Consider the following 144,179-nt stretch of genomic DNA (forward strand, 5'->3'; position numbering starts at 1 on the left):
ATCTACCACTGCTGTACTCAGGGGTTGCGACCTGGTCTCGGTCTGCTCCAAGTCCATCCCCACCATCAGGGGCCTTGGTGAATAAGCAGATTGGGACTTAGACCCCGCGCCCTGAGGAATCCCGTGCTGTGGGTTGCTAGAGACTCCGACAGGCGGTGCATGACAGTCTCAGACGGTTTGCTTTACCCACAAAAACCAATCAGCTTGCCCCTTGATCTCTCATGCTGCAATGGGAGAATGGAATATGTAACTTGTCAACTACATAATAGCCACTGTGTGCTGATGTCAGCACATGATTCCACCTTGGTTTTTGCACCAAGGTAGTAAACACTGATAGACCTATATGGACAAAGCAAACCAAGAAGAGGGCAGTGACCCCTAACAGCCATCAAGATTCCAGTTTACTGCCATCAAACCTGGAAAGGGTTTCTGATTGGTGGTTACAGGTTGCGCACTTTGTACACCACTCTGCTCCTTCAATTGCCTTCCGGAATAAGCTCATTAGCATTGCCTGGACTTAAAGTACAACTCCCGCATTCCCTTCAGTCTTGACAAATGTGGTATCATAAGGCAGGGAAAGGAGATAGTTTAGTAAATGGTGTTTATTAATTTCGTATTCTTTAATGAGGTGATGATGGAATTCCTACAGTAACCAGCAAAAATGTAAGTGAAATCTGAACTGTCAAGTGTAAGCAGACAATGATGCCGGCAACATTCTAAGGCCTCATGCGCATATGAGCTAAAAAAATGCAGCTTTTACAGGTTCTTGAGCTTTTTTTTTTTTTTTTTAAATCTGCCTCTAAACTCTCCTCCATGTTAATCTACTGTATGTGGCCATATACACATAGGTGGTACAGGAGTTTACAGCAAAAAACCCCCCAAAAAAACCCATCACCTGTGCATTCATGGCTTAGACGTGTTTTCATAGCTGCTTTTCTGCCAGGAGAAAAGTGTTTAGAAGAACTCGGTGTGCATGAAGACTAATGCAGTTAGGTTGACACTGCTTTCCTCTTTTTTTTTTTTTAATTTCACATTCTTGAAAAAAAAATAATAAAAAAATGAAATGAGCTTGGTTGGGGGAGGGGTCAAATCGACAGGTAAGATGGAAGCAGAAAACCCTTTCATACCATAATAATTAAATTAAAAAAGCAAAACACAATAAAAGGAGTTCAATAATATTTACACACTTTATTAATTTACGGCCCTAACTTACAATATTGGATTTATGAACAAAAAAGTGGAATGACACTAAGTCTGAGTTACATAGGAAATGCCATTATAATTTAGACAATAAATATAACAATACATAAAAGACACATTTTTTTTGGTAACAGATACTCGCCGTTGCTGTCAGCATTAAAGGGCTATTCCAAAGCTGGTTTGCTGTGATGTTCAGAGGGCCCAAATAACACAGCAGATTATAATATCTCCCAGGGACTACAATGACCCCTCCATTCTCCCAGCTCCACCCCTAATGCATTGGACTCTGTCCTTTTGCTGTGATCCATGTAGTGTAAAAAAAAAAAAAAAAAAAAAAAAGGGAGAGCGTGAACTTTTCAAATTGGCTGCAGTAAGTGAGCAGAGCTGGAATCTCAGGTACAAAAAAAAATGTCCAAGTCTTCAAGATAATAAAGCGTCATTCAACCTGATGGCACCACCAAACATTAACTAGTTCAGAATGCACAGACCCTTAAAGGAAGGACCAGTACACGAATACATTGACAATGGTTTGTGACAGAGGTAGGTTTGGCTATCCACAAGAATGCTTCAGCGTCATGGGATTGGTGGACGAGCAGGGATCAGCAACACCCCGGCATCTGGAAAGCTAACGCGAGGGGCATGGTACTAAAATAAAGTGTGTATGAGAAGCAGTGTAAACATCCTGATTAAAATTGACTACAGGAACACAAATACAGGAACTTGGCAGTTAAAATCAATGTTTAATCAATGTCAATAAAAATGTTATATATATATATATATATATATATATATATATATATATATTTTGTGTTGAACCAAAAAGAATTGATTGCATATTATGGCGAAGATAGCTGTGGTATTACTACTGAGATATATAAAAACCTATAAAATGTATTTGCCCCTTTGGAAATGTTTATATGTTTTATTATCAGAGAGCATGAACCACATTGGAGTAAATTTTGTGTTTTTTATACTGATAACAGAAATATGCTCTATAATATCAAAGTAAAAACAGATTTCAGCAAAAAAACATTTTAAAATGAATTACATTTACATAAAGAAAAAATACAAAACAATTGCATAGGTATACAAACAATAAAGGCTGCCATACACAGCTCAATTCTCTCATGCAGCCTGCAGGTTGAAAGAGAGGAAATCAATTGCTTCTCCTAGGAACGCTAACAATGTGGATTGAGGACTCTCCAGCATCAGATATTATATTCAGGCTATTGTGACACCCACGGGTGTCTGAGTACCTGAACAGTAACTGCATCTGATAGGACACAGTTACTGTTTGGCCGATAAATTTCCACCTGGCTCAGTCACTTTTTAAATTGACTTTTACAAGCTAAGTGGTGCTTATAGCTTCCGATTGCGCAACGGATCAAATTCAAAATCCTAACGCTGACGTACAAAGCTGTCCACCATACTGCCCCGAACTACATCACTGACCTAATATCCAAGTACCGCCCAGCACGCACACTCCGCTCCTCACAAGACCTCCTTCTCTCTAGTTCCCTGGTCTCCTCCTCCCATGCCCGCCTCCAGGACTTCTCCAGGGTGTCACCCATCCTCTGGAACTCCCTGCCCCAACCCATCAGATTATCACCTACTCTCCTCTCCTTTAGGCGCACCCTGAAAACCCATCTCTTCAGGGAAGCCTACCCTGCCCCCTGCTAACTTGCGGACCTCCTCCACTCTTCCTACCACTCCATCCCCCACAGCTATCTCCTCCTGTGCCACCATCCCCTCCCTCCTAGATTGTAAGCTTGAAAGAGCAGGGCCCTCGATCCCCTCATGTTTTGCATTGTATTGGTATTGTTCTGTCACATGTTCTGTCCCCCTTTGTAATGTACAGCGCTGAGCGAACTATTGGCGCTTTATAAATACTGTATAATAATAATAATTATAGGACCACCCACTGTCTAGCTGCCCATGGGGACCCTGAGGGTCCCTTCACACCATGGCACTACAGCAATGCATAGTAGCATGTGTTACAAGTGTTAGTGTAATGCAGTAATATTCATTCTGACATCAATGCACTTGCACTGCACTGCCTTCTCAACACACCTGCATTGCAGCACAAGGAAACACACTAACACATGGTGTCGTGAGCTGCTGAAAATGCACATTTTTCAGTGCTTTTTGGTATGTTAGGCAGCCCATTTGAATGAGTTGCCTGGCCTAATGCAATGCACATTAATGAATAGCACAACATGCACTAACAAGCATGTGCTAACACAATGTTAACGGGCCCTTAAAGTTAGTATTTAGTAGGTGCACTTCTGGGAGCAATTACAGCCTCCAGTGTGTGTATAGGTCTTTATCAGCTTTGCATAACTGGGCACTGAAACTCCCCCCCATTCCCCTACAGGACAGCTCCAGATCAGTCTGACTGCATGAGGATTGTGAGTGAACAGACTATGGTAAGTCCAGCCATAACTCTCTACTGGATTCAGATCTAGACTCCTACCTTGCCACTGTGGGAGATTAAAACTTCCAAGGGGGTGAATACTTCTTATAGGCACTATATGTATACATGCGTCTATGTGAATCTGCTCATAGATCCCTTAATAAGTAACAAACACAGGCATCAAGTATGAGATGTGGATTCTACATTGATTTCTGAATACGTCCTTCACTTTAGAGCCACCAACCTGTGTTCATAATTTATATATGCACTCCAAAAGCCTCCCATAGGTTATTATGACTCAAAGGGGGAAATTTATTAAAAATGGAGGGTGTAAAATCTGGTGCAGCTCTGCAGAATAACCAATCAGCTCCCCCCGGTTTTATTGTCAAAGCTTATTTGAACAAGATGAAGTTAGAAGCAGACTAGCTACCGTGCACAGCTCCACCAGATTCTTTGTGCATCAGTTTTAGTAAATCGCCCCCCGTAGGTCTGGTAAAAGTGTGAAATGTGAAAAATATGGATATATATTTCAAGGCTAATCTCCTGATAATGCCAGTTGCCTGGCTGGTAAGCTCATTTCCTGTCTCCAATACTATCTTAGTCACTGACCCACCAGAAAACATTAAAAAGTCCCGGAATGCCCATTTCCTGTCTCCAATACTTTCTTAGTCAGTGACCCACCAGAAAACATTAAAAAGTCCCGGTATGCCCATTTCCTGGCTCCAATACTTTCTTAGTCACTGACCCACCAGCAAACATTAAAAAGTCCCAGTATGCCCATTTCCTGTCTCCAATACTTTCTTAGTCAGTGACCCACCAGAAAACATTAAAAAGTCCCGGTATGCCCATTTCCTGGCTCCAATACTTTCTTAGCCACTGACCCACCAGCAAACATTAAAAAGTCCCGGAATGCCCATTTCCTGGCTCCAATACTTTCTTAGCCACTGACCCACCAGCAAACATTAAAAAGTCCCGGAATGCCCATTTCCTGTCTCCAATACTTTCTTAGTCAGTGACCCACCAGAAAACATTAAAAAGTCCCGGTATGCCCATTTCCTGGCTCCAATACTTTCTTAGTCACTGACCCACCAGCAAACATTAAAAAGTCCTGATATGCATGTTTGTTCTGAGTGAGCAGTGCAGAAAAGCATTAAAGCCTGAAGATGAGCATGACAGCCAAAGAACTAGCAGTTTCAGGGGATCGGCAGATGGCAATTCCCTGTATATCTTTCACTAAAATGACTTCTCTGAAACGCTTTACATTTATACTTGTGCATGTTATTAGAACGAGTGGAATGGACCAGCTAGGCACATTTATTGAAAAATAAAAGGAGAAATGAAAAACCTGTGAAATCTGGCAGACCATTATGTTTCTTAAAGAGAATTTGTGCTGAGTGGTAGATTCACATTAATGTGCCTTCCCCAGCTGTTTAAGGGATTTATATAGTTCCGACAATTTCATGCAGCGCTTTACATACTGAACATTCACATTAGCCCTTGCACTCATGGAGCTTACAATGCAAGTTCATACATACATACATACATACCCACACAAGCATACAAAACTAGGGCCTATTAAGCTAACAGCATGTCTATGAAGTGTGGAAGAAAGCCAGACTACTAAGAAGTTCACACAAGCACAGGGAGAACATGAGCATTCCATGGAGACTTCTACCTGGGAAACATATCAAGGACCCCAGTGCTGCAAGGCAGAAGTGCTAACCATTAGGCCACTGTGCTACCCTTTGCCTTTCCATCACTCCCTACTGCTCTGTTCAGCCAAAAGTCACACTAGTTGGATCTTACACAAAGGGATAAGGACTCCTCCATGTGACAGCTCTGGTCAATCATGCACTCATGCACACGGGACATTTTGATAATGCTGGGAACGTTAGCTGTGTAAAGTCACGTTAAAAACGTGAGTTTTTCAGCATTTTTTAATTAGCGTTTAGTGGCGGTTTCCCACGTTTATGGTTTTTAGTGTTTTTTTAACCAATAAAAAAGGTTTTTCTTTGGTCAAAAAAAGTCCAAAAACGCCAGTTTGTGGTGTTTTACCATGTTTTTCAGCGTTCAAGCGTTTTTACAGCTACAAAACTCCTCTAGAAACCAACTAGTCCTGTTTTTTTTTCCAGCCAAAAAATGTTGATTACAGTCTATGTGGGGGTTTAGTAGCTGTAGAAAAAAAGTCAAAAGCCAAAAACAGCAACTGTAAAAACATCCAGTGTGCATGGGGACTTATGCAGTCACATGCTTCACCATATCCAGAAGAATCGGGTACTTTCTTGGCTCCTCATGACTGAACAAAGAAAAAGGGAGCAAAGAAAAGATGAGTATGTGCTGCTGGGGAAGGGACATTAAAATAAAGTCTCCTAGATTGTAAGCTCGAAAGAGCAGGGCCCTCGAACCCCTTGTGTATTGTTTTGTTACTGTATTGTCTCATGTACTGTCCCCCACTATAATGTACAGCGCTGAGCAAATGTTTTGGCGCTAATACTGTATAATAATAATAATAAACCTGTTGCTTTGCACTACATAGGTAAAGTACAGTTGCTTTAAAAGGGGGTTTTCTAACTTCAGGCAACTTAACTTGTTGATTTATAAAAGCACTTCCGCAAGTGTTCAGGCAGAGGAACTACTTATGTCCTGGAATTCAGACTATTAGTTTTGCTCATTGAATTAGAGTCTACTGTATCCAGAAGGTAACGTTATGTGCCATCCCAGGACAACTTACCTGATGGTAGAAATAACGACATGGCTGAACAAAAGGAAGCTATATAGCAAGGCATGGAAGGGAAGTTACAGAGGAGCTCATTTAAACTAACTTTGAATAACTTTGCCTAAGGGCTGGTTCACACTATAGAAACGCAGTCCAGATGTGTTTCTGTATGCGCGTTTTTAAGCATTCCAGTGCGCTTTTGATGCGTTCCAGTTCATTTCTCCCCCTCTTTTTATTCAACTTAAATAAGGACATGTGCGCTCTGGTGCATTTTACTGCGTTCCAGTACAGTTCAGTGCAAAAAAAAACAAATAAAATGCAGCATGTTCTACTTTCTTTGCTGCAACTGGAACGCACTGGAACTGACCGCACTGGTGTGAACTATGCCATTGGAAACTATGTAACCTACTCTCAATGTGTTTTTGATGCAGAAAAGAAGAATGCACTGGACTGCATGTGGTGTGAACTGGCCCTAATAGTAGAAAAATCTTCACAGGATATGGGCTGTAAAAGACCACTGGGCTTCTAAAATGCAAGCCCACTTGGCTGTGGTGCCCATCCACTGGTTTCAATTTTAGCACGGACATGGAGTATACAGTTTTGAAGTGCTGATTAGATTCACTGTATGCTGTTCCAGATCTGCAACTCAAAGGACTGAAGACAGGCAAGCGACTAGCATTTCCAACAGCATTGCAATTAAGCCAGACCTTTAATTCCTTTTGACAGCACACCTTTAAAGCTGAACTCCAGGGATGATATATTTTGCATACTTACCATGGGTATGCATATGTAATACCTGATTGGCTTTGTGTAAACCACTGTATTAGGCTAATACAGCGATGACTGCGATCTTCCAGATGTTATGCTGAGCTATGAGCAGCTGTCCTTCTGCTTAGTAACTACAGTCAGTCATAACTATGCAGAAGGGCAGCTCTTCAGAATGGCACCAGGAAGATTCTGGCCATCACTGTAGTAGCTTGGGCTACTACAGCCTCCATGGCAGTCAAATGGGTTTCACATATGCATAATTACATTGGGCCAAGCTGGCCCAATGTAAAACGTACAAAAAATGTATCAACCGTGGAGATGAACTTTAAAAAGTGTTACTAAACCCACAACTGTAAAATCAGTCTGTATATGCAGTAATGCATGCTTGTTATACTCAATGTGGAACCTAAGGGGTTAATCCTCTGCATTGAGTAAAAAAAGCTGTTTGATCCTCAGTTCTCTGATCCTCCCCTTCTCCAGTGTCCCCCACTTACCTCCTGATAAGAGTGGAGTCACTGTGCACATGCTCAGTTTGGTGTGTATTGCTAGAGGTTTTTTTTCTTCCTTCCTGGGAGAGTGAATGTGACCAGCACAGGGCCAATCAGCACTGTCCAGACAGAGGTCAGGGGTTCTGCATCCTTCTAGAGCAGAAAGAACACTCCTCTTACAAGCTTTAACCAGTGCTCTGCTGGACAGTGATAGAAGTCACAAGACTGCTCTAATTGCTGATGAGAAAAGGTATTTAGCAGTTTATATTTACATTTCCATGTTCTGTGTACTGTGGGAGATCAGATATAGTGAATACAAGGTCCTAGGTTTAGTAACACTTTAAGTGCAACCAAAGTTAATTTTGGCTTTGGATAGAGTTGGGAAACATTAGAACCCCTTATACTTTATCAGGTGCTCCATATTAGAGATTTTCCCTCGCTTCCTATTCTAGTGACTGCAGCTTCATCAGAGAGGAATTGAGGGAAAATCTCCAACAGCTACACATACATATTTTTTTTCTTTTACAAAAATGTTTATTAGAGTTTTCAATAGGTTTAACAGCACAGAATAAAAATGCAAAAATTTCCAGTATAGAGAGTAATAGAAAGCATATAAAAAGGCCATAAGCCACAAGAGCTAATCAAAACAGAAGAGTAACCGCTAGCATAACAACAAACAGTATGAATAACAATGGGCTGTAGGGATGCATTTATGAAGGAAACAGCCCTGACCTGTGGGGTCTGCTCCACCTGTTGAAGAGATACAATCCACATCCTAGGGCTGCAGTGACTTCAGCCATACATATATTTTTATTCTTTTATTCTATGTCCCTTCTGTAGGTTTTCAGCAGGACAACAAATAAGGAAACATTTCTCCAACAGTGCCCCAGATAGCACTGAAAACCTGACCAACATTCTAATCCTTCCCCTCTCTATCTGAAAGTAAAAAAAAATAAAGAAAAGGTTTTGATTGGACTTACACTATAAGAAGACCCCATTTACAGCATAACAATCTGAATTTAAATAAAGCTATGCACTGCTGCAGTTCAAGGAATAGTGTTGTACGGCCATCAGGTGCTTTTCCCTATCCTTGTCGTACCTTTCTTTGGCAAAAACAAATAAAACATCATAAAAAAAGAACAGTACAACAAAACACAGTATAAAACAAATCAGAACTTAAACACAATAAATAAATAAGAGGCGCTGTGCCCATGTGCAAAATGAGAGGCTGGAATGAAATGAACGAGGACCTGGCAGCTGACACTCCAACCTACTCTACAGTTTTTGGAAAATACTGGCTCCTTCCAACCATAAGACATGTAATGTACGGTGTGTACATAGAACAGGGGAGATTTGCAAAGCAAGGAGCAGTGTGCAATTAGGCAAGACCAATATAACGTCAACAATCGTAGTTGGAAATTTCTGCTCTAGTAGTAACAACCATTGTTTGGATCAAGTCAACATGGACATTATTTTTTAGTTACAGGATTAATTTACTGGACAACTCCTGTGAATGGTGGCAGGTTCCTGTTCAGTTTGACATCCACCACTTTTGCTCTAATAGCTTGTTGCTGACTAATGGCACTCAATTCAACTGCAATGCAAAACCTTGTTTCACATTAGCTGGTGGTGCCCATAAATACCACCAATGTGCAAATGTATCATCAATGCAAATAGGGTATTCACACTGCAAAGGTACCCAACTGACCCTGTTTTTGTAAATCGCCCCTAAAGTTTTCTGCCTTTGTTTAATCATTGGAGTTTTCAGTTTAATCATTGGAGTTTTCAGGTAGTTATTCTGGTTCAAGTGCACCTGTCACATTCGCAGAGTCCATCACATTCCTCCATGATGTTACAAGTAACCAGATGTTACCAAATGACAGCACAATCACTGTCACTCTTGTTCTCAAAAACTGGGATTTTGGGTTCAGTACCAGCACACAATTTTCAAGACCCCTGCGTTCTTTCCTGGTTCTTTAGCTTCCTCTCAAAACTAAAAATATAGCTATAGTATAACTGGATTCTACGCAGCCCTCCTATTACTTATTCTAAATCTAAAGACTGTACAATCAGCTGTAGGCAAACAGGCTACTTAGGCTCATGTTCAGCCCTGAGCCAAAGACCGGTTCATGCACAGAAGACAGGTGCTCTTCAAGGGACATAAAACCAAAAATGATATCTCAACCTATGAGGAAGATAAAAACAAATATTTGTTCTTCTTAAAAAAAAGGAAAAAGGCCACAACATTGTGGCATCTCACTCATATCTCCGTCGCGATTTGTTCTATGTGCTTATTATACTTGGGTCTGATACACTGTCACGCATAGTATAAATCACGTATAGGTTGTACTATATTATTATAAAGGCTATACAATACTTAACCATGGTTGGTTATCACTAGCTACCAATTTATTTCCCACTGTCCCATCTATGCTAGAAATATGACATTGTCAGGCCAATCAGGCACCTTGTATATACACATCACCCCCCAATACATTCTATCATATGGTAATAAATCCATCTTCTATCGACCCCCCCCCCCCCCCCAAGTCAATGATGCCTCAATTAGACATAAATGAGATATCAATCATCAGTGTTCAAATAAAAAAAAAAAATCAGGATATACAAGGTGGTGAGGAAGTCTCCAACAACCAAATAACACTTTAGAGCAGCTAGGCCCAGTAACCAGCACCTTCATAAAGCCTGGCAGCACTACTTGTGCAGGAACTGAACAGGGAAGCAAGAATGACTTCAATGCCTGATTTGGACCTTTTTCAGCTATGACATGTAAGGAGAGGCGACCACACATTGGAGAAAAAAAATTCCAGCTGACAGAAAGAGGCATGGGAAGTGTGTGGATTTTGCATCCCTGCTTTAATTGCTACAGGCAACGCAGGCAGTTCTTCTTTCAGTGACTTCCATCCATACAGTCCCTAAAATGAACCTGTGCCTTTCCCCTGCAGGACATGCAAACAGATTTACTTTAAACCCATCTTATGCAGCATATAGTAATTAAAGATACTTCAGAGGTAATTTTTCCCCCCCAATTTGGATACAGTCAGGAAGGGTTAAAATTGCAGTCAGCTTTTTTCTGCCATCTTTGAACCATTAGGTAGACTTCAATACACTTCCTGTCCTGTAGACTCAGGAGAGGATAGATTTCCATTGTGAAGGATGCCCCCTCTTAGACAGCCGTTTCAGAAACAGTTGTCCCCATTATAAGATTTCTCCTCTATTCCTGATCTGGTGGCAACTTAAAATTTTGTATTTATTCCGAATTTCATTCTCAGTGACAATGGTGATCAGCACCATTACAGAAAGTAAATCTCCCTAGGGAGGACACAGACAGCAAAAAAACCTGACCATTGTTCTAACCCCTGACCACTCTATTCAAGTTAACTTTTGATTATACTTTAACCATTGCTCCCTCCACTGCATGGAGCGAAAAAAAAAGAAGAGATGTACAAGCTCAGAGCCAGAGCTTAAACAAGGATGAGCAGTCTATCCCTGCACTCATGTGACAGCATTGGGCCAATCACCCAGAACCAGCAATGTCATATGAAAGAAAGTAAAGGGAGTCATATAATCCCCATACTCAGAAGTACTTGCTATTTCTCTTAACTCTCAGTGGTGAATGGAGGGGCAGAGGAACAAATGGAAAATAAACATAACGTGATGTGACGGCTTTCAAGTGAACTGGTGCTTTGCCTTGCATGGGCGAATCACAGGTTCATTTTAAGAAAAGGAAAGCCTTGCAACCTAAAACACAAAGCTTATTCATTAGCTCCCTCTAGTGTCCATCTCTTAAACAGCTGCTAAAGTGTTTCACACGTTTGCACCAAACTTCACTGCGTGTTCCTGAATAGTATTCAGTCTACGTAACTCTGGTCCTTAAATTGTCAAGTTGTCTTTGCTCTTCGTCCTCCAAAATATAGAATTCCCACGTAAATCAGCACAGTCAATGACATTTGTAATACAATGATCAGAGATACACAAATTCTTTCATACAAGGCTCTTAGTTTCAAAAAACATCCTTCTAGGCCCTCAACTGATAAATCTAGATAATGGGCCAAGTTCAGTAATCCACAGCAGCCAAACATTTCAGTTTGTGCAACTCAAAACCAAGTGAACTCTGATGGGGATTACGGATCTTTGTATATTACTTTCTGCCATATTGAATTAGCTTTTTTGTCCTAGATCCCTTGTGTAAACTCAAAATTTCCTATGCACAAGATGAATCTAAAGCACGCTGCACACATCAGCGGTTGCACACAATATAGGTAAACATTAGCGGTTCTTTGACAAATCCCCAAATAAAAACACATTGCATGCCAAATATGAAACTGATGCTTATATGATTAACATGTAGGTATATGTCACTCTTTGGTGTGTAGAGGCACCGAAATGTGACATTGATCAACATGAAGAGAAGTAGCAGTTCCATATTTGTTGTGCAACATGTTCAGCTGTATTCATGGCCAAATAAAGTTGCAGAATGCCTAAAAGTTAAATTAGTGTTTAACTGGCTCCTTTTTTGTCTGAGCCAAGTCTGACAAATCAAACCAGCTCATCCCATTCAAGCCAGCGAAAACATTTTTGCATTCCTAAATGTCATTGTTCAGAATATGGTGAAACAACCACGCCAGGGACTTATTTGCAAATATTGGTCTGCAGAGTAGATGCTAGTCTTTGTTCTATCCCTTTTACCGTATTGTTCCCTGCTTGGAAATTGGTACCCATCCAGCTGGGAAATGATGGAGGAAAGGTCAGGAAATGACAGGTGATTCTGCTGCGGCCTCATCTCCCTCCTCGGAATCCCATACCTTGGACTGTAGGTAGTCCGCAAAGAGAGCTTTGGCGCGGTGCAGCACACGGTTCAGGTTGTGCCTCCTGACTAAGCGATTAAAGTGCATCGCCAGCTCGTCATAACCCATGTTTTGTTTCATGATCTGCTCGCGGTGTTCCAGCAAGATGGAAAGGCATAAAAACAGCATGAAAGGATTTCCGCGCCCAAACTCCTGGGGCGGGGGAAGGCTGATAGGGGCCGGGGAAGTGGCCACAGTCTGTTCAGCTTCTGGCACAACCTCATCTTCAGGCTTAGCAGCAGAGGTTTCACCAGCTTGGTCCGCATTTTCAAGAGATGTTGAGCTCTGTGATGTGGGGGAGCAAGAGGTCAAAGAAAGAGCAGATATGGATTTGGTGACACTAAGGGAATCAGATGGTCCTATAAGGGGTTCCTGTTCCCATAACCGTTCCTCATCCTCCTCCTCCTCTATGGATTGTCTGACCTGCAAGGTAGGACTTGCTAGATCATCAGTCTCAAAACTTGACCGTGTTTCATTCTCCTCATAACATTTGAATTCCCCGAAGCTAGCCTGTTTCAAAAAAGGACATATCAATGCTGGAGATCCCTCCAGTGCAACAGGTTCTTTGCTTTCCACAATCTCCTCCACTTCTTTCTCTACCACTTCATTCGCCTCTTCATCTGGGCTCAGGCCACGGTCCGGCCTCATCATGTGCCTTTTCCGCGTGTTTTTCCGACACTCCCCTGGTGCGCAGGGGGGCCCCACCAGTTCCACCTCTTTCTCTGGAGGATCTGGAGGTAAAGAGCTCCACATGACCTCTAGCATTCTCAAGGCATCCTCAAAGGCAAACTCCCTTTTAAGTTCTAGCAGCAGCCAACGATAACAGAAGAAGAGGTCATCAGCACCACGCGACATTAGGTAGGTGTTGAATTCTGGGTCAGAGTAACGCAATAGAAGTTTGAGATGGGAGAACTTCACAGACATGCACTCACCATCCATGCGGAAATTGCCCTCAAGCCTCTTCATAATGCCACAGAAGCAGATGAAGGCATGAGCCTCGTTGTCCATGACTGCTAAGATAGGCGATGCAATATCACTCATACCTTGGCAGTAAGACACCTGTGGGTGGGTAACGGCATAGGTGGTAAGCAGGTCGTGCAGGGCCTGTAGATGAGGATTATCCTCTGAACCAGAGTAATATGGGTGAGTGCGGTCTGTTCGGAGAACATCCTTCATTACGTTACCCTGAATGAACTCCAGGTCCTCCTGGCTGCACCTCTCTCTCCACTCACTCTTCAGCTGATAATACTCCCGAGTTTTACTCTTCATGTAATCCATGCGTTCCTGTCCAGTTAGCCCATCTGGGTACACGTTGAGCAAGTAACGCCAGACGACCTGCATGGAGAATACAGAAAACAATACAGGAACCAAAGGGAAAGGGAATTTCGAATCTAAAGAGGGTATGGGAAATATATTAGAAGAAAAAAATTAATCAGCAAGTCCAAGCAAAAAGTAATAAATTCACTGATCTGCTACAATAGCCATCGTTCTTACCATTACTGGGCACCGTTTTAAACAGTCATAAGATGCCTGCTATTAGCCCCAGTCAATGCACCTCTCTTCCTGTCAGTCTTGGCCTGCTGTTGCAAAACAATCATGGACAGGCTGAATGTAAAACAGAGCAGTAGCAGATTCACTGGAAGTTTAATTTACAGGTCTGCCAACCTTCTATCCAATAAGAATTACTTACGAGCCATTAGGTGCGATCAATGGACAGATGAATAGCAGTGCTCCCAAACAGCAAAGTGAAGCTAAATTAGAACAGGGCAAACGAAAGGGTTTCCTTGCTAAGAAAAGCAGGTACCTTGTGCTCTTAGTTTTTAATTATTAAAATGGATGACAAACTAGCTGTAAGTTATGAAAACCACTGCCATCAATATACTACTGTTTTGTTTAGTCATTGTGCACTGGAGTTGAGAAACACAAACAACCGAAGGGGTGTTTTTAGGGCAAGCAAGAGTGTGAATACTTTAATCCTGCAGGAGTGGAAACGGATGTAATTTAATTATGAAAAATGATGAAGGACTATATAAAGCTTTAGGTAAAGCAGATGCGAAGGATAGACGTATTTTTAAAAATACATTAGTATGCGGCATAGGGTTAAACCCACTAACCTATACCAACCATTTAAGGTTAAGTGGTTAAACACCCCCCCCCCCCAAAACGTTAAAGCAAATAACACAAGTATTAATAAGCCTATGACCTACTGCATTTTTTATACCTGTGCATAAAGCAGTAGTAAAGCCTCTTGTACACTTGGAGGCCTCCAATTCCAGAAGACATCTTATATGGGGAAACGCATCGGGAGAAGCTAGAAGTGTGACACCATCATGCACTGGCGCACTCGAGGGTATCGCAGTTGTGCTGGAAAATTTTTACTGCTGGATATTTCCTCATGTTTGGAAGTGCAATCCTAAAGTAAATCCTAAGTAAACTAATATCACTACAGTACAACACTGTGAGATTTCTTCCTTATGCTTTTGATATGTATTTGTGATAGCAGGAAAAAAAAAAAAAACAAGTGTTACACTCTCACGGCCAGGACACTGCTGTTGTAATTGGCTGACGGGGTCGAAGAGCTCCTGTGGGCTCTGATGGTGAGAGCGTAGGCTCTCTAGGGTGGAATACACAAAGCACTATCGATCTCTTTACTGTAAGATCATATTTGGCTGGTAAGAGGCCCCTTGGTCTAAGAAGCACTTTTTAGCACTGAAGCACTCCTTTAGTATTTTAAGCAGTGAGCATTTTTTTTTAAAGCACTTGGAAGGACTTTTTACTTTAAAATGATGAACTGTTGCCTGAATTTTTGATTAAAATTTTACTTTGAGAATATAAAAATTGATCATTTTTATACTTTTTATTAATTTCATTGTGTACTTTATTGCGGTTTGGCACATTACATAAAATAGTGTTTATTATTGTATATTAAATATATATGAATTGTTCACCTTTTTGTGTGAAGGATATTTAAAGAGACAGCACACTTTTCTTTTTAGTTATAGCGTTTTGGATTCTGTATTCAGAATCTTGTAAGGTGCAGCAGTCTTACTTCAGTAGTGGCTGCGCACGAGGTCTGAACTCTATATTGGTTATAAAGAAGGCTCTCCTGTAGGTACTGTAAAAAATCTTATAAACGCGTACTGTTCAGAAGATATTCACAGCAGCTGCAACTGGTGACGTCATTGGTGCATGCGAGCAGCTCTGCATTCAGGTCACACTGAATGTGCCATCAATGCAGAGCGCCGTGCCGCAATTGTGCACATACACAGGAGTGAAGTCATTGCAGCCCAGCTATTTAAATGGCCGGATAGAGCACAAACCCAGAATGAAGACCAAATAAAGATGGAAGGACCATTAGCGGTGACAACGTGCCACTGGAGGGCTTTGTTTGAAAGGCAAGTCTGCCATAATGTGTTAGCATTAAGCAATGTGCTGGCAATTGTTCGCATTATACTAGCACTTATATTTATTTTTATAGGGTTTACTTCTGCTTTAAGAGGTGTCACCAAAAGCCTAAGCTACTGCTCTATTTCTATTCAACCTCTCCATTGCTGCACTGTACCTGCCAACAAGGACTGTCAACCTGAAAGTCGCCTTCACCATGTACCTGTTTGACTCATTACCTTTAGTGCCAGGTACTATAAATGATGATTTGTACACTGCAATAGATTCATGTAGTCATTAAAGTCCAAAAACTGCTAGTAACCCCTGCAAAGCTTAGCTACAGCGTAGATCTCACATTTTTCCAGACCAAGGTCAAAAAGACATCAGGGCTCCCCTGAGATGTATATCCTGCTTTCCAAATCTGTCGATTTAGAACCACATAGGATAAGCATGTGTTAAATAACTTTATGCAGGGGCTCCTGCTTCTAGCAATTTCTGATCTCCACTGATAACATGAGTGCAACACAAAAATCACTATTTATGGCTATAACCTCGAAAAACATTAAAACAAGATATGTGTTCCTCTGTTGCACTCTAGTTGAGCCGTGTTCCCACAACCGATTTTCATTGGCTTATCCACCGATTTGACCCTACGGTCCGTGCCGGGGGTCGCTCCAGTGAGATGCGGTTGAGGAACCACCCTACTTTGGCTTCCTAATACCCCCGTCTCCCAACTCCCTCTCCCCCCCCTTTTTTTTTTTCCTTTTCTCTCTCTTCCCCCTTTTTTTTCTCCTAGTTTACATTTTTGGTTGTATGAGTTCTCTCATATTGTTTCAGACATTTTGCCTGGGGATACTCCCCTGATACTTTATTATGTTATATCTCCATAATAGTAGATATTGATCCTCTCCTCTGGCAATTTTACTATATGCTTTTCCTACATCCATATGGATCATAACCTCATCTGTGATGTTTTTTTTTTTTGTTAATCTACTTGTATATGTTCTGTTTACATCTCATACCATGTCTGTTAAATTTATGCAAAATAATAAAGACAAACTTGCCTGTAAAAACATTAAAACAAACACATATGTAAAGGAGAAGATCTCCTCATTTTCAGTCTTTTTTGTAGTTACTGGGAAGACTGGGTGAATTCAAACAAAGCAATGTTTTCATTGGCTTAGGCCTGTAATGACAGTTCTTAAAGCACTGGAAAAAAGGAAAAAAAACTATTTTTGCAAAGTTGCCTGTTTTCTTCAATATATTAAAAGGGCTACCTCATATATGTAGTTAAAAATATGCAGCTGCCATAATATGAACATTAATAAATCCTCTTTTCTTCACCTTTCTCAGCGAGGGCTCTACACCACCATGGTATATGCGAAGGCGAAGCTCTTCTGGACGGGTCAGCTGTCCTTCATGGTTCAGGTATGTGTGGAATTCCACATCACTGAGCGGTGGCTTAAAAGGTTTCACATCCTCACCATACGTCCAGCTCAGTGCCTGTTGCATACGAGAAATTGTACGACCCACCTGTATCACAAGCAAAGTTTCACTGTCAAACCTTACGTGTCTACTCTGCACAGTGTAGACAGCCAGTTTTAAGATAGACAAACATTGAACAAGTAGTGGATCACAGAGATGTGATATTCATTGTTTTCCACTCACGCTGATTCTAAGCAAAACTGGAAACCCTTTTAAAATACACCTAAATCAAAAGTGTTTTTTTTTTAGTTTTCAAGAGCGTAGGGAATTGTTAAAACCACTGTTATTTATTTATTTTTGCATTTCAGGTCTGTGAACCATTGATGAGATTTCTCTCACCACCTGTTATTGCAACTATACAATTGTGCATCCCCCCTTATTTTCTGTAGTGGCGACAATGATCACTGTGATCAATACATAGTGAATCCCCCAGGTAGGCACATAGGCCACAATAAAAACCTGACAGGAGTTTTAAGCTTCTAAACTCACTCTATGCAGATCATATATAAATTCTTTATTCCAAAAAAACATTTAGTTTTAAAAGTGACATGTCACCTAAAGATAACTTTAAAAAAATATTCTCTATACAGCCCGTGACAACAGTCTTTGAATTTATGTGAATGGGATCGGATTGAGACACTTCTGAGGTCATTTAGAATTCACAGTTGTATCTGACCTGCAGTTGATCAGATAAATCCATTTTCCTTTATTTCCTGGAACTCAGGGTCTGCATCCTGGAACATGTGACAGGCCACATCTGAGAGGGAGGCACTGGTGATGTAGTCTTCCCAGGAAAAATCTGTGAGGTCTTGGTTACATCATCAGTGCCTCACGTAAACAGGACAGACATTAATTGTAAGCAAAAAATGTTTAACTAATGAATGTGAAGATGATTTCCTATCAGCATGCAGAACTACATGCCAATATACTTTTTTTTTTTTAAGCCAAAAACTTAACACTCACACCCTTTATAGACCATTAGATTTCCACCTCTTGGGGTTGATTACTTAGCTATGACATTTTTATTACTTAAAAAAACAAAATTAATATGTACACTGTGTTTTGATGACAGACTTTGCTTTTATTTGGCAATATTGTCTGGCAAAAATAATTTTATTATTTTCTATGCAATCTATATGCAAAAAGATGTAAAAAGTACCAGTTACCGGTAACAGTGTTTCTAGGAAATCTTCCAGGATGGCACACCTGAGAGATGACTAGCTCCACCTGACAGGAAACAATCAAAAACAACAGAGTTTAAATTCCCCACCCTTCCCTCCACTCCTCAGTTATGCAAGAGTATTCCTGCACCCTGGTGCACGAAAGTTATTCTGCCTCAAACTGATCAAACACCAGATACGGGTAGGAAGTAGGCCTGCCGTCCTGGAAGATTTCCAAGAAACAGTTACTAGTAAGTGTAACTGGTACTTTTCTCTAGTCCTCTTCCAGGATGGCACACCTGAGATAAGAAGCAAGGAACTCAGGCCTACCTTAGGGCGGGACCACTGTGTGTAATACTGTCCCACCGAACACCAGGTCCCGAGGCGACAACAGCTCTACTCTGTAGTGCCTCACGAAGGTGTCCTGGCTTGTCCATGTGGCTGCTCGGCAGATTTGTTCAATCATTGCTCCAGCCCTCTCCGCCCAAGAGGTCGCAGCCCTCAGGTGTTTGGGAACTGAAATCTCTGACTGCTCATAGGTTAAGGAGATGGCTTGTCTGATCCATCTAGCTACTGTTGGCCTAGATGCTTGCTGTCCCTTCCTCGGGCCACTAAACAACACCAAAAGGTGACTAAACTTCCTGAAGTCACTTACTCTATCCCAATATGTCAGTAAACACCGTTTGGCATCTAAAAAACAAATACTCTCTTCCCTCTCATCCCTCGGGTTTTAACAGAAGGACGATAGAACAATCTCTTGTGTCCTATGAACACCTTGGGCAAATAAAGGGGGTCTTGTCTAAGCACTACCATGTCCTCTAATACCACTAGGAAGGGTTTCTTCATAGACAGATTTTGAAGTTCACCTATCCTCCTTGCCTTTGTGATGGCTAAAAGGAAGCCTAACAGAAATCTGTGCCACTGGCTCAAACAGTGGCTTGGTTAAAGCCTCTAACGCTAAGTTCAGATCCAAAACCGGAAAACTATGTATCTTAATGGGGGTCACCCTTTCCCTGGCCCCCAGAAACCTCTTACCTAGAGGCTCCGATGAGAGTCTCTGGTCCAAAAAGACAGATAAGTTCACCAATTGCACCTCTAGGGTGTTTACAGCTATACCTTTATCCACGCCTGCTTGGAGAAAGTCTAGGATCACAGGGACCATGGGAAGAGAAACCCCATTCACCAGCTTCCTACTGAGAAGAGGAGTCTCTATCACTCTCTCAGAACACTCCCTTCTAATAATCTCCCTTTCAAGAGTCAAGCCATTAACCAAAAAAATTCCGGATTGGGGTGCAGAGTTGGCCCCTGCAAGAGAAGATCCCTCCTGACTGGGACACGCTGCTGGGGGAGCCACGGACCACTTGCTGGCGAACCAGGCTGTTCTTGGCCACCACGGGGCTAGTAAGATCAGTATGCAGCTTGACCAGCTCAGCTTCTGTAGTACCCACGGGATCAATGCCAGAAGGGGAAATGCATATGCCAGCTCAAAATCCCATTCCTGCATTAATGAGTCCAGACCCTTGGACTCCTGCTCCCAGGCCATGGAAAAATAATGCCTCACCTTCCTGTTTTTGCTGCAGGCAAAAAAGGTCTATTTCTGGAATGCCAAAAACCTGACTTCGCTGTAAAAAGACCTCAGGACTGAGTTCCCACTCTCCCTGGTGGATCAACTGTTGGCTGAGAAAATCTGCTTTTGTGTTGGCCAACCCCTTTATGTGGACTGCGGAAACCGAAAGGACCATGCTCTCTGCCCATCCTAGAACCTCTTGAGCTAGGTCCAGGAGTTTCTGGGATCTAGTGCCCCTCTGATGGTTCAGGTATGCCACTGTCAACATATTGTCTGACAGAATCTGGACTTCCTTTCCCCAGATCTGGTCTTCAAAGGACTTGAAGGCCTTGCCTACTGCCAGCAGCTTTCTGTAATTGGAGGAGCTCCCCCATAGGTGTGGCTGCCACGGGCCCCGGGCTTGTCAGTCCTCTAGATGAGCCCCCCAGCCCCACTTGCTGGCATCCATGGTTACCCGACCCACAGTCGTCCTTCCCCCAGATTGTGGGGCCTGAGCCACCACCTTAGCAAGGTTTTTGCATTCTCCAGGAGGGAAACCCTCTCGTCCAGCGATTCTACTTCCCTGCTCCAGGAGGATAGAAGGAAGAATTGAAGCTCCCTGGAATGTAACTGTTCCCACTCTACGGCCGGTATGCAGGCTGTCATGAGTCCTAGGACTCTCATGATGTGCCTCCGGGAGCAATCTGGAACCGTTACCAACCCAAAGACAGCCCCACTACTTTTTTGGTCTTCTCTTGGGGGTAAGAAGAGTTTCTGGACTCTAGAGTCCACTACATACCCCAGGAACACCTTGGTTTGGGAGGGAGTCAATGAGGACTTATCCCGATTGGCAATCCACCCCAAAGATTCCAAGGTGAGGATCACTTTCTCCAGGTCTCTCAAGACTTGCTGCTGAGAGAGGCTGCAGATCATCAGATCGTCTAGCTAAGGAATGAGGGAAATCCCCTGAAAGTGCAAATAGGCTGCCAAGGCTTTGGCAAATATTCTTGGACTGGCCACCAGCCCAAAAGGAAGGGCTTAGAACTGTCAATGGCTGACCCCGGTTCCGTGAAAATGGCAAACTGCAAGAAGGCTTGGTATTTTGGGGCAATGGGAACATGGTGGTAGGGGTCCCTGAGGTCCACAGTGGCCATAAACACTTCCTTGAGCAGATGTTTCCATACACTGTAAATACTTTCCATACGGAATTTTTTGTATCACAAGAAACTGTTCAACGTTCTTAGGTTTATGATCAAGTGGAATTTCCCCGAGGGCTTTTGGACCACAAATAAAAGCTGATATGTTGGCACGGGGACAATCACCTCCTGTTCCGATAAATCCCTGATACCTCCCAGGAGACCCTTTGCCCTTGTTCTGTCTCTGGGGGAATAAATCAACACAAAAAGGTATCAGGGGGGAGTGAGGAGAATTCCAACTGGTACCTCTCCCTTATCAAGTGTAGGATGTATGGGCTCTCTGCAAACCTCCCCCACTGCTGGAGGAACCTGGACAGGCTTCCGCCCAACCTGATGTCTATATTAATTGGGGTCCTTACTAGTAGTTTTGGGGCCAGAAAAAAAGAAGCTCGCTTCCAGTCTACGCTTGTTGGCCCATTTGTTGGGCGAGTCCTTCCTAAATCTTTGCTGGCCCTGATTAGGGGGGGGGCAAAGAAACTTCTTCCCCCTTGTCCTTTTTGGGTTTGGCAAGGAACTTTTTCCCTTTTAGCAGACCTTGACAACACCTGGTCCAGCCCTGAACCAAACAGTAAGAACCACTCAAAGGGCAGACCACGGAGTCGGGCCTTTAACTTCTGATTGCCCTCCCAGGCTTAACCCACACTGCTCTCCAGACTGAGTTGAGAAGCGTTGCCGTTTTAGCCGATGTCCTGACCATCTCTACCACAGCGTCTGCTAAGTAGGCAACTGCCTTACTGACCACTTCCAGGGATTCTAACACCCGCTCTGTCTGGGCTTCCCCTTATTTCTTGGTACCCCGAGAAATGTGATCAATCACTCTATGCATCAAAGCATCAGTATTGCTAGCGATGCAGACGGATGCCAGGGCTGGGGCCATAGTAGTGGTATTAGCATCCCAAGCTCTATGCAACAGTGTCTCAGACCTATTTTCCTTCTGATCCCTGATGTCACCTGCATCCTCAAAGTACAGGTCAGATTTTTTTTTTTATTTTTTTTATAACACACTTGCAATAACGCAGCATATAGTTTAGGAGTGTTGAAGAATGTATCTTCCTCCTCTTCCCCAAAGGGGTACCACCTCTTCCAGGTTTTTAATTTTAAAACCTCTCAGGATCCTTCTACTCTCTCAAAACAATATCTTTGAGAGTTTGATGCATGGGTAGCACCCTACCCTGAGGTCAGACCAACCCCCTGTACATTTTATCTTGGGCCGAGACCTGCTTTGATGGTTCTGGGATGTCCTGAGGCATAAACAGCACTTAGGAGCTCCTCCAGATCCTCCACCGCAAAAAAGGTGTCTACCCAGTCTGTATTCCTCACTAGCCTGGCTAGCACCTTCCAAATCTCCCCCCTCTTTCAGGGAGCTTTGGTCAGAGACCTCAGCCTCCTCTAAGTCTTCCTCCTCTGTAACCTGAGAAGATGAGGGTCCCAGACTACCTCACTGCTTACCCATTCAAGTCCCGTCTTGGGAAGAATAACCTTCCCTAGAGGATCATGTATCCACCTCTCTGGATGTCAGAGCTGTCTTAAAGGATTGTAAGGTAGCTAACATCTCCATTTGCACCGAACAAAAATCCTTCATAACCGCAGAGGTTTCTTTCCCTGACAACCCGTGGATACATTTATAATAAAAGGAACGGTATATCCTTTCCCCCCTAGGTACACCTGTAGGGGAGTGGGTAAGGACTCTCTCTTCTCCCCTATTAGCCAAGTCAGACTCACCGCCCGTGGTCTTTTCATTGGCTGCAGCCACTGCTTCGCCTTCCATCCTCAGCAGGGCCCCTCGGGACTGTGACCCCTTCGCCGGGCTCTTGGGTAAGCCCTCCCAGTGGTAATTCCTGGAGGCTCCTCACTGGCCTCATCAGGAACAAAACGCCGACCGGTGCCGCAATCTGTAAGGTGGAAGTCCCGCCCTCACCAGAATCCAGCTGAGAACGAGGTTTGGCCCACAGCCTTGCTCCCCCTTCCGGTCCTGCACAGAGCTGATTGCAAACTCCATCGTGGCCATCCCATCTGCCCTACGGGCATGCACCGCACTCTGTACATCACTGGCCAGCAGTCAATGCGACCGTGAGGTAAAAGTCTTTCTGGCCAAGCCTCCCCACTGCGACAAATAAGGATAGAAGGGCGCTTGTCCCTGAACACCAGACACACCTCCCCTATGCCCAGGAAGCTCCTACAGACTGAGAACCCTGGAGTGCGTGAGTGACCCCGGCTACACACCATGCCCTCCCCAGCTTCGCTGCTTAACCTCCCAGGGCGAACCTTCCAGCCCCAGGCCTTAGGTCTCCAGAAAAAAACAAACACAAAAAACTGAGGAGTGGAGGGAAGGGCGGGGAATTTAAACTCTGTTGTTTTTTGATTGTTTTTTCTGTCAGGCGGAGCTAGTCATCTGTCAGGTGTGCTATCCAGGAAGATGACTAGAGAAAAATTATTTTCCATTTTGACCAGTTGCAATTTTAAAATAAGTAGTTTTGGCGTTTATTCACATTTGTGGAAGCCCTTGCAGTCCCTCTGAAAAACAATCCGCAGGGGGTGGTTGACAGGTGGCTGGGAGGTGATTTGTTGCCTTCTCGCCACCTGTTTTAATCCTGAAAAGCCTGCACCACAACCACAAGCATTACTTGTGGTTGCAGCGCAGCCCTATTCACTTGACCGATAGCATTTTGCAGCGGTACTGCCCACCGAACATGACATAGGGAAAATGTTTGCTCTGGGCATGAAGCAAAGCAGTGCAACCAAAGCAGGTGTACAACTCCATTGCAGAATTGGGGGGGGGGGGGGGTGTCCGTAAAACTGTGGCTCAACAACCTCTAGGCAGCCAGTGTGAATGACCCCTAACTGTAAATAAAAATATTCTTTTTATATTTTGTCCAATTTAAAATTACACTGAAGTGAGGTTTCTGGTCCAAAGCAAGGTAAAGTATTTCACAAATGAAAAGGGCTATTTGTTTTTAATTTCACACACATTTTTAAGCAAAACAATTGTAGGTACAACGAATATCCCCTAAACGTGCACTCTTTAGGAGATATTCAGTGTTTCTCCAGTCAGTGAAAACTTAAAAAGGAATACATTTTATTAAACGAAAAAAAAAAAAACTGCTTTAATTAATGTCATATGCAGATCAAAGGTCACTACAATCCTATGTTGATACATTCTATTACTCAATGACAATTGCAGATTATCGGTGTCATTTTCCAGAAGACAGCCTGGCTGACATGTTATACACAAATCCTCGCTGTCATTTTCACAGCCACGAATAACTGATAACAGTGAGGGAAAGGGAAGGGTTTAGGAGATATGCCCGTGAAACTTTGTTAAAATTTTTAAGGCATATTTCCTCACCCAAGGTCCTCAGCGGATAAAGCGTCACTGAAAGATGGTCTTTACACCACTGACTTGCATACTTGCTCCAGGTCAGTAATTAACTGAGCAGTGAAATCAGTAACAGAACGAAACCCCAGAGCCTGGAAAAGTCAACAACCTTTAATACTCTGCTTATCTTGCTGTCCAGGAGGCTGATTCACAATCCTAATAGAAGTCATTTGTATAACCACAAGCAGAAGTGTATACAGCCATCCGAGGATCTGCTGCTGTTTATGGAAATACAGCCCAGCCAGGACTGACCAAACCAGTATTGATCCATGAGCAGTTTTCATCTCTCTCCACCCAAACGTGAAGTATATCAAAACGCTAAATGGGTTTTTTTTTTCCCGTTTTGAATACACTGAGGGGGGGCACAGACTGCAATAACTTCAGGACTGTATTCAAAAACTAGAGAAAAAACAGTCTGGGCCACACTACACATGAGCTACACCTTACATTTTGAGTGGAGGTCTTCCTCAGTTGTGCAGAGCTCTCGCTCACCTGGGACAGTAAGGACTGAGTAAAGGGTAGAGCGGCTGTGAATGAACGCTTGTCCACAAGAAATAAGTCGGTTCCAATTACATCTTTAGGGCTGATGATGTCCCAGTCTTCCAGGAGAGGACCTACAATGAGATTAATACCCATCAGAAGGCCAATGTATGCTTTAAAAAGAAGGAACTTGGTATATAATTATTCAAAAGGTCAAGTCTACCCAAAACTGACAAGTGCTATAAGCTTAAAGAGGACGTAACCTGACCTAAAATGTTTCTAAGGTAAAAAAAAAAATCAGTTAACTGATCAAATAAGTTCATATGACCCTGTGGTCCTTCTTTGGCTAATAGGCCCAGACTGTACACAGAGCTAATATTATGCCCTATCCTCTCAACTGCTGGGATCTGCCCTTTTACTGTCAATTGCCAAAGCCTCTGCAGCCCACTGAAACTTTGCTTATTGACAGTTGAATGTAAGGGGAAGGCCTTAAAACCAATAGGGGCAGAGCTTATTTAGATTCGGATTTGGCAAAAGTCAAAACCCCATGTTCAGCCTTGGCCTAATATCCAAAGTGCCCAACAGAGGTTGAAAGGGTTGAACCTCAGACCATTACAGGTACTTGCAGGTACCCCACTATTCTTGCATTTCAACATCATTATCTTAGAAAGGTTTTGGGCTAGGTCATGCTCACTTTAATACAGCCTTCTGGCTCCTGCTCTGAACTGACTGGGAAGTGGTACGCTAATGCCTACTGTTGGAGAAAATGAGAAGACAAGGTGGGTAGGTAAAAACCCAGGACCTACTGTATGGCAAGGAGATTTTACCTTTAAAGTCTCCCCGAGATAAGTGAACTAGTGACACTTTACACTGAAATATTGCTTTTGGTGGACGGACCCTTTAATCTGCACACCTGCATCGAAGGCTAACTTCGTGCCACTACTATTCTTTTGGAGTCCTGGCCTCCACCCAGGCTCACATATGCTTACTGTCCTCAGATGGCTTGATGTCCAGCTTCAGCTGTAGGTATGGTTTGGAGGCGCTGGCGAATGCTGTTCCCAAGTCCCAGTCGGACATGAGTGACAGGTAGTTTTCATGCCCTTGCTTGTCACGGCCAAGGTAACTGATCCCAAAGTTCTTCCTGCAAAGAAAAATTATATTGTCAAAGGCATGTTTAACAAACCAGAGGTGAATGGACAGCAGAAGCCAATTGCGTTTTACTCTCCTAAAGAGAATGTTTTGTGTGTTTGTATAAAAATTATGTCCAGAACTTCAGGATAAATTTACTTTTTTTTTTTTTTTTTAAAGACAGGTAAACATTCGACATGGACATTTTCCAGGCAGTATCTGGCAGTCAAAGCTCCTATTTTTCCTGGCTAAGCTCATCTAATGTTACGAGAGGTCAATAGCTGAAGTTCAGACTACACATAAAGCTGGATAGGTCAAAGGAATAATTCATCCCCTTACTTCTTTCCTCTGTACAGCTCCAAAGAGGTTTTCAATTAGAAACAGTCTGAGAACAGGCAGATACTACCTCTCTCTTTACAAAACCCACACTACCCCACAACACTAGTCTCATTGGTGCCCACTGTGGTAAATATTTATAACTGGTTAAAAAAACAGTAGATCTAAAACATTAGTTTAAAAGCTAATCAACTTGTAAAAAAAAATTACAATTGCCCCTAAACCATTATAGTTTCCATTTCAATTGAAATTTTCCAGCTTGCCCGATCACTGCTCTTGTCCAAACTCAGTTTTCACAGTTGGGTTTTACCTAAAGGTTCCCAACACTGTTCAACCCATTTGCGACCACCCAACACAATTGTGTGTTGGCAAAGGGGTGGGTTTTAAATTCCACATGGCACATTTTTATCAGTTAGTACAAAGCTTCCTCTGAATGGCTGAGGTGGAGAGGCACATGGACGACATCACAATGTCCACCTCAACCATTCAGAGGAAGCCTTGTATTCATTGAGCAGAATTTTGTGCTGGGAGTGGGACGGAAAGTCCCCATATTACTACTGGAACACAGTGCCGTATACTTTATGTAGCTGATACTACATACAGTTTATATAGCACTGACAGCCAAAGTATCTGTTAGTAAAAAAAAACCAATTTGTTTGGAACAGAATGGCCCAAACTTATTAATGTGGTAGGGAAGCTGGAGTTCAGTGTACAATGAAAACATCATGAAATGTGAGATGTGACTGTAACATCTGACATGTAACACAGTAGCTCAAAGTAAGATTTTAGAATGAGATTGAGAAGATCACATGGTCAACAATGATGCACTCACCCATTTAAATCAAAGGCCCGGGTCAATATATGCTGAAGAACATCCAGGGAGGTAATCTGGGGGTCCACGGCGAATGACCGGGACTCTGGCTGCAGGACACCTTCGCATTTCTTTAAAAAAAAAAGAAGAGAAACAAATGCCAGGTAAAACAAAAAGATGTAAAATGCAGGAAACGTAGGTGTGAGGGACAACAAGCAGATATTATAGTGCTGCTCCAGGAAAAAAAAAAATTATACATAATACCAGCCATATTATTTAGGCCTCATGTACACTGAGCGTTTGCTCATCTCCTCTAAATGCCTTTTCTCCTGGCAGGAGAAAAGCTGCCTAAAATACAAAGTAAAAGTCATGTACTGAACATGCATTTATGCACATTCATGTGTTAATGCATTCTATGTCCAGAATATTAATTTATTCTGGCTATTAGAATGCATTAAAGCACAAGTACATGAATGTGCCTAACATCTATCAGCGTTCCGTGTTTTTTCTGCCCAAAAGCTCCTACCCACACCGATTTTGGCTTCTCGGCATGTCAGTCACCTGGTCCGGGAGGGACTTGGTGATGATCGGCGGAGCTGACAGGGGAGAGGTCTGTATGTAAACAATACAGATCCCCCCCTGTCAGCACAAAGAGAATGCTTTGTATTGCTCTGCACCACAGAGCAGTACAAAGCAGTGTGTCTACACAGTAAAACACACACAGCACACTATGTAAAAACACACACAGCAGAACCCTTTGATTGCCTCAGATGCTAACCCCTTCCTGCCCAGTGTCCTTAGTACAGTGTCAGTGCTTTTTATTTGCACTGATCACTATACTAGTGTGACTGGGGATGTAAGTGACACCATGTTCCCCCCCAGTGTCAGAATGCCCGCCGCAGTCCCACTATAAGTCGCTGATTGCTGCCATTAGTATTAAAAGAAAAAAAAAAATTCCAGTATATATACCGACATTTGTAGACGCTACAACTTTCATGTAAACCAATTAATTCACATGTATTGGGATTTGTTTTTTAGCAAAGACATTATTATTATTAATAAACAGGATTTATATAGCACCAACAGTTTGCGCAGTGCTTTACAATATAAAGGGGGACAGTACAATTACAATACATTTCAGTACAGAAGGAAAGTGAGGGCCCTGCTCGTGAAGCTCACAATCTAAAGGAAGGGGGAGGTGATACAAAAGGTGATAGCTGCGGGGGATGATCTGGTGGAGGTGATTCAAGTACAGTTCTTAGGTGGAGGTGGGGTAGACATGTAGCAGAATACATTTTGGCCTAAGTTTATGATGAAATTTGATTTTTTAAAAAAATTTTTATTGGAAATGTTTACTAGCAAAAAGTGAAAAATATTTTTTTTTCCAAAATTGTTGGTCTTTTTTTTGTTTATAGTGCAAAAATGATTAAATACCACCGAAAGAAAGCTCTATTTTTGGGGAAAAAGGACAAAAATGTCATTTATGTACAATGTTGCATGACCGCACAATTGCCAGTTAACATAACGCAGCGCCGTATTGCAAAGAATGGCCTAGTCAGGAAGGGGGGTAAATACTCTGGAGGGCAAGTGGTTAAAACAATTAAAAAATGCAGGGGTGTCATCTCACTTCCCCAGCCTGTTTTTACACTGTACAGGGAGGAAGCAGCAGGAGACTGACGAATACTTCTCTTTGCTCGTTTCTACCATCAGTTTGGCCCTGGTCATTACATTTGCATGAAGTACATCAGACTGGCTCAGAGTCTTGCCCCCCCCCCCCCCTCCCAGTGCTTTCTACACAAGGGATTGTAAGAAGCTGACATCAAGTCAAATTCATGTTCTTGCATTAAAAAATACATCTCAGGAGTATAGAGTATCTGCCAGCCTCTCACAGAGAATGAGAGGCTATCCACTGTGAGCCAAACAGGTTCTATGGCACTGCATAATGCTGTTGATCAAACATAGTTACATAGTTAGTCTGGCTGAAAAAAGACAAAAGTCCATCCAGTTCAACCATTTAAAAAAAAAAAAAAAAAAAAAAAAAAAAAGAAAATGAGTGTAAGGAAGATCCCCAGGGTTTATATCAATATGGGTCACTCAGTCCTCTTAACCACTTCAAGTCCGGACACTTTTACCCCCTTCCTGTCCAGGCCAATTTTCAGCTTTCAGCGCCATCACACTTTGAATGACAATTGCGCGGTCATGCAACACTGCACTATCGTGGTGCTGCACGCTCCCAGGGAGCGCGCACAAGCAGGGGGCGGGGAGTCAGTTTATAAACAGCCATCCGACCCTGCACTACCACCGTCCGGCCGTTTAAATACAACGGCCGGACAGGAGGTGGTTAATCCAGTCACCATGGCATGTGGAAACGTTGACTGTCCTAGAACAGGATGGGAGGTAGAAGTGTCGGTTCACACTGATGCAGTGTGGGATTTGCAGGTATTTCTGTACGTTTCCCACACCGCATCACAATCGCACTCTGTTCATACAAACCACTGTGGGTGTCTATGTTAAGGACACCCCAAAAAATTGTTTGCAAAACGCAGTGCAATTGGCTCAATCTAGTGCGGAAACAAAACAAAACAAAAAAAACAAAAAAAAAAAACAAAACAAAAAAACAAAACAAAAAAAAACACAAAAAAACGGTGCCTACACCTTTTGTCTGGGTACAGAGCAATTTCAGCGATCAAATCGAACTGCAAAGAATGGCATGCGATTTGAATAGGAACGTGGTGCGATTTCTGTCCGAATCACATGCATTTTCCAGCCAGGCAATAGTGGGAACCGGGACTAAAAGTTGTGGAACCACCATGGTCAAACTACGTAATACAATCCCTGGTATCAGGCAGTCTATTAATTCCTCGGTTTACACGGTTAAAGCTGGGAACGGTTGTCAGATCACGGGGTAGAGACGGTAAAACAGCTTTATACTGTATGTGGAAGTCAGATGGATTTGAAGGCCCTTGAAGGATGGTTGTTCCAGTTTGACGTAGATGGCCTCTTATGTACCGGTTGTCCTCTCTGTCCTAAAAGTACACATCTCTCTGTCCTGGACAGAACACCCCTTTCCCATAAAGCAATAATAAATCCAAAATAAAAATTAAATATATTGCAGCTTACCAATCCTTAACTAAAGCAAAACAGTTTTTTTTACTAGTTGAAGAGAGAGGAATTAGAACACCTGTCTGAATGTATTTATTATTGTCTTTGTTAAGAAGATTCCACATCTCTTTGCCCTGTTTACTGTCATCAGTGAAAGTCAAAGTGATAGAAAATGTTAAAATTTTGGGTTGTCACCAGAACAGGAATAGAGAAGAAATCTTCAACTGGGGATGCTGGTTCCGGTGACAACTAAGGATTCCCTCACTTTGAGGACTGATTCTAGGGTTGAACTGATATTAGTTTTTTTTTTTTAGTGGCGAGCTAGATGGCTTCTGGTTGGTCAGTACCATTCATGTGACAGTGCAGCCCAATTAGAATCCCTTTAGTCCATATTGTCAGCACTGCAAGGAGAGGAGAGGAAGCCGTGGGGGTTTTAAATCCCCGGACCTGTGAAGCTCATTATTGGTGTCTGACAGAGGGGGATCAGTTGAGCCAGGGGGGGGGGGGGGGCTTGTATGGAGAGGAGGTCCAGTAGATGGCTGGAACCGTTTGAGGCTGAGTGGAGAGAGCAAAGGTAAAGTCAGCCGCAGCCACTGATGTCCGCAATGGGAATCGGGAGCCGGAGCTGGTGGAACCCATCATGCAATCCAGACAGGAATCGTACCGCATTTGTGTTCAAATTGCATGCAGTTCTTTGCATTGCGATTTGACCCCATTTATTCTCTATGGGGTCATATTGCAACGCAAAGGTATCTTTTTTGGTACTTGTTCGGTTTCTGCCCACCAACCCTTGCTTGTGGGGGGGGGGGGGGGGGGCTAGGGTGTCCCCTAGTCATTTAAGGGCAGACAGGACACCTGTCAGGTTCAGCTCTGATGAAGGGAGCTTGACACCTGAAACGTGTTGGCTTTACCTACCAGACGGTTCTGAGACCGAATAGACCTTTTGAGGCTGTATTTTTCATATCTGCCTATTGTATTCATGCGTTTGTGAGTATGCTTTTGTCTCATAGCATTGATTACATTTTATGAAAGAAATGCATGTTAGTCAAGTCCATGTAAGTCGGCTAGTCCATCTAACACTACCCTCTCCCCAGACTGACAATGCTGCTGTCCAAGCGTGTCTCCATTGCTGGTCCTTCCAGGAGTGGAGACACCCTAAGACAGGAGGTGTGTTACAGCCAGACAACCAGGTGAAAAGGGAGGAAAAAAAGAAGAAATCTAATGCAGCCATCACTAAAGTAGAACCATTAAGTAGACAGGGCAAAACTTTTTTTAATTTTAAATAGAGTGCGAGTACTTGTACAAGTACTTGGTATCAGTGCAACCCTAATTGAATCCTCTTGAACTTGTACAGAAACATGTTGTCACTGTCCCTTTTGTAAGGCGCTGCACAAACTGTTGATGCAATATAAATCCTGTATAATAGTGATAGTTTTCTTTTGCTTCCTATATTGGCTATAAAAAAAAAAAATTAAAAAGTGAAGGGATATCTCCCTAATGAGACGCAGATGGCAAAAGTAAACCTGGCAGGGGTTATAAATCCCCCTTACTCAATTTAACCTCTTGGCGCCAACTGAATGCAAATGTGCGGCCTCCCGGAGTTCTATTAAAAAATAACATATGTGCTGAGAGCGCGCACACATGTCCAGTACTCATGGAAAGGTCCCGATCTCCTCTTTCAATCGGGACCTTTCCCGATCATGTGACCGCCATGATGGCGTGTCACGGCAGTCACATGACCCTAAACCCCGGCCTGTCTCCTGACTTCTGAAACCCCTTCTGGCACCGACGCCAAGGGGTTAAAATTAAAAACATATTTTGCCTTATTGAAGCGAATTATAAGGTCTTCATGTGGGGGTATTTGGTGCCCTTCCACTTGGCTTCCTTTGTTCAGGGGGCATCCTCTGGCTGTTTCCGCGGCTGCGGACAGGAGGGCACAGTTCTCCATATATGGTGGACCTGTAGCAAAGTCAAGTGATTTTGGATTCGAACATTTAATTGTATATACTCATTGACTCGGTGGAGGGGGTACCCGGATATGTGAAACGCTTGATCGCATTTATATTTACTGCTGCCAGGATATCCATTGCATGCTCTTGGCGGTCCCCCTTTGTCTCCCTTGATCTCCTGAAGGCTAAATTGACCTGCATAATGGTCAGGAACGTTTGACTGCTATTCTTCAAGACAGGATTGTCTTCGCATTTCCCATAGGAATGCATTAAAAAACCAATTAATCCGTTCCAGAGGTCAGAAAAAAAAAAAAAAAGTATTTTATCTGTTCAAAACTCTTTGAAAGTGCACTTTAAAGGCATAGTACTGTACAGGGACATGATTAAAAAATAAAAATTTGTAAATGCACTGAAAACCAATGAATCTGTTCCGTAGGTCAGAAAAAAAAAAAAAAAAAGCTTTTATCTGTTCAAAACTCTTTATAAAGTGCACTTTAAAAGCATAGTACTGTACAAGGACATGATTAAAAATTAATTTGTAAATGCATTGAAAACCAATTAATCTGTTCCGTAGGTCAGAAAAAAGAAGAAAAAAAAAAAAGCTTTTATCTGTTCAAAACTCTTTATAAAGTGCACTTTAAAGGCATAAATACTGTACAGGGACATGATTAAAAAATTCCAGAATGGCTCCAAAATGCTTTAAAGGCATAAATACTGTACAGCGACATGATTAAAAAATCGCAGAATGGCTCCAAAACATGATGCAAATACCGCTCCAACAACTCCACACTCGACTCCAAGTGCTACCCACAGACTCCAGTATGCATGGGGCCGACGCTATAAACCTCCCAGGAGCAATTCATCCTGGGGAAACTTGCTACGTATTGCAAAAAAAATATGTAAATGCACTGAAAACCAATTAATCCGTTGCAGAGGTAAGAAAAAAGTAAAAAAAAAAAAAAAAAAAAAAGTCTCATCTGTTCAAAACTCTTTAGAAAGTGCACTTTAAAGGCATGGGGCTGGCACTATAAACCTCCCAGGCGCAATGCATCCTGGGGAAACTTCATATTGCAAAAAAAACTTGTAAACCGAGGCATTATTTTCAATGGATTTTCATTGGTAAACCGAGGTACGCCTGTATATTAGACATTCTAGACAGAGTCAACACCTGGATGTATTTGTCTTTGGGTGGGCGCCCCTCCCATTATGATGAATGACAGATGATGCAGGGTATGTGTGGTGGGTATTGTCCGCTGAAACGCACGCCTGGTGGATGAACAGCATGGTATATATGAAAGTAATGCACGAGTCGTCTGCGCTCTCTTGCTCTTGTATGTGTTTCCACAGTTCTCTGGAATTTCCCTGGACTCGTGGAGGGCTGCACCCGAGGAAGCAGGACTCACAGTCTGAAGTACCCTGGTTCGAGAGCTGGAGTGTTTTTTAGAATATATAATATGGACTTGACTGACAAATTAAAGTGGTTGTAAACCTCAGACATGAAATATTAGCAAAGCATATCCCTCTATAGTATGAAATTGTCTCTATCCAGAGCACTGAGTGTCATTTCTGTCTGCTGCCCTGTTCCTCTGCTATCAGCATGAATCACTTCTCACAGGTTTTCCTGACACCAAGAGAAAAATGGCGACGGGGAGAGCACACAGCCTGTGATTGAAAGCCTCAGATCTGTTCCTGTGTGGAGGAGGGGGAGGGATGTCCCTTCCCTCCAATCAGCTCTCAGACCTCTCCTCACAAACATCTACAGTGTGTGATTTGGCCTCCTGTTTTCTGACAGCTCAGACAAGCTTTATAAATTCTGGACTTTGAACAGACGAGAAGACTGCTGGGAAGCAGGGTATGTTCTGATGGTATCAGGAGGGGTCACAATGACTGAATATAATACAGGGGAAGGGAGGCATACAGTGGGCAGGAAGGGGGAGATTATGGGTGGAAACTGAATTAGGGTGTATAATGTGGTGTGATATGGATAATATAGGTGAGCAGCAGGTGGGGGAAGGGTGAGGATAATCTGGAGAAAGCCGGAGCCCAGCGTTATGATATCAGGTGAAGGCTGGAAAAGTCATACTATAGATAATGAGTGACTGGGGGGGGGGGGGGTCCAATGTTATGATTGAAAGCTCCAAGGAGCAGGGCCCTCCAACCCCTCGTGTATTGTATTGTCACTGTATTGTCTCATGTTCTGTCCCCCATTGTAATGTACAGCGCTGAGCAAACCTTTCTGGAGCTATATAAATACTGTATAATAATAATAATAGATGTGTACACAGTACAGAGGAGGGGATACAATACACAGGAGTACACATTATGGGTGGAGCAGTGTACACAGTACAGAGGAGGGGATACAATACACAGGAGTACACATTATGGGTGGAGCAGTGTACACAGTACAGAGGAGGGGTATACAATACACAGGAGTACACATTATGGGTGGAGCAGTGTACACAGTACAGAGGAGGGGATACAATACACAGGAGTACACATTATGGGTGGAGCAGTGTACACAGTACAGAGGAGGGGATACAATACACAGGAGTACACATTATGGGTGGAGCAGTGTACACAGTACAGAGGAGGGGATACAATACACAGGAGTACACATTATGGGTGGAGCAGTGTACACAGTACAGAGGAGGGGTATACAATACACAGGAGTACACATTATGGGTGGAGCAGTGTACACAGTACAGAGGAGGGGTATACAATACACAGGAGTACACATTATGGGTGGAGCTGTGTACACAGTACAGAGGAGGGGATACAGTACACAGGAGTACACATTATGGGTGGAGCAGTGTACACAGTACAGAGGAGGGGTATACAATACACAGGAGTACACATTATGGGTGGAGCAGTGTACACAGTACAGAGGAGGGGTATACAATACACAGGAGTACACATTATGGGTGGAGCTGTGTACACAGTACAGAGGAGGGTATACAATACACAGGAGTACACATTATGGGTGGAGCAGTGTACACAGTACAGAGGAGGGGTATACAATACACAGGAGTACACATTATGGGTGGAGCAGTGTACACAGTACAGAGGAGGGGTATACAATACACAGGAGTACACATTATGGGTGGAGCAGTGTACACAGTACAGAGGAGGGGTATACAATACACAGGAGTAAAGATTATAGGTGGAGCAGTGTACACAGTACAGAGGAGGGGTATACAATACACAGGAGTACACATTATGGGTGGAGCAGTGTACACAGTACAGAGGAGGGGTATACAATACACAGGAGTACACATTATGGGTGGAGCAGTGTACACAGTACAGAGGAGGGGTATACAATACACAGGAGTAAAGATTATAGGTGGAGCAGTGTACACAGTACAGAGGAGGGGTATACAGTACACAGGAGTACAGATTATAGCTGGAGCAGTGTACACAGTACAGAGGAGGGGTATACAATACACAGGAGTACAGAATATGGGTGGAGCAGTGTACACAGTACAGTGGAGGGGTATACAATACACAGGAGTACAGATTATGGGTGGAGCAGTGTACACAGTACAGTGGAGGGGTATACAATACACAGGAGTACAGATTATGGGTGGAGCTGTGTACACAGTACAGAGGAGGGGTATACAGTACACAGGAGTACAGATTATGGGTGGAGCAGTGTACACAGTACAGTGGAGGGGTATACAATACACAGGAGTACAGATTATGGGTGGAGCTGTGTACACAGTACAGAGGAGGGGTATACAGTACACAGAGGTGATATATTATGGGTGGAACTGTGTACACAGTACAGTGGGGATGTATATAATATATCAAGTGAAACATTATGGGTGGAGCTGTGTACACAGTACAGAGGAGGGTGTATAATACAGAGTGAAAGATTATGGGTGGAGCTGTGTGCACAGTACAGGGGAGAGGATACAATACACAGAGGTGATAGATTATGGGTGGAACTGTGTGCACAGTACAGAGGAGGGGTATAGAATATACAGAGCTGATAGATTATGGGTGGAGCTGTGTACACAGTACAGAGGAGGGGTATAGAATATACAGAGCTGATAGATTATGGGTGGAGCTGTGTACACAGTACAGAGGAGGGGTATAGAATATACAGAGCTGATAGATTATGGGTGGAGCTGTGTACACAGTACAGAGGAGGGGTATAGAATATATAGGGGTACAGTTTATGGGTGGAGCTGAGTGCACAGTACAGAGGAAGGGTATACAATACAAAGAGGTGATAGATTATGGGTGGAGATCAGTGCACAGTACAGAGGAGAGGTATATACTATACAGAAGTGATAGATATGGGTGGAGCTGTGTAGACAGTACAGAGGAGGGTATATAATACACAGGGAGACAGACTATGGGTGGAGCTGTGCACACTATAGATATAGGTGTATATGGGGAGTTCTATGCTGTACGCAGCCCCCAGTCACATGACCCTCCGGCCAGACTCACCCTGACCCGGACCCGCACCACCTCCCGCTCCTCTTCCTCCTCCATGTCCCGAGCCTCCTCTGTTCGGGGAACATCCGGGAATGACGTCATCCCACTTGTCACCCACCGCACTCTGATGTCATCACACCCCACCTACCGACAACACGATCCTCCGGAGCCTAGAGGGCCAACTGAATCCTACACCATCTCCGGTTCAGGAGCCGCTCTGCGCCATTTTGGTGACTACCTAATGCTAAAGACTGTAATGGGTTCGTCCACAGTAAAATGGCGCCACACTGGAGACAGATGGAGACAGATATATTTCTGTCACTGTCATGCTGGGGATTGTTTTGACGTTTCAGTGGCTCACATGTGTGCAGAGGAGGAGGGAGAGGGAGGATAACAACACAGGGATCCCTGAGCACATCCCACCTTAGTATTCCAACAGTCCTGTTATTGTGTATACAGCACTCTCATCATCACTATCATCACACAGGAACATCATATTGTGTATACAGCACTCTCATCATCACCATCATCACACAGGAACATCATATTGTGTATACAGCACTCTCATCATCACCATCATCACACAGGAACATCACTACTATGATTAAAGTAGAACTATTGGCAAAACTTTTTTTTTTTTTTTTTTTTACATTTTGGATAGACTAAGGGAGGGTTATAACCTGTCAGGTATCTTGTCATCTGTGTCTGGTAGGGTAGATTTTCCTTCTCTTCCTGTCCCATAGCCAAAACAGGAAGTGAGAGGAAATCCCAGCAAAGGGAGGGAATCCCCGGCCCCATTTTCTTTAACTTTTTCTTTCGATGATAACGATAAACAGGACAAATCTTTTTAATGGGCACAGACAGCAATAAAAACCTAGCAGGGGTTCTAATCAATTTCATGTTGAAAAATTTGGGTGACCATTGGGTGGTAGGAGGTCAAGACCTAGTTAGTAACAAAGTCTAATCATTTTCCACTCTATCTAAAACGTAAAAAAAGTTTTCTTTTTAGTTATACTTGAAAGCTCACCCCCAGCCAAGACATTTTGGTCTGCATGGTAAACAGCAAGGCAGGGTTAGAGTATCTGTCAGGTGCTTATTGTGTACCTCTGGGAGAGATTTCCCCTCATTTTCTGTCATGATGGGAAGTGATGGGAGATCTCTCCAACAACAAATGTCAGCCCTGTGGAAGCAGAGCATGGGGGGGAGGAGGGAGAGACATAGAGAAGAGGAGAAATGACACTGTATATTGTCCATAGATGTAGAAGAATAATAGATATGGAAAAATCACACCCAACATGGACAAAAATATTGGCACCCCTGCATTTCTGGCAGATAATTCACCACTTCACCCAGAAAATTGTTGCAATTACAAATGTTTAGACATTCTCATGTTTATTTATTTTGTTTGTATTGGTATGGCCCAAAAAAGTGGAAAAACAAAAAGCCAAATCTGACACTTTCCACGCAAAACTCCAAAAATTATTGGCACCCTCAATTTAATATTTGGTAGCACACCCCTTGGGAAAAATAACTGAAATCAAATCACTTCCTGGAACCATCAATGAGTTTCTTAAACCTCTCTACTGGAATTGTGGACCATTCTTCTTTCGTCAACTGCTCCAGGTCTCAGATTGGAAGGGTCCATTTTCCCAACTGCTGTTTTGAGATCCCTCCACAGGTGCTCTATAGGGTTGAAATCTGGACTCATTGCTGGCCAGTTCAGTACTCCCTGGAGCTTTGTCTGAACCAATTTCTGGGTGCTTTTTGAAGTGTCCTTTGGATCATTGTCCTGCTGTAAGATCCATGACCAATGACGGAGAGACCCAACTTGCTGACACTGGGACCTACATTGGACCCCAGAATTCTTTGGTAGTCTTCAGATTTCATAATGCCATGCACACGGTCAAGACATCCAGTGCTTGAAGCAGCAAAGCAACCCCAAAACATCAGTGAACTTCCACCATGTTTGACTGTAGGGACTGTATTCTTTTCTGTAACCACTTGCCTACTAAGCACTTATACACCTGTAACGGCAAATGCTGGGTGCAATAACTAAAAGCAAGTCATATACATGCACACAATCAACATATAGTCATACAGGTACTTTTAACCAGCATTTACACCATTACATATTCTACGCATGCAAAAGACCCTCTACCAAATGGACACCTGCCCTGGCACATCATAGCATTTACTTGGCACTCCAAGACCAGGGGCGGACTGACCATTTGGAAACTCGGGCACTGCCCGAGGGCCCGGGGTCAGTAGGGAGCCCCATGAGATGCCCCTGGTACCTTTTTCATAGGCTTTTTTGAGTTTGGGCAAGGACACAGGGGCCCTATGATCCCCTATTGCCCAGGGGCCCCATGAGTTGTCAGTCCGCCCCTGTCCGAGACACAACAGAATCCAACTGCAATATTCTTGCACTGTCAAAACCTCCACTTTTATTATCACACGACACATAGGAGGATATATCTTATAGTCATCACAATCTGCATAATACCACACACCAATAATAATGTGAGCATTACAGCATGAAATAGACACATCATTTGACAGCATCACAGCATAGAATTAATACATTACCAAAGCTATGTGAAGGCGGGAAAGAACAGATCCCACTGGAACCATACTGCCCAGGGGGTCATGGGAAAGCCGTAAGCGCGACCAATTGATGAGCCTATATAGCCTAGGCAAGAATCCCAGCATCAGACCGTCCCCTGGACACTAGGGGGCTTCCTATTGGTCTCGCTTGGACTCCTGGCTTTTAAACCACTTTTTCTGGAAGCTTTCCAGTAGTAGGCGGGCACCACACCCACCATAGGAGGAGCTAGCAGAAAGGTTCTGCGAGGATAACAGAGTCACGCTCAGCCACCATATTGATTCCACATCGTTATCTGAAAAGTCACACTTTTGCTTCAGTTCAGCTTCTTATCTACCCTGAACTTCTTCTCACCTACCCCAAACTTCTTCTCATCTATCCTAAACTTAAAGATTTCTAACTTCTCAAGCAAATAGATATCCTTAAACAGGTTCTTATCTTCTAGATTTTATAAACACGTTCAATTCCATAAAATTTTTTTATCTTGCTCTAAGCAGAATATCTTGTGACTGATGGTGACTTTGTTCCTTTAGCTTAGAGAAATTACATCAGTCACTTTTCATGCTCCTGGCATTTGGGCAACAATGCTTTATTGTAAAAATTACCCAAAAAACAAAGGGTCCAAGGCCAACACATTTCATAGGCATTACAACCCCCTTTGTGCCCAATTTTCAACCTTCAACGCTGTCGCACTTTGAATGACAATTGCGTGGTCATGCAACACTGTACCCATAAGAAATTTTTATCATTTTTTTCACACAAATAGAGCTATCTTTTGGTGGTATTTAATTACCGCTGGGTGTTTTATTTTTGCACTATAAACAAAAAAAGAGCAAAAAAAAAAAGTTTTTCTTTTGTTTCTATTATAAAATTTTGCAAACATGTAATTTTTCTCCATCACTGATGTGCATTGATGAGGCTGCACAGATAGGCAGCACTGATCAGCACTGATATGTGGTACTGATGGGCACTGGTAGGAGGTACTAATGGGCACTGATGAGGTGTTCACGGATAGGCAGCACTGATGGGCACTGATAGGCTGCACTGATGAGGTGGCACTGATGCTGCTGCACTGATATGCAGCAATGATGGGCACCGATAGGCGGCACTGATGGGCGACACTGACGGGAAACATTGACTGGAGGCACTGCTACGTAGTACTGATGGTGGGGCACTGATGGATGACACTGACCAGAATCGGAAGTGACGCAGGAGCGTCAGAGATCGAGGGCCGGCGGTGATGAGAGCACTGATTCGGCTTTCCTTATACTAAGAGCTTACTAAAGCTAACATGTTTGGGCTTTTCACTTATTTACATCTTGTAAGTGGCACTCTGTTATGGCAATAAAGAATTGTCTAGTTGGTACTGCACCATTTGGGACTTTCTCGTTTTTTTTCTCATACATGGTCATTTGAGTATGGAGTATTAGGAGGAGGAATTTGTGCACTGGAGTTCACTAGCGCCTGTCCTGGGATTCTCATTTTTCAAGTTATAAGGAGAATAAAACATCAAAGTGGTCTGATTCATTTCTTGGAAAATCATCTATTAAAGCCTAGTGTGCCAACCATGAGAGTGGGAGGCAACACTCTTTGGTGAGAGGGGAGCACTGCACATATATTTATGTATTTACTCATTCTGCCCAAGTTCTTCTCACGGGGTGATCATCTTATGTACTGATTCATTTGGACTTTTCTTTTTGAAATATAATTATTATTAATTTTTGTAATTTCATTAATTATTCCTTTGTGTGAAAAATGTTATTCACTCTCTCGCTCTATATTTTTATAGAGTTTTTGCACTGAAAATTGATGTATGCGCCACCTGAATACTTCCTAAAGTGTTTTTTTTCTTGATGATTTGTTTATTTTTTAAAGTGGCAGCATAGTGGTTATACACAGACATTATTCAATAGTGAGAAGTATCGCTTATTTACACATTCAGCGCAGTTTGTTGGTTATACACCTTCATCACTTTCACATTTAGTATAAGAACCAATCTGGTTAAAATGTACTGGAGTCCACATCAGTCAATGATTAATTCAGAGTAGTAGTTATGTTTTTTATTTTTTTTATAAATATTAGCATCAACATACAGATGAAACTCGAAAAATTAGAATATCGTGCAAAAGTTCATTTATTTTAGTAATGCAACTTAAAAGGTGAAACTAATATATGAGAGAGACTCATTACATGCAAAGCAAGATAGTTCAAGCTAATCACTTGTCATAATTGTGATGATTATGGCTTACAGCTCATGAAAACCCCAAATCCACAATCTCAAAAAATGAGAATATTGTGAAAAGGTGCAATATTCTAGGCTCAAAGTGTCCCACTCTAATCAGCTAATTAAGCCATAACACCTGCAAAGGGTTCCTGAGCCTTTAAATGGTCTCTCAGTCTGGTTCAGTAGGAATCACAATCATGGGAAAGACTGCTGACCTGACAGTTGTGCAGAAAACCATCAATGACACCCTCCATAAGGAGGGAAAGCCTCAAAAGGTAATTGCAAAAGAAGTTGGATGTTCCCAAAATACTGTATCAAAGCACATTAATAGAAAGTTATGTGGACGGGAAAAGTGTGGAAGAAAAAGGTCCACAAGCAGCAAGGATGACCGCAGCCTGGAGAGGATTGTCAGGAAAAGGCAATTCAAAAGTGTTGGGAACTTTCACAAGGAGTGGACTGAGGCTGGAGTCAGTGCATCAAGAGCCACCACACACAGACGGATCCTGGACATGGGCTTCAAATGTCTTTTCCTCTTGTCAAGCTGCTCCTGAACAAACAACGTCAGAAGCGTCTTACCTGGGCTAAAGAAAAACAGACCTGGTCTGTTCCTCAGTGGTCCAAAGTCCTCTTTTCTGATGAGAGCAACTTTTGCATCTTATTTGGACACCAAGGACCCAGGGTATGGAGGAAGAATGGAGAGGCACACACTGCAAGATGCTTGAAGTCCAGTGTGAAGTTTCCACAGTCTCTGTTGATTTGGGGAGCCATGTCATCTACTGGTGTCCAGGGTCAACGCAGCCATCTACGAGATTTTGGAGCACTTCATGCTTCCTTCCGCAGACAAGCTTTATGGGGATGCTGACTTCATTTTCCAGCAGGACTTGGCACCTGCCCACACTGCCAAAAGCACCAAAACCTGGTTCAATGACCGTGGGATTACTGTGCTTGATTGGCCAGCAAACTCTCCTGACCTGAACCCCATAGAGAATCTATGGGGCATTGCCAAGAGAAAGATGAGAGACATGAGACCGGACAATGCAGAAGAACTGAAGGCCGTTATTGAAGCATCCTGGTCTTCCATAATACCTCAGCTGTGCCACAGGCTGATAGCTTCCATGCCACGCCGCATTGAGGCAGTAATTGCTGCAAAGGGGCCCAAACCAAGTACTGAGTACATATGCATGCTTATACTTTTCAGAGGTTCGATACTGTTCTATGTTAAATTATAAAAACAGTGCAGCGCTATAAATTCCCTATCCACATATCTTAATACAAAAAGATAAAAACAACATGTGGTGCTGTGATTCCTCCCAGTATATAGATCCGTCCTATTATGTGAAAAACACACACAACAATCTTCATGCAGGTGCTCCCAATTATAATGTGAATCCACAGTGACAGGGGTGCCCCCTCACCTTCCTGCCCAGGCCCCGCAGGACCACTGAGCCAGACAATTGCCTCTCTGTTATCCTCCCACAACACCTTGGGGGCCTCCTTAGCAGTAGTGGTGGTACTTCCTCCTCTGATGGGTAATATTTCCACTAGGTACCTCCAGATATTAGTGCGCACTCATTTCCATATGCATCCCACATAAGACAAGAAAGATCCACATAGTGTAAATCCGCATAGACCTTTTATTTAATAAGCCACACTACTGGTACTACTCACATTTGTGTGGTTAAACATGCACATTTTCACCACACCATGGGTGTACTGGCTTGTGTGGATCACGAGAAGGTGGACCAAGATGGCGCCGACGCCGGATATGGCGTCACCGCGCGTTCCGTTAGGCTCCTCCCACTGGCGTATCTACGCATTACGTCACGATTGATGGCACGTGACTTCATCAGGATATACCAGGATATGCAATTGTCTGGCTCAGTGGTCCTGCGGGGCCTGGGCAGGAAGGTGAGGGGGCACCCCTGTCACTGTGGATTCACATTATAATTGGGAGCACCTGCATGAAGATTGTTGTGTGTGTTTTTCACATAATAGGATGGATCTATATACTGGGAGGAATCACAGCACCACATGTTGTTTTTATCTTTTTGTATTAAGATATGTGGATAGGGAATTTATAGCACTGCACTGTTTTTATAATTTAACTTTCTGACTGTGTTTGGTGCCAGGGTTGTGTCACCTTAGTGCTGGCAGCTTACCATATATTTTATATATTTAATAGCGCAGGAGCAACATCTATACACATTTGATACTGTTCTATGTACAATCCTTGTTTTATTGATTGCATGTAATATTCTAATTTTCTGAGATTGTGGATTTGGGGTTTTCATGAGCTGTAAGCTATAATCATCACAATTATGACAAATGAACTGTCTTGCTTTGCATGTAATGAGTTTTATCTCATATATTAGTTTCACCTTTTAAGTTGCATTACTGAAATAAATGAACTTTTGCATGATATTCTAATTTTTCGAGTTTCACCTGTATTCTAGAGTGTGTCACAATGAAGGCCAAAGCACTCATATCACTCCCTCCAGCACAGTAACTTACGGTGTGGCTTCACTGGCCACCCGCAATAGGAACTGAATCGTTATCCTAATAAAAGCAGTGATGCCATCTGCATACATTTAGCCCTGCTTCACACTGGTGTGACTTGTCATGCAATTTGACAATTCCAAATTGCATGGCAAGTCGCACCCTATTTGTGCCTATGGAACAGTTCAAATTGGTTCGACTCCGACATTGAGGTGTGGGACAGATTTTGAAAAAAAGGTTCCTGCACTATTTTTATGTGCAACTTGAATAGACATCTGTGCATGTAGTTGCACAGATGTCAGACAAGCTGCACATGAACAGGCAGTGACCAGCAGATTTGAAATCGCATTACTTCACTTGAATTGAGCAAATGGTCCTATGTTATTCCATGGCAGTGGCCACACTGACATCTAAAACAATAGATGAAAACAAACAAGCTGGAAGTTGCCCTACACGTCTTTCAGCTGCTAATGCATAGATCTGAGACCTCTGTTTTTATTGAAAAGTTAGAAATAGACCTTTCTTGGCTTGCAGGGCAGGTGAATTTATACTGTGTGCCTCCTGTTACCTGGTCCTAACCTTACCTCATTTACACCCAAGGGGGGGGGGGGATAGGTGGATGAGCAGCAGTTTTACCACCCCCTGACCACCCACATTCAGGTAACATGGCTGGAGAGAAGGGGGGGGGGGGTTGGATACACAAAAATTATACCACATGTCACATTAGGTGCCATTGTACCACTGCTAAACATGACCCATTAAAGTGATTGGGGTCACATCGAAATCACCCTGCAACTGCATGTAATGCAGGTGGTTTTGGTGCAATGCTGCAGGCTTTCAAGGGTTAAAACAGGAGTCCAGGAGGCATCATATTGCCTCCCATCTGCCTGTAACCTGCTCACTGAAAAGTGATCCACAGATCTCTTTTCAGAGGGCAACACAAGTGTAAACAAGCCCTTAGGAACAAATTATATATTTATTTAATTTATTGTTATTTTTTGCCATATAACCCCATGGATGTGGCTGTTATGACACCAGAATTCTAAATTCACCCTGCAAGAAAATTCACTCATCTCTACCTTCCAATTTGTTGTTTAACTGAACCTAGGAGATAAACAGACACACAGACACAGAGAGCTCTTTAAATACACAGTCCTGGTGGTAGCTGTAGCCAGGATGTTGGTTCTCCAAGGTCATGACTTTAAATGCTACTCATTGCTACTACCAAATACTGGTGTTTGTATTCACTATTTTTGAGGACGGAACTTAATTTCTGTGAACTTCAGTGAGTATAAATTGCCCCTGAAAGATCTCCAGATGATGCCTTTACCCTTGACCTGGTGCATCCCCTTCAGGTACTCGCCATTCAGGTTGGAGGAGTGGCAGGCTTCATACCACCATCCTCCTTTGTAATATTCAGCACAGCTTTGCTCCAGATAACTGGACTTGTCATTGTTCTGGTCTTTGGTGGAAAAGGCTTGGTTTTTCTGTGTCTCGAGTGAATCCCCTGGTCAGATAAAAATCCACAATAGTGCCATTAGATATCTTGAAGGGAACAATTGGGAAAGAAAATATAGACACTGCCCTAATGACTTGTGTAGCTCATGATTGTTATCCCTATCCTTCCTTTATTATTTAACAAGCCTCTAACAAATATACAAGTTGGGAGTTTTGACATCACTGGTTGCTTGCTTGTTCAGGTCAATGACTTCACTAAGTAGTAAAGCCAGAATCAGCCAAGGAATTTATTTCTATACAAAAAGTCAGCAATAGTATTTCCCTTAATATATCAAACTGTAAACATTGTATTGCATCTGTTTCTTTTTTCACTATGCATATACAACCATTGGTTTACAAATATACACTCACCGGCCACTTTATTAGGTACACCTTGCTAGTACCGGGTTGGACCCCCTTTTGCCTTTAGAACTGCCTTAATTCTTCATGGCATAGATTCAACAAGGTGTTGGACACATTCCTCAGAGATTTTGGTCCATATTGACATTGACAATGAATTACTGTTGCCTTTCTATCATCTCAAACCAGTCTGCTCATTCTCCTCTGACATCAACAAGACTTTTTCATCCACACAACTGCCACTCACTCATTTTCTCTTTTTTGGACCATTCTCTGTAAACCCTAGAGATGGTTGTGCGTGAAAATCCCAGTAGACCACTAGTTTTTTAAATACTCAGACCACCCCGTCTGGCACCAACAACCATGTCATGTTCAAAGTCACTTAAATCCCCTTTCTTCCCCATTCTGATGCTCAGTTTGACCTTCAGCAAGTCGTCTTCACCACGTCTAGATGCCTAAATGCATTGAGTTGCTGCCATGTGATTGGCTGATTAGCAATTTCTGTTACCAAGCAATTGAACAGGTGTACCTAATAAAGTGAGTGTACATTTAATAGATAACAAAGCAGCTTGTTTTGTAGCTCTTTTTGTCTGACTAAAGTGTCATGCACACCAGCAGTTTGGCCCATGTGCATCAAATTCCGGTATTTTCAGGCACTTGGAAGGTACAAGTTCAGCATCCAAGTCAGGCTTAATTTTGAAAAAACACATCTGATGTCTCCCAAAATCATGTGGGAAAATGTGTTATGGTCTGATGAAACCAAGGTTGAACTTTTTGGCTATAATTCCAAAAGATATATTTGGCACAAAAACAACACTGCACATCACCAAGAGAACACCATACCCACAGTGAAGCATGGTGGTGGCAGCATCATGCTTTGGGACTGTTTTTCTTCAGCTGGAACTGGGGCCTTTGTCAAGGTAGAGGGAATTATGAACAGTTCCAAATACCAGTCAATATTGGCACAAAACCTTCAGGCTCTCTGCTAGAAAGCTGAACATGAAGAGGTACTTCATCTTTCAGCATGACAACAACCCAAAACATACATCCAAATCAACAAAGGAATGGCTTCACCAGAGAAGATTAAAGTTTTGGAATGGCCCAGCCAGAGCCCAGACCTGAATTTGATTGAAAATCTGTGGGGTGATCTGAAGAGGGCTGTGCACAGGAGATGCCCTCTCAATCTGACAGATTTGGAGTGTTTTTTCAAAGAAGAGTGGGCAAATATTGCCAAGTCAAGATGTGCCATGCTTTTAGAATCATACCCAAAAAGACTGAGTGCTGGAATCAAATCAAAAGGTGCTTCAACAAAGTATTAGTTTAAGGGTGTGCACACTTATGCAACCATATTATTTTAGTTTTTTATTTTTACTTCCCTCTACCTAAAAGATTTCAGTTTGTTGTTCAACAAAGTTGTACAGTTTATAGGTTACATTAAAGGTGGAAAAATTATTTATCTTTGTCTAATTTTTTACATCACAGAAACCTGACATTTTAACGGGTGTGTAGAGTTTTTATATCCACTGTACATCCTGTATGCATATGGCCCAAAACGCATCCAGCTGCCACATATTTCATGGATTTTGACAAGCTGCTGGCAGTGGGGGTGTACGTTGCACCTATGCTTCCAATTCCATAAAAATCAGATATCTTTTAGCACAGTTGAAATGTAATCATGTTAAAGCAGACCTTGTAGGCCACATGTACACATTTAGCAATTAGCATGTGTGCAGCCAATTCCAGCAGCCTATGAGATGCTAAAAGCTGCTTTGGCTGCATGGGGCTAGATGGTACACCAAGTAGTGCTAACATTTAGGGCAAGTAGTTTGGATTCCAGGCATTCATCCCTGTACACATAGTGCCCTAAAAGTTAGCATTGCTTGGTACACCATCCAGCCTCTTAGCGTTTTACAGACTGCCAGCAATGGGGCTAGACAGGGCACCTGTGCCTTCCACCTGCACAAAACACCCAGGGTACGTGGGGCCTTAGTTACCCACCAAGTCTGCTACAGGGACTGCAAGAGGCCGATGTTAGGTCACATGTAGGCAGGTGCAGTCTACTTTTTCCACTGCAGGTGGCGCTCAACCCCAGCAGAATTGCAGGGGCAGAGGAAGCCTCGGTCACTGGTTTCCTCTGCCACTGGGAAAGCTATACGGTTGAATGCTGCCATCCCATGTGACTCTGGTAGCCGTCTCGGGCCAGGCAGAGCCTATTTAAGACCCTGGCCCCTGGGTTTAGCATGCATTTTGTGAGTGGGTAGTGTAGCGAAAGGTCATTCGTCTGTCAGGAAAAGTGAATAGTGGTAGGGAAAGGTTGCAGACAAGTAGGGACAGAGTAGGAACAGGCAATCCTTCCTGGAATCCTCTATTTGGTTACAGACCAGCCAGGACACATTCCACCCTCTGAAACAGACACTGTTGGCACACCTATACATTGCTGTGATTGTTCCCGGTTGGGTGCCCTCCCGCAGGGCTATTTGTAAAGTTGAACTTTGACTTTAATACTGTTTCCTGCAACCGGAGTCTGCATATTTACCATGTTGCACCTTCCAACACACATTTTTACATTGCTTGCAAATAGCTAGTTCAACCTGGCTTATTATTAGTTAGGCACAGCAGATGGGAGTGAACAGGGCCAGGTTCTCAATCTCCATCATGGTCAAGTTCACATTCTTCAGTACCCTGGATTCTTGAGGTGCTGAATGGGCCACTTTACCAGCTTTAAGTGGTTGGGTTGAGGTTGAAGGTTAGGTTAACACAGCCTTGCTGAGCCTAGGTGGTGAGGTACCCTGAGGTGCTGTCTGGGTGTTTTAGAGTTGTCATGGCAAAATGCCAAAAAATTGCCTCAAGTTGCCCAGAAATTGTCAACAAGCCAGCAGGTGAATCTGGCCTGACTTTTTATGATACACAAAGTCACAGGTCTTTATTCTGCAGCAATTGCTACAACCTTGGCACTGCTGGCATCCTAGCAACCAATGACAGCATAAGTTGATTAGATGGACATCGAGCACCTGAGGACGTCCTTGTTTACCCCTCCCCTGTCCCTCTCCTTCACCACTGGAGTCATGTTAGCTGGGTGAGGGAGAAGACAAATGCTGGAATGCTAGTCATTACAATAAGACTGTCCTACCTGTTGCTGCTGTGATATGTAAAACTATTGATATAGTCTCCTAGATTGTAAGCTCGAAAGAGCAGGGCCCTTGACCCCCTCATGTATTGTATTGTTACTGTATTGTCTCATGTACTGTCCCCCACTATAATGTACAGCGCTGAGCAAACCTTTTAGCGCTATATAAATACTGTATAATAATAATAATATAGTTTTTTATATTTTAAACTGATGTAGCTTCTTCCTAGTCAGCTAGGGGGAGCTAGACCTCAATTGTTAGCTAGGAGGGCTGAGTAGCAGCCTGGGTGTGATAGCTAACAGGGGTCAAATTGCAGTCAGATCTGAGAGGGTCTGCAGACCAGCCCTCTGGAATTTCCCTCTGCTTTAGAACTTTGGAGAAAGGTCTAGAAGCAGTGGGTGGATATGAGGAGTGGCTGTTCTGCACTTTTGAGGAAGCCTGGCCAATCCCCAACAGGACGCTTTGCAAGAGGTCAGGACAACCCTTAAAAGTGAGTGAGCCTGCTCAGCTGCAGGAGAGAGTTGGAGGAGAGTTCATGTCGAAGCTGGAGAAGTGAGGTGTAAGGCAGGAGCCTGGGAGGGGGCCCAGATGGAAAGAGGGGCACACCTACAGTCTGTGGCGCTTGGGAAGAAAAAACTCAGGACTTCACCGCCTCCCCAGAGCGAGGACCACCTGTGAAGCAGGAAAGGAGCGGCCCAGCTAAAAGGCTTGTTAGCAGCCACCAACTCACCAGCAGCACAGGAGAAGGACTGAGTTAGTAATCCTGCACCCCCTGGACCAAATAGGGGAAGGAGCATTCTAGTGGGAAACCTGACTAGCTCCATTTCTGGGACTGTTAACCCAGCCACTGAATTCCCCTTGCCCAGGGATTCCTCCAGGTAGCTGAGTGCAGAAGAGGATTTATCTGGGGTCTGGGGTGGTACACCAGGAGAGGCTGGAGAGCTCTCCTAGAATATAATCTTATCTCATAGGCTTGTAGATAGTTGCCAGGAAGTTGTCCTCAGTTATTATTCCTTGGGCATCCCGTACACCCCAAACCCCATAAAAGTTCAAATTCCTCTAATAAAACTTCAAAAACAAAGCTCAAGAACTGGTTACTGACTTCTCTGTGTGAAAATGCATGTTGCCTGGCTGTGCAGGACTATAGGGGACCCAAATACTTTGCAACTCCTAAGGGGTAGGCTACTGAGGTGCCTTAAGATTGCACATCATTTTCAAGGGTGCATTCAGGCTGAGAAACACTAGATTAACACATGTAGTAAAAGCACCAGTTCTGAATAGACATGTGCAATTTTGTTTGTTCAACTTAATTTTTGGGGCAACAATTCCATTTTTGGAGATTGAAATGTATCCAAAATTACGAATAGACATAGTAATGAATTCGAATGAATCTGAAGAAAAAAATAACAATATATTTCGGATGCATTGAGAAGTTGGTTGCTAAGGAAGGGGCAGTAACTGCGTCCTTAATAACCAAACGTATCCGTTTTCAGCAAAATGTACACAAAACAAATTTAATAAAAAAAAAAAAAACAAACATGGTGGGGGCCTCCCCCACATCCAGACCGAAGAAATTTTGGCGGGGGGGTATCCATGCAATTTTTTTTTACATTTTGGCCTGGGGTTCCCCTGAAATCCATACCAGACCTCGTATGGATTGGGGTGGGACCCTCATGGGTCTGGTAGGATTCCGGGGTGCCCACGCTGTTTTAAAGAAACAAAAAGAAAATTAAACCAGCATTTGTTTGGTTTACATTCTGCTGACAGCGGGGAATCCCGCTCACAGCAGATGAGTCATGGTTGTTAAGGACCAGAGCTATTTTGAATGAAACGAATGCCAAAGATATGAAAAAAATTCAGAAAATGAATTGGTCCAATAACAATTGCATCCAAAAATGAATTCTTCACTATTATATTTATATAGCGCTGAGCAAACTGTTGGCGCTATATAAATCTTGTATAATAATAACTTAAAGCGGAGTTACACCTGAAAACAACAAAAAAAAGCAGCTACAAAAACTGTAGCTGCTGACTTTTAAAATACAGCCACTTACCTGTCCCTCGGTCCGGCGGTGTCCTCACCACCGCTGGTTTCACCAGCTGTCTTCTCGGTCTGGCGCCGGCATCTTCAGTGTGGGCACCCGGCTGTGACAGCTTGCGGCTTCATAGCGAGAAGTGCTGCACTTTGTGAATGGCCCCGTAGTCTTCTGGGACCTGTCATGTGTCCCAGAAGACTACGGGGAGGGAGGGGGGAGGACGACTTCCGCTTTCGATCACCTTGGTGATCACAGAGGAAGTGGGAGCGGGTACCTGTCAAATTTGGGTACCCCCAACAAAGGCTTAAAGTGGAATTTCCCCTTTGGATCAGAAAACAAATTGAAACAACATTTTCTAGTGTGCGGATGCCTAGTTCTGAAGATACGTCATCAATAAAAACGTACAAACCATTGGTGCTGAGATTCCATGTACCAAATTCCTGGTGACAAAATTCACCAAGTAATTGAAAATCATACCATGCCAAGACTGTTGTTGGATGCCAGTATGGCCCTGAAAGAAACTAGAGAGAAAACAGTTACCTGCAGTGCCTTTCACATATGAATCATAGCGCAGGGTGTACTGATCCGCTTCTCCCTCCACTCGGAAGTTGCTATATGTAGCGTAGGTATGATTGCCCTCAAAGTCTTTTAATTCGAAACGCAGTTCATATTTCCCTGCGAAGGACAGAACAAGAAGACAGGAGAAAGGCTAGACCTGGGAGCTAAGCTTGCTGAGGTCATCCAATCATAACAAGCTCACGGCATCTTTTTTAAATACCCTCTGCAGGTGATATGAGTAGTATCAGCCCAATTGGAAAGGTGCTTTGATTGACCAGGTATGTGTGAAGGCTTAATGTAGTGTAGATTAATTAAAGTGGGTTGAGATGGGGGATTTAGGTAGAGTGAATATAAAAGTACAGGTGTCCATAAACTTTGGAAGATTTTCTGTATTATAAATGTACTTAGTAGTGCCACAGTTTGTGTGTCATCCTGTACTGATAGAAGTATGGGGGCTGCCATTGTGGATCTCATCTAAAAATGCTAATTCCCTGGCTATCACTGGCTTTAATTTGGACTTGGTCATGTAAATTCAGATGAGAAAAAGTAAAGTCAATCTGCTTACTTGTTTTGGGTCACTAACTCAATGTTCTGAAGCCATTGGATCAGCATGACAACCAGGCAACTTGGATTTTCAGCGGAGCAGCAATGGCATCCCCCATGTTCCCTTTAGCTACTTGTCCTCCGGAAAATTTACCGCCCTTCATGACCAGGCCATTTTTTGCTGTATGGTGCTTCACTACTTTAACTGACATTTGCATGGTTATGCAACACTGTACACACATGACATTTATGTAATTTGTTTTCACACAAATATGGCATTCTTTTGGTATTTGACCATCATCAGGTTTTTTATTTTTTGTGTTATAAATGAAAAAAAAAATGAAAAAATAAAACAATATTATTTACTTTTTTCTAAAAAACATATCCAATAAAAAAATGTTTAAAAAGTTTAGACCAAAATGTATTCTGCTACATGTCTTTGGTAAAAAAAAATCTCAATAAGTGTATAGTAATTGCTTTGCATGAAAGTTATTGTGTCTACAATGGGCGGTATATATACTGGATTATTTCTTTATTTCTTTATTTTTATACTAGTAATGGCGGTGATCAGCGACTTATAGAGGGACTGCGATAGTACAGCAGACATTCTGAAACTAACTAACACTGGGTGGGAACTGACTACCACTGACATATCCAGTGACACTAATACTGTGATCAATGCTAATAAAAAGCAATGACACTATACTAATGGCACTGAGCAGGAAGGGGTTAACATCTGGGGCAATCAACCGGTTAACTGTGTACTGTGTTGTAATTACATTATGTACTGTTTTACTAAGGGATGTGCTGGCTTTTATCTCCCTGTTTGCAGAGATAAAAACCAGCACTTCCCTGCTGGCAGCAGAGAGATCTGTTTTGTTTACACTCACAGATCTTTCTCATTTCAGCTGCTCCGCCATTATTTGTTGGCCGGGACTAAGGATGCCACCTTGTCCCTTTAAAACCGAACACATATTATATACACAGATTTTGTGGCTGATTAAGGTGGTAATTAAACGCGCTTAGTGCCTTATCTGCATTAAATTAGCTTCAGAACCTGTGTAATTAATATATGTTCCGGGTTTTAAAGGGATGAGGTGGCAACCCTAGCTGGGACCCAGTGATTCACAGCCAAGGGAGCCAATGACAGTACAGGTAGGACCCTGCCCGGAAATCACACACATATATATTTATATATATATATATATATATATATATATATGTGATTTTTCACAGAGCGGTTACCCTGTTAAACTGCTATAGGGTGTCTAGGAAGTGGTTCATATAGGGTTTTGTGGACTAGTTCTATGGAGCATATTATGGTCTACTAACCATATGAAGTTAGCCGATGGAGATTTGCATTTCCCAGCCAAAATTCACCCAGCTGACTTCCGAACCCACTCTCGTAGCTGTTCCAGTCACGGTTGAAATCCACTGAGCCATCCTGACGCCTCTGAAACACCTAGAGAAAAAGAGGTTAGTGTGGTGCAACGTCAAGGCCTTTCTGCTAGTTTTGGAAGCCATTTAAATTATTTTCGTGGGTGAAATGATCTCTTGGACTTTAGCTTGTTTGTCATGTGTGCCACAGAGGCTCTGATGGGCCCCCCCTTAAATAAAAAATATATTTCTGGTCAGTTAACTTTTTATAGTTTACAGGTTTATAAACTGATGAGTTATATATTCTATTTCTATATGTTTTTGTATAAAATATTTATTTTACATATACATATTTTGTTAGGGACCAGCCGGTGGTAGCCTCTAGCGTTCCACAGACCAGAATTCCCCAGGGCGGAATCTAAGTTCCGACCTGCTTGTTCACCAGAGCCCCTGATGGTGGGGATGGACCTGTAGCAAGCCGAGACCAGGTCGCGACCCCTGGGTGCAACCAGCTGTGGTAGAGGCACCTGTCGGATCAGGATCAGGCAGGGTCAGCAGCAAAGTAAACTCACAGGAAAGACCATACGGCACTTGATAATTGCAAGAGCTGGGTTTAAATAGCCCGCCCGACTCCTGACAGGCACTCCTGGGTCCTAGTGCTTGCCCGGTACGTTTTGTCAGGACTCTACGCATGTGCGGATTCGATCGCCGCAGCGATCTTCCCATTCCCTGACACATTTAGTACCAGGTGCACACATGACGCTCAGTCTGAAATGCATGCTGGGTTTTCTAATAAGAAAGTCAAGCACTGCATGGCAGCTTGTGTGTAATTGTTTAACATTCTACTATTATTATAGCTTTTATTACATTTTATTTCTATACATGAATCAACAATATATCATTTATCAAAAATACATACATTCCAGATCACTTCTCCACCCCCATCCCCTCCACCCCCTTCCCCGTTAAATTACCCCTGTCCAAGCAATTCTTTCCATCTTTTTCCTTCCCTGTTTACCTGTCTATGTCTGGAACACTGTTTTCTCTCTTTATTTTTCCACTATCCAGTTATTCAGTTTAATTCTCCAACTCCACTACCCAGGCCCCCATTACTTCAAGGTATTTTTTGGATGTCTTAAAATCATACCACCTACTCCAATCCTTTCTAAATGTATCCATTTTATCTTCATCTATATGGTATAGCTCTTCCATCCTATTTATATACTCAATCCTGTCTATCCAATCTCTCATTTTTGGGGGGGTCCCGTGCCTGCCATAATATGGGAATTAGACTTTTTGCCGTGCTAATTAGATGATATAATATACTATTTTTATATTGTTTCACTGACATCTCTGACCTATAAAATAGGCATACCCATGGGTCTTTCTGAATAGTTATCCCCAAAATCTCCTGTATATATTGAATTATGTTTTGCCATAACACCTGTATTTATGGGCAATCCCAGCATATATGTGCCATTGTCCCCCTTACCCCACATACCCTCCAACATAGTGGTGAAATTTCTACTCGTTGTCTATGTGCCACACTCGGTGTGAAATTTATTATTAAACATTTATAATTCATTTCAACTGTATTCATATTCATATATCACCTGGTGCATTAACTTGAACATTTTATTCTTCTGTTGCTCGTTCATTTTTGTACCCAGTTCTATTTCCCATTTCTCTAAGAATGCCGGAGGTTCAGATCCCATCTGTTCAATAATGATCTTGTATATCCTAGAGGTTACATGTTTATGTACTGTGTTTAACATTTTACTAAAACCCCACACCTCTTTTTTTAGGCTCCATGTACACTTCAGCTGATAAACTCACGTTTAAGAGCTTTTCAGCGTTTTTTCAGCAGCCCCTGAACTCTCCCTAATGTTTTCCTATGTGTCCATGTACACTATGTCATTTACAGGCAGTTGAGTTTACAGTAGTTTTTTTTAACGCACCAGACTTGCGTTCAGGAGTAGATTTTATTAGCGTTTCGAACGCCAAATGCTTGCAAATGCGTGTAAATGCGGCTAACCACGTTTATAAGCGTTTACAGTTGGAAACAAATTTTTACTCTCCCATTTCCAGATGCTGTCCAGAACCTTTTTTCATAATGAAAAATGCATGCAAAGCATTTTCCTGTAACTCAATTGGACCTGGTACACCATACTTTGAGGTTTCGCATGAAAGAAAATATGTTAAGACACTGCTGCAATAATTTCTGCACAGAAATGAGCTGCAAACACATCCAAACACCACAAAAAAAAAAAGACAGCTAATCTCAACAAATACTGCTCTCTCTATTTCTCTCAAAATGTCTGAAACAGTTAATCTTTTTTACTGTTTTTCAGTGCATTCTGGGCATTATAGAAGGTCTCCTGAGGTTATCTTTAACCACTTCCAGACCGGACACTTTTACCCCCTTCCTGACCAGGGCAATTTTCAGCTGTCAGCGCTATCACACTTTGAATGACAATTGCGCGGTCATGCAACACTGTACCCAAATGAATTTTTTACCATTTTTTTGAGACAGATAAAGCTTTATTTTGGTGGTATTTATTCACCGCTGGGATTTAAATTTTTTTTGCTATGTAAATGAAAATGTCCAAAAATTTTGAAAAAAAGTGTTTTGTTTATAGAATTTTGCAAATAAATAATATTTCATCATAAATCTTGGCCAAAGTTTATTCCGTTATCTTTTTAGTAAAAAAAAAATCCAAATTAGTTTATAACCAAAAATTATAATTTTTAAACATTTTTTTTACATTTTTATTTTTTTTTTTATATTATTATTATTTATTTATTTTACATACTGTCACCCTTGCAGTACAGTGTCACCATGGGGACACTGTACTACTTGTGGGGGGTGATGAAGATTTTTTTTTTTTTCTCTTTACACTGATTGCTTTTACACCCATATAGGATGTAAAAGCAATCATTTCTCTTTCTCTCTGTCTGCATTCTTGCAGTCATTGAGAAGTACTGAGTGAGCTATGATTGGTCACAGCTTGTCACATGGTACAAGGCTGTTGTGAATAGCCTTGTACCATGTGACCTCTGTGATCATTCACAGATTTCACACGTAGTAAGCAATGATGTCACAAGTGACATCTTGCTTACTACTTTGCATGTGATCACTGATTGGCCAATCAGTGGTCACATGATCGGGACCTCGTACAGAGGTCCCGTCCGACGATCGGTGTTTCACTGTGTCCAGAGGACACAGCGGGCACCGGATTGCTATTCAGATTCAGTTGGACTTTTTCTGTAATGTTGAAGGTGTTTCACAGCTTTTCCAAACCACTTCTTCTGTTCTAATGAGTGTCAGGAAGATCCCCCAATGTTTATATCAATATGGGTCACTCAGTCCTCTTAACCACTTCAAGTCCAGACACTTTTACCCCCTTCCTGTCCAGGCCAATTTTCAGCTTTCAGTGCCATCACACTTTGAATGACAATTCCACGGTCATGCAACACTACACTATCGTGGTGCTGCGCGTTCCCAGGGAGCGCACACAAGCAGGGTGCGGGGAGGCCGTTTATAAACGGCCACCCGACCCTGCACTGCCAACGTCCGGCCGTTTATATACAACGGCCGGTCGGGAAGTGGTTAAAAAAAAGCTTCAAACTGCTTCTAAACGCGGTATGCAAATGTGGCTAAACAGACGTTAACCTACGTTTTCCAGCAGTCAGTTTCCATCGTTCAGAAGTGTCCCGTGTACATGGAGACTTATAGTCCTGTACCGTGACTGCTATAATGTGTAACTTATTTTTTGCTTGGAAACACATGTTTACCAGCTGCCCCACTCTCCATGCTGACAATGATCTGTTAGTGACTGCAGCCAGCGGGAGGGGGAAGAGGGAAAGCCAGCTATCAGATTCAGGGTGCCCAGCCATCAGGGACGTGGGGGGCACTGAAGGGGCATCAGAGCAGGGGGGGGGGCAATCTAGTTTGGCTGATTGATCCCTTTGAGACTCAGGGTTTGTGAGGGGGGATAAGGGAGAGTCGGGGGGGGTGTGGGGGGGCATTTTAGGTGACAGCACAGGTGGCTGGAGGGGCAAGAGAGGTGATAGAAGATAGCAGCAGAGAAGTGGTGGTGGGGAGGGGGTGTCACAGTCCAGGTAATCAGCTCTGATCTGGGGCTTGTCAGCCACATATCTGAGCTCTAAGTTTGTTTAGCAGCATCTGCTGAACAAGTCAGCTATAGGCTCATGGTGGTTTAAGTGACCATGAGCTTATAGCAGAGAAAGAATGGAGTTCCGTACAGCGGACCTGGCCAGCTAGAAGCAGTTCTGTAGGTCCGTACGGTGTCTGGACCTGGCAGGGAAAGGGTTAATGAATGGAGCCCACTGTGTTTTTGGTGGGGGAAAAAAAGCTCTTATATTTAGTGTCAGTGCAAGTGTTAGAGCCAGTGGGGTCAATTCACTAAGAGATAAATAAGGCATTCACTTTTGAGTTATAAAAACCCATGTGGTATTCATCTCAAAAGTAGTCAATTCACTAAAAAAATATGTGTGATTTACGGAATGCATTCAATATTTATGTGTATTTTTTAATATATCTATCACTTAACCGCTACCGTGCCACCCTATAGCAGAAATACTGCTACAGGGCGTCACGGGTGCGCAAAATCATGGCCTCGGCTGTCAATCACTGGGTCCTGGCCAGTTATTAGTCGCCGGCACCTGGTGATTGCCGAGTATCTCCGACGGGGGAGAGACCTGTGTATAAACAACACAGATCTCTCCCCTGTCAGCTCCTGCACACTGCTTTTTTGGCTCTGCATACAGTGAAACACAGCACACTTAGGCTAAGTTCACACTAGCTTTGTTAGCAGGCATTAGACAAGCTTTTCAGAAGCATTTTTAACGCTCCTCAAACGCCTATACAAATTCTACACATGGCAGCACACAGTGCTGTTCACACTGAAGCGTTAGTGTCGTGGCAAAATTGACGCCTCATGTAGAGTCAGGAGGCATTGAAGCCTCCCATTCAAGTCTATGGCTAACGCTCCTCAAACGCCTGGCAGGCATTTGTGGGGCGGTTGCAATGTGGTTGCGGAGCTTAAACTTCATTATAGGCATTTGTGGTGTTGTTTAAACACCTCAAAAACGCACATAGGGCGTTTGGGGAGCGTTTGAGAAAAATTTTAAAAATGCTTCCCAAACGCTTATTTAATGCCTGTCAAAGGTTAGAAATTAGTCAAGTGTGAACAAGCCCTTAGTAAACCACACACAGCACACAGTTAACACTTTGATCGCCCCTCATGTTAACCCCTAACTGCCCAGTGCCATTAGTACAGTGTCTTTTTTATTAGCACTGATCACTGTATCGGTTTCACTGTGGATGTCAGTGACACCAAGTCAGTTCCCCCCCAGTGTCAGAATGCCTGCCCCAGTCCCAAAGTCCATAAATCGCTGATAGCCGCTATTACTAGTAAAAAAAAAAAAAAATTCCAGTATCTATACCGCCATTTGTAAACACTATAACTTTCACGTAAACCAATTAATTTACACGTATTGGGATTATTTTTTAGCAAAGACATGTCACAGAATACATTTTGGGCTAAATTTATGATGAAATTAGATTTTTAAATTTTTTTTACTGGACATGTTTAATAGCAAACAGTCAAAAATATAGTTTTTTTTTAATGGAAAATTCAAAATATGTCGGTAAATACCACAAAAGAAAAACAAAACAAGTGGTAAGCTGTTAAATCCAATTCACAGAACAAAAAGTAAAAAAAAGATGCAATATTTATCACCAGAGTTTTGCTGGCGGTATCACATGCGGTATTTTTTCAGATGCAGCGACCCCTAGGGGTCTGGTGTGGATATTAAGGGGAACCGCATGTTTTTAAAAAATGGCGTGCGCCCCCCCCCCCAGATCCATACCAGACCCAAAATCCCTTAGCATTATGAAGGGACTCGCATGCCATTTTATTAATTTTTATTTTGTTTTTGGGGTTCCCCCAAATCCATACCAGACCTAAGGGACATTTTTTTTTAATTTTGGTGTGGGGTTTTCCTTAAAATCCATACAAGACCTAAGGCTGGCCATACATTATACAATTTTCCTGAGATATTTGCTTTAGATTTACCAAAAACCATATAATATGAGGTCAAACCTAAACAACACTTTCAATTGTATCTAATAAGGCAGGCCCTTGCACTACGTAGTGGACGGTAAACATAAAGGAAATTGGGTAGAAAACTGTAAGAAAATTGCATAGTGTATGACCAGCCTTAGGGCCATTTTTTTTCTAATTTTGGTGTGGGGTTTTCTTTGAAATCCATACCAGACCTAAGATCCATTTTTTTTTTAAATTTTGGTGTGAGGTTTTCTTTGAAATCCATACCATACCTAAGATCCATTTTTTTTTTTAATTATGGTGTGGGGTTTTCCTTGAAATCCATACCAGACCTAAGGGACATTTTTTTTTAATTTTGGTGTGGGGTTTTCCTTAAAATCCATACAAGACCTAAGGCTGGCTATACATTATACAATTTTCCTGAGATTTTTGCTTTAGATCTACCAAAAACCATATAAAATGAGGTCAAACCTAAACAACACTTTCAATTGTATCTAATAAGGAAGGCCCTTGCACTAGTGGAAGGTAAATCTAAAGGAAATTGGGCAGAAAACTGTAAGAAAATTGTATAGTGTATGACCAGCCTTAGGGCCATTTTTGTTTTAATTTTGGTGTGGGGTTTTCCTTGAAATCCATACCAGACCTAAGATCCATTTTTTTTTTAAATTATAGTGTGGGGTTTTCTTTGAAATCCATACCAGAGCTAAGATCCATTTTTTTTTTTAATTTTGGTGTGGGGTTTTCCTTGAAATCCTACCAGACCTAAGATCCATTTTTTTGTTTTTTAATTTTGGTGTGGGGTTTTCCTTGAAATCCATACCAGACCTAAGATCCATTTTTTTTTAAATTATGGTGTGGGGTTTTCCTTGAAATCCATACCAGACCTAAGATCCATTTTTTTTTTAAATTATAGTGTGGGGTTTACTTTTAAATTCATACCAGACCTAAGATCCATTCTTTTTTTTAAATTATGGTGTGGGGTTTTCTTTGAAATCCATACCAGACCTAAGATCCATTTTTTTTTTAAATTTTGGTGTGGGGTTTTCCTTGAAATCCATACCAGACCTAAGGGCCTTTTTTTTAAGTTTCAGTGTGGGGTTTTCCTTAAAATCTATACCAGACCCAAAGTGCCTGGTATGGGTGAGGGGGGAGCCCCACACAGTTCTTTTCATCATTTGTAATTGCCGGCATGTTTTTTTAACATTCACACAGACTGACCGCTGTGAAGGACACCGCGGCTGTCTTCCTTAACAACCAGCTACCGCGCGATAAATTACTGTATAAAAATATGCGGTAATTACCTAAATACAGATATTTTACTGCAAGAGTTATTTAATGCAAAATTCTTAGTGAATTGCACATTTGCAAAAAATTTACCCCATGCTTTATTTTACCACATTTTTTTCAATCGTTATTTAACTCTTAGTGAATTGACCCCAATGTATCAATCCTTCACTGCCTGCTTTAACCCCTTCAAAACCTTACTAATGTGCTGCACCCGCATGCATTGCATGCAGTTGCAGACTGAGTCTATTCACTTGAATTGGCCGTCCTTGGTGGGCACTATGTCCGCCACAAGCAACAGGGTGTATAATTCTTGCAGAGGTGCAAAGCATCTCACCTGCGGCACGTGTACACACAAGGCTATTGCCAGCATAGCTAAAGGGGGTAGCGGTTAAAGGGGTGGTAAAAGAGTGGCACAACTGTTTTTTTTTACCACTCCACAACCACTAGTATGAACAAGCCAGTGTGTTAGTGTGTCTAGTCTTGGATCACACCAATGTGTTTTTTTAGCGCTCTTTGTAGAAATTAACTACAGTCCATTTAACATGATTTTTTTTATGGGACATGTTTGCAACTATGCATTTTTCAGCTGCTGCATTTTTTAAAAGGGTCTTGGACTTTTTTAAACACAAAATGGTGTGTTTGGCTCAATAGACTTCAATGGAGAAGCTGCAGAAAATGCATGTAGTGCGTTTTTGGCGTGGTAGTAGGATAAAAAAAAGGACATTGTTATTTCTTGGCTTCACTAACAACATATAATGTACACAAATGTGGCACTCCTGAAGTAGGAGAAATTGTTAGGTTTTCTTTGGTGGAGGGTCATGGTAGTGGCATAAAAATATACAGCTAAACTTTAAGGCCTGATTCACACCTATGCGTGTTGCAATCTGCTGCAATAAAAAATAGTCCCTGACCCTTTCCATGAAATCCAGCAGCAGCTGACAATGCATAGATGTGAACTTGTCCCATAGAAAACCATGTTAAATGGACTGTAGTGTGTTTCTGCAAAACACAAGAAGCACTAAAAAACCCATAGGTGTGAACCAAGCCTTAAAAATGATTTCCTACTATTTTGGGACAATTTGAATTTGATAATAAAACATTAAGGATATATCTATTATCATTTACTATCAAATAAAGGCCCAAGTTGTTCTAAAAAAAGGTAGGGGGTGCCTCAAAATTTACCATACTTTTAAAGGGTGCCAAGACTGAAAATAGGTTGACAAACCCTGACCTATTACAAAGCAGTAGTTGCCTTCAGAGTTTGTAGAAAACCAGTGATCTGCTTGAGCTCACCACCAATATTTCAAATTTACGATGTGTTATGTCACTGCAGCATCAATTGATTTTTGGATAAGGTGGTCATTCTGGTTGTTACATGGATCATTGCTGTTGTTAAAAAAAATGTCTGATGTCTTACAATCCAGCCTCCTCCATCAGTATCCATATCGCACAAAACAGCCAAAGGTCGTCGTCCATCTGGGTATATAATATACCATCCACTTAGGTGAAAGCCAATATTCTGCAGCTGTTTACAGCTACTGGCACCTATAAAACACAAAGTCCTGCAATTACCTGTTCAGTCTGCCAGTAAAGTCCACCCCTAATGTAGTTTCTGGTGATGGCGTGGCAATGCTGCACTGCTCCTAAATTCAAAGTAGAGTTGCCATTCTCATATAGGCTGTGCCTGCACATTTTGTTTGCTGCCATGTGGAGAAATTATATAGTATCTAGCTATATATTTGTATGGTTGATAAAACTGAACTCTAGACCAGTGGTCTCCAAACTGTGGCCCTGGGGCTGGATGTGGCTCTTTGCTTTTATTTATCTAGCCCTTGGGGCACTATTCCACCAACTGACACCAATGACTGAGCACCATTCCCTCTACTGACACCATCTATGGGGCACAATTCTTCTCATTGGTATATAAAAATGGGGCACTATTTGTCCCATTAAAACCAATGATGGGGCACTGATGGCGGGGCATTTTCAAGTTCCAATGACCACAGTCCAGCCCTCCCTAAAGCCTGAAGGACAGTGAACTGGCCCTTTGCTTAGAAGGTTTGGAGATTCCTGATTTAGACAGAAATGAATGCAGCACTGTAATCGGTAATACATCAGTAAATTAGTTTGACCTGGTATAAGCTTCTTGCAGTCCCTGTTCTGTGGAGCTTGAGTGTGAGAGAAGTTCATGTGCTAACATAGAGCATATTGATAGGAGGAGAGAGCAGAATGACAGAAATGACCTCATTGCTGTGCTGCTGCTCCTTTCACTGTCTAGTCACATCTTGACCTCATGAAACACAATTGTATTAATATATACTTACCGTTAAATTCTTTTGGGCATGTGACACCTTGGTCGCCTTTGTCACCTGTAAACAAACAAAAAAAATTCAGTCTAGGGACCTACAGTACATTGCAAAAAACAGTAAAACAATCTGCCAAGGTCTGGATTAACAGAAAATTAAGTTGCTTGGCCATCGGCTTGTTGTTTCTTTCACAGCTTTGGAACTTTTGTCCATGCGACCTCCTCCATCTGGAGAAGTTCATCTGTCCTTGAAGGCCACCTACAGGTTTAACCTCACCCCCATGTTTATAAAGAGTGTTAAGAATGTGCTACTCATTCTTTTGATGCTTCAGTGGTGCATTCCACAATTGCCTTTGTCACTGGTGGCCAATCCTCTTCTGGGTTAAATTACACTTCTGGTAAGTCCAAGCTTTCAAAGAAACATGCCCACGGGGTTGGTCATCAAGCAACTTGGCTCACAGTGGAATGCTCCATCATGAACAGTACACTACAATGTGAACACTGTTCAGTTTAACAGCAAGTCCCACCAATGCTGGAGAGGAAGCAAGCTTTTCACATGAACATAGAGAAAACACTTAACCTTAAAAGCTAATTTCAAAGCAATTCTGCTATTCAACCCTATCCCTCCCTCATTACTTACTTCATTTCAGTCAAGAGAAATCTGCTCTGAAGTCCAGTTGACATCATCAAAAGGTTATACCTAGATTCAGAGTCCCTTCTGCTCCAGAAGCACCGGGAGGAGTGGTCTACAGGGTTATGGCACATTCAGCAAAACTACTGGGGGTGCTTTGAGGGGTGTTTTGAGGAGGCTGATTACTGCATAGTTAGTGAAAACTGATCTCAACAACATGTTGCCGCTACAACAGCTAGCAGGCAATATTTCCTGATTAATCAAATGTTAAAGGATCTGGGATATTCTTGAAGAAGTGCACCAACGTTAACTTGACCTCTGGGCGGTTTTACCTTCTTCATGACCAGGGCATTTTTTGCTATTCAGCACTGTGATGCTTTAACTGGCAAATGCACTGTACCCAAATGAAATTTATATAGTTTTTTCACACAAAAAGAGCTTTCTTTTAGTGGTATTTGATCACCACTGGGTTTTTAAATTTATTTGATATAAACTAAAAATGTCCTAAACTTTTGAAAAAAAAAACCCCCAATATTTTATACCTTTTGTTATAAAACATATCCAGTAAAAAAAAAAATACGTCTTCATAAATTTAGGCCAAAATGTATTCTGCTAAATATCTTTGTAAAAAAAATCCCAATAAGTGTACATTAATTGGTTTATGTGAAAGTTATAGTGTCAACAATCTTTGATATACATTCTGTAGTTTACACAGCTATAGACATTATAATGATGGTGCAGGGGCGGACTGACAACTCATGGGGCCCCCCGGGCAATAGGGGATCATGGGGCCCCTGTGTCCTCACCAACACCCAAAAAAGCCTATGGAAAAGCCAATGAAAGGTACCAGGGGCATCTCATGGGGCCCCCTACTGACCCTGGGCCCTCGGGCAGTGCCCGAGTGTTCGATTGGTGATGATGGTGATCAGCGACCTATACAATGGGAAAAATAATTATTTCATCCCCTGCAGATTTGTAAGTTTGCCTACTTAAAAAGAAATGAAGAGTGTATAATTTTTTATCATAGGTGTATTTTAAATGATAGAGACAGAATATCAATCAAAAATCCAGAAAAAACACATGATACAAATGTTATAAATTGAGTTTCAGTTCACTGAGCAAAATAAGTATTTGATCCCCAAGCAAAACATGACTTAGTACTTGGTGTAGAAACCCTTGTTATCAAGCACAGTGGTAAGATGTTTTTTGTAGTTGGTCACCAGGTTTGCACACACCTCAGGAGGGATTTTGGTCCACCCTTCCTTACAGATCGTCTCTAAATCTTTAAGGTTTCTTAAGGCTGTCACTTGGCAACTCGACGTCTCAGCTCCCTCCATAAATTTTTATAAACGATTAAGGTCTGGAGACTGGCTAGGCCACTCCATGACCTTAATGTGCTTCTTCTTGAGCCACTCCTTTCTTGCCTTGGTGGTATGTTTTGGGTCAGTGTCATGCTGGAAGACCCATCCAAGACCCATCTTCAGTGTTTTGGCTGAGGGAAGAAGGTTTGCATCCAAGATTTTACAATATATGGGCCCATTCATTGGCCCCTCAATTACCTTTAGCAGAGAAACAGCCCAAAAGCATAATGTTTCCACCTCCGTGCTTGACTGTAGAGATGGTGTTCTTATGGTCATAATCAGCATTTTTCTTCCTCCAAGCACGACGAGTCGAGTTATTGCCAGAGAGCTCAATTTTGGTCTCATCTCACCACAGCACTTTCTCCCCATCCTTCTCTTAATCATTTAAGTGTTCATTGGCAAACTTCAGGTGGGCCTGTACATATACCTTCGTGAGGAGGGGGACCTTGTGGGTGCTGCAGGATTTCTATCCATGGCGGCTTATTGTGTTACCAATGGTTTTGTGACTGTGGTTCCAACTGCCTTGAGGTCATTCACAAGCTCCTCCCGTGTAGTTCTGAGCTGACCTCTCACTTTTCTCATGATCATCCTTACCCCATGAGGTGAAATCTTGCATGGAGCTCCAGCTCGAGGGCCAATGATGGTTATTTTGTATTTCTTCCATTTGCAAATAATCGCTCCAACAGTTGTCTCCTTCTCTCCAAGCTTCTTTCTGATGGTCTTGTAGCCTATTCCAGCCTTGTGCAGGTCTACAATCTTGTCCCTGATAGACTTTGACAGCTCTTGCTTCTTGCTCATGGTGGTGAGGTTTGAATGGAAGAAAGAGATTCTATGGACAGGTGTCTTTTATACACATAATGAGTTAGCGTTAGGAGCACCGTCTTAAAATGACAGGACTAATCTGTGTACCACACGAGCACATAGCCAGTCTGTGGGAGCCAGAATTATTTTTGGTTGATAGAGGATCAAATACTTATGTTACTCACAGAACTGCTCTCAATTTATAACATTTGTATCATGTGTTTTTGTTCTGGATTTTTGGTTGTTATTCTGTCTCCAGCATTTAAAATACACCTATGATAAAAATTATAGGCCCTTCATTTCTTTGTAAGTGGGTAAACTTAGAAAATCTGCAGGGGATCAAATACTTATTTTCCCCACTGTAGTCGGACTGTTACAGTGTGGCAGGCAACCTAGCACTAACAGACACTGGCTGGGAGGAACCCTAACTGGCTAAATGACACTGACATCATTAGTGAGACTAATACAGAGATCAGATGTAATACTATACACTGTACTAATGACACTGGCTGGAAAGAGGTTGACATCAAGGGGCAATCAAGGGGTCAACTGTGTGTCCAACAAGTGTAATGTGTGTTGCTTTAACTCACAGATCTGGCTGTTTTTTTCTCCCTGCATTTCAGGGAGAAGAAACAGCCAGATTACTGTTCTGTGTACACAGAGTTATGTGTGTTTGTAAACACAGAACTCTGTGCTGTGATTGGACACAGCCGATCAGCAAATTTCAGCAAAAATCATTAGCTGAAACCTACTGATGAACTCATACTGTGTCCAATCACAGCACGGGTCAGCAGGGGATGTGTGTATGTGTGTCTGAAAACCCGGAAACAGGCGGTGACGTACATGTATGTTGTCAAGCCTGCAGCTGCCACTTGCTCACAGTAAATGTTAAAGCTGGGGCAATACTTGCTTCAATTGAAAAAAAAGGTATGCATTCTTTATATGATCCAAAAAAATTAAGTGGGGTGTGGGGTGTGGCTTTAGGCTACAATGCCTTTCAGCTGATATATTGCTAAATTATTGTCTATGAAAATGTTGCTATATCTTATGTATTGCATCTTATCAGCTGTCCAGTCTCTTGAAGGAGGGCCAAGCAGAAAAAGGAGGCAGGTCTTGGAACTATGCTACTAAATATAATTAATCCTAGGGATTATTAGTGCAATTTTCTGGGCTCATGAGCCAACTGTTGCAATCATAGATGCTCCAGCTTCCTACATTTGCCAGATGTGTACCCTCATTATGTACTGTCACCTATGGCTCGGTCTACCGGCTCACCAGTGACCGCATGTTCTGAACTGATAATTCAATTGGAACTAAACCCTTCTATACTTTATAGCTAAGGAAGCTGCCATTAATTTGATGGTTTGATAGTTCAGTTGAGAGCACAAGCAATTGTGACAGGTATTTGCGATATGCCTTGATTGTATTTGTTTTGGAAACAGCTAAATCAATGAGTTTAGTTCTGTTTTAGCCTGGGGTCACATATGTGTGGTGCGGTATATCGCATGTGATTCGCACAGGAACCGCACCACATTCCTGTGCAAATCACATTTGATTTGTGTGCGGTGCGATTGGAGCCATACATTTTGTATGGCTGTATTCACACCGCACCCACACCAAAAACGTGCAGAACCCTTTTTTGGGTCCACACTAGAATCGTATTGCATGGGTATTCACACCTATGCAATCCGATTCTGCACATTGCACCGCGATTTGCGGACTTCTTTCAGGGTGCTGTTAATTTAATATACACACCCGCAGCGGTTCGCATGAACGGCAGTGCGGAATTCGCACTGAAAACACTGAGAATTCTTCACTGCATCAGTGTGAACCAGGGCTTAAAGGAGCAAATTTAAGGTGATTTCTGAAAACAGGAAAATTATCTTTTGATTTTTTTTAATCTGGAGAGTTATTCCATAAATATGATGGGGATGCAGAAATTATCTTTTAACATGCACACCTCTGCGTCCCGGTATCCCTGTATTTCCTCTTGGTCCTGCAAAACAAAGCAATATTTTCATATAAGCAACTGATATGGGTAAAGGTAAAAAAACAAAGAGGAATACATCAGTGCATAACTTCACGGAGTGCAACAGTCCCTGGGACTAGGAGGTGACTGGTCCCGTCCATTCACTACCTGTGTGCTCATGTCACATATTGTCTAGAGTAAGCTGCCCATATACTGTAATAGTAGGTTGGCAAACAAATGTTCCTTTGAAAAACCCCAGTATTTGATGATTTTATGAATGCAGTTCAAAAGTACCTCAAAATTTCATTTGTTTTTAAAGCAGAGCTCCACCCAAAAGGGGAATTTCCGCTTTAAGGACTGCTCCCCCGCTCCCCATTAAGGATTGGCACCTTTGGGGGGCGGGGGGGGGGGGCAGGTACCTGAATTTGACAGGTACCCACTCCTACTTCCGGTCTGATCGCCTAAGCGATCGGAAGAGGAAGGTGTCCTCCCTCCCTGTAGTTTTTTGGGACACGTGACAGGTCCTAGAAGACGACAGGACCATTCATGAAGCACAGCATTATTCGCGCATGCGCAGTGGGTACCCAGCTGTGAAGCTGCAAGCTGTCACAGCCGGGTGCCCACACTGAAGATGCAGGCCTTCTGGAATACAGGATGGTCGGTGAAACGGGCTGCGGGTGACACACCAAGGGACAGAGGGACAGGTAAGTGGCTGTTTTTTAAAAGTCAGCAGCCACAGTTTTTGTAGCTGCTGACTTTTATTTTTGATAGGTTGAGGGGAACTCCGCTTTAACATCCAATTTTGGAACAAATGGACTTCCCAAACAAAAATCACGCTATTAGTTCTCATGCACACTGGACATTTTGATAATGCTGGTAACGTTAGCAGTGTAAAGTCGCATTAAAAACGTGAGTTTTCAGCTTTTTTTAACGTGTTTGCATTAGCGTTTTGCAGCATCTAGCGGTGGTTCCAGTGTTTTCCCGCATTTGCATTTATTAGTGGCTTTTTTTGGTCAAAAAAAGTCCAAAAACGCTGGTTTGCAGCATTGTACTGCATTTTGCTGCATTTTGCAGTGTTAGAGCTTTTTTACAGCTAAAAAACTACGCTAGAAACCCACTAGTTCTGGGGGGTTTTTCCACCCAAAAAACGTCCCAGCCAGAAAACATTGATTACAGTGTATGTGTGCATGGACACATAGGATAACATGCTGGGGGGTTTACTGGTTGTAGAAAAAAACGTCAAAGGCCAAAAACAGCAGCTGTAAAAACGTCAAGTGTGCAAGAGGACTTAGAAATTTATTCATTTGAGACAAATTTTCCATCCTGCTCCTTTGAATGTTCTCGTTACTGCAGTTGAAAACAAACATCACTTTGAACCTTTCATTGATTAGAAAATCGAATAAACATTTTTAAAAGATAAAGTTTCCATCAAAATTCTACTAGTGTATGGCCAGCTTAAAAATCTACTTTTTTCTTTCCATCTTTCCCCGTTCTCCTATCCCTTGGTAGAGTCACAGACAGGCTTCTTAACCTCCCTGGTGGTCTGATTATGTCAGTATTTCTGTGCTCAAAGCGGTAAATTTTTTTGCATGGAAATATGTTGTTTTTTTATTGTAAGCCTGTAATTCTTAGGGATAACTCACTGAAATCTGTCTGAACAAGAGTCTAGTAAACATCCCGGGTATGATAAAATTTGAAACACGAAATCATAAATTATAATATAATAAATAATCCTAATGAATAATATAATATTAATAAATTTAATTCAATAATGTAATTAAACCAAAAACACAGAAATTTGAAATATAGCACCAAGTTCGCATATCACTGAGCTTTTCAGTGTCTGATGACGAATTTCCCCACAAATCATTATCACTCAATTCTGCAAGTGGTTCTAATTTACTATCACTGTATTCTAGCTGGTCTAAAATCGCTTTTGATTTAAAGGGATGCTTTTTGGACGCCATGGACGTTTCTCAGTTTCCAGGCAGAAAGAACAGTAAAAATGCAGGCAGGGGACAGGACAAAGCACTCGGGACAAAATGCATGTGAAATGCTTTGATACAGTAATGTAACTCTATGTGATTTTAGTGTATTGAGTGAATGTCACTTTTAAAATTTTTGAATTTCCCTCCGGTTCCGTCCCCGTACGTCCCGACGCTTGCAGGGAACGGAACCCGGAAGACAGATGCCGGCATCGGCCAGAGGAGGTGGCCGGGGACGCTGCAGGAGGGACATCGCGGGACCGAAGGACAAGGTAAGTGCAAGAGGGAATCCCTGAGAAATGCTGCAGGGTAATTCCGAGTGTAGCTCGGGTTTACCGCTTCTGGTACTGAAAGCTAACCCCGAGCTACACTCGGGAATACTGCCAGGGGGGTTAAGGCTAGGTTTACATCTATCTAGGTGATTGCATCAGCGGGACTGCACCTATTCCTGCAGCTGCAAACTCCCACACAGAAAAACCGAAGGAGATGTGTGCATATGCCAATAATCCTAATGGCACGCCGCGTGCACTGGAAATCGCTCCTGCGCTGGGAACCACAGTGCATTTGTGGCTCCTGTGTGGGCTGCGATTCCAGAAATGCTGCAGGGACCTTTTCCCTGTGTTTCAGGAAGCACAGCAGCCCATTCAAATGAATAGGCTGCCATGTCTCACAGAGCCGCAGCAGCTGGAACCTACAGTAAAATTAACCTGTGCTTTTTCCTTGCATGGAAAAAAAGTAGGTTCAATTAATTGCCCCCCAACCTCCAACTGCATCTACTAACATTGACTTCATTCCTTGCTGCCCCATTCATCCTCAAGAGCAAAGCGCTCTATTAAAAGCTTCACTCAGTCTTCCTTCCAGGTTCGCAGGCTCTGGCTGTTTGAATGGCTGAGCTGCGATGATGTCACTCCCACGCATACACATGGTAGTCTTGGCCATGGCGCTGAGCCCTGAAGGGATGGCATGTCACCCCTTCAGAGCACAGTGCGCATGCATTGGAGAAGACACCATCTGATTCCAGCGTGAATATCACTGCCAAAAAAAGGTGTAGGAGTTGCATTCAAGTGAATGTGCTGTCCCATGCTATTATGTGACAAGCACGCAAAAACAGTGGAGAAAACAAAGCCTAACATTGGGGACTATTCTGTTTAATAGTTGACTCTATAGTCTATGTCTGAATTCTGAAAGAAGAAATGTTTTTTCTTACCTTGTGGCCCAGGAGGTCCTGGTGCTCCATTCTTTCCGGCATCTCCTTTTTCACCTGAAGAAAGAAAGTTAATTTCAAAAAAATGATCAGTCGTGTAGTTTTAGAAAGGCCTCATTTGCAACGGCAAACTTAAAGTGTTACTAAACCCAGGACCCTGCATTCACTATGTCTGGTCTCCCACAGTACACAGAACATGGAAATGCAATTATTTTAGTAAATATAAACTGCTAAATACCTTTTCTCATCAGCAGTTAGAGCAGTCTTGTGACTTCTATCAGTGTCCCGCAGAGCACTGGTTAAAGTTTATAGGAGGCGTTTTCATTCTCCTCCTACTGTCCTATGAGGCTGCAGGACCCCTGGCCCTTTTGGACAGTGGTGATTGTCCCTGTGCTGATCACATGCACTCTCCCAAGAAAAAGAATACATTTTCTAGAAATACACATCAAACTGAGCATGTGGAGCTTGCCCAAAAGCTCTGTCCTATCAGCAGATGGATTGGGGACAGTAGAAGAAGGGGGAGGCTCAGAGAAAACAGGATCAAACATCCTTTTTATACAATGCAGAGGATTAACCCCTTAGGTTCCACAGTGAGTATAACAAATATGCTTTACTGCATCTACAGACTGATTTTACTGTTGTAGGTTTCGTAGCACTTTAAGCGTACTTTGATACAGAGGGCTGTGTGTCTCCGCATGGGATGTATAGATGTTCCATGCATTCTCATGTAGGAAGTCCCAATCGCTACTGCTGATCCTTATTTGACATCTGTGGGGGCGCAGGTGCCTGTGGGTGTGTGTGTCTGAATACAGGATTTCATATTGGGAGAAGAGGCTGTGTCTGTGCAGCCGCTGCGTCCAAATAGACATGAATGGGACTGACTGCACACGGATGCACAAAACATCTGCGCATCCCCATGCAGGCAAACACAGCCTTCACAAGAAATTGTTTAAAACATAAACTTAAAACCTTGGAAAGAATTAAAATTCACCAAAAATCTTTACACTTTCCCTTTAACACTAGAGACTATGGGGTTGATTTAGGGAAGGCAAATAGTCTATTTATTTTGCAAGCGAAGTTGCCCTTTGCAAGGGAATTTTCCCCCAGATCTTAGTGAATACGATGAAATTTCATTGTGTGAAGAATACTCAATTATGTCCAAGGAACATTAAAAAAACACAGCATTTTTGCTTGAACATAATTGGATGATGGAAGTTAGAATAGCTTCACCTCATTTACTGAGTTATGGGGAACATTCCCTTGCAAAGTGCATCTTGCTTTGCAAAGTGAATAGTGTATTTGTCTTTAGCAAATCAACCCTGATCTCTCTAGCTCTGAAAGATTGGAATTGTAGGAGATATATATATATATATATATATATATATATATACAGGAGTACCTCAGATTACGAACGCCTCGGTTAACATAATTTTCGGTTTATGAATGAATTTTTTACGGATTTTTTTCACAATACAAAGTGTATGTCACTGCTGATTTTTAAATGCAATTGCCGGCTTTTTTTTTCTTCACTATAGCTCACAGAATTAGCTGTCACTTTCCCTGGAGCTAAAGGATACTTTGTTTCTTTGGGAAACAAACTAAAAGGAAACATTGTTTCTTTTGGGGAAATAAACTGAAAGGAAGCTTTCACTCTTAGCTGAGGGGAAAGTGACAGCTGATTCTCTGAGCTATAGTGAAGAAAAAAAAAAGCGTAATTACATTTAAAAACCGGCACTGACCTATAGTGACAGTGACTTTTTAAAAACTTTTTTCTGACCTCTGGAATAGATTAATTGGTTTTTAATGCATTCCTATGGGGAACCCCATTTTGGTTTACGAATTTTTTGCAATATGAAACGCCCTGGAGAACACATTAACTTCATAAACAGAGGTACACCTGTATATATATATATATATATATATGTCATAATTTATTAAGCCAGTCTTCTTGAAGTGGACTGTACAACATGGGGTCTATGGCACAGTCTAAAGAGTCTACTATGTGTAAGTACAGTAAGCTATTAGTACTTATTTTACCTTTCTCTCCTTGTTCTCCTTGAGCTCCAGGAATGCCAGGAGGTCCTTTTGGATTACAAAAAAAAGAAAAGAAACAGAATTGAAAGTATATGAGTAAATTAAAATATCCACATCTTTTTTGACAAATCAGATATAAATGACCCCCTTTAGTAAAATTGTGTATTAAAGTTTACTTAAAGGCTAAATGTTTTTAAAGTTTTGGATAGAGTGGAAAAGGATTAGGATCCCTGTCAGGTTTTTGTTACTGTCTGTGCCCTCATTAAGGAGATCCACTCTATTTGTCCAGTTTACCATTATCATCTACAGTGATAGTAAAAGAAAATCCCAAATTTTTGGGTTGTCCCCAGAACAGTAATAGAGGGGGAATCTTCAAATGGGGGGCACTAATTCTGGTCACCCTGCTGACATCCAAGGATTCCCTCACTTTGGAGGGATTTCTTCTCCCTTCCTGTGTTGGCTATGGGACAGGACGTGAAGGGAAATCTCCCAAATGGCATACAGATAGCAAAAATAAAATTGACGGGGGTTATAACCAGGGCTTTTTTTCCAGCGGGGATGCGGGGGAACGCAGTTCTGGCATCTCCAGCACTGAATGGGGTGCTGGAGAGTCTATTGATGCTGGCTACTGGGGGATCTATTGTAACTGGGGGATCATTTGTTGCTGGAGAGGTTTATTGTTGCTAGTGGGAGATCTATTTTTGCTGGAGGAATCTTATGTTGCTAGGGGGTCTATAGTTGCTGGGAGATCTACTGTTGAGGAAGCAGGCTATTGTAGCTTACTACTGGAGGGTGTATTGAAGCTGGCTGCTGGGGGATCTACCGTCTGTTACATAGGGGATCTAGTGTTGCTGGGGGTGTTTTTTCGGGGGGGGGCAATTGCTGCTGGGGGGATCTGTTGTTTATGGGTAGAATTTATTGTTGTTAGATGAGATATATTGCTGCTGGGGGATCTTTTCTTGCTGGGGGTCCATTGTTGCTGGGGGGGTTTAATGTTGCTGAAGAAGGTCTATTGTTGCTGGTAAACTTTTTTAGTGCCTTAATCCACTCCTACAGTTCCAACACACCATCTTCCACTGGGCACTGTGCTACTTAACTGCTTCCCATCTGCCCTATAGCAGTAGTACTGCTACAGGGTGGCATGGGTGCGCAAAATCACGTATCTATACGTGACTTTGCATTTCCAGGTAGGGGGCGCGTGCGAGCCCTACCCACGCTGCTTTCCGTGTCCTCGGCTGTCAATCACCGGGTCCCAGCCAGTGATTACTTGCCGACACCCGGTGATTGAGGAGCATTACCAATGGAGGGAGAGAACTGTTTGTAAACAATACAGTTCACACTCCCCTGTCAGCTCCTGCACACTGTTTTGCATGGCTCTGTATAGCAGAGCCATGCAAAGCAGTGTGCTTCTAGTGAAGCACACACAAACAGCACACAGTAAAACACCACACAGCACACAGTTAACCCCTTCCTTACCAGTGCCATTAGTACAGTGTCAGTGCTTTTTATTAGCACTGATCACTGTATTGGTGTCACTGGGGATGTCAGTGACACCACGTCAGTTTCCCCCCAGTGTCAGAATGCCGCCGCAGTCCTGCTGTAAATCGCTGATTACTAGTAAAAATAAAAAACAAAATCCCAGTATATATACCGCCATTTGTAACTGCTACAACTTTCACGTAAACCAATTAATTTACACAGATTGGGATTTTTTTTTAGCAAAGACATGTAGCAGAATACGTTTGGCTTAAATTTATGACAAAATTAGATTTTTAGATTTTAGACAAGATTACATTTTTTTACTGGACATGTCTAATAGAAAGTCAAAAATATTTTATAATTTTATAATTTTTTTCCCAAAATTGTCAGTCTTTTTTCTTTTTAGTGCAAAAAATTAAAAATGCACAAGCGATCACATACCGCTGAAACAAAGCTCTATTCATAGAAAAAAAGGACATAAATTTATTTTTTTGGGTGCAGCGTTGCATGACCGCGCAATTGTCAGTTAAAGTAACGCAGCGCTGTAACTCGAAAAAAGGTCTGGTCAGGAAGGGGGGTAAATCCTCAGGAGGGCAAATGGTTAACGAGCCCATGTTCATATAATGGTAACAAGACTATACTGACTATTGAAGGCAAGGTTACCCACCTATGGAAAAACTGATTTTCTGTGCTTTCAGACATGTCTTTCTATTTCGCAGTACAAGCAGGCAGAGCTATACTACCTTCACTCCAGCGATATGATGTCCAAGAGCTCTCTACCATCTGCTGGTATCTTCAACCAGTCTTCCTCTGGGTTCCGTTCTTCAGCCGCTTTTATTGGCCAGGTTGAGATGATGTCACTCCTGCGCATGCATGTAAGTGCATTTATCATGGCACATCCAAAATTGTACACTGAGCTACCCAGCACAGCTCATTGCACAGTGTGATCATGCAGATAAGAAGGCTTTCAAGTGGTTGTAAACCTTGGACATGAACAAAGCACATCCTTCTATAGTGTGTGCTTGTCTCAGTCCAGAGCACTAAGTGTAATTTCTGTCTGCTGTCCTGTTCCTTTGCTATCAGCATGAATCACTTCTGACAAGTTTTCTTGAGCCCAACAAAGAAGAGAAGAGAAAAATGGTGACAGGGAAGGACCTTCTGTAGATTGACAGCCTTAGCTCTGTTCCTGTGTGCTGTGTGAAGGGGTGTGTGTCTCTTCCTTCCAACTGCTCTTAGAGCTCCCCTCACTGAGTGTAACTTCAGCTCCCCGCTCCCTGCTTTTCAGAGCTCATAAATCCGCTGTATTTCCTGGACTTTGAATGAATGTAGATAAACAGGTACAACTTATATAGGAGGATTTGTTTCATCTCTGTGTATCACCTGAGACTAGTCACTTCACTGGGTATATGTAAAGGTTTACAACCACTTTAATGCTGAAGGGACATAGTATGCCTCTTCTGTATTAAATTGCCTGCTTGTTCCCAAACTTCTTTTTAAGTACGGTTGCACTTTAATGTTCACCTGTGCTTCTAAAGCTGCTTAATACAGGGAATAATTCTATTTACACTTCATGGTTTTGCCTAAATACCTCTCTCGCCTGTCACTCCTGGTGATCCTTGGGGACCCTGTATCCCAGGAGCTCCTGGACATCCTTGTAGAATGGTCAACTTGTTAGAATCTCCAACTTCAAGGATTTTCACCTCTAAAACAAGAGTAAGACCATAAAAATGAAAAAGTTGGAATCATTTGATGCCACATAAGTTAAGCTTGAAACACATTACAATATTTTTGTCTCTTGTAAATTTACTGGCCATTCGTTTCTACTGTACACCCCGACCAGACCCAGTAACTCAAAGCAACCATGTCTACATTTAAGTGTGTTGGTTCAGCAAACACCCTGGGGGAGATTTACTAACACTGGAGCACTCAGAATCTGGTGCAACTGTGCATGGTAGCCAATCAGCTTCTAGCTTCAGCTTGTTCAATTAAGCTTTGACCATAAAACCTGGAAGCTGATTGGTTTCTCTGCAGAGCTTCACCAGATATTGCACTCTCCAGTTTTAGTAAATAACCCCCTAGTGACAGCTTTAAACATTCACTAGGCGGGGTGCTCCTGACAAGTAAATAACAGCACTATTCAGAACATCAGGGGTTTATTTACTCTTCTAAAAAAAATCATACAAAAAAACCTACCTACTTTTTTTAAAGCAAGCCCTTGGGGATGGAAGCCTGTGAACTGTCATTGTTGACTTGATTTGAAGGACCAGCACACTGGGTTGGACCCTTCTGCTTCCATCTCAAGTAATTTTTTTACAGTTTTTCTGAATGGACTCTAAATATCTAATTTCTCAGTCTTTAACACAGGGGTGCTCAACCTGTGACCCAGGGGCCACATGTGGCCCTTGGAGCCCTCTGATGTTGCCCTATACCTCAAACCAGGGAAAGTGCATGCCCAAGGTCAGCAACATTTTGATCATGATCTGGGCTTGTTGACCCCCAGCACATATTGCCCCGGCGCTGTGAAAGCTGCCTTATAGGGGGCTTAGTACACTAAGGGTTCATTTACATTTGCAGTTTGGGGGCAGTAAAACCTCATTGTTGACACATGTTTTTACCACCACCCTCCCAAACCACTGGTGTAGCAAATGGTGTTGCAATGCAGCCTCCCTGTCACATTCTCATACCCTTGGGTGGTGGGGGAGGCATATACAGGAACCGATACTCTCCATTTTCCTCCTGCAAGTGCTGAAAGCCAGCTTCTCCTCTTCTCCTTCCCACCGGCATTCAGCAGCTGCAGGAGGAAAATGTTCATCATTCTATTCAAAACAATGTGAAATTCGGAACCATTTCAATGTATTGTGGCCTACAACCGGTTACCAAATCACTTAAGTGGCCCTCTCTCTTCCAAAGGTTGAGCATTCCTGATTTAACCACTTCCCGTCCGGCCCATGTACATAAACGGCCAGATGGGAGCAGTGCAGGAGCGGGTTGCTGTTCATAAACGGCGCCCGCATTTTCAGGCTGTGCGCGAAAGTAGTACAGTGTCACTATGGTGACACTGTACTGCTAGGGTGACAGTATGTTAAAAAAAACCCAAAAAATATAAAAAATAAAATGTAAAAAATGTTTTTGAAAAATTGTAATGTTTGGTTATAAACTAATTTGGGTTATTTTTTTTTTACTAAAAAGACAACCGAATACATTTTGGCCAAGTTTTATGAAGAAAGATTATTTATTTGCAAAATTTTTAAGAAAAACGCTTTTTTAAAACTTTTTTAGACTTTTTCATTTATATAGCAAAAAAAAATACAATCCCAGTGGTGAATAAATACCACCAAAATAAAGTTTTATCTGTCTCAAAAAAATGCTAAAAAATTCATATGGGTACAGTGTTGCATGACCGCGCAATTGTCATTCAAAGTGTGATAGCACTGAAGGCTAAAAATTGGCCTGGACAGGAAGGGGGTGAAAGTGTCCGGACTTGAAGTGGTTAAAGGATATTCTGGTTTACATGATGATTAGCTACTATTTAGCAACATTGCTCACTCTATTGCATAGATGGCCACCAGAAGAAGAACTTACAAAATCCCAAGCACCTCTCTTATCCCTACTGAAATTGTAGGGATACCTGTTAGACCAATCCCTAACCGTACAGGTAACCCTAGTATCTGCTAGCCTAAACCCTAGCATAATTCTAACTCTTGTCAACCCAATCATCAGTTCTAACATTTGACCTTCACACAAACGTTCAACCTCGTGTTTAGACCCTAAACCTCCCTATAGCCTATAGCCAATATTCCAACTCTCCTAACATTCAATGTAGACCTTAACCTCCCTGGCGGTATGATTATTTCCAATTTTTGGTGCTGAAAGCAGTACCATTTTTTTGCATGGAAATGTAGTTTTTTATTGTAGGCTGTAATTTTTAGGAATAACTCACTGAAATCTGTCTGAACAAGAGTCTAGTAAACATTCCGGATATGATAAAACTTGAAACACGAAATCATAAATTATAATTTAATTAATAATCATAAAAAATAATAATATAATAAATTTAATTCAATAATATAATCAAACCAAAAACACTGAAATTTGAAATACAGAGGCAAATTCGCACATCGTTGAGCAAAGTCACAAAATCGTTTTCAGTGCCTGATGACAAATTTCCCCACCAATCACTATCACTCAGTTCTGCAAGTGGTTCTGATTTACTATCGCTGTTCTCTAGCTGGTCTAAAACCGCTTTTGACATAAAGGGACACTTTTTGGACACCATGGACTTTTCTAAGTTTCCAGGCAGAAAGAACAGTCAAAATGTAGGCAGGGCACAGGACAAAGCAGTAGGGACAAAATATATGTGAAATGCATTGAAACAGCAATGTTTTACTATATAATAATAATTTAAAAAAAAATGAAATTTTTTTAAAATTTCAAATTTGCCGCTGGTTCCGGCGCCCGTACGTCCCGTCGTCACAGGGACCGGAACACGGAAGCCGGATGCCGGCATCGGCCGGAGGAGATGGCCGGGGACGCTGCAGGGGACACATCGCGGGAGCGAAGGACAAGGTAAGCGCTGCAGGGACTCCCTGAGCAACGCCGCATGGTAAGCCCGAGTGTAGCTCGGGGATACCGCTTATGGTACTCAAATTTCACCCAGAGCTACACTCGGGAATACCGCTAGGGAGGTTAAAGCCTAACTCCATGTTTGATTTGACTTGATATACTTTGTCCAAGCTGTCCCAAATGAACTCTTTCTTTTATTAATTGATGCTGTTAGCACTGTATCAGCCACATCCATTATACAGTACTGTGTTCTGGCAGTGGTAGGGGAACTTCCACCTGCTACTAAACCAAAATTGAGTTGGGCTGAGCACTATTCAGCCATTCACAGAAAGCCTTGTATTTTTATCAGTGAATACAAGGCTTCCTCTGATTCACTGAAGTGGAAATTGTGATATCATCCTCCTGTTTCTCTATTTCAGCCAATCAGAGGAAGCCTTGTATTCACTGATAAAAACACAAAGCTTTCTATGAATGTAGCAAAAATAGAATGTGACCTGATGCACCAAGTGAAGTGCCTCCATCCCTTAATATATCAATACAACCAATTTATTTGTCCTGGGACTTTAAATGAGGCACAACACACACGACCAACGAATAACTAGTTTCCAACATTGATTTTTAATAAATGAATAAACTTCTCATTGCTAACAAAAAGGATATAATAGTAACAAGCTGCCAATACAAGATCCCCTTCTATTATTCCAAACTGTTTCCTCCTTACTTCTTTTTCTGTTTTCATGTTCCCCTTCCCCCCCTGAATCTCAACCCCCTCCTCCCCAGCACTACAAAGGTGGTTTGCAGTTGGATCGGACCAATAAAACCAATCAGGGGGTAACATTGGCCACAGCGCAATAGGTCTACTTTAAGCCTAGCATCATGTGAGCTCCCCAAACTGCTTATGTACTCCTGTGCTTACTGCCCAGATCAGATGGTATATCCACCCCACTGGGTTATGAGAGCTTCAAAAGAAATGATCAGGGGGAGATTTCCCTTTCGACTCATTAGGGTTACTAGAAGCTGCATATGAAATCATATTAATCCATATGTCACTGTCAAATAGTGTATGGAGGTGCTATTCACCCAGACATTTGACAATATATTGATAATTTGTTTTTCTTTGTGTTTTCCCTCGCCCCACATTTACAGTATGTGTTGAATGTCTCATTACATTTCAGTCGCTGTATTGACTGTACTGTTTCACTTATTTGTTACTGTGCAACATCTGTACCTGAAGCTTCCATTTCAATAAAACACATTTTTTTGGGGGAAAAAAAAATAGTAACAAGCTGATTTGTAATACATTCATGTTAATGCATTTCTTACATATTTGGATATACAATTGTTTTTGTTAGTAATGAGAAGTTTATTCATTTATTAAAAATCAATGTTGGAAACTAGTCATTTGTTGGTTGTGTGTATTGTGCCTCATTTAAAGTCCCAGGACAAATAAATTGGTTGTACTTTCTATGAATGACTGAGCAAACCTGACTTAATTTTGTGAAAGTAAACCTAGAGTTATGCTTTAAGCCTTTACACTGAACTAAAAAAAACACAGCACAGAAAAAGACCAAATATAAAGCCATTTATCACTCTGTCCATCCAGAACTCCTGGTTTATACTGTACTGTAAAATTATAAAGCTATTCAGTCCATCAACTATCCTAATAGAGGCATAAATGCCATGTTTTTATGAAATTTTACCCTTTATGCCTCTAGTTTGAATTTGTGCCTTAGGAATAAATATAGGCACCAACTCTGAGTCCATTTGGCTACTATAGATCACTATATATATATATATATATATATATATATATATTGTATATATATATAGTTAGTCCCCTTCATACGATTGTTCAACTTGTGAACTTGTGAAAATGCAAAAAAGCCCAGTTGCAATATGCCTGAAAACACTTTAACACACCTCACTGGGCTTTTTTGTAGCATTGGCACAGTGATGACTTCTTTCTGGCAACTCTACTGTGCAGTTTATTCTTTTTTCAAATATCGTCGTATTGTGCTCCTTGAAACAACCGCACCGTCTGAGGTTACCAGTGGGTTTTTCTTTGTATTTCAAACAATTCTCCTGGCAGTTGTGGCTGCAATCTTTTTTGGGTCCACCTGGCTTTGGCTTGGTATCAAGAGATCCCTGAATTTTTCACTTCTTAATAAGTGATTTAACAGTACTGATTGGCATATTCACATCTTTCGATAGATTTTAATATCCTTTTCCATCATTATATAGTTCCATTATCTTGTTACGCAGGTTGTTTCACAGTTCTTATCTGCTCCCCATGGCTCAATATTTAGTCTGCTCAGTGAATCCATGAGAGCTAACAAACTCTTTGACTATTTATACACAGACACTAATTGCAATTTAAAAAGCAGATGTGAGAAAATTAACCTTTAACCATTTGCCACCTGGCCAATGGCCGTTTGGCGGGCGCAAAAATGCACTAGATTTCCGGGTGGACGCCATATGGCGTGCTCCCGCACATGCGCAGTTTTCGCGCTTGCAGAGCCGCGCAGCTGCGCGATCTGTCACCGGCCGTGTACCTCGGACACGGCCAATGACAGATCTGTGTACCGGCCCCCGTTGCCGGTACCATGTGACCTGCTGTGACCAATCACAGCAGGTCACATGACAGCTGTATACAATGGATGGCTTCATTCATCTCAACAAAAACTTTATTCCTGCGCTAGGAAAGGACTCAGTAGACCCAATAGGAATGTTCTGGAATTTTCTGGAATATGCACTGCTTGCTGCCCTCAACAGACTGGGGTGGTCCGAATACACTGGATACAAATGGAGAAACATAAAAAGGGTGCACCGACCTAGTGCATTATCGTTTAAAATAATTTATTAAAGAAACAAAAATAGGTATCATACTCACAATGGACATAATAACACAGGCATGTCAAACTGAACAAGATGTATGATCCAAACAACATCTGAGTCCATACGATGGAACCCTGGATGACCAACTGGCTAACGCGTTTCGAGGACACAACCTCTTCCTCAGAGCCAACCTATCCATTGTATACTAGTGTCTAGCTGTGAATGGTCACAGCGATCGCATTCACGTGTCATGTGATTAGCTGTGGCCAAATCACAGCTAAGCACACAAAAAAAAACAAAAAAAAAAAACCCTGAATGAATCGATGTCATTCAGGTAAATGCTTGCTTATAGCAAAGTAATTCTTTGCTATAAGCAAATTGTGTAAAAAAAAAAAATACTGATCACTTCCCCAAAGTAGTACAATGTTACTATGGTAACATTGCACTACTTTGGTTATAGTGGAATATGAAAAAAAAAATCTTAAAAAAAAGAAGAAAAAATGAAATAAAAAATGTAAAAAAAAAAAAAAAATATATATATATATATATTTTTTCATACTGTCATCAGTCAGTGTCCCTGATCACCGCCATGCCAGTTATATGATGACGCTGTACTGCACTGGTGACAGTATGTAAAAAACAAAATAGTGAAAATAATTTTTTAAATTTTTTCATTTTCAGAAAAATTATGACAAAAAAAATACAACTTCAAAAAACTGGCCATTCCTCTTATGAAGTACGTCGGACTGTCTACTTTGCAAAAAGGGGTCATTTGGGGGATATCTGTACTGTTCTGACATTCTTGGCCCTAAAGAAATTAGATTGACCGTCAGTACTTCAGGATTGATCAATAATCAGATGTATCCCATAGTTTGTGAACTCTATAACTTTCCTACAAACTAAATAATACATCCTAATTTGGGTTATTTTCACCAAAGACATGTAGCAGAATACATCTCGGCCTAAATTTATGAAGAACAATTATTTATTTGTAAACATTTATAACAGAAACAAAGGAAAACGTGTTTTTTTTTCAAAATTTTCGGTCTTTTTTTGTTAATTTAGCAAAAAATAAAAATCCCGGCGGTGATTAAATACCGCCAAAAGCAAACTCTAGTTGTGTGAAGAAAATGATCAAATTTTAGTTTGGGTACAATGTTGTATGACCGCGCAATTGTCAATCAAAGTGTGAGAACGCTGAAACCTGAAAAATGGCCTGGGCAGGAAGGTGTAAAATTGCACGGTATTGAATTGGTTAATTAATACTTAACTAGTGTGTGTCACCTTGTGTGTCTGTACCAAGGCCAAACATGCCAAGGTATGTAGCCTTCTTGGTGATTTCTGTTATCATTATGATTTAAAAAGGAGCCAAATAACTATGTGATAATAAATGGCTTCATATGATCGCTATCCCTACATGAAAGACAGTTGTTTTCCACGATTAGTCATATGTTTAATAACAATGACAAAATTTTATGATTTCTGCCAGGGTGTGCAGACTATTGAGCACAACTGTAGGTATATATATATATATATATATATATATATATATAGTATATATTGTATAAAAGCTAATACACCAGTAATAAATGAGAACTATTAACACATAGCAACTGACATAAATAAAAATTTTAGGTAATAATGGAAGGTGATTATAGACTTAAACCTAAACACAAATAATATGAAAATACAAAAAAAAGAGATATCAACATTATTAGAACAGTATCAACAAAAATGTATTACTAGAAATTAGGAAACATTTCATTTATGTTCTGAAAAATTACTTGCATTGTTCATTGAGTGATATCTGTGATCTACTTACCAGGACATTCCACAACCTCGCTTTTCTCCAAAGTCTGCGCTGCACATAGTCCAATGATGGCCCAGAACACAGGCAGCAACATTAGCTTCATGGCTACTGTGTGTCCTCTGGTTTCTGACACACACACAGCTCTTAATGCCTATCTTCATTCCAAACACAAAGAGTGCCTCAATATTTACCTAATCCAGCTTCCCGTAATTTCATCGCTCAAGGTCTGGTAAACAGATATTTGTAAAGTATATTTGTTCTCTCAAGGGTGAAGGCAATTCTTTCTTAACAAATGCCACACAGTTATACCAACATTAAATTCGCCTGTTCTTTTAAAGATGATATATTTTTTTTAAATACCTGAATTTCATTCGAAATAACCATTAAAGTGAATGTAAATCATTTTCAGTTTTGGATAAGGAAGGGAAAGGGTAGATTAGTTGAAATTGGTGTCCATTTACTCAGAGGGGAGATTCACCCTCTATATTTGAAACTGAGACCAATCCGAAAATTTGAGTTGCCATTGAAATATAAATAAAGGGCATATCTTCCCAAGAAGCCACCTGTTCCAGTAACAACTGTCTAAGAGAGAATCCCCCTTTCTTTGGAAGGATATTATCCCATGTCTTCCTTTGTCTTGATACCGGAAATAAAAAAATTCCCAAAAGAACACAAAATAGACAAGAAAGTTTGGCCTTATGTATGCTTTAATAGTCTTTTGAGGACCTCTCTGATCTAATTTTACTTTGTTACTGAGGACCTGGCTTCCTCTGATTTCATGGCTAAGCCTTGATAACTGCCTATTCAGGGTCCAATAGGACTGAATCTTTGGCTATTACAGATACTCTAAGGTCTCCTTCATATGGTCATTTACAGGCAGCCACTGGCAGGGCTGCTGTTAGAAACCACAGGGCCCCTTACAGGCAACCTGACAGCCCCCCCTCAACCTCAACCCCCCCCCCACAGTTTATTATGCTTTGGTTATGAATGAACACAGTTAGTGATTGGTGCCAATCACTCATTGTGTTCATTCGGGAAAGGAAGGGGCTGGTAAATGTGACCCTTCCCCCACTCTCCATCCTGATGCATTATATTGTGTGCTTGCAGCTGCCAGTGGTGAGGAGAAGAGAGAAGCAAGCAGCACTGCAAAGGGGGGGCACACAGGGGGGCTTGGGCAACAGTGGGAAATGTATGGTGTACAGCACAGGTGTCAAAATGGCGGCCCTCCAACTGTTGCCAAACTACAATGAGGCATTGCAACATTGACAGTTACAAGCATGAAGGTAGAGGTATGATGGCACTTCACAACAGTTGGAGGGCCGCCAGTTTGACATCCCTGGTGTACAGGGAGGGTGATGGGTGCGGCAGGGGGCAATTACTGGAACCGATCGCCTGTATTGCTCTCTTTATAGCAGTTGAAAGCCAGCAGGAGGGAGAGGAGAAGAAGCCAGCTTTCAGCTGCTGAAGAGAGAGCCATACAGGGGATTGGTTCTAGTAATTGCCCCCCATGCTGTGCTAATCACTCTCCCCGCCCACATCCATTTCACCTAGTTGCCTGGGCCCCCCTGCTGACCTGGGCCCTGTACAGGAGGACTGGTGGTACACCCTTATCCACGGCCCTGGCCACTGGATTCCAACAGCAAGAATGAGCGGATTCTTGTGGCTGGAATGACCAGGGCATGTGAATAGCAGTGGCTGCTCAGCTTTTTTAAACTAATGATGCATGTAGCCAAACACAAAGCTGTTACCTATGGTTAGGGACAGATGTCAGGCAGCTGTGTCCAGGCTTGGACATCCATCCCTAACTGCAGATAACTGCTTTGTGTGCAACTACATGTAAACAGCCCATCATTAATTTAACTGCTTATAGTAATACGACAGCTGGGCAGAAGCTCCCTGGTTCTGGGGGGATGTTATCTGACATGCTCCCAGTCGCGGACACAGCAAAAGACAGATTGGTGCACCGGGCAGGCCTCAATATCATGTGATTGCTTTCATTCATAGCCATTCATTGTGTAATATTGTGATGATTGTTGTGATTGGTCACAGTGATCACATGGTACAGACAATATCAACACATTGTACCATGTGATAGCTGTGGCCAATCACAGCTATCCCAATAGTACATAATGGATACCATGGATACCATTCATAAATATGGTTGCTTATAACAGTGACCATCACTGTTATAGGCAATCATAGTGTTACAAAAAAAATCCTGATCACCTCCCCAGAGTAGTACAGTGTTATTATCGTAACACTGCACTGCTCTGGTCACAGTATGTAATAAAAAAATTATAAATAACGAAAAAAAATTTAAAAAAAGGGAAAAAAAAATCTTTCTTTTTTTTTATACATGCCACCAGTCAGTATTCGCTATCACCACCACCCCAGCCATATGATGATGCTGTATTGCTCTGGTGACAATATGTGAAAAACAAATGAAAAAAATGTATTTATTTTCTTCATCTTTCAAAAGATTGTGAGAATAAAATTACAACTTCAAAAAACTCACCATGCCCCTTACTAAATACCTTAGGGTGTGTCAGGAATGGACTCACCACTGGTGGTGGGACTCACCTGCCGTGTGGGCTGCAGTACCAGGGCTGGCCAGCGGGTGCTCTCAGCAGCCAGAAGCTCACTCCTGCAATCAAGTCATCACCTGAGGCTGATTGCAGGAGGTGTATTTAAGGAGTGGCCAGGCCTGCAGTCAGTGCCTTGGTGTATAGTTTCCCCCTGGCCCCTGTATCCTGATCCTGCCTGCTTGAATCCTGACTCTGCATAAACTCTGCCTGTACTGACCTCGGCTATTCCTGACTACTCTTCCGCCTGCTCCTTGTACCTTGCCTGCCCGACTACGTTTAGTATTGTTCTTATTGTTATCTGTTGGAGGTTTGGTTTGTTTGCACTGTGTTTATGTTTAGTCTTGCACTGCGTTTATGTATTGTTTAGTCTTGAATAAATTGTATTGTTTATACTATACCTGAAGCCTGTGTTTCCCTGTGTCAGTCCACACACCTCTGGTCATACCTGGAGCCCTGACAGGGTGTCAGGGCTCCAGGTATGACCAGAGGTATGTGAACTGACACAGGGAAACGCAGGCTTCAGATATGTTATAAACAATATAATTTATTAACACTAACAATACATAAACGCAGTGCAATACTAAAACATAACACAGTGCAAACGAACCAAACCACCCACAGATAACAATGCATACAATGCAAGCGTCGTCAGGCAGGCCGGGTCAATAACAATCGGGCAGGTAGGAACAGGAGGAGCAGGCAGAGAGTAGTCAGGTCACGAGCCGGGTACAGCAACTAACGGGCAGGTAGGTACAGGGGGTCAGGCAGAGAATGGTCGGGGTCACAAGCCAGGGATAAAACAGGAGAAGTCAGCAGAGGTCTGCATCAGGCAGGGTCGGCAACGAATCAGTCAGACAGGGACAGAAACAGGGATGCAGGTAACAAGATACAGGGGCCCAGGAAAACACACACCAAGGCCCAGACTGCAGGTCTGGCCATCCCTTAAATACACCTGCATAATCAGCTTCAGGTGTTTGGCTGGCTGCAGGGTTGAGTCTCTGATTGCTGGGAGCACCCGCTGGCCAGCCCTGGTACTGCAGCCCACAAGGCAGGTGAGTCCCACCATTACTGGCAAGTCCCTTCCTGACACAGGGTGTCTGCTTTCCAAAAAGGGTCATTGTAGTGTCTCAAGAAATGAGATAGACCATCAGTACATCAGAATTGTTAAATTTTCAGATATATACAGTGGGGAAAATAATTATTTGATCCCCTGCAGATTTTGTAAGTTTGCCCACTGACAAAGAAATTAAGGGTCTATAATTTTTTTTATCATAGGTGTATTTTAAATGATAGAGACAGAATATCAATCAAAAATCCAGAAAAAAACATGATTCAAATGTTATAAATGGAGTCTCAGGTCAGTGAGTAAAATAAGTATTTGATCCCCTACCAATGAACAATAATTCTGGCTCCCACAGGCTATGTGCTCATGTGGTACACAAATTAGTCATGTCAATTTAAGAAGGTGCTCCTAGCAACAACTCGTTATGTGTATAAAAGACACCTGTCCACAGAATCTCTTTCCTGGGCTCCACCATGGGCATCATGGACAAAATTGTAGATCTGCACAAGGCTGGAATGGACTACAAGACCATCAGCAAGAAGCTTGGTGAGAAGGAGAAAACTGTTGAAGCCATTATTTGCAAATGGGAAAAATACAAAATAGCCATCAATCTCCCTCGGTCTGGAGCTCCATGCAAGATTTGGCCTCATGGGGTAAGGATGATCATGAGAAAAGTGGGAAATCAGTCCAGAACTACATAGGAGGAGCTTGTAAATGATCTCAAGGCAGTTGGGACCACAGTTACCAAGCAAACCATTGGTAAGACAATACGCCACCATGGAAATCCTGCAACGCCCGCAAGGTTCACCTGGCACATGTACAGGCCCGTCTGAAGTTTGCCAATGAACATCTAAATGATGCAGAGAAGGATTGGGACAAAGTGTTGTGGTCAGAGGAGACCATTCTTTGGCATTAACTCGACTTGCCATGTTTGAAGGAAGCAAAATGCTGACTATGACCCTAAGAACACCATCCCTACAGTCAAGCATGGAGGTGAAAACATTATCCTTTGGGGCTGTTTCTCTGCTAAAGGTACAGGCCGACTTTGCCGCATTGAGGGGCCAATGGATGGGGTCAAGTATTGTAAAATCTTTGATGAGAACCTTCTTCTCTCAGCCAGAACACTGAAGATTGGTTGTGGATGGGTCTTCCAGCATGAAAATTACCCAAAACATACCGCCAAGGCAACAAAGGAGTAGCTCAAGAAGAAGCATTAGGGAGGGAGCTGAAACTTCGAGTTGCCAAACGACAGCCAAGAAACCTCAAGGATTTAGAGAAGATCTGTAAAGAAGAGTGGACCAAAACCCCTCCTCAGATGTGCCAACTACAAGAAACGTCTTACCTCAACATCTTGCTTGCCAACAAGGGTTTCTTCACCAAGTACTAAGTCTTGTTTTGCTTGGGGATCAATTACTTATTTTACTCACTGAACCACAACTCATATTAGAAAATTTGTATTATGTATTTTTTCTGGATCTTTAGTTGATATTCTGTCTCTATAATTTAAAATACACCTAGGATAAAAATTATAGACCCTTCATTTCTTTGTCAGTGGGCAAATTTACAAAATCTGCAGGGGATCAAATAATTATTTTCCCCACTGTATACCATAGTTTGTAGACTATAACATTCACACAGACTAAAGTACATACACCAATTTGGATTATTGTTTTTACAATGTGCACTGATAGGTGGCACTGACTGGCACTGTTAGGTGGCACTGATAGGCAGCACTGACGGGCACTGATAGGCGGCACTGATGTGCATTGATAGGTGGCACTGACTGGCACTGATTGGCAGCACTGATAGACGACACTGACTGGCATTGATAGGTGGCACTGACTGGCACTGATAGGTGGCACTGAAAGACAGCTCAGATGGGCACTGATTTGTGGCATTGATGTGCACTGGTAGGCACTGATATGTGGCATTGATGTGGCACTGATGGGCACTGGCAGATACCATTGATGGGTAATGACAGGTGGCATCGATGGGCACTGACAGGTGGCACTTCTGGGGTGACACTGATCATCATGGCACACTGATCATCAGTGCCCTGATTATCAGTGTACATGTCCCCTCTTCTCTCCTCTGCTAACGTGCTGTCAGCGTGACCACTCATGAGGAGAGAAATGCCGATAACTGGCATTTCCTTATTTACATGCAATCAACTGTGATTGGACACAGCTGATCACATGACAGAGCCGACGTCTTTGGCTCTTTCCATTCATCAATGATCCGCTGTGTCCTCCCAGAATGAGAGAACCACCTTGCGCCCGTCATTTCCTTACGGGCGGCCATCATATGAATCACACTGGTCAGTGTATTCAGCAGTCCATGCTGCATTGCTATTCACAGTCACCCTGTGTTTTATTTTCATTTGTACCTGTTTTTATATACCACCAATAATTTATGCTCAATAAATCCTTTGGAATACTACACTATGAGCACCTATATCTTTATTGCTTTGCACTGAGCTTCCACACCTCAGCCCAGTATTCCAGGTGACCTGTCCAGGCCTAGGAAGCAAGCCCTTAGACCAGACCAACATATCCGTTACCCACCACCAAACAGAGGGACCTCCTGAGGATCATTCTAGTACCAGGCAGTACCTACATAGGACCTCCAGCCATCTGAGATCTCTATATGCGCATGAAGATTGCGCTTCCGGTGAGTGGGCAATCTTTCCATTCTTTCACATCGGGATGCTGGAGCAGTGTTCATACCGATTAAGTCATAATATACCACCTTGGACTCTTTATTTCTATTTATTACTTGTATAAGATTCATTTCTTATTGGTTATTACTTATTTTAGCGCTGCACTTTATTTACATTTGCTTATTCTAGAAAGGTTTTTTGTGGTTCCTTTTGGTGCATATAGCTTTGGAGTGCGCTAGCTAGGCCACACACATATATGTATAGTCTACAGATTGCAGTTGGCACACTTTGCCATGGATAAACGGTTTGTCACACGAAAAGTAAACAGAGCTTTTCCAGAGAAACATTTCACAATTGTGGTATTTATTGATTGAAATTCCAGTGTTTTTGAAAGCCTCAGAGCTGGTCTAACTCATGTGGTGGCTCTGGTTGCAGGGGATCTATTTTTCTGCTTTTCTTGTTATTAACAAATTCAATACAAATTACTTAGCACCACAAAATGATATTTGGCTGCATATTCTCCATAAGGAGCGGTACTGGGAGGTGGGTATTGTTGCTGGAGGTCTATTGTTGCTGGTAGATCTAATGTTGCTGGGGGGTCTATTGTTGCTGGGTGCAGAGGATCTATTTTACTGCTTTTCTTATCATTAATAAATTCAATACAAATTACTTAGCACCACAAAATGATATTTGGCTGCGTATTCCCTATAAGGAGCGGTACTCGGAGGTGGGTATTGTTGCTGGAGGTCTATTGTTGCTGAGGGATTTATTGTTGCTGATAGATCTAATGTTGCTGGGGGGTCTATGGTTGCTGGGTGAAGGGGATATATTTTGCTGCTTTTCTTGTTATTAACAAATTCAATACAAATTACTTAGCACCACAAAATGATATTTGGCTGCGTATTCTCTATAAGGAGCGGTACTGGGAGGTGAGTATTGTTGCTAGAGGTCTATTGTTGCTGAGGGATCTATTGTTGCTGGTAGATCTAATGTTTCTGGGGGGTCTATTGTTGCTGGGTGCAGGGGATCTATTTTACTGCTTTTCTTGTTATCATTAACAAATTCAATACAAAATACTTAGCGCCACAAAATGATAGTTGGCTGCGTATTCTCTATAAGGAGCGGTACTCGGAGGTGGGTATTGTTGCTGAGGGATTTATTGTTGCTGATAGATCTAATGTTGCTGGGGGGTCTATGGTTGCTGGGTGAAGGGGATATATTTTACTGCTTTTCTTGTTATTAAGAAATTCAATACAAATTACTTAGCACCACAAAATTATATTTGGCTGCGTATTCTCTATAAGGAGCGGTACTGGGAGGTGAGTATTGTTGCTAGAGGTCTATTGTTGTTGAGGGATCTATTGTTGCTGGTAGATCTAATGTTGCTGGGGGGTCTATTGTTGCTGGGTGCAGGGGATCTATTTTACTGCTTTTCTTGTTATCATTAACAAATTCAATACAAATTACTTAGCGCCACAAAATGATAGTTGGCTGCGTATTCTCTATAAGGAGCGGTACTGGGAGCTGGGTAGGGGGTAAAACTAAGGGACGGTGCTCAGAGGTGGGTTGGGGGCAGAGACAAGAAATGATTCAGAAGGGAGGAGTTCCTGCACCTATTCTCTGAGGAAAAAAAGCCCTTTTGACCATCAACATAAAATTGGATTTAGGAAACATGCTTTGAAGTCTGCTGTTTGTATGAATTTATATTATACAGTTTTCCCGTAATTTTCACCCATATGAATATTATATAAAGTCATCTTCAGTTTTTGGAATCTTTAAAGCATGCACATATCTCTGATATAGTTGTGCTATACTGTATGATGATTTGTGGCAGTTAAGCATTGAGGATGCAGGATCTACTGAACTCATCAGGCTCCTGCAGTCGGAAAGAGTGTTTCAGTGATCCAGAGGGTCCTTTGGGGCTTTGTCATGTCGGTTCATGATATCATTCTCAAATTGGAACCATCCAGCAAATAAAATGCTGGAATGTCAGCTGACACACTCAATGCAGGAGGTAAATGAGAGGTCAGTGGCTTCTCACCCCTATTGCACAAAGAGCAGATAATTCTACAGAAATATTTACTTTAGTATTTGTCTGTGCAGTTTTTCTGAAACAAAATTCTGAAGAATCGGTGTTGCAATAAAGCTAAAAATGAACTTGCAGCTTTATTATGCACACTAAAGTATCTACAGATTCTGAACAAGCAGTAAAATCAATTTAAAGTGGTTGTAAACTTCACACATGAAATATGAACAAAGGATATCCCTCTATAGTGTGTACTTGTTTCAATGCAAAGCACTAAAACCAGCCATAGATGGATCGAATCTCAGTTGGTTCAACAAGGACCAGTCTGGATTCAATCCATCTATGGGCAGGCTGGTTGTACTGAAGTCAATCCATTAATCAATTTCAGTACAACCAGCCTGTTAGTGTTTTCTTATGCAATCACTGCCGGTGGCTATAGCTGCCAGCAGCGATCATCCCCACAGGCAGAACACAATAGTGCTATGGGAGGGATTGACTGGCTGTGATGATTGGGGAATTGAATAATTTTCCATGGTGGAAGGAAAGGAAAATGCATAATATATGGGCTGCTTAAAGTGTTACTAAACCCATCACACTTCATTCACTCCATCTGGTCTCCCACAGTACACACAACATGGAAATGCAATTATTTTAGTAGATATAATCTGCTATATACCTTTTCTCATCAGCAGTTAGAGCAGTCTTGTGACTTCTTTCACCAAAAGAACTTCTTCAGCCAAGCACATGGTAAAACTTGTGGATGTTGGATTTTAGACACATATAATACTTCTTCTAGTGTCTTGAGGTGATTATGAATGAAAGAGCCATTGAAATAAAAAATGAAGTGTGATTTTATTCTATCACACAAATAAAATAACAATGTAAAGTAATGTAACATTGTTACATTTTTTAATAATGTAAAATAACAATGTAAAGCGTATTATGAACAGTTCCATGTAGATAAAACTACTGTAGAAATAACAAGCAAAAGTTTAAAGATAAGTCACCATTATTTGTCATAGAAGTCCGGCCATGTGCTGTTCTGTCTTTCATGTTCTCCTTGTCCTTCTCATGTCTTTTTGGGAAGAAGCCGGAAATAGACGGAAATGATGATCTCGCAACATGCACCTGTTGCAGCTTCTCAGACGTGTATGTATGTGTATGCAAGTGTCAGTGTTAGCGTGTGAGAGTCTCTCTTCTCCATTGTCTCATGGTCTTTTATGAGGCAAATTTACATCATAGTTGGTGATCTTAATACCTTCTATGGAAATTATTACTGCTTAGCAAAGCCATTTCATAAAAGGAAGGGGATGCTGTACATATGATGTTTTTGATGGACAGGAACATATGTATGTTGATGTACATAATATTGTAAGCAGATGATGTAACCCTCAGCTATATATTTAAAGAATAATATAGCTTAAGAACATATCAATGTATAATCACTAAACTATATACAGTATGTATCAATGTTAGAAACGTATACTAAATACACACAGATACTATTAAAATACATAATGTAATAGTAAATCTCTAATGAGTCCTCCTAATACCCTTGACATTACTACCAGATACTTTTAACCAGCTATGCCTAAATATAGTCTTCAGCTAGTTAGCTGTCTCAGCTAACTTACCCATATTTTACTGTCTCAGCTTAACTTGTATATCTTTTGGTCTCAGTTATAATTGAAGAATTGTAATACTACCATTTGTCAAAAGACCATTCACACATATTAATATTAATTATGACTAATCATAAAAAACAAATATTTTGCAAGCTTGCCATCAATATAAGTGCCGAATCATAATTTTGATTTCTTAACAGAGGAGTTCTAATTCTCTTCTAGAAGGATGCATAACCCCTGACCTCTGTCTGGACAGTGCTGATTGGCCCTGTGCTGGCCCTGTGCTGATCACGCTCTCCCAACAAAAACAAAAATCCTCTCTAGAAATACACACCAAACTGAGCATGTGCAGAGTGTCTCCACACAATATGTGTTATCAGGAGATAAAAGGGGGGCACTGGAAAAAGGGGAGGATAAGAGAAGTCAGCATAAAACAGCCTTTTTACACAATGCAGAGGATTAACCCCTTAGGTTCCACATTGAGTATAACAAGCATGCTTTACTGCATATACAGACTGATTTACTGTTGTGGGTTTAGTAACACTTTAAGTGTCATTTCTGTCTGCTGCCCCATTCCTCTGCTATCTGCATGAATCACTTCTGGGTGGATGACCCCTCCAGGAATGTTCTAAAAATTGTATTAACAATATGGAATATTTTTACTGGCAGTACTACGGGCATATTATGTGCAAAAAATACAGTAACTGAGGCATAAAAATCATTTTTATGAAGTTGTTGAGCGACAATAATTTGTTCCAAAATTTAATTTTGTCTTGAAAGCAAGACAGTGAGGCTTTATATTTAGTGGCAGTAATCCAAGAGACAGGGGGAAATCATAATCAAAACATATACAAATGATGACGTAATTGGCATCAAGCAATAGGTAAATAATGGGTTGACTGTGCCATCAAGCAGCAACAGGGCATTCAAAATGACAAACAAAGTAATGATATTCATAAATGTTTTAAATGAAAGGTTCGTGTCACCCAGAAGCAAAAGCATGTCATCTACATAGAGCCTGATTTTTTCTTGTATATGCCCATATCTAAAACCCCCAATATTGTTATCAGTGCCAGTCATAGCTGCCAAGGGCTCAATGGCAAGGGCAAATAGTAGTGGTGAGAGTAGGTACACTTATCTTGTCCCTCTGCTCAGTGTGAAGGCAGAGAAGAGTCTTGCATCTCACTGATAGTTTCCAGAAGAGTATTTATTTCAATATTATTTTGTTGTGGACATATAACATCTAGGATTTATAAGATCATAGTTGAATTGGAGGGAGCTGTATCACCGTCATTCTTGGAGGGTAGGGAAAGAGAATTGGGTATAAATATGAATGATCACCAGAAGAGGAAAATGTTTAAGTTAATGCACGGGGTGATGAACACAAATATAGTTGAGATGAATTATAAATGTTTGTCTAGATGGTATTGTACACCGAGTGTAGCAAATAAACAGAGAGAAGAAGTATCACCTTTATGTTGGAGAGGATGTGGGGCAATAGGGACAATGGCTTATACAGTTGTGTTCAAAATAATAGCAGTGTGTTGAAAAAAGTGAATAAAGCTCAAAATCCTTCTAATAGCTTTTATTTCCATACACACAATTGCATTGGGAACACTACACATTCTATTCCAAATCAAAACATGAAGAAAAATATATCAAATTTGTGTTGTTCCTCTAAAAAAATTGAAGAAAAGTGAATATTAGACTGTTCAAAAAAATAGCAGTGTTTGTATTCTTCTTTACAAACTCAAACATTCACTATATAAACTGAAAAATGTTTGAAGATTTTGCTTTCCTTTGAATCACTTAATTAATATTTACTTGTATAAGCACTGTTTCTGAGAACTGCTGTACATCTGTGTTGTATGGAGTCAACTAACTTCTGGCACCTGTGAACAGGTATTCCAGCCCAGGATGATTGGACTACATTCCACAGTTCTTCTCTATTTCTTGGTTTTGCCTCAGAAACTGCATTTTTGATGTCACCCCACAAGTTTTCTATTGGATTAAGATCCGGGGATTGGGCTGGCCACTCCATAACGTCAATCTTGTTGGTCTGGAACCAAGATGTTGCACGTTTACTGGTGTGTTTGGGGTCGTTGTCTTGTTGGAACACCCATTTCAAGGGCATTTCCTCTTCAGCATAAGGCAGCATGACCTCTACAAGTATTCTGATGTATTCAAACTGATCCATGATCCCTGGTATGCGATAAATAGGCCCAACACCGTAGTATGAGAAACATCCCCATATCATGATGCTTGCACCACCATGCTTCACTGTCTTCACAGTGTACTGTGGCTTGAATTCAGTGTTTGGGGGTCGTCTGACAAACTGTCTCCGCCCACTAGACCCAAAAAGAACAATCTTACTTTCATCAGTCCACAAAATGTTGCACCATTTGTCTTTAGGCCAGTCAATGTGCTCTTTGGCAAATTGTAACCTCTTCAGCACATGTCTTTTTTTCAACAGTGGGACTTTGCGGGGGCTTCTTGCAGATAGCTTGCCTTCACATAGGCGTCTTCTAATTGTAACAGTACTCACAGGTAACTTTACACCTTCTTTGATCTTCCTGGAGCTGATTGTTGGCTGAGTCCTTGCCATTTTGGCTATTCTTCTATCCATTCGAATGGTAGTTTTTAGCTTTCTTCCACGTCTTCCAGGATTTGGTTGCCATTTTAAAGCATTTGTGATCATTTTAGCTGAGCAGCCTATCATTTTCTGCACTTCTTTATCTGTTTTCCCCTCTCCAATCAACTTTTTAATCAAGGTACGCTGATCTTTTGAACAATGTCTGGAACAACCCATTTTCCTCAGAATTTCAGAGAGAAATGCACTGTAACCAGCATGTACAACATTTACTGCCTTCCTTCCTTAAATAAGGGCAATAATTGCCACCTGTTTTTCAAAGAATGAATGACCTCACTAATAGAACTCCATGCTGCTATTATTTTGAACATGCCCCTTTCAATTAGTGATGCAATTACACAGAATCAGCACCATGCATGTCATGACTGTTGGGCCTGTTGGATTTCTATTACTCTACTACACCTGCTAGTAAATTATTTGCCATATAGAAATATCATTTCTACCAAAAACAGTGATTGATCAGGTTAGTGATGTCTGACTGCTATTATTTTGAACACAACTGTATATGGTGGGAATGCCCAAAAATTCAATTATATTGGCAGAAGATAATTTATAATATACTGGAGATTTGGGGGACATCTATCCAGAAGGATCCGTGGGTGTGTCTTTTCTATAGAACAGAGTAGTCGGTAAAACAATATGAAAACAGTTTAATATATCATCTGATTGGTTCAGCAAAGGGTTTAATTCCTAGGTTTTGGAGGACCCAGGATCCACCAACAATGAGGGATTGAATAGACAGAGTAGAATATGTTAGTAGGATGGAGGAACTTTGTTACATGGAGAAAGATGAAATGGAAACGTTTAGAAAGATTTGGGGTAAATGGTATGAGTTTAGAACTTCAGAAAAATACTTAAAAATTAAAGGTCCCCCAATAGTAGTACCAGATAATTTAAATGGTTAAAGAGATCTATATATATATATATATATATGACTAGATTAATAGGAGGGGAAAGCGAGGATAAGATGAGAGTGGACAGGGGTGTGTTGGGGAGGGTATGGAGATAAAGTTTATATGCATGATGTAAAAAGATTTATTATAGTTTTGTAAGGTATTTTTTTCTTAAAAGAAAATTTAATGAAATATATAATGGAAAAAAAAATATTATTCTGGCATGCTCCACAGATGCCACTATCAGGAATCCTGACCTGGGAAATTCCAAGCAGCCAGTGCTGGAGTACATGTAGCAGGACTTAGCTGCAAATTGACAGCAGGAGATGAGTGTACACAAGTCTTCTTTTCTTTGCTGCAGGCAGCTGGAGCAGTGTGGCAACAAAAAGGATGATATAGAATGTGCTGCTGGGGTGGGGCATTAAAATGAGCCTATTGCATCTTACTGCATGGATAAGCCTACAACTCAACCTAATCCTTAATGTCCATCCAAGATCAGGATATCCATTCATTTCTTTGGAGAAGGTGTCTATTACTCATCCCAATGGTGATTGGCCTCTATATTCTTTGTGACTATTAGGTAATATACACTCACTGGCCACATTATTAGGTACACCTGTTCAATTGCTTGGTAACACAAATTGCTAATCAGCCAATCACATGGCAGCAACTCAATGTTTTTAGGCATCTAAACATTGTGAAGATGACTTTCTAAAGTTAAAACTAAGCAGAAAGGGGATTTAAAGTGTTACTAAACCCAGGACCCTGCATTCAGTCTGTCTGGTCTCCCACAGTGCACACTACATGGAAATGCAATTATTTTAGTAAATATAAAATGCTAAATACCTTTTCTCATCAGCAGTTTTGTGACTTCTATCCGATTCCAGCAGAACACTGGTTAAAGCTTGTAGGAGGAGTTTTATTTCTGTTCTAGGAGGATGCAGAACCCCTGACCTCTGTCTGGACAGTGCTGATTGGCCCTGTGCTGATTACATGCACTCTTCCAAGAAAAGGAAAAATATCTCTAGCGATACACACCAAACTGAGCATGTGCAGAGTCACTCCATAGATATGTCTTATCAGGAGATATGAGGGGGACACTGGAAAAAGGGGAGGATCAGAGAAGTCAGGATCAAACAGAATTTGTACACAATGCAGAGGATTAACCCCTTAGGTTCCACAGTGAGTATATCAAGCATGCTTTACTGCATATACAGACTGATTTTACTGTTGTGGGTTTACTAACACTTTAAGTGACTTTGAACACGGCATGGTTGTTGGTGCCAGACTGGCTGGTCTGAGTATTTCAAAAACTGCTGATCTACTGGGATTTTCACACACAGCCAGCATTAAGGTTTACAGAGAATGGTCCGAAAAAGAAACTATCCAGTGAGCAGCAATTGTATGGACAAAAATGCCTTGTTAATTTCAGAGGTCAGAGGAGAATGGACAGACCGGTTCAAGATGATAGAAAGGCAACAGGAACTCAAATAACTACTCGTTACAACCAAGGTATGCAGAATACCATCTCTGAACACACAATACATCAAACCTTGAAGTAGATGGGCTGCAGCAGCAAAAGACCACACCGGGTCAGCATGACACTCCTTTCAGCTAAGAACAGAAAACAGAGGCTACAATTCGCACAGGCTTGTAGTACTGTACAAACGGCTCTTGGAACGACATTACAGCAGGCAATAGCATTCATTAAGTGGGCCCGTGCTTTGCCTTGCATTATATTACGGATGGTGTCTGGTTTGAGCATGTACAGGACTCTGCTGCTGAGATGATACTGCCATCTAGTGTTTAATCAGTGCATCACTGGATCATCATCATACCTGCTGCAAAATACACCTCCGGAACGTCAGTGTATTTCTTATGTTTAATTGATGAATAAAAATTTAAAAGGATAAAGCACTATGTTGGGTTCTTTTTAATGAGGAATACGGCTGATACAAAGACGCTTATTAGGAGGGAGCTTACTTTGGAGTCTTCATTCAGCAAACTGATCTTATGAGTCCATATGGGACCAAAAGTGCAGCTAGACCGTAACATTGTATAATGTGAGGTCACACTGAGTGAGGTGAGCAGATATATGGTGGAGGATGTCTTTGCATGGGAATTGATAACAGATGCACATATTTTTCATTATACAAAGAAGGGTTCACTGAATGAACACTATATTGATTGAAATTGATTTTTTGAATGACCTTTTATTTGATTCATACTTAAAATATTCTTTATTTATAATTTGTTTGTGTGTTTTTTGTTTTTTATGTGTATATCTTATTTTTATATATATATATATATATATATATATATATATATATAGTTTATATATATTTCAATATTAATATTTTCTATACTATTTTTTCTTCTAATATATATTTATTTCTTCATTCTCTCGAATGTACTTGGAACCCGAGCACTTATGGAAAATGTTCTCGGGTTCATCACCACTCTGCTTCTATGGGTGTAGACAGGTGAGTTCAACGTACCACAGAGTTGCTTCACTTAACAAACCCATTGAAGGGGTTCCTAGACACACCCAGACCTTGATCCAGTTCTTGTTCTTGGTGGCCAAAGTAGCAATCGTAAAAGCCTGGAGGAACCCAATATAATCTCCCTTGCACACTCAGGTGCAGCCCATGCAGATAAAGATGCCAAGATTAGCTATAAACAATAATGCCAGGAACTGTGCAGCTCTCCCTTTTGAATGTTCAGCAAAGGCTTGAAAACAATGTGAAACAAATGGAGAAACAAGGAAGGCGCAACCGAGCGCAACAAACCCTTTTTTTTGGTTGATATACCACACAACCTTTTAATGCACTCACGTGATCAATAGATAAAAAATTCCTTAACATATCACCTATGGTCAGCAGCCCATCCTAAGAGTGACTCCTGCCTGACCACCTGCGATCCTCTGATGTCCAGCTGAAGATGAAGCACACTGGCAGGAGCTCTGTGTATAACAGCAATAGGAGCCCAGGGAGAGAAGGAACTGGTGGAGCCCCTCACCTCTAGCCACCCCGGCAGCAGACAGTGTCAAATTATTAATAACTGTACATATATTTAATATTCAAACTGATATTATCTGCAAAGGGCCTGATAGGAGCCCTCGTGAAATTGTGCACATATAGTCATGGCCAAAAATATTGCCACCCCTGCATTTCTGTCAGATATCGCACCACTTTGCCCAGAACATTGTTGCAATTACACATGTTTAGACATTGTCATGTTTATTTCTTTTGTTTGTATAGGTATGACACAAAACAGTGGAGAAACAAAAAAAACAAATCTAACACATTCCATGCAAACCCCCCAAAATGGACTGGAAAAAATTATTGGCACCCTCAATTTAATATTTGGCAGGACATTCCTTAGAAAAAATAATTGAAATCAATCGCTTCCTGGAACCATCAATGAGATTCTTACTTCTTTCTACTGGAATTTTGGATCTCTCTTCTTTCGCCAACTGCTCCAGGTCTCTCAGATTGGAAGGGCACTTTTTCCCAACCGCTGTTTTGAGATCTCTCCACAGGTGCTCTATGGGATTCTGGACTCATTGCTGGCCATTTCAGTACTCTTTGTCTGAAACTATTTCTGGGTGCTTTTTTGACGTATGCTTTGGATCATTGTCCTGCTGTAAGACCCATGAACTCTGACGGAGACCCAACTTTCTGATACTGAGCCCTACATTGCACCCCAGAATTTTTTGCTAGTCTTCAGATTTCATGATGCCATGCACACGGTCAAGACATCCAGTGCCTGAAGAAGCAGTGCAACCCCAAAACATCAGTGAACCTCCACCATGTTTGACTGTAGGGACTGTATTCTTTTCTTTAATGGCCTCATGTCTTTTTCTATAAACAGCAGAATGATGGGCTTTACCAAAAAAAGTTGTAATTTGGTTTCATCTTTCCACAGCACATTCTCTCAAATGGATTTTGGCTTCCTTAGGTAAGTTTTGGCAAACTCCAATCTGGCTTTTTTATGGTTCTGTGTCAGCAGTGGGGTCCTCCTGGGTCTCCTACCATAGAATCCCTTTCATTCAGATGGCAACGTAAAGTGCAAGCGGGCATGGTTGTACCTTGTGCCTGAAGGTCAGCTTGAATTTGTCTAGAAGTTGATCGAGGCTTTTTATCCACCATTCGAACAATTCTTCATTGCAATCTTTGATCAATTTTTCTCTTTTGTCCACGTCCAGGGAGACTAGCTACAGTGCCATGGGCTGTAAACTTCTTGACAGTGTTGCACACAGTGGACACAGAAACATTAAGATCTCTGGAGATGATCTTATAACCTTGAAATTGTCGATGCTTTTCCACAATTTGTGTTCTCAAATCCTCAGACAATTATTTGCTGCTCTTTCTCTTCTTCATGTTCCATGTGGCACACAGAACACAACAGAAAAGTTAAACTAGTTAAACCATTTTAACTGGTTGCCAGTGTGATTTCTATATTGTCAGCACCTGTTAATTGATTCAGGTGAGTTTAATTACAAATTACAGGAGCATCACAAATTTGGAATGCAATTATTTCTTACAATTTTGAGAAGGTGCCAATAATTTTGTCCAGTCCATTTTTGGAGTTTTGTGTGTAATTTGTCAGATTTGGCTTTTTGTTTATTCACTTTTTGTGTCATACCAATACAAACAAAGAAATAAACATAAGAATGCCTAAACATTTGTAATTGCAACAATTTTCTGGGCGAAGTGGTGCATTAGGTGATAGAAATGCACGGGTGCCAATATTTTTGGCCATGACTGTATATCCAGGTATTTATAGAAATTCCTTCAGATGAATGTTGCAGTCCCATTGCAGTGGTCTTTGAGAATGATGCAGAGTCTGTCTTTGTGTCAGAGACCTAAAGACAAGATGTGTGGTGATGAGGAGACCATCCAGCCATTACCCAACCGGTCTGGAAGAGAGTCCTAGTTATCTGGCAATAATCATCTTTTCTGATCTGGTATTAGTAGTATGTCTCTCTCTCTCTCTCTCTCTCTCACTCTCTCTCTGCACTTCCTCCTTCCAGGATATTTTCCCAACAACCCCAGAGGCAGGAAGTGACATACATAATTATACATTACAGTGTGATGCTAGCAGTTGACAGTGGAGGGCAGCAGATCATTACATTGAGTTTTGGCTAGAATGGGAACAAAGTTACAACCTCTTTTTTATAAAGAGTCCTGTCTGATTTCTGAGCAGTTCAGTCCAGTTCAGGTGCGGATTACAGGTTATACAGGTTATTGACTTCTATGGGAACCTTTTCTAAACTGCATACAGTATGTGTGAACAAGATACGATCCTTAGCTAATCCTATCCTAAACCTGACGTAAACCTGTGAAGAACTACTGTATAAATTAGCTGTGAAACTTGAGCTTCAATCCGCACCGCACATGTGTAAATCAGCTCTGAGGTCTCTTTGAGCTACATGTGGCCTTATTAGGGAATTTTCTCTTTCTTTCTCTCCCTGGAATGCAAAGATAAGCAAGAATAAAGATAATATTGTCCTTTTTCTCTATTGGAGATATTTCTTAAAACTTTCTGTCTTTGTGGTGCTGGGTTCTAACACGTTCCCATGCCAAAGCAAAAAAACTCATTTTTTAGATATAGCTGAGTTTTACCCACTTCCTGAACGACATACACACACATATATATATATATATATATATATACAGTATATCTATACATATATATATATATCTCTGGTTATACCAGGATCATGGGTGCAGTTATGATCCTGGCATCAAACTTTTCAGCCGGCGATGGACTACAATGTAAAAGAGGCCTGAGTGGCTATACAGCTGCCCGATCACTTTTACAGACAGCGGAAAGGGGGTCTCTTCTCCCACCGCCACCTTTCCCATCTCTCATTCCTGCAGGAGAGCTGGGGACTGATGCAACATGTCAAATGCACAGTGAACAGCGAACAGGAGCAGAATTTCCTTTCCCTATTCTGTGACATCAGAAACTGCAAGCGACAAGGATTTTGTGATGTCCAGTTCCAGTTTATTTGTTTACAAGCCGTTACTGGCTTGTAAAGCAGCCAATCAAACTGTTCTTGGTTTGATTAGATGCTTTGGATGGCAGAAGAGAGGTCTGGGGTCTAAAAGCAATAAAGTTTAAGACAGTGTAAAAATAAATAAAAAAAAAATAACATTAAAGAAAAAAAAAAAAGCATTCCTGTTCCCCCATGCTTGCATGCAAATGTAAATATGCACAGGAGTCCTGCATGCATATATAAAGGGTAACTGCACCACACATATGGGGTATCATCAGGAACATCAGAGTGAGAGTAATAATTATAGTGCCAGACCTCCTGTGTAACTCTAAAGTGGTAACTTGCAAAGGCTTTTAAATCATCATCTCTGGTGGGGGCGTGTCCAAGATGGAGACCAGAGCGGCTGCATAATCAATGGAACTGGAGGTCCTGCTGTCCCTGCCTGCAACCGGAGGAGAGGAGCTGAGTGGCTCCTTTCGCGGCCCTCCGTGCTTGGAGCTATCCGTGCACTGCTGTGTTGTAAGTACAGCCTGCTGCTGGGGAGGGCTATTAGCCACCATCGGACCCCCCATCCGAGCCCGAAGGCCCTTCCTCGGTAAAATGTGGCCCCTACTGGTCCCAAGGGCCTGCTGTGGCCTGAAGCCACCTGGGGAAGAGGAATCCAGGCTCCCTACACTCCCTTTAGTGGGCTTTGGAACCAGCATCCCAGGGGATCTGAATAATAACGGCCCCTGTGCCCAATCTGACTCCATAACCGGGGCTGGGACCTTCCTGGGCCTGCATCTGGGCCTCTGGCCTTCATTGAGAGTATCTTACCACAGCTTATATCTACCCCTCCCCCCTCACTGTGATAATCATTTTTACAATATACAAAATATGTTGGGGCGTCTGATCGCTCCTATGTAGACGTAACCTTATATCTGCATTGGGTTTTATTGGTCCCCTGGGCTTATTCTCATTCTTGGCTATACAAATTTCAGTTGATCACCCCCAGGAGACTTCCTGCATGCTGTCCACCAACAAGAAAAGTAGGGGTAATGCTCAAAACTCCCTTGCAACTCATCCATCTGCACAGGACAGTGAGTATGCACAGCAGCTTGCAAAGGGGGACTTGGAATCTTGTCTGGAGAATATGTACACTAAGTTGGCCGCTAAATTCCAGTCAGAGCTCCACAAGAGTACATATGTCCTTTCTCAGGAAATAGCTGCGCTGGGCTCCAAAACAGATCGTTTAGAGACAAAACATGATGAGCTCAGCTTAGCTTATGGCGAGCTCTCCAGAGATCATGATCATTTACAAACGGCCTTTACACAGTTGCAGGCACAGGTTGAGGATCTCGATAATCGCAAGCACAGGAATAACCTGTGTATTCGTGGAGTTCCTGAGACTGTGACCGATCTTTCACAAGCTACAACTAAATTGTTCAAATCCCTTCTTCCGGATCACAACCCTTGATCCTTTACATGCAGGGGTGGACTGACAACTCATGGGCCCCCTGGGCAATAGGGGATAATGGGGCCCCTGTGTCCTTGCCCACACTCAAAACACACCCAAAAAAGCCTATAAAAGGTACCAGGGGCATTTCATGGGGCCCCATACTGACCCCGGGCCCTCGGGCATTACCCGAGTGTTCGAATGGTCAGTCCACCCCTGTTTACATGTGACAGTATCCATAGAGCTCTACGTCCGAAACCTCCTGACGATAAACCACCTTGGGACACTGTTCTGTGTATGAAAGATTTCTTGATCAAAGAAGACATACTCAGAGCTACTCGTAATACCCCTATGATCTCTTTTGAAGGCTCAAATCTGCAAATCTTTCCAGATGTCTCTCCGGCTTTGTTGGAGAAGCGCAGAAAAATGAAGGAAATCACATCTGCTCTTATTTCAGCTCGCATCCGCTACAAATGGCCCTTTCCCTTTAAGTTGATAGTTCCACACAATGGCAGCACATACACAGCCACATCTCTTCTCAAGAAATCCTGGCTAAATTAGGTCTGGTGGACACTCCTTCACCTCAACATCCACCTTCCACCCCTCGGGTATCTCCTATCTGGAACACTCCATCTCCACAAAAAGAAAAGAGGAGAGTCAGACAAGAGCCAGGATGAAAGTGTTTTTGCTCTTTTGCATATTATCCACTATTATGATAAGTAGAGATGAGCGAATCGAAGTATCCGAAGTGGAATTCGAGTCGAATATCGGAAAAATTTCGATTCGTGCCGAATCCGAAAAACAGCCTAATTCGGACGCGCGAATCGAAATTTTTCCGAAAATGGCGGCTGACATGTGCGGCGACGGAGCGGGGATGTCGGGGAAGGCGCGCAGACAAGGCGCGCTGCCCCATAATGCATTCCTCAACGACATGTGATCGCATCAGCCAATCAGCAGCCAGCCAGCCAGCACTGTGTAATGGTCGAGGTATATATAGCGGCCATTTTGGAAATCTTCATTTGCCTGCAGTCATTGAACAGAGGCAGACCGCTCTGTACTAGGGACAGGGACAGAGTTAGGGCCACAGAAACGAGAATTGGGGACAGAGAGAAGTTACTTAGGGACAGAGAACCATTACTCAGGGACACAGACTTGTTAATGAGGGCCACAGAATCGTTATTTAGGGACAAAGAAACGCTAGTTAGGGCCACAGAATTCATACTCAGGGACAGACAGAATTGTTACTCAGTGCCAGAGAATTGTTACTTAGGGCCACAGAAACGTTATTAGGGCCACAGAATTTTTACTCAGGGACAGACAGAATTGTTACTGAGTGCCAGAGAATTGTTACTCAGGGACAGACAGAATTGTTACTGAGTGCCAGAGAATTCTTACTCAGGGCCACAGAATTCATTCTCAGGGACAGACAGAATTGTTACTCAGGGACAGACAGAATTGTTACTGAGTGCCAGAGAATTGTTACTCAGGGACAGACAGAATTGTTACTGAGTGCCAGAGAATTGTTACTCAGGGACAGACAGAATTGTTACTGAGTGCCAGAGAATTGTTACTCAGGGACAGACAGAATTGTTACTGAGTGCCAGAGAATTGTTACTCGCACAGACACAAAATTGTTACTTGCACAGACACAGAATTGTTACTCGCACAGACACAGAATTGTTACTCAGGGCCACAGAATTCATACTCAGGGACAGACAGAATTGTTACTGAGTGCCAGAGAATTGTTACTCAGGGACAGACAGAATTGTTACTGAGTGCCAGAGAATTGTTACTCAGGGACAGACAGAATTGTTACTGAGTGCCAGAGAATTGTTACTCGCACAGACACAAAATTGTTACTTGCACAGACACAGAATTGTTACTCGCACAGACACAGAATTGTTACTCAGGGCCACAGAATTCATACTCAGGGACAGACAGAATTGTTACTGAGTGCCAGAGAATTGTTACTCAGGGACAGACAGAATTGTTACTGAGTGCCAGAGAATTGTTACTCAGGGACAGACAGAATTGTTACTGAGTGCCAGAGAATTGTTACTCGCACAGACACAAAATTGTTACTTGCACAGACACAGAATTGTTACTCGCACAGACACAGAATTGTTACTCAGGGCCACAGAATTCATACTCAGGGACAGACAGAATTGTTACTGAGTGCCAGAGAATTGTTACTCAGGGACAGACAGAATTGTTACTGAGTGCCAGAGAATTGTTACTCAGGGACAGACAGAATTGTTACTGAGTGCCAGAGAATTGTTACTCAGGGACAGACAGAATTGTTACTGAGTGCCAGAGAATTGTTACTCAGGGACAGACAGAATTGTTACTGAGTGCCAGAGAATTGTTACTCGCACAGACACAAAATTGTTACTTGCACAGACACAGAATTGTTACTCGCACAGACACAGAATTGTTACTCAGGGCCACAGAATTCATACTCAGGGACAGACAGAATTGTTACTGAGTGCCAGAGAATTGTTACTCAGGGACAGACAGAATTGTTACTGAGTGCCAGAGAATTGTTACTCAGGGACAGACAGAATTGTTACTGAGTGCCAGAGAATTGTTACTCAGGGACAGACAGAATTGTTACTGAGTGCCAGAGAATTGTTACTCAGGGACAGACAGAATTGTTACTGAGTGCCAGAGAATTGTTACTCGCACAGACACAAAATTGTTACTTGCACAGACACAGAATTGTTACTCGCACAGACACAGAATTGTTACTCAGGGCCACAGAATTCATACTCAGGGATAGACAGAATTGTTACTGAGTGCCAGAGAATTGTTACTCAGGGACAGACAGAATTGTTACTGAGTGCCAGAGAATTGTTACTCAGGGACAGACAGAATTGTTACTGAGTGCCAGAGAATTGTTACTCGCACAGACACAAAATTGTTACTTGCACAGACACAGAATTGTTACTCGCACAGACACAGAATTGTTACTCAGGGCCACAGAATTCATACTCAGGGACAGACAGAATTGTTACTGAGTGCCAGAGAATTGTTACTCAGGGACAGACAGAATTGTTACTGAGTGCCAGAGAATTGTTACTCAGGGACAGACAGAATTGTTACTGAGTGCCAGAGAATTGTTACTCAGGGACAGACAGAATTGTTACTGAGTGCCAGAGAATTGTTACTCAGGGACAGACAGAATTGTTACTGAGTGCCAGAGAATTGTTACTCGCACAGACACAAAATTGTTACTTGCACAGACACAGAATTGTTACTCGCACAGACACAGAATTGTTACTCAGGGCCACAGAATTCATACTCAGGGATAGACAGAATTGTTACTGAGTGCCAGAGAATTGTTACTCAGGGACAGACAGAATTGTTACTGAGTGCCAGAGAATTGTTACTCAGGGACAGACAGAATTGTTACTGAGTGCCAGAGAATTGTTACTCGCACAGACACAAAATTGTTACTTGCACAGACACAGAATTGTTACTCGCACAGACACAGAATTGTTACTCAGGGCCACAGAATTCATACTCAGGGACAGACAGAATTGTTACTGAGTGCCAGAGAATTGTTACTCAGGGACAGACAGAATTGTTACTGAGTGCCAGAGAATTGTTACTCGCACAGACACAAAATTGTTACTTGCACAGACACAGAATTGTTACTCGCACAGACACAGAATTGTTACTCAGGGCCACAGAATTCATACTCAGGGACAGACAGAATTGTTACTGAGTGCCAGAGAATTGTTACTCAGGGACAGACAGAATTGTTACTGAGTGCCAGAGAATTGTTACTCGCACAGACACAAAATTGTTACTTGCACAGACACAGAATTGTTACTCGCACAGACACAGAATTGTTACTCGCACAGACACATAATTGTTACTCAGGGCCACAGAATTCATACTCAGGGACAGACAGAATTGTTACTGAGTGCCAGAGAATTGTTACTCAGGGACACCTAATCGTTGAATTAAATAGTATGTCAGACAACATGCAGAGGAGTGGCAGAGGAGGCAATGTTTTAGGAGCGAGCAGACGTGGCAGCAGAGGAAGGGGTCGAGGCAGCAGTATTCGCAGCCAGAGGCCAGTGCTCCCGGTGTCATCCAGCGGTCGTGTCTCCACCGACAACCCTGCCGTCATTGATTGGTTGGCTCGGTCGTCTTCCTCTTCCCAGGTCACCTCTGACACCTACAGCCAACGGTCGGTGGGTACGTCAGACACAACCGTTAGTTGGCATGGCCCGGGACCAAGCCCACTGAAATCACGTGTCCTCTACCTGCCCCTGTCCTTTGCTGTTCCCTCACCAAGCGAAGTATCGCATGCTGTGGGCTCAGCCCCACTGTACAGTGAGGAAGAGCTAACAGAGGGCGGTCAGGAACGGGGGGAGACATCGGCCTTTTCAGCAGCCAAGCGAACAAGTACTGGCGAGGAGAGTGGCTCGGTAGCCGGTCTAGAGACAGGTCTGTCTCCTGACCCAGACGCAGCCGAGGGGGCTAGTAGTGAGGCGGAGACCCTACTTGATGATGAGGAGGTTGATCGCACTTGGCAGCCTCGTCGTCATCAGGCAATTTCTTCCGCATCATCAGGAGAAGAGGGTGGCAGCTTGGCAGCGAGCAAAACAGTCGGTGGGTTGCCCAGGAGACAGCAGCAGGGTCGCATCAGTGTCAGTGGAGCCAAACGTCCACGGAGTAGAGCACCAGCTCCACTGCAGCCTACCACCACGGCCAGTAGTGGTGCCGGTGCGCACGGAGGAAGTAGCAGTCAGCCAGTGAAGAGTAGCGGGGGCAAAGTTTCCTACTCGGTGGTGTGGCAATTTTTCCTCAAGCCGCCCGAGGAAGTAAACGTAGCCGTATGTCGACTATGTGGCCAGAAATGCAAGCGTGGCCAGGGGGCCCATGTTGGGACTACAGCGTTGCGTCAGCATATGCAGCGTCACCATTCGGTGGCCTGGGAAAACCGTGATAAACATACGGCGGTTCTGCCTGCCCCAGCCCCCGCTCCATCACCCGCTCCGTTACTTGCTCCGTCACCCGACGTCGTCAATCGCCCTCTATCAGCCAGTCAAGGCTCCAACACCTCTGCTGAGGGGAGTTGTCGCTCATTGGCATCTTCCGCTCGTTCAGATGCTCCTTCTCCTGCTACTCCTCTTCTCGGATTCCGTCAACAGTCTTTCTTGGAATCCGTATCCAAGAGACAACAGTTTGCGAGCACGCACCCGACGGTGCAAAAGCTGAACGTCCTCCTGTCCAAGTTGCTGGTGCTGCAGTCCCTCCCTTTCCAACTGGTGGACTCAGCACCTTTCCGAGAAATGATGGCTTGTGCCGCGCCGCGGTGGAGAGTGCCAAGCCGTCATTTCTTTGCCCAAAAGGCAGTGCCAGCCCTGCATTCACATGTAGAAGAGATGGTGGGCCAGTCTTTGAGCATGTCGGTCTCTGCCAAAGTGCACGGCAGCGCCGACGTGTGGAGCTGTAACTACGGTCAGGGACAGTACATGTCATTTACGGCCCACTGGGTGAACGTGGTGCCGGCACAGCCGCACCAGCAACTTGGACAGGTCACGACGCTTTTGCCTCCACGTTTGCACGTCCTTGGTCCAGCAAGCATGTCCGCCTCTACCACCTCTTTTTCCGCCGTGTCCTCAGCCGCCACCCCCGTGCCAAGTCCCATTACCCGACCGGCATATCACATGTGCAGGGCGCAACGGTGTCACGCTGTGCTGCACCTGGTATGCCTTGGCGAACGTAGTCACACAGGGGAGGAACTGCTGAGTGTAATGAACAGAGAAATCGACAGATGGCTGTCTCCGCGCAAACTAAAAATCGGAACCATGTTGACTGACAACGGAAAGAACATGGTGTCTGCTCTGCGTCAAGGAAGGTTGTGCCATGCGCCATGCATGGCTCACGTGTTCAATCTGGTTGTCAAGCGGTTCCTAAAATCCACCATCCCACTGCAAGACATCCTTAAAATGTCACGTAAACTGTGCATGCATTTCAGCCATTCCTACACCGCAAAGAACACCCTCATTGAGCTGCAGCGGCAGAACGGAATTCCACAGCATCGCCTGATCTGCGACGTTGCAACAAGGTGGAATTCAACCCTACACATGTTAGACCGCCTTTACGAGCAGCGAAAGGCCATCACCGATTTCCTGATGTTACAAGCGGATAAAGGTACTCCCCTGTGTAACTTAGATGTCAGCCATTGGCAGCTCATGCGTGACACCTGCCGCTTGCTCAGGCCCTTTGAGGAGGCCACGCTATTCGTGAGTCGGCAGGACTATGGGATGAACGACGTCATTCCTCTGTTGCACGTCCTGGAACAAATGCTGTTAACAATGGCTGGTCAGGGTGCGGTAGACGTGGCGCACAGATCTCAACGCCACATGACCCCTGTGGGGGCAGGACAGGAAGAAGAGGAGGAGGTAGAGGAGGACATTTGTGCTCAGGAATTATTGAGTGAAATGGGTGGTTTTTCCACTCAGCGGACAGGAGTGGAGGAGCAGGAGCATCTGGTAGAGGAGGAGGAGGAGGAGACAGAGGACCCAGACGCACCGTGGCAGTATGCTGTGGAGATGGAGGCAGGGAGTCCCTCGCATTCCTTGGCACAAATGGCCCATAGCATGCTCGGTTGCTTGCGTAGCGACAGCCGAATAATAACCATCAGACAGAGGGATGACTTTTGGCTGTCCACCTTGTTGGACCCTCGCTACCGGTCCAAAATGGTGGCCTTTTTCACACCTGCTGAGAGGGAGGCCAAAATTACGTACTATAAAAACCACCTATGTAGTCAGTTGGTCTCTGCCTTTGTGCGCCAACGTCCATCCTCAGACACTGTGGGCCCTGTGCGCTCGCGTTCCGCTGGCATGGCAGCAGGGGAGGGGTGGGGTGGTAGGAGCAGTGGCAGCTCCACCAGCAGTGGCTGCCTCAGTCTGCAGTCGATGATGAGTAGCTTTCTTCACCAGCGCAGTGAGGAAACTACTAACCAGCCGCAGCAGCAGCAGCAGCATCAGGTGGACCTGGAGCAGGAGCTCAAACAACAGGCTTGGGCCTACTTGGACAGCACCCTGCCAACCGAGGTAGACAATCCCCTTGACTACTGGGCAACGAAACTTGACCTTTGGCCCCAACTAGCTGAATTTGCCCTTGAAAGGCTGTCATGCCCGGCCAGTAGCGTGGCATCGGAGCGCGTGTTTAGTGCGGCAGGAGGTATTGTAACTCCGCGGAGGACACGACTGTCCACCCAAAGTGTGGAGAGACTCACGTTTGTGAAAATGAATCAGGCGTGGATTAGTCTGGATTTCAAACCACCAGTTCCTGACACAACTGACTAAATCCTCCATGAATCATGCCTCAAACATGTGCCACTTTCAGGTCTCCTCACACTGCTGGTGTGTTTAATTTTTTGACATAGGGTGCTGGCAGATTACGGGCCTCCTATAGCTGCTGCCAGGCCCCTAATCTGCCATGGGCCCCTATATACCGCCTCCTCATGCTGCTGCCAAGTCTAGAGTCTCTCATGGGTCCCTGTACGGCCTCCCATTGCTGCTGTCTCCATCGCCACACTCTGCTGCCATGTGCCACTTTCAGGTCTCTTCACACTGCTGGTGTGTTAAATTTTTTGACATAGGGTGCAGGCAGATTACGGGCCTCACATAGCTGCTGCCAGGCCCCTAATCTGCCATGGGCCCCTATATACCGCCTCCTCATGCTGCTGCCAAGTCTAGAGTCTCTCATGGGTCCCTGTACGGCCTCCCATTGCTGCTGTCTCCATCGCCACACTCTGCTGCCATGTGCCACTTTCAGGTCTCTTCACACTGCTGGTGTGTTAAATTTTTTGACATAGGGTGCAGGCAGATTACGGGCCTCACATAGCTGCTGCCAGGCCCCTAATCTGCCATGGGCCCCTATATACCGCCTCCTCATGCTGCTGCCAAGTCTAGAGTCTCTCATGGGTCCCTGTACGGCCTCCCATTGCTGCTGTCTCCATCGCCACACTCTGCTGCCATGTGCCACTTTCAGGTCTCTTCACACTGCTGGTGTGTTAAATTTTTTGACATAGGGTGCAGGCAGATTACGGGCCTCACATAGCTGCTGCCAGGCCCCTAATCTGCCATGGGCCCCTATATACCGCCTCCTCATGCTGCTGCCAAGTCCAGAGTCTGTCATGGGTCCCTGTACGGCCTCCCATTGCTGCTGTCTCCATCGCCACACTCTGCTGCCATGTGCCACTTTCAGGTCTCTTCACACTGCTGGTGTGTTAAATTTTTTGACATAGGGTGCAGGCAGATTACGGGCCTCACATAGCTGCTGCCAGGCCCCTAATCTGCCATGGGCCCCTATATACCGCCTCCTCATGCTGCTGCCAAGTCCAGAGTCTGTCATGGGTCCCTGTACGGCCTCCCATTGCTGCTGTCTCCATCGCCACACTCTGCTGCCATGTGCCACTTTCAGGTCTCTTCACACTGCTGGTGTGTTTAATTTTTTGACATAGGGTGCAGGCAGATTACGGGCCTCACATAGCTGCTGCCAGGCCCCTAATCTGCCATGGGCCCCTATATACCGCCTCCTCATGCTGCTGCCAAGTCCAGAGTCTGTCATGGGTCCCTGTACGGCCTCCCATTGCTGCTGTCTCCATCGCCACACTCTGCTGCCATGTGCCACTTTCAGGTCTCTTCACACTGCTGGTGTGTTAAATTTTTTGACATAGGGTGCAGGCAGATTACGGGCCTCACATAGCTGCTGCCAGGCCCCTAATCTGCCATGGGCCCCTATATACCGCCTCCTCATGCTGCTGCCAAGTCTAGAGTCTCTCATGGGTCCCTGTACGGCCTCCCATTGCTGCTGTCTCCATCGCCACACTCTGCTGCCATGTGCCACTTTCAGGTCTCTTCACACTGCTGGTGTGTTAAATTTTTTGACATAGGGTGCAGGCAGATTACGGGCCTCACATAGCTGCTGCCAGGCCCCTAATCTGCCATGGGCCCCTATATACCGCCTCCTCATGCTGCTGCCAAGTCCAGAGTCTGTCATGGGTCCCTGTACGGCCTCCCATTGCTGCTGTCTCCATCGCCACACTCTGCTGCCATGTGCCACTTTCAGGTCTCTTCACACTGCTGGTGTGTTAAATTTTTTGACATAGGGTGCAGGCAGATTACGGGCCTCACATAGCTGCTGCCAGGCCCCTAATCTGCCATGGGCCCCTATATACCGCCTCCTCATGCTGCTGCCAAGTCCAGAGTCTGTCATGGGTCCCTGTACGGCCTCCCATTGCTGCTGTCTCCATCGCCACACTCTGCTGCCATGTGCCACTTTCAGGTCTCTTCACACTGCTGGTGTGTTTAATTTTTTGACATAGGGTGCAGGCAGATTACGGGCCTCACATAGCTGCTGCCAGGCCCCTAATCTGCCATGGGCCCCTATATACCGCCTCCTCATGCTGCTGCCAAGTCTAGAGTCTCTCATGGGTCCCTGTACGGCCTCCCATTGCTGCTGTCTCCATCGCCACACTCTGCTGCCATGTGCCACTTTCAGGTCTCTTCACACTGCTGGTGTGTTAAATTTTTTGACATAGGGTGCAGGCAGATTACGGGCCTCACATAGCTGCTGCCAGGCCCCTAATCTGCCATGGGCCCCTATATACCGCCTCCTCATGCTGCTGCCAAGTCCAGAGTCTGTCATGGGTCCCTGTATGGCCTCCCATTGCTGCTGTCTCCATCGCCACACTCTGCTGCCATGTGCCACTTTCAGGTCTCTTCACACTACTGGTGTGTTAAATTTTTTGACATAGGGTGCAGGCAGATTACGGGCCTCACATAGCTGCTGCCAGGCCCCTAATCTGCCATGGGCCCCTATATACCGCCTCCTCATGCTGCTGCCAAGTCCAGAGTCTCTCATGGGTCCCTGTACGGCCTCCCATTGCTGCTGTCTCCATCGCCACACTCTGCTGCCATGTGCCACTTTCAGGTCTCTTCACACTGCTGGTGTGTTAAATTTTTTGACATAGGGTGCTGGCAGATTACGGGCCTCCCATTGCTGCTGCCAGACATGTAATCTGCCATGGGCCCCCGTACCGACTCCTCATGCTGTGACGTTGCAACAAGGTGTAATTCAACCCTACATATGTTAGACCGCCTTTACGAACAGCTAAAGGCCATCACAGATTTCCTGATGTTAAAAGCGGATAAAGGTACTCCCTGTGTAACTTAGATGTCAGCCATTGTCAGCTCATGTGTGACACCTGCGCTTGCTCAGGCCCTTTGAGGAGGCCACGCTATTCGTGAGTCGGCAGGACTATGGGATGAATGAGGTCAAATCGGCCATGGGCCCCCGTACCGCCTGTTCACGCTGATGCTGGTCCCACAGTGTGACCTGGGTCCCTGTACGGCCTCCCATTGCTTCCACTCTGCCATGTGCCACTTTGAAATCTCCTCACACTCCTGCGGTTGTCCATTTTGTCATAGGTTGCTGGCAGATTACAGGCCTTCCATAGGTGCCACCAAGCCCCATATCGGCCATGGGCCCCCGTACCGCCTGGTCACGCTGCTGCTGGGCCCATAGTGTGACCTGGGTCCCTGTACCGCCTCCCATTGCTCCCACTCTGCCATGTGCCACTTTCAGGTCTCCTCACGCTCCTGCTGGTTTCCATTTTGTCATAGGTTGCTGTATGGCCTCCCATTGCTGCTGCCTCCACCGCCACACTGTGGCTCCAAACACTGGTTTTGGCCCCGTGACTGGCCAAAGGAGTGAAGTGTGCAGTGATTCTAAGATCGACGGCACTCATCTGCATGTCATACTGACAGACAGTATTATTTCTCTTCCCCAGCAGACTCCAAGGGCATTTAAATTAAAGGTACAGTGTTCTGCACTAATATTAAGTCTCTCTGAAGCCTAGAAACACCCTTTTTTAAGTTAAATTCACAGCGAATTTATTCGACTCGAATCGAATATTGTCCACGAATTCGCCGAATCAGTCGAATCGAATTTTTCATTTCTTCGCTCATCTCTAATGATAAGATATTGAGACATGCTGTAGACTCATCATATTCATATATGTCTGTTAATTTTGATTCATCCCTTAGCTACTTGGATGTGCAAAAATTTTGAATGTGTCTTTGGACCCTTAATTTACAGCCCGTATGCTGATTCTGTGTGACTCCTTGACCCTGTTACCGAGCATGGCTGGAGATGTCACTGCCCAGACATGGAGTGGCCACTCTGCTCTCCATGTTTTACGGTGGCGGGGTTTGGGCCCGGTTTGCCCTTTGATGTTATGTTTCTCTGTCTTTTCAGGTGAGGAAGCTAGCCTACCTGGTCCATGGTCTGTTGTGATTTCTTTAGTTATAGGGGCTCCTAAGGCCCTACTTCTATTGTTTTATGTTCTTGTTCTTTTGATAATTTTGTTACATGATGGTAGTCATACACAATTTTGTGGACATCCCTGCCGCGACCTTGAGACTTGGATGCTCCATAAAATGATACTGACAGATTTCACCTTATACATTGTAGATCCGGAAGCTCCACAGATTAGACCAACTTTTTCTGATACAGCTCAAATGGTTACAATGGTTACAATAATGTTGACTTTTTCTTAGCCATGGTGGTTCATCAGGGCTGTAGATAATTTTTTCTTCTGGGGGTGGTTCATTTCGAATTTTTGCCGCCGCCCGGAGGGAGGGGTGGGGTGGGTAGAAGGAAGGGAGGGGTGGAAAGAAGGAAGGGGTGAGTGGAAGGAAGGGGTGGGTGGAAAAAAGGAAAGGAGGGGTGGGTGGATGGAAGGAAGGAAAGAAGAGGAGGAAGGAAGGAAGGAAGGAAGGAAGGAAGGAAGGAAGGAAGGAAGGAAGGAAGGAAGGAAGGAAGGAAGGAAGGAAGGAAGGAAGGAAGAGGTGGATGGAAGGAAGTGTGGGTGGAAGGAAGTGTGGGTGGAAGGAAGTGTGGGTGGATGGGTAGAAGAGCTAGATGGCTCATGGCTTGATTCTTTACCCCTCCCTGCTCTCACACCCTCTCAGGTATCTTCCCTCAATGCCCCATGTACTTTGGAGGAAATAACCTGTGCGATTAGCGCACTGCGAACTTCCACAGCACCGGGCCCAGATGAGTTCACGGCTAGTTATTATAAGTATTTTGCTCCTCTGTTAGACCCTTTTTTGATATCACTGTTCAATGATATTTTGCAGGGTGGCAAGTTTCCTGAGGAGATGCTGTTGGCTAACATGTCCCTGTTACCTAAACCCCTAAAAGATCATCATCTACCTCAAAACTATAGACCCATCTCAGTGGTGAACAACTATCTTAAAATATTCAGCCGGGTTTTGGCAGACAGATTGGCCATTATCTCCTCTTTGGTCTCAACTGACCAATCAGGATTTATTCCGGACAGACTTATCACAAACAACTAACGTCTCACACTAAATGCCATTTAGGATGCTTACCTACACTCTAAAGAAGTATTGTTGTTAAGCCTGGACATCAATAACATTGATTAGTGTCCTCTGGCCCTACTTATTTTCACTGTTGCAGAAAATGGGCTTCAATGACGAATTTCTATCTGGTGTACATGCTCTATATGCCTCCCCCAAAACAAGAATTAGATTCCCAGGCTGCAACTCTGATTTTTTTACACTGGGCAGGGGTACCTGTCAGGGCTGTCCACTTTCACCCTTACTATTTGCACTAGTTTTAGAACCCTTGGTAATTGCTATAAGAGCACACCCAGACATTTCAGGGTACCCACTTTTGGTCTCACAATTTAAATTTAATATGTATGCAGATGATATTATTCTTTCCTTACAAATCCGTTAGTATCATTGCCCAATTTATGCACATTATTGAATGATTTTGCATCCATATCGGGTCTCACTGTAAATTTTACTAAATCAGTTGTCATGCCTATTAATGTTACTGACTCCCTGAGTGCATCCCTCTTTCCCATTTCGTTGGGCCACAGACCGGATCTCATATCTAAGTATCTATCTTACACCCAGCTACTCGAGACTATTTGCAGCCCACCATGTGTGTCACGCCGTTCTACTTTGTTAAAGATCTGGAATGGATACCCTATCTCATTTTTAGGCAGAGTCACGGTGGTGAAAATTAATGTTTTGCTGAAATTATTTTAGTCCGAGCACTCCCAATCTCAGTCTCGAAAACATTCGTTGATCATTTTCAACGAAAGATTAATAATTTTATTTGGCGTAATAAACGTCCTCGTTTTACTTCATCCATCCTATATCAGTCGCAACGGGCAGGTGGCCTCGGATTCCCCAACTTTTGGCTTTATTACCTGTCAGCCCGCTTTACACAACTATCGCAATGGGCGACTATTAACTTTCAGGTCCCTTGGATCAAATTTAAAACTCAGTCTATAAGCCCGTTCTATCTACCGGGTCTATTATGGACAAAAATTCCCCCTCGCTCGTTGACCCATAATTCCATTGTTGCCCACTCACTGATGCTTTGGTCCTGTTATAAACTTAAATTAAATCTTATCTCCTCTGTCTCACCGGGTTCATAATTTTTCGGAGACCCAAGTTTTGTCACAGCATTTTTGTCTCCACAGGCATTCCACTGGTGGTATGATCGATCCTTTATCAGATTATCTGATTTTCAAAGAGGAGGGTCTTATATCACTTTTGAGACTTTACGTACACTGTTCAATATCCCACTCCGCGAATACTATCATTATCGGAAGATAAGACATTTTTTCCATTCACATTTTGCTTTGATACCTTACATTTTTTGAACGTATCAGCCATGACTCTCCTAGAGGTAGGGGTCTTATTTCAGAATTGTATAGCCTTTTTTTGGTAACTATCTTTCCCTCACCCCCCTTGTATAGACAGAAATGGGAGACTGATAGTGGTGTCACCTTTTCTGAAGAGGACTGGGATTCCATGTTAGATAACATACATAAGAGCTCTAGATCTCAGTGAGACGGCCCTTAAAGTATTAACCCGTTGGTATTATACCCCCTCTAGACTGCAAGTCATGTTTCCAGGGATGTCCCACTTTTGCTTTCGGGGGTTGTGGCCTTGCTGGTACCCTTGTGTATATATTTTGGGCCTGTCCAAGCCTTTCATTGGTATGGCACAAAATCTCTGAAGTGGCCTCTGCTGTGGCAGATGCCCTGGTGCATCTGTCTATGCAGTCTTGCTTACTGGGAGCCCATATCTCGGGATTACAGACTAAGGCTAATCCACACCATCTGTGTTTCTACCCTATGGGCCATTGCCCTTCATTGGAAATTGCCCACGGTACCACAGTTCTACGAAGGATCGATGCGGTGATGCTCATGGAACAAATTCATTATACGTTACTGGATAGGATGCATGTATTTGACAGAAAATGGGATGTTAGGAAAGCTCATAGATATTTTCTATCTGACCGATGAATACTCATGATTTAATTGATAGTGTCTCTCTGTAGGTAGCCTTATTGCTCTGCCTACCTTCCTACCTACCTTGCTCGTGTACCTTTTATGCCTTACATGATTGTACCTTATTGGAATGAATTTTACAGATGTGCCTTGTTTCTTTTGTATATTCTACTTAAGGCTGTTATGCTGTTTTTGGAGATTATTTCTTAATAAAAATGTTTGTAGAAAAAAATCATCATCTGTGGAGATTTTTAGGTACCATAATTTGTCGACATTCCATGAGTGTACCCAATTTAAAAGTGTGACATATTAGGTATCTCTTTATTCTGTGTAACATCACCTTTAATATTTTACAAAAAATATGGGTATTATATTGTGTTTTTGTGTGTTAAAATACATTAAAGCATTGTGATGGGGCACTGTGTTAATGTAAAGTCAAAAATTTGGTTTCAATGGTTTTGCACAGAGCGGACCCGAACCTCCTCTTCTCAGTTCTTTAGAATGATTTTATGAAAAACATTCTGTTCTGAAACAGTAACTGTGCAGCTTTCTTGATCTCGTGGTTTCTCATGCTATAAAGCATTGGGTTAATTAAAGGGGTTATGGTTGTATATAGAAAAGATTTCATTTTATTTTCATAAGGCGTGCTCCCCCCTACTGGAAACATATAGATGGTGATTATAGGTCCAAAATAGGTGCACACGGCCGCAAGATGGGAACTGCTTGTTGAGATGGCTTTCCGTCTACCGTCACTTGACTTGATCTTGATGATAGCATTTACTATACATATATAGGATATAACAACAAGAACAAAGGGTATAAATGACAAAAGAACTGTCATTAAAAAGTCTTCGAACTGTACTTTAGAAGTGTTTGTAGAGGCAATTTCCAAAATGGGAACAACATCACAGAAGAAATGATCTAGGACTTTGGAACCACAAAAAACAATCTGGCTTACTGAAACAGTTTCACTTATAAGCAGGATGATGGGGATTGTCCAAGGCCAAAATGCCAGGTGAAAGCAGAGTTTCTGATTCATAACAGAAGAATATTGGAGAGGGTAACAAATGGCTAAGTATCTGTCGAAAGCCATTGCTGTAAGAACCAAAGATTGTATATAGGTTGCAATGCAATGGAAGTAGAATTGTAGGAAGCAGCTCCTTTTGGATATGACTGTCCCACCTAACCAAGTCACCTCTAACAATTTAGGCATGATGTTAGAAGTTAAGAGAATGTCCGCCAGTGCCAGGTTCCGGAGGAGGATGTACATGGGGACATGAAGGTGTTGGCAAGATGACACAATTGTGATAATCAGACAGTTTTCAGTCACCATCAAAAGATAAAAAAAAAGAAAGAGGAAGAACAATAGAACCTTAAGATTGTGGAACTCATGAAATCCAAGCAAGAGGAACTCCGAAAACTCAGTTTCATTGGCATTACACATGCTTTCAGATTTCTTGTTTCCAATCTTATAGAACCACAAAGAAAATATATATTTAAGGTTTAAATACATTTGTTGGTCCTTTAGACACACAATTTGTCACAATAAATCTTGTTTGTTCACAGGGGCAATACTACAGCTGTAAAAGACCCGGACCACTTAAGCCCCGTACACACGATCAGAAAATCATACGAAAAATGCTGCTTTCAAAGCGATCGTACGATAATCTGATTGTTAGTACACAGTAATCATACAAAATTACTCAAAGCGACAAGAACAAACATTTTAGCCATATGATAGTCGATCACACGATTTTTGTTTAACCAGTACAGATTTTGTCTGAAAATACAATGCAAATTTATGACATCACTTTTGAATTTTTATTCTGTCATTCGTCCAATATTCTCAATATGTATACAGGGCTTTAGCCTGAAATGTTAGGGTAAGGCTTTTTATTGTCTTTCATGTTGTCTCTTCTTTCTCTTGTCTCATTTTTTGTTTGTTGCCTTTCTTGTTTTACGACTCTTTTCTCTTCCCTACTGTACACCCTTAAACTGCCCATATGTGAAGTGAAATTCGGCAGGTTCAGCTGGGACCATGTATAGGCACTGTGTTTGTACAGAATTTGATCTACCGATCAACATGTGCACAACCACCCTGTTGGATTTTGCCTGCCCAATCAATGTTATCAGCTATAGCCTGCAGCACTGATCAGTGTATTCGAGACCTCCCTGGTGTCACAGTACAAAGACACAGCAGGTGAATTTCCTATACATATCAAGTGTGTGGATGGGGGAATCAGGTTCATTTTTTTCATTCAACCCACTGGTTGACCGAAAAAAGCTGAATAATGTATGGACCGATTTTGAACTGAATCTTTAGTGCTTGTGTTTCCCTGTAATAAATTAAAGATATACTAGATTCTCCAATTTTTTTGAAGGATCTAACCAATGTAATTCTAAATATTTGTGAAGAAAAATGCAGTTACTAGCAGAGGTGTAAGAACAGATATAAAAGATACCTACCAAAGGTCAGCAAAGATTAAAGTATATCTATAGGATTTTCTTGCAATTACATCAACAGTTACTAAAGGGGACTCTGATTACATTTTCCCTAGAAATATTTCTTCTTGTACATCTGCCAAATGGGCAAAATATTGGCAGGAGAGGGCACAATAATCTGGCAAACAGGAAGTGCAGAACCATGGAAGTTCAGGGAAGATCAAGGAGTTCAATGTTCACAACATGCTGTTCCAGGTGGCTTAGCAAGAAGAGCTACTGCCAGATGCAGGGGTCCCAGGTTCAGATCCTGGTTCTGGCACCAGTCTCCTTTGCACAGCTTAACCACTTGCCGCCCGGCCTATGGTCAAATGACGGCTGGGAGAACACTTCGTCCCACCGGGAGGGTGTCATATGATGTCCTTCCCGAATCACACATTGTGCGCGCCCGTAGGGCCATGCTGTGGCTATATCTATCGCTGGACATGTACCTCCGACACGGCCTATGACAGATCTGTGTACTGGCCCCATTGCCAGTACCATGTGACATGCTGTGACCAATCACAGCAGGTCACATGACAGTCGTGTACAGTGGATGGCTTCCTTTCATGCCATCCATTGTATACAAGTGTGTCTAGCTGTGCCCATCTGTGTCATGTGATTAGCCGTGGCCAATCACAGCTAATCACAACAAAAAACCCCTGAATGAATCGATTTCATTCAGTAAAATGCTTGCTTATAGCAAAGATATACAAATAATAAAAATATTTTAAAAAATTCCTTTTTTTTCTGTACTGTCACCAGTCAGTGTCCCTGATCACCGCCACACCAGATATATGCTGACACTGAACTGCACTGGTGACAGTATGTAAAAAAAATTCTGAAAATAATTATTTTAGTTTCTTGATTTTCTGAAAAATTATGATAACAAAATTACAAATTTAAAAATCTCGCCATGCCTCTTATGAAATACTTTGGACTGTCTACTTTGCAAAAAGGGGTCATTTGGGGGATATCTGTACTGTTCTGACATTTTTGGGCCACAATAAATTAGAATTTTTCCTACAGACTAAATAATAAATCTTGATTTGAGTTATTTTCACCAAAGAAATGTAGCAGAATCAGGGGCGGACTGACCATTCGAGCACTCGGGCACTGCCCGAGGGCCCGGGGCCAGTAGGGGGCCCCATGAAATGCCCCTGGTACATTTTTTATGGGCTGTTTTGAGTGTGGGCAAGGGCACAGGGGCCCCATGAGTTGTCAGTCCACCCCTGAGCAGAATACATCTTGGCCTGTGAGAGCGCCGAAACCTGAAAATTGGCCTGGGCACAGCCCGTTCTTCAGCATACCAGTACATTGTATCCTAATACATAGTTCTGAGGAGGCCAGGAGATTGACACTTGGTTCATGCAGAAGACTTAACCGCTTGCCGCCCTGCCATTGTGTATATACGTGTGCAGGGCGGCAGTGGAGCGCAAAAGCACGTTTTAAAACGTGCTCCGCGCTCCCGACACATTCGCGGGTAGGGGGCGCGCGCTCCCGCAGACCCGCGGGTGATACGATTCGATCCAGGAGGGATCAATCATTAGATTTCAGCCAGTGATTTCTGGCTGAAATCACATGATCGGTCCCTGTCCTATCCTGTCCTGTGTTGACATTTACACAGGGCAGGATATGATGTCATTCTTCTCTGCCTGGACACATTCCGTTCCAGACAGAGAAGAAGACATCCAAACAGTGAGTAAAACACTACACACTGACAGTTAGAACACTCTAGGACACATTTAACCCCCTGATCGCCCCCCCCCCCCCAGTTAACCCCTTCACTGCCCTGTCACCAGTGTCACTGATCAGTGAAGCGATTTTTACTGATCAGTGTCGCTGGCGACTTCCGATAGAGTTAGCGCCCCTCCCAGATAGCGCCAGTTTGCCCGCTAATACACCAGTAGTCCCGTCTAACCCCTTGATCGCCACCCCCCCAGTTAACCCCTTCACTGCCCTGTCACCAGTGTCACTGATCAGTGAACCAATTTTTACTGATCACTCTATCAGTGTCGCTGGTGACTTCCGATAGTGTTAGCGCCCCTCCCAGATAGCGCCAGTTTGCCCACCAGTACACCAGTAATCCCGTTTAACCCCTTGATCGCCCCCCCCAGTTAACCCCTTCACTGCCCTGTCACCAGTGTCACTGATCAGTGAACCAATTTTTACTGATCACTGTATCAGTGTCGCTGGCGACTTCCGATAGTGTTAGCGCCCTTCCCAGATAGCGCCAGTTTGCCCGCCAGTACACCAGTAATCCCGTTTAACCCCTTGATCGCCCCCCCAGTTAACCCCTTCACTGCCCTGTCACCAGTGTCATTGATCAGTGAACAGATTTTTACTGATCACTGTATCAGTGTTGCTAGCGACTTCCGATAGTGTTAGCGCCCCTCCCAGATAGCGCCAGTTTGCCCGCCAGTACACCAGTAATCCCGTTTAACCCCTTGATCCCCCCCCCAGTTAACCCCTTCACTGCCCTGTCACCAGTGTCACTGATCAGTGAACCAATTTTTACTGATCAGTGTATCAGTGTTGCTGGCGACTTCCGATAGTGTTAGCGCCCCTCCCAGATAGCGCCAGATTGCCCGCTAGTATACCAGTAATCCCATTTAACCCATTAATCTCCCCCCCCAGTTAACCCCTTCACTGCCCTGTCACCAGTGTCACTGATCAGTGAACCAATTTTTACTGATCACTGTATCAGTGTCGCTGGCGACTTCCGATAGTGTTAGCGCCCCTCCCAGATAGCGCCAGATTGCCCGCTAGTACACCAGTAATCCCATTTAACCCCTTAATCTCCCCCCCAGTTAACCCCTTCACTGCCCTGTCACTAGTGTCACTGATCAGTGAAGCGATTTTTACTGATCACTGTATCAGTGTCGCTGGCGACTTCCGATAGTGTTAGCGCCCCTCCCAGATAGCGCCAGATTGCCCGCCAGTACACCAGTAATCCCGTTTATGATGTCATTCTTCTCTGCCTGGACACATTCCGTTCCAGACAGAGAAGAAGACATCCAAACAGTGAGTAAAACACTACACACTGACAGTTAGAACACTCTAGGACACATTTAACCCCCTGATCGCCCCCCCCCCCCAGTTAACCCCTTCACTGCCCTGTCACCAGTGTCACTGATCAGTGAACCAATTTTTACCGATCACTGTATCAGTGTCGCTGGCTACTTCCGATAGTGTTAGCGCCCCTCCCAGATAGCGCCAGTTTGCCCGCTAGTGCACCAGAAATCCCATTTAACCCCTTGATCGCCCCCCCCCCCCCCCAGTTAACCCCTTCACTGCCCTGTCACCAGTGTCATTGATTACAGTGAGCAGATTTTTACTGATCACTGTATTAGTGTCACTGGTGACTTCCGATAGTGTTAGCTAATACACCAATAATCCCGTCTAACCCCTTGATCGCCCCCCCCCCCGAGTTGACCCCTTCACTGCCCTGTCACCAGTGTCATTGATCAGTGAACAGATTTTTACTGATCACTGTATCAGTGTCGCTGGCGACTTCCGATAGTGTTAGCGCCCCTCCCAGATAGCGCCAGTTTGCCCGCTAGTGCACCAGAAATCCCATTTAACCCCTTGATTGCCCCCCTCCCCCCCCCCAGTTAACCCCTTCACTGCCCTGTCACCAGTGTCATTGATCAGTGAACAGATTTTTACTGATCACTGTATTAGTGTCACTGGTGACTTCCGATCCGATCTTTCCCCTCCTAGATAGCGCCAGTTTGCCCGCTAATGCACGGGATTTTTTTTACCAAAAACATGTAGCAGAATACATTTTGGCTTAAATTTATGACTAACTTTGAGTTAACGATATATTTTTTATAGCTGACAGTAGAAAAAAAAATTTTTTTTTCAAAATTTTGTGTTTTTTTTGTTTATAGCGCAAAAAATAAAAAGCGCACAGGTGATCAAATACCACCAAAAGAAAGCTCTATTTGTGTGAAAAAAAGGACATAAATTTCGTTTGGGTACAGCATTGCATGACCGCGCAATTATCATTTGAGATAGTGAAGCGCTATATAGCAAAAAAAGGCATAAATTGCAGTATCTATACCATAGTTTGTAGACGCTATAACGTTCACACAAAGCAATCAATATACACTTATTGGGATTTTTTTTACCAAAAACACGTAGCAGAGTACATTTTGGCTTAAATTTATGACTAACTTTGAGTTTACGATATATTTTTTGTAGCTGAAAGTAGAAAATATTGTTGTTTTTTCAAAAGTTTCGTGGTTTTTTTGTTTATAGCGCAAAAAATAAAAAGCGCACAGGTGATAAAATACCACCAAAAGAAAGCTCTATTTGTGTGAAAAAAGGACGTAAATTTCGTTTGGGTACAGCATTGCATGACCGCGCAATTATCATTTGAATTAGTGCAGCGCCAAACAGCAAAAAAAGGCCTGGTCATTAAGGGGGGTAAATCCTCTGGGGCTCAAGTGGTTAAGCTGCACATTCCCTGGATCAGAGTTTGTTGCCAGGAGAGTAAAAATTCACTCACTGTACAGGCACAGCATACATGGGAAATTTTAGTTTTGTGACAGGCTTGCTTTAAAAAGTTAAGAGGCTCGAAGGTAAATAAGATGCCCTTTTCCCCTGCCAGCTTGACTTACCTAAACTTGTCACACACCTTGGCAGTTTAAACTAAGCATCAATAAATGCATATGCAGGGGCTACTTAAGTGAATACCTATGACAAAACAATTTGTTGATCAAGTGAGAGAGGAAACTGAAGTTCAAACTGTAAAAATTTGACTGCAAAAGTTGAGCATGACCCATACTTTCTGGCTTCATAAATCTCTTTGTCAGCAAATGAGATTAATTAAAAAAAGGTGGAAAATGATACTATTGACACATCAGGAATTTATGCTTGTAAAGTTAATGATTTTGTCCACTTTAAAGCCCAACTCCAGGAAACCTACAAATCCTTCCTTGCAGTGGGGATGGTTCTGCAGGAGCAGAAGATTGGGTAAGTAAAAGTGCTTTTCAAAGTCCCCTAGTCATAAATGAGCAGGAAACCCTTGCAGTATAGGCCACATCAAGTGAGGATTTTTAGGATTCCTGGAGTTCAGCTTTTTTGTCAGTGATCGGTGATGTGGCAGAAATTTGTATGTCTCGATAAATGTACAATATACATAGAAACTGAGGACTGTCTGAAAGCCCTTGGGAGCGGCCAGATGTGCATAGCTGATCTTACCTCCCTGATGTACACTGATCTGTCAGCAGCTCCATGAACAGTCACTTTAAAACGTATATTTATAGGCTGGTAGGAGAACTATGAAGCTGATATTGAAGTCGATCCGTTCTGTAAATCTACATAATTTGGCACTTTTTAATGATCAAAACAATTTCTTCTTTACTTTCATATAGTTTTTACTATATTGTATATTGAAGTGTAATGTTATGTCTAATTTCTTTTATGAATTCATGATTGATGATAATTTTTCTTTTGAAATAAAAATAAACAGTTTTACATGATTGTATCCTTTAATTAAAAACTTTCAAATTACAGTATGTTAGCTTAGTAATTTTCTGTTTCATCATTTTTGTACATTTTTGCAAGAAAATACAGTTCCAGGAACAACTTGATTACATAGTATAATAGCTTACCAGTGCATACAGAATGTTACATAATAAGGGGGGAAATGGTTTGTCTCATCCATGTAAACTGATACATTCTGCTGGAGAGCTTGTGCTTCTGAAAAGCAACAGACTTGCTGGCTGGATCACCAGGTGAAAACAGAGGGAAGAAAGCCAAAGAAAAGTAAACTAATGCAGCTACCACATCCAATGATTGGTAAGCCACAATATTATACAATTTTGATTTTGGGTTTAATACCGCTTTAAAACAGCTAAAAAATAAGAATAGTTTCATTGCAAACAATGGATAATTAAACATAATTATTCAATGGATAAAAAAACATCATAGACCATACCCATATGACTTACTCAGTGTCTTGGTCCAGGTCACACTCAGAAATAACGAGGCACCTGTTTGCCAATTGTGCTACCTTTTTATATAATTGCATTTGTAATTGATGGTGTGTCATATACTTCATGAACTCCCCAGAGCTCTAATTAGAAGTAAAAATGTAAATTACAAAACAATATTTTTAATTAACTCTTCTGAACAAAATTAGCCTATGTGGTCCCCAGTTTGTAACAAAGATGTTTTCTGTCTTGTCCTCTCACTAAGCAACAGTAGCTATTACAGTTTGTTGGCACCTCAGTACCTTATTGATTTGGCTCCTGTAAAGCAGACCTATTGCCAAAATAAGCCCCCTCGTTCCATCTTTCTCATAAATTGTAGCAGAAACCACAAAACACTTGCCTGGTGCTTTACTATTCTATAGCAGCTGGCCATGTGACTAAATGCCTTGGCCATTTTTGCTGAAGTGGAGGATCAGAGTTCAGACTGGATCACCAAATCTCTGCATCCTGAAATAGCAAATTCTGCATGCTGCGCTCACTCTGAAAGGGCCCTCTGATTTGCCCCAGGTTCTTTTCCCATCGTAGTGCTGGGGCAGTCTAGTACACATCAACAACCACTCTTTCTGGCTCAATGAACAGTCTAGGGGTTTGTCTGTTTGATGCTTTATTGTAAATTGAACTTGGATGGGCTGCAAGGAGCTGTGGGATACTCTAAAACCCTGTACAGTAATAAGAGGAAACAATTTACTTTGGCAGAGCATCTTAGTTCAGTTCCTCCAGTAGCTGCTAAGGGAATAAGTAACTCTGGAGACACTTTAAGAACTGTCCCAAATTTGAAAAAGTCTGGCACTGATGCACAAGGTATAGTAACAGCACACAGTCACTAGGATCATACCCTTGGGTCTGTACTCAAAATGCCCCTGGCTACTTGGATGCTTCCTTCCAATATCAGCCAGGCATTTCTCCTATGGACTCTCCAGATCAGATCCTCAGTGAAATCCCTTAGTTCGTTCAAGCAATTTTCAGCAACCCCCCCCCACACCTAGAACAGGGCTGCCTCAGACCTCAGTCTATTTATGCACTCCCTAGCCACCTACGTATCCTTCTCCAGGAATTGGCTAAGACCACATAAGTATTCAGTCTGTAGGTTGCCTCTCCTAGCCCACTGCATTCTAAAATTCTCCAGAAGTCACCTAGAGCCCAAAGCAATCACTGACTGCTCCACTGATTACAGGGGAGTCAAAAAGACTAAATTTAATTAACCTTTGTAGCAACCTATGTAGGAGGGTGCTGCATGTAGATAAATTGAGCAGTTTTATTTTGGGCTCTATTCGAGTCTGAGGAAGCAGAGTGGGTAGGGGAGTAGAGCATCTAAAAATGACAAAGGACCAATAAGCATAAATGGTTTTGCACAGAGCAGCCCTGATCCTCCTCTTCTCAGGTCCTCTGCCAGCTCTCCTGGCTCCTCCTTTTCTTGGAGTGCCCCCATAGCAAGCCGCTTGCAATGGGGGGCACTCATGCATACTCGCTCACGAGCCCTGCTCTGTGTGCCCATAAGCCACACAGAACAGGACTCAGCCCCACTCCTGCTCTCTCTGCACTGGCTGTGATTGACAGCAGCTGCTCCCACTGCTGTCTCTCGGTCAATGAAGAGGCAAAGACCTGGGAGAGCAGCTGCTCATGTGTAAATTGCTGGATCAGGCTCGGATAAGTATTAGGGGGAGCTGCATATTGAATGTGTGGCCACAAGCTTGCTGCCGCCCACCTTTACTGGTTAACCAGACTGCATGTATCATGATAAATCATGCCCAAAGATGTTGACCCACACTCAATGATCTTCACCTTATGCTACTCCTGACACTAATTACAGATCTCTTGGGCTGCTGGAATGAACATAACAGCAGCAGGAATCCTGGGCAACATCTTGTCCAAATATGGTCAGATCATATTTGGTCAAAGACATCACCTAGCACCCTTGCTGGCTTGTTTATAAACAGAAGCTGGTGGGGATCTGTCATTTAGCAGTGGTGGTAATACTGCCACTAAATGACAGATCCCTGGCCATAGTCTGTAAACACAAAATGTCACAGGAATTGATCCACCCAAAGAAGCACGGGTTTACAGCTGAGTAGTTGCCTGATATTCCAAGATGGTGAGGCACCTGATGAAGGCAGGACCGGGCAGGGATTCCAGCAGGCAAGATGACACTCTGGATGTGTACATGGACCTTAAAGTGATACTAAAGCTTTGTTTGTTTTTTTTAATAAAATAACAAACATGCCATACTTACCTGCTCTTCAGTGGTTTTGCACACAGCTCCCCTGATCCTCTACTTTTTGGGTCCCCTTCAGTGCTCCTGGCTCCTCACTCTTGAGCAGTGACCCCAGAGAAAGCTGCTTGCTTGGGGACACTGCTCCATGCTCTCTCCTGAGCCGCTGACAGCAGACACTTTCTCAGCATGCAGCACTGATCAATCAGAAAAAGCCTGACAGGGTGGTTGTACAGAGGTTGACAGGTAGACAGACTTCCGTACAACCACAGTGTCCATACATGGATCGACATTTGGCTGGTCCCTGCTGAACTGGCCAAATTTCTATCCATGTATGGGAACAGATCCATGTATAGGCGGCTTAATGGATAAGTTCACCGTTTGATAGAAAATAATAAATGCACATTTTTTTGCAGGTACAAAATATGCATTTATTATTTTTTGATGCAGGAACCTAGAAAGCATTGGCTGATCGCTGGTGCCATGCAGGACTCCTGCAGACCTGTCAGTATATCTGCTTGCCCGTACATCCCATATGAGCAAGCCAATACACTCTGACAGGAAGCATCAATAAACTATCACAGCGCCGTGGTAGTTCATTGAGAACTACAAGCTGATAGCCGCTAAGGCTGTTGGGACACAGAATACTGCGAAAGAGTGATTGGTCAGGTGGGCGGAGCCCCACTTTTTAAAAAAATTTGACAGCTAGCAGGAGGAAAAGATCCCCCGCTAGCTGTCAAAGCGACCCTGAATATGGGTGTAACATGTAACATGTTATGAAAGGTGAACTTATTCTTTAAAGCAGGAAAATTGTTTGGCCTGTGCAGTAGGGCTGTGCCAAATGCTCATTTTGTTCTAGGGGAGAGGACACCAAAGATATACTCAACTAACCTGCCATTCCTCCCCGCACAAGACCGGTCCTTTCGGCCCCTGCCACCCCCAACCCCCCCCCCCCCCCCCCGCGGATTATAAAACGAGAAATATGAAAAACATCAAGAGACCTTTTGAAAAAAATACAGAAACCAGAAATTCTAGGCAACACAAGAAACCTGTTATTAAATGATTACAGTTTTAGGTCAGTTGTATTTTTACTTCTTTGTTTTTTAAATTGTTTTATATTTGTTTGTTTTTTTACTATGTACAGATCATCATTTTTTTTACAAATTTTTAAATACAGGTTGCACTCATGATGCAAGATTCTAATTTCTTAAAGCGGAGTTCCACCCAAAAGGGGAAGTTCCACTTTACAGATTGGTCTCCAGCTCCCCATTAGGGCTTGACACCTTGGGGAGCGAATTTGACAGGTACCCGCTCCTACTTCCGCTGCGATCGCCTAGGACAGTGGTCGGCAAGCCGCGGCTCGCGAGCCACATGCGGCTCTTTACACACATTAATGCGGCTCTTCTGTGTGCCGGGTGCCCGCTCCCCTCCCTCCTCTCGGGCGGCCGCCCCAAAAGACAGGACTCTGCAGCTAGCCCAGCAATGGGCAAACTACGGCCCGCATACGGCCCGGCGGACCTTTTAATCCAGCCCGCGGAGCGTGGCAAACATTGGCTGTCAGGATGTAGGCGGGGCAGCGTGACAAACTCCTCTCACAGTCTGCCCTGAAGACCGGAACGGCGCGGGAACACGGCGAGAGGAACGCGCGGAGCAAAGGTAAGTGAATTGACACAATATGGGGAATGAATTACTAAAGGAGGGATGAATTACTATAGGGGGGATGAATTACTATATGGGGGATGAATTACTATATGGGGGATTAATTACTATGGGGGATGAATTACTATATGGGGGATGAATTACTATATGGGGGATTAATTACTATGGGGGATGAATTACTATATGGGGGATGAATTACTATGGGGGATGAATTACTATATGGGGGATGAATTACTATGGGGGATGAATTACTATATGGGGGATGAATTACTATATGGGGGATGAATTACTATGGGGGATGAATTACTATGGGGGATGAATTACTATGGGGGATGAATTACTATATGGGGGATGAATTACTCTGGGGGATGAATTACTATATGGGGGATGAATTACTATGGGGGATGAATTACTATATGGGGGATGAATTACTATGGGGGATGAATTACTATGGGGGATGAATTACTATATGGGGGATGAATTACTATGGGGGATGAATTACTATATGGGGGATGAATTACTATGGGGGATGAATTACTATATGGGGGATGAATTACTATAGGGGGGATGAATTACTATAGGGGGGATGAATTACTATGGAGGATGAATTACTATATGGGGGATGAATTACAATGGGGGGTGAATTACTATGGGGGATGAATTACTATATGGGGGATGTATTTTCAGTTTTAAAAATGTGGCTCTCAAAATAAATTTCAATCGTGGTTTTGGCGAGATTTGGCTCAGTTGAAAAAAAAGGTTGCCCACCACTGGCCTAGGAAATCGGAAGGGGAAGTTGTCCTCCTACCCTCCCTTCCCATAGTCTTGTGGGACATGTGACAGGTCCCAGAAGATGACGGGGCCATTCAGGAAGCGCAGCGCTACTCGCGCAAGTGCAGTGCCGCAAGCTATCACAGCCAGGTGCCCACACCGAAGATGCCGTCGCCTGCAATACATGACATGATGGGCTGCAGTGGGGCACCGCTAAAATTTTGGCACTTTTATTGGTAATTAAACATAACAAATTAAATCTGCAATATAATTTATTCAAACTTCTTACACTTTGTCAACCATGAATAAACTCGCTCAGTCTTTTAGGACTCAAGGTATCTGAAATAAGTCCCCACCAGCCGGACTATTTACAACGTCCGGTCTACCCAAGAGGCTCAGGCCAATTCTATACTATTTTGTAATCCTAAATTAAAGATGTCTGTACCCACGTCCGATAGATGCACACCATCTAAACGATAAATGCCACTAGCTCCTCCTTCTAGATCTGTGTGACAGTATGAAATTCCACCTATCAGAGGCATGAATTTATCCATAGACTTGTTTAGTCGTTTCCTAACTTTTTTCAACTATTTAAATTGAGGATTAACTAACCATACATGTCTAGGGACTATTTCTGAAAAGATAATGGTAGTATTCAGGGGATGATAAGTGGAAATGGTTTAACTCCCATTTCATCATGAACATTAGTTCTAGAGTTTTCTCATTGCCTATGCCATTTCCCCCAAGGTGTATGATTAATACCTCAGGTGCAGGCCAAACTTCAAACAACCTAGAAAGATGAAGGGGGGGCGTGGTCTGCCGAGATCCAAGATGGTTGTGTGATACAGGAGCTCCTGCCAGCCATTAAAGCTACTTTTACCATAGCCCTCAGTGACCTAAGAGAAGACCTTCATTTGTTAAGTACAAGAATAGAGGAGGTGGAATTCACAAGCAGATCTAATGCTGATGCCATAGTGGAGATACAGCAGTTGTCAGTATCGCACACATCTCATATCCGTGATTTTTATAGACAGATTGAAGATCTGGATAATAGAGGTCGCAGATATAATATCAGATTGCGTGGCTTGCCTGAATCTGTGGAGCCGAGCGACATCCCCAAAACAGTAATTGCGATCTTCAATGATCTGCTGGGCCATCCACCTGCTGCACCCATTGATCTGGAACGTGCACACAGAGCGCTTCGCTCCAAAGGCAGAGATTCTGACCCCCCAAGAGATGTGGTGTGTTGCTTGGTCAGCTTTCCAATCAAAGAAGACATTCAGGGTAATGAGATACACCTGTTCCAGGACCTCTCCTCCATAACCTTGCAACAAAGGTCAAGAACTTCGCCCCCTGCTGGACACACTTCGCTCTCATAACATACCATATAGGTGGCGATTTCCATTCTGTCTCTCCGCTCAAGCTCAGGGGCGCACAGCCTACCTGCGAGTTCCAGAGGATCTCCCCAGCTTCTGTTCCGCACTACACTTTCCTCTAGTTGAGCTTCCAGATTGGAACAGATCTCTGCATCTTCCAAATGCTACTGAATCTAGTCGAATACCAAGTGACATGGATTGGCAAGGCTCCCATCTCCGCCACCTCTTCCCTGACTTTCTCTCATCAGCAATACTTATCCATACTATGATCTTACCAGATCCCTCCCATCCGACTCCAGGACCATGCCGGTAGTACCTTGGGTCCTATTTGGCCCCTTGACTGTACACCTTCACCCTTTCATTTTCTGCTCTCTAACCCATCCGCCCTGGTCCAGGTCTTTTAATGCCCCTGCAGATGTTGCCAAATTCGCCTCATTGATCATGAAGACCCTTTTCCTCTCCGTCTCAGCATTTTCACTACCTCTGATGGAAGCCTAGGGGATGGTCCTACAGTCTTTCTCTAGCCCTGTTTGTAATGTATATGCTGATTTGTCCGCGGCTAGAGTCTCTGGAGAGTAAGGATCTCCAGACCCTCTATGCCCGGCCCCTGTTTAGTTGTATGGCCTCCCAGGGGTCTTTTGTTGGTCTTGCAGTGGTCAGGGGTGATTTCCATGCCCTCCATTACATATTGTCTGTTTTCCCTGACCATGATAACTACTGTTCTTCATCAGAGTTTACTGTGAGAGGCTTCATACTCCAGCTCGCCTTTATACCTTTTCCAGGGGTAGTGTGGGATGGCGGGGGAGGACTGGGTTGGGGGGAGGAAGGGATCCGGGACCCAGGCTGTCATTTCCATACTATTATTATGCTACATATCTGTTTGAAATCAAGTATTACCTCGTTACACTCTCCAGGTGTTGTTCCCTGCGGGGTCCGGCCCCCTCCTCCACCTCATGTCATAACACCCATTTAAACCACATTTACTGCTTACAGGTTTTGAAACCATCATTTGGAGCTTCTTCTGAGCTCCCCTCTAATCCCGTCCTCTTCCCTCTCCCCTTGCCTAGCTAGCTATTTTTTCTTTTCAGACACAAGGTGCTACTCGATTTGTAGAATGTTGTGGAGTCCTGCGGAAGCGGGGTGGGAGATGGATGGTTTGAGTTTTTGGGAGGAAGTCGAGAAGAGAAGAGTTAGGACAGATGAGAGATACCTTAGGGCTCCAAAAAGAAATGGTGCACTATGTCTCATTTTTCCCAACTGTTTCCTTTGATGGTTGCTTTTTTTTTTCTTTTCTGAATGGTTGCCCTGCTGTTTCTGTGATGTTGCAATGTTTTTGCCCTAAATAGATTATGATACGATTTGCTTTTCCTCTTAATGATATGCAGGTTTTTCATCTGGCTTTCACTGATGTTTTATTTTCAGCATGGACTCGCACACAGGCCCTACCACGACACACCTACGATACCACAACTCTGCCCATAACTTTAGGATCATGCCACAACTGCATTCCACTTAGATGTGCATTTTCTCATTTCCCTACATACAATGCTTCCACCACGATACTCCCTAATGATATATATTCGGTCTCCTTGCCCTCATATTTGTTACATTTTCCTTCTGATATCCCTAAGCCCCGGATTACCTTGCCCAACCTACTTAAGGATTTTTCCTTCTTTCAATATATCTCGAACCTCAAAATTAATCATTCCACATCCTATAGCTTAAACATTACTCTTCCTCCAGACCTGTTTCAATGGGAAAGGGACTCTCTTACCTATCTGGGAATACAGCTTACGAGTAACCTCTCTGATCTTTATGTCAAAAAATTTCTTCCAACCCTTGGTGCCATCCGAGCAGACCTAACTAGGTGGCATCACCCATGCTTCTCCTGGTTTGGTAGGGCTGCTATACTAAAAATGAATATCCTCCCGCGCCTCCTCTATCTATTTCAAACCTTACCTATCCATTTACCACCCGTCTTTTTCGTTTCCTGCAGAAGAATGTGCTCTCTTTTTCTCTTGAATCATAAACGGCCACGTATTTCTTTCTCCCAACTTGTGCTCCCCAAATCCAAGGGGGGGGGGGGGGCTGAACTACCTGACCTGCAACTTTACGGGCCTGCCATCTTACTAGGATAATCGATTGGAATATTCACTTTACCACCAAAGCGTGGGTCCAGCTGGAACACTCTTGTTCCACTTCCCCCTTGGCATGGATCCCATGGCTTCTGACCAAACACATTCCTCAAGACCTCCTCCTACATCCAATAATCTGTCCTTGCCTTAAAACCTTTCGCTTAGCCTGTAAATCGGCCTCCATTTCCGATGCCCCCAACCCACTAACTTCTCTTCACCTCAATCTGGACTTCAATCCCAGTATGCATAAGTCCTTTCCATCAGCACATTGGCCACACAGTCAAGTATTGGCGAACCACTTTTTTCACAAAGGGCAGCTGAAGTCTTGTTCTTCCCTGGCAAGTACTATGGGTGATCTCACCTTTCCCATTTGGGCCTATCTTCAAATGAGACATTTTCGGCTCTCTCCTGCATATCGCCATAAATGGGTCTGTCCTCTCACCTCCTTTGAGTCACTCTGTTCAAAGGCTGAACCACGGAGGCATTTAGTATTATTTACCTATCTGCTACTTCTTGGTGACAGAACCTTTGATTCACTTCCCGCCTGCAAAGCTTGGAAAAGAGACTTAAACATTGACTTTTCTTTCTCTGATTGGGACCAAATCTTTACCTTTTCTCATAAGTGCTCCTTGAATGTTTCGGCACAAGAAAATGGATACAAGTTGGCGACACGTTGGTACAATACACCTTCTAGAATCCATTTTGATCCAGCTAGACCTACTAATTGTTGGAGATGTGGGGCTCCTGTTGGATCTCTTCTTCATATCTGGTGGGACTGCCCTATGATTCAGCCCTTTTGGCAGGAGGTACATCGGATTACTTCTTCTGTGTCTACTATTGATATTGAGTTCTCTCCGGCCCAACTCCTCTTCCACCACACTCCGCTTTACAAACGTCTATATTTCAAATCTCTGGCTATGCATATGCTTAACGCGGCTAAACTCTGCTTACCGGTTCTCTGGAGGTCTGTTCATCCCCCCCCACAGTGCGAGATTGGTTCATACGTTTGAACAGAATTGCTGAAATGGAAGAGCTGATTGCTTCTTCTCTGGATAACCCTACTAAATTTTCTCATACGTGGTCCTGTTGTATTCACTTCCGAACGACCCCTGAATATCGTTCTTTCATGGGCCTTGCTAAATAATTTCTTAACATATCCACTATGGTCAGCAGCCCATCCTAATAGTGACTCCTGCCTGACTGCCTGCGATCCGCTGATGTCCAGCTGAAGATGAAGCACACTGGCAGGAGCTCTGTGTGTAACAGCAACCCTGCTGATAGGAGACCAGGGAGAGAAGGAACTGGTGGAGCCACTCACCTTCAGCCACCCCGGGAGCAGACAGTGTCAAGCGCCTGTGTGTCAGGGATCCTGTTGCCGTGCAGCCGTGCGATTACGACAGGTCCCTTCGGGTCGCGGCAGTGCGAGTGCGCATGCGCGGGAGTGTGCGGGTGCGCATGTGCAGAAGCATGGAAGTGCGCACATGCCCAGTAGAGCCCACGTCACCGCCAGGCGGGCTATTTAAACCTGCAATACAGTACAATCAATGCCTTCTGGTCTCCTGTATTCTGATTTGCCTGACTAAGAAAGAACTCCGCCTGCACTGACTTTGGCTATCCCTGGCCATCCGCTTGCCTGCTCCCTTGTACTTGATCTGCCCGCTTGATACTGACCCGGCTTGTCTGACTCTGCTGCATCTACTTACCTGCACCTGTACCTGGCTTACATCCTGACGGCTGCCATACTTACCTGCCACTGCACCCATGATCCTGCATCTGGCTTGCATCCTGACGTTTGCCATACTTACCTGCCGCTGCACCCATGGTCCTGCACCTGGCCTGCATCCTGGTCACCGCCATACCTGACTGCTACTGCATCCACGCTCCGGGGTCGTCTCAGTCTGCATCCTGATTGCCGCCATACCTGCCTGCTGCTGCACCTACATTCCTGCATCCGCACCTGGCCTGCATCTGGATCTCCTGGGTCTCCAGCTACCTGCCACCAGCTCCAGATCCACCTGGCACTTGTGCCACTCCTGGCTCTGCGTCCTCTGTTCCCACTATCAGGGGCTCCGACCAGGTACATGACACTGTGTAAGGCATAAAGATGCACACCAGTGTAGAAATAATACAAGCTTTATATAAGAAATTATTAATAACTGTAAAAATATATTTTTTTTATTATCTTTATTAACTTATAAAGTGGAGAATACAAAACAAAGCCTATTGGGCATACCTAGGCTTGATCAAATCACAAATAATAATAATAATAAAAAAAGAAACAAACAAGAGGAAAAACAACACAGAGATAAGGTGAACAACAACAAATAGATGACAACAGCATCCAATGATATCACAGGGCTTAGATATGACAGAAAACAATTCCCACAGAAGAAGATCACTGACAACCCACACTGAGCAAAAAAATCTGCGACAAGAGGTAGAGAACCATCACTCGATCCTAATCAGAGCTGGAAGGAACCGATTCAGAAAAGTCAATCCAGATATGCCACACCTTCATAACTTTAGCGGAACACCTCCTAGATTCATAAGTATATTTATACAGAGGGAGAACCGTATTAACCAGTTGTTTCCAGAAACTGGATGTGGGAGCATGAGGAGACTTCGACTTTAAGAGTATTGCTTTGCGAGCATAAAAAAAGCAAGAAACCAATCAAGGTTCTCATGGTGCCTGAATCAAACCCAACAGACAAACCTCAATAGATAGTGGTACAAAATTGTGGTTATAGAAAAGATATTGTACCTCTGGACAACAGGGCAGCTCCAGAAGATATGTAAAAATGTTGCCGGATCCTCAGGGCAACGCCAACATCTAGAAGGGTGTGCTGGAAACATCCGGTGCAGCCTCTGAGGAGTATAATATATTCTATGTAGAATGTTAAACTGAATCAATCGGTCACAAGTAGAAACCAATTGCTGCACAAGATGCTCCCATATGTCCTCCCAATCCCCAGAGTCCAAATCAGGCACCTCCACGCGCCATTGTGCAAAAAGATGCTCAAGACCAATATGGACCGACGGTTGCAAGGCTTTGTAAATAGAGGAGAGGGGTTTCCTCAGGTACTCACAGCATGGACTCACACCCTAACTCTAGAAACTTTATTGGACTACCCTGAAATTGTTGATGAAAAGCATGATATAGTTGAATGTATCTAAAAAAATAAGAGTTGAGAAGAGCATATTGAGCTTTTAAGGAATAAAATGTTCTGAGCGTACCACCCTCACATATCTGCTGCAGACTTGACATTTTTCAATGTACAGACCTGAGGGTCAGGGAAAAGAAAGAATTCTTTTAAAGAGGGACTCAGCCATAAGGAGTGTGGGGCGACCAAACTCGGGACTTGGGAAAATGCAACCGCCAGGCCCGAAGGACCGCTCTCATAGCCATAGTAATGGAAGAGGTGTGGCTGAACCCCTATATAACAGGTTACGGAGGGCTTCATAAGAGCCCATGAAAGCTGCCACCAATACCACAGCAGCATTGGTCTCATCAGCCACTATCCAGTTGTGCGTATGAGAGAGCAACACCGCAAGGTAATAGGAATATAAATCAGGGCAGGCCAATCCTCCCTCAGTCCAGGGTCTCTGCAGCACCCTTAGTTTAAATCTTGGCTGCCTCGAACCGCACAGGAAAGAGATTACTGCTGTATCAAACTGTTTGAAGTAGTTCCGTAGAATCCACACTGGAGTATGTCAGAGTACATGGAGGAAGGAGTTTCATTTTAACTAAGGTAATCTTACCTATGAGGGAGAGAGGAAGGTTAATCTATGACGCCATACATTGCTTCGCCCTCAAAAGTAACAGCAATATATTGAGCCTACAGAAATCTAAGGGGTTTGATGAAACCACAATACCCAAATATTTCATTGTAGAGGTCCACTGCAAGGGGATGTCAGTATCAAGTACAGTTTTAGAACCATGGTCTATAGGGAGAATTTGAGATTTATCCCAGTTAACCCTTAGTCCTGATAATGGCAAGAAATCAGAAATCAGGGCCAAGGCCGTCTTAAGGGATGGACCATATCATCTGCATATAGACCCACTTTCTCAGTAAAAGTGGCCACCTGTATGCCCTGAACCTCGGGGGACATCCACAAGGCCTGAGCCAAGAGCTCCTAACCAATGCGAAGATGGCAGGGAAAAGAGGGCACCCCTGTCTCATTCCCCTACCCACAGGGAAAGGGTAAGAAAGGTCACCACCCAATTTGATCTGGGCTTGGGGATCACTATATAAAATGCTTAACCAGGAACTAAAATGCTGACCAAAACCCATCAGCTCCAACACCTTAGACATATAAACCCAGTCAACAGAGTCAAACACCTTTTCAACGTCAAGCATGAGCATCACCCGGGAGGATGACTCTGCCGAAGGGAATTGAATATGTGACAAAACGCGTCGCAAATTAATATCAGTAGATTTCCCAGGAATAAACCCAGTCTGGTCCATACTTAGGAGAGAAGGAAGGAGTTTCCTCAACCTCTGTGCTAAAATTTTAGTCAGAATTTTTAAATCATAATTCAATAGTGATATGAGTCTATAGGAGGAGCAGCATAGAGCATCCTTACCAGGCTTCGGTATCAAGACAATGTGAGCCTGATACATGGAGGGGGGAGAACACCCTGGGCCAAGCTTTCCCTGAAGATATCATAAATATGCCATGCCAGATCTGAAATATATAATTTATACCAGTCCCCAGGCAATCCGTCCGGCCCGGGGGTTTTATTGGGTGGGAATGAACGAATAGCTGCCTCAATTTCCGAGATAGTGATTTCTTTGTCAAGTTCAGCCGCATCAATGTTCGACAAACGCAGCAGGGAAAGGCTCCCAAATCTATCCCCCAAGACCATGGGATCTGGAGAGGGATGAGTACTATAAAGAGACTGAAAATAATTTCTAAATTCCTGCAGGATCTGAGATTGCTCTAAAAGGAGGTCATCCATAGAGGACAAAAGTCGAGGAATTATTGTCTGCTGATGAGACAGCCACTAAATTTGCCAACAATTTGCCATTCTTAGCACCAGATTCAAACAATCTGCCCACAAGAAGGGCTGCATCCGCATGGGACAGGGACATAAAATGTACTTCCAGCTCCCTGCAGGCCCCAGCCAACTCGGCATAATTGTCCTCAGTAGGGGAGTCCACAAATTTAGAAACCATATTGGCAACATTAAGTTCCAACAAAGAAGTGGTGCTGGTGAAAACCTTCCTTGCTGATTTAATGGCTGAGATATATTGCCTTCATGTAGAAGCCTTGAAAGCGTTCCTATCTAACAGAGGGGAGGTAGACTGGGCATTAATTTCCCAAAACTGAGAGCAGGACCCAGATAACAACTCTTGTACTTTGGTGTTGCGAATCCACTTAGGATCCAGTCTCAAACATCCCGAGTGGCTCCCTCTTCCCAACCTCAATGTCAACTCTAGGGGGGAATGATCAGAGATACCTGCCAGTAGGTAAGCAACCCCCTACACTGACCTGGACAGTGAACGAGAGCCAAATGCAAGATCAATTCTAGAGGCCGACCTGTAAGTTGCCGAGAAACATGAGTAGTAACATACCCCAGGATGTTGAAGCTTCCACGGCTCAGTCAAACCAAAGACCAAAGTCAAACTCTAAATCCGGACAGACAGTCCTCCAAGGGTTCGAGGAGTCCAAAGAGATGTCAAGTACCGTATTAAAGTCACCAGCAATAATCGCCTCAGAGACCTGTATCGGGGCCAGCCGTTCCTGTGACTTATATAATACCTCAGCAGAGAAAGGTGGTGGCAAATAAACATTGACAAAAGCATATTTCACAATGCAATCTCTAGGATTAAAATAATAAATCTTCCCCCAGGATCTAAACATACCTGCACTACAGTACACTGTATGGATTTATTCAAGAGTATAGCAACCCCTCTTGCATAACTAAAATACGTAGCATGAAAAGCCTATTGCACCCAGGCCCTACGGATGGATAATATTTAACTACCCAGGAGATAAGTTTCTTGCAAAAAAAAATATGTGGTTTGAGAGATTGGAGAAATTTAAACATTAGGGACCATTTAAATTAATGGTTTAAACCTTGGACATTCCATGAGATCACTCTAAGCTCCATTAAATATCCAATATAAGAAATAACGGAAGGAGGGCCATAGACCACCCAAGTGAGCAAAAAAGGGAAGTGAAGGAAAGGGCCAATAGGGGGAGAAGGCCACCAGCCCTAGAGGGGGGGGGCCTCGATAGCCCCCTACCGACCACAAAAAAAACAATAGTAGAACCACCCTACTGACCAGTAACCCCAACAACTGACCGGTCAGTTTTATACCCTTAACAAAACTTGAAGTCCTTCCCTACAACAGCAACTAGGCTAAAACAACAGGGTAGTCCTGCGAATCAACGTCTTCAGGGAAGAACTGAGAATGGGGTGGGGGGGTAGATCATCAATGGACGAGCCAAGGCCAAAGAGCTCAAGTATAGGATTATGGTCATCCGCAGAACATCTGATGGAAATGGCCTAAACCTTCTCCATACTGATGAGATAAGGATTCACCGGCTATACTGCAATTCCTGGTAAATCACGGGACTTGCCCAAGCTGCATCCAGAGCTAGATAAGAAACAGGATCATCGCCAATGGGGTAGACCAAAAAGAGAGAACTTCCGTTAACAGAAAGTGGGGCCCCATGGAGGTAACGCAAGGCCGAATATAAAGTAGTGCAAACAAACAAGCATGACTTCTTAGGAAACCAATAGTTACCGCAGAGTAGAAAGCCATCCATCTGCATCGGTAGGGGAGTCAAAAACGGGAGAATTCCTCATATTGCACACGAAAGCAACTGGGATATAACATACTGTATTTAATATTTTTGTCACGAAGGTGTCTGCGAATATCAGTAAAATTTTCCTTTTCTTCTGTAATTCAGCTGAAAAATCCAGGAATAACATAATGAAAACATTTCCAAATTGTAAAGCAGGCGTTTCCTGGCCTCAGAAAGGATGATATCTCTGTCGTGGTAATTTAGAAAACGCACCAGGAATGGGCGAGGATTGTTACCTGGTATACTGCGGCCAGGGGGTACCCTGTGTGCCCTTTCCAACACATAAGTGGATAAAACAGATAGGGGATCAAGGATTTCTTTAAAAAATAATTCTGCAAATTCTGATGGCTTCTCGCTTTCCGCACCCTCAGGAAGACCCAGTATCCTGACGTTATTGCGTCTAAGTCTATTTTTGGCGTCATCTGCTTTGGCCGTCTGCTTTCCAAAACAGCTATAGAATTGGCGTGATTTGCAGTAAAATCCTCTGTAGTAGAGAGTTTGGATTCAGTTTCAGTGATGCGGCCTTTAAATTTATCCAAATCAGCACGGATTAAATTACATTCTTCAGCCAGCTTATCTATGCATACCAAGAGGGAGGTTTTGCTTTGTTCAATAGCCGCCAGGATGGTTAATGTACCACCTGAGGAAGATATCAGAGGATCTGTGGGTGCCACCCGGATCGGAGTGCATGGGACAGAGGGATCACCCGGGTCCATGTCCATCTCCACTAGCAAATCCTGCAGCCGCTCGTCCAAGATGGCGTCTAGTTGCGTGGTTGGAGCCAGGGAGGGATGGGTAGGGGGTTCCTGCTTGGCAGAACGGCTCCTGGATAGCATCGGAAGAGCAGAGGGTGGGGGTAGAGATCAGGGAGATCAGAGGGTCTCACCGTCCCAATAGAGTCCGGATGACAACGTATTAATTACAGGATGGCAGGAGCTCTTCAGCTGCATGTCCAACTGTACATATATCTAATGTTCAAACAGATATTATCAGCAAAGGGCCTGATAGGAGCCCTGGTGAAAGTTTGCGCATATAGTCATGGCCAAAAATATTGGCACCCTTGAATTTCTGTCAGATTTTCGCCCAGAAAATTGTTGCAATTACACATGTTTAGGCATTCTCATTTTATTTCTTTTGTTTGTATTGGTATTACACAAAAGAGTGGAGAAACAAAAAACCAAATCTGACACATTCCATAAAAACCCCCCAAAATGGACTGGACAAAACTATTGGCACCCTCAATTTAATATTTGGTAGCACATCCCTTGGAAAAAATAACTGAAATCAATTGCTTCCTGGAATCATCAATGAGTTTCTTACACCTCTCTCTGGAATTTTGGATCTCTCTTCTTTCGCCAACTGCTCCAGGTCTCTTAGATTAAAAGGGTGCTTTTTCCCAACT

General features: G+C 43.0%; 3 protein-coding genes across 4 annotated transcripts; all 3 read right to left on the bottom strand.

The window, feature by feature from the left end:
- Positions 1-1,168: 1,168 nt before the first annotated feature.
- On the bottom strand, positions 1,169-36,978 carry TBC1D25 (TBC1 domain family member 25). Of its 2 annotated transcripts, none has more exons than XM_089675017.1 (6): positions 36,856-36,978; positions 27,374-27,483; positions 26,067-26,218; positions 25,090-25,211; positions 17,179-17,367; positions 1,169-13,785 (listed from the first exon to the last, which is right to left on the bottom strand). In XM_089675017.1, exons 1-6 carry the CDS (start codon positions 36,943-36,945, stop codon positions 12,352-12,354), a joined length of 2,097 nt encoding a protein of 698 aa, XP_089531143.1. In that variant the 5' UTR covers positions 36,946-36,978; the 3' UTR covers positions 1,169-12,351. The 2 variants fall into 2 exon arrangements, with proteins under 2 accessions (XP_089531143.1, XP_089531142.1); XM_089675016.1 differs by having other exon boundaries at positions 25,045-25,211.
- Positions 36,979-45,133: 8,155 nt separating this feature from the next.
- Positions 45,134-84,145, bottom strand: LOC149463476 (ficolin-2-like). Its single transcript, XM_089675018.1, has 10 exons — positions 84,033-84,145; positions 76,401-76,514; positions 73,337-73,381; positions 71,303-71,356; positions 68,102-68,137; positions 63,368-63,412; positions 62,461-62,588; positions 53,620-53,749; positions 51,727-51,861; positions 45,134-45,672 (listed from the first exon to the last, which is right to left on the bottom strand). Exons 1-10 carry the CDS (start codon positions 84,121-84,123, stop codon positions 45,413-45,415), a joined length of 1,038 nt encoding a protein of 345 aa, XP_089531144.1. The 5' UTR covers positions 84,124-84,145; the 3' UTR covers positions 45,134-45,412.
- Positions 84,146-119,665: 35,520 nt separating this feature from the next.
- Positions 119,666-120,775, bottom strand: LOC149463477 (olfactory receptor 1M1-like). The gene has a single exon (XM_089675343.1). The coding sequence runs from the start codon at positions 120,773-120,775 to the stop codon at positions 119,828-119,830; it is 948 nt and encodes a 315-aa protein (XP_089531469.1). The 3' UTR covers positions 119,666-119,827.
- Positions 120,776-144,179: the final 23,404 nt, after the last annotated feature.

The sequence above is a fragment of the Staurois parvus genome, unplaced genomic scaffold, assembly GCF_062004578.1.
Source record: "Staurois parvus isolate SC_StPar_1 unplaced genomic scaffold, SC_StPar_1.0 ptg000154l, whole genome shotgun sequence".
Taxonomy (NCBI): Eukaryota; Metazoa; Chordata; class Amphibia; order Anura; family Ranidae; genus Staurois; species Staurois parvus.

What these genes read in the sequence shown, in the direction of transcription:
- LOC149463476 (XM_089675018.1), bottom strand. Translation starts at nt 84,123, where the DNA reads ATGAAGCTAATGTTGCTGCCTGTGTTCTGGGCCATCATTGGACTATGT. An exon ending in CGAGGTTGTGGAATGTCCTG is followed by an intron (nt 76,515 to 84,032) that starts GTAAGTAGATCA and finishes CTCTTGTTTTAG; the next exon opens with AGGTGAAAATCCTTGAAGTT. An exon ending in ATATGTGAAAGGCACTGCAG is followed by an intron (nt 45,673 to 51,726) that starts GTAACTGTTTTC and finishes TTATCTGACCAG; the next exon opens with GGGATTCACTCGAGACACAG.
- LOC149463477 (XM_089675343.1), bottom strand. Translation starts at nt 120,775, where the DNA reads ATGTGTAATGCCAATGAAACTGAGTTTTCGGAGTTCCTCTTGCTTGGA.
- TBC1D25 (XM_089675016.1), bottom strand. Translation starts at nt 36,945, where the DNA reads ATGACGTCATTCCCGGATGTTCCCCGAACAGAGGAGGCTCGGGACATG. An exon ending in CGGGCCTTTGATTTAAATGG is followed by an intron (nt 26,219 to 27,373) that starts GTGAGTGCATCA and finishes TTTTCTTTGCAG; the next exon opens with GAAGAACTTTGGGATCAGTT. An exon ending in TAGAGCCCTCGCTGAGAAAG is followed by an intron (nt 13,786 to 17,178) that starts GTGAAGAAAAGA and finishes TTCTCCATGCAG; the next exon opens with GTCGTCTGGCGTTACTTGCT.